Source organism: Thalassophryne amazonica, chromosome 4 (assembly GCF_902500255.1).
Source record: "Thalassophryne amazonica chromosome 4, fThaAma1.1, whole genome shotgun sequence".
NCBI classification, from domain to species: Eukaryota; Metazoa; Chordata; class Actinopteri; order Batrachoidiformes; family Batrachoididae; genus Thalassophryne; species Thalassophryne amazonica.
Window position 1 is genome coordinate 40,942,590 of NC_047106.1, and position 137,941 is coordinate 41,080,530.

Consider the following 137,941-nt stretch of genomic DNA (forward strand, 5'->3'; position numbering starts at 1 on the left):
TTGCATTCATCCGCAGTCTCCCATGGCTTTTGGTATTGATTCTATTTTACTGTGTGTTTAATTCACGCCTGTCACAGCCTCCACTTCCAGCACCGCCTTCACTGTGTATCGACCACATCACCGCTAACAGCCTGCATCTTCACTGTGGCTCTTTTACTGCAGAAATCATAATATATGATGGTTTGCACTTATTCATCCCTGCTGCAGTGAAAAAGTTCCTCATCTCCAAAGCGTAATGTCTGGTGTCACATGGCGAGCTGGATTTCCAGCATTCCTGTCAAATTCATGAGTTCATGTTAGATGGCTGCTCTGTATCGGCTGCTGAATTATTGCAAATAAAAACATTAATTACCTCCGCCAAGGAGGTTATGTTATCGGTCATGTCCGTTTGTTTGTTGGTTGGTTGGTTTGTTAGCCGGATTACTCAAAAAATCCACAACGGATTTCAATGAAATTTATTCCAGGGGTGTATCTTGGCCTAACGTAGAAGTTATTAAATTTTGGTAATGATCCGGAACACGATCTGGATCCAGTAATTTTTTTAAGGATTCTTTATCCCCATACTCCCCACCTTTTTAAGCATTTTTCTTTTTGCTTTTCTGCTGACCCCCCAATTACAGCCCTCTTAACCCCGTGCCACTTTAAGCATTTTTTTAATGTAGATGTAAATTAATATTCAAAGTTTTCAGCCAGTTGACAGTCGGGCTGTACAATATGGGCAAATTATCATATCTCAATATTGTCATATAAATTGTGACAGCCACTTAGGTGGGTAAGGAGAGTTCCCATGGGATAAAGAAGCTTTTCTACCCACCATCCCTGGTTCTCAAGACCAGACACCTAAGTGGCTCTACTCTGTTTTTTTTTCCTTTAAAGATATTTAGGTGTACCTCAGTAAACACTAGTCGAGTTCCCCCTTAGATTTGGAATGTATAATAGAAGATATACCTTACTGAATTTTCATATCAATATGATATACAATATAACTATGATTTGACACAAAATGCAGCAACAGTGAAAATTAAACATTCTTAAACAAAAGTACTGGAACACTTGGAATTTCACACTAAAAATAAGAATAAAAATTTCTAAAATTATCTTCCTCAAACTCAAACTGAAAACAAATCTCTAAAATGTGATAAGTCAGGGGATGGAAACATGAACATTTCCAAGTCACTGAATATGTCTTGGACTTTATTTACATCAATTATGAAGAAATACAAAAGTTTCACCAAAACATCAAATCTAGACATTCATCTCAAATGTACTTTCTGTCAAATTGTAGTTGAACTTTCAGGTCTTCTTTTTAAGAATCCTCCTCTACACCACTCATCAGGAAGCTGGATTTTATATTTTAATTCATTTATATCAAGTTGTAGAGATTTGTTTTCAGTTTGAGTTAAGGAAGATCATTTTAGGAAAAAAAAATTATTTGAAATGGAATAAACAAATTAAAATGTGTGAAATACTAAGTGTTCCAATACTTTTGAGGGCAACTGAGAAACACTGAGGAGCAGCATCTTACATCTCATATATAGTGCAGCAGATAAGAGAATATTTAGAGTGGAATCCTGCAAATGGTGATACAAGCATCAGATTTGACTCAAATAAATAATATTAATTATTATTAAATAATAATAATTTAAAGTTTCCAATCCACTAACCTGCGCGTCCTTGGATGTGGGAGGAAGCTGGAGCACCCGGAGGGAACCCACACAAACACAGGGAGAACACACAAACTCCACACAGAAAGGCCACAGGTGGGACTCAATCCCATGACCTTCTTGCAGTGAGGCACCAGTGCAAACCACTAATCCACCGTGCTGCCCAATAGAAATACCTGCTCAAGCAAAATTTGCCTTGATTTTTCTTCTAAAAGTAAGCCCTTTCGGCTGCTCCCTTGTTTTCACTCAGGGTCACCAGCAGAACCAAGGTGAACTGGCAGACGGATGCACTTCCTGACACAATTCCACATTACACAGAGAAATATGGCAGGGGTGGGGTTAGAACTGGGAACCTTTCACACTGAAACCAAGTGCACTAACCACTTGGCCATGTGCGCTGATATTGCTGCCTACATCCATGCAAACCACCTAAACAGTCTCATGCAGACCTTTTGCAGGGAAATGACATTACTGTAGTGGGAATGACCGTGACACTGTGTAACAAAAATATTTTGTGTTAAAAATAATATTGAACATCCTCTCACATTAAATATTAAAATGTTTTGATTGTTTAAATATTGCTTGAGTTACTTTAAAAGTTTTCAGTTAAATGATATTTTGAAACTGTATTTTCATTGATAAAGTTTAGAAATCAGCTGGGGGAAAAAAACTTTCTGGGCACCTTTGATTAGGCCTTGCACCAGTTGTTGCAGTGTGCGGTTTGTAGCCTGCTCTTCTTCATATCCTGACTGGGGTGAAATGAATTCATTTATTTATTCAAAATATTTGCTGCGTGTTTTTTGGACACTGTGTTTCATGTCTTGCTCTACTGTTTCTGTCATAAAGGCCATTGCCTTTAGGTGATGCTTCGTACATTCGCGGTCTGTCAAAATTTAATTAGCATATGAATGTTATGAACATAGCAAGTTTCAAGAGGAACAAACCTGTACGATTTTAAGGTTTACAATTTTTTTCTTTTTTTTTTCTTTTTTTTACTTTAAACAGTATTGAAAAATGTTAAGTGACTTAAAGTCACAGGAACTAAATTATTGGAAGCTAACTGGTCCTCTAAAGTTCTAATGTTAGCTGAAAGCTGTTAGCTGTTGTTAGTTGTCTAATGTTAGCTGTTAGCTGGTTAGTTGTTCTGTACCCTGCTGACACAAAATCCAATCAAATTCATCCATTACTGCAAAGTATTCAGTGTGCTTTGTACTACACACATCACAGGTTTCAAGCTTCGCACCACCAGCAAAGGAAACTCCCTCCATTGTGTCCTAGATTTTTTACCTGCATTCTTATTCTTTCCAGAAAAGGCTAATTTTTAGCATACTGGCAGTGTAAGAATTTGTCTTCTTTATTTGAATACTATGGAACAAATTAATAGTTGTGGCAAAGAAATAAACACCCTTGTGACTTAAATTGTTAAAAAAAAAACTACAAGATTAATAAGTAACCTCTTGCTCATTGGCAATAACATTCTTCTACAATTTCTGCACTCCTTTGAGAAATGCAGCATAGCGTAAATTTGACCAGAAGACCCACAATTTAGCATCTCTCTCAATCAGCTATTTGTCTACAGCCACACAGCTAATCCTAAACAGATGCCACCATTAATCATAACCACAAACTAATAGGATGCAGACATCCTTTAAAAGGTTCAGTGTCTCACTCACCTCTTGCTGGTTTTTCAGGTCTCTGCCTGACACTCCTTCTGCTGCACCACGCCACCAGTTTGTCCCTGTCTGATGCAGAGATGGGTTCCACCCCCGCCTCCTCCATCGGCAGGATTCTAGATTTCACCTTGGCTTATCCCACTGCTGCTAAGGAGACTGAGGCCAAATTTACAGCTCTGTATTGACTTCTGTAATAAATTATTTTCTTTAACCCAATGAGTCTTTTGGTAGAAATAGTGCTTTACGTCTGCCGCGTAAAACTGTGGGCTTTATTATCTACTTTTTTTTCATATAGGATAGACAGGTATACCCAAAGTGAGATTTGCAAGGAAGGACTGAAGTGTGTCTCCTAAACATTTAAAGAACTGGAATGGCTATTATCATGGCTTCCACTTGGATAATTCCAGGGTATTTCAGTCATTTAGGAACTTTCCTAAGCAAAATAAATAACAAAAAAATAACGAATGAAAAGAGGATAATTCACCCTAAACCACGTGCACATGCTTATTTCCACCTTATGATTAAAAAGTCTTGTGATTTACAGTTCACTGTTACGTCTTTCTCTGTCTCTCGCCTTTTTTTATTTTGCTCCGAGGGAAGGAAACTACAATGTTGAGGCATGTAAGAGAAACAACATTATTTCTCTCAGCAGCTTGTTGCCTTAAGATCAGCAGAGAGTTAGAGATAAATTCTTGTGATTGTGTGTGTGCCAAGAACGGCTCCACTTTAAGCTTCTGATTCTGACATTACTATTGCTCCCCATCATTGTTTACTCATGCAAATTCCCAGGCTTTCATGAAAACGTAGGAATGTACCCTGAAAAATGCAGTGTTCCATCAAGCTGTAACACAGAAACAGTAATTGTTGCCATTTTGCAAGTTTCCAAGTTAAAGGGGCATGTAATCAGGAGACACTGATTAAAATTGTTAATGGTGAATTATGAAATTAAGAGAAAAATGTTTGTTTATTTAATATATCATATACATCAGCCCTGCGATAGACTGGCAACCAGTCTAGCGTGTCCCTGCCTCTTACACATTGACCACATGGATAGGCTCCAGCATCCTGTAACCCTTAACAGGACTAATGTGGGCCCATAAAATGAATTAATGAATGAATATACAATTTACTTACCTGCCACCTGGACATCTCTATGCTTCTTGCAAGGAATAATTTCATCATCCCATGTATAATGGAAATTAAGAGCAGACGTGATTGAAGTTACTTGAGGTTGAAAATATAATTGTTTGTTAGTTTCTTTCATTACCAAAGCCGGGGTCTGGTGGCCACCAAGGCCATTGATGGTTATTGGTCCGTTATTGTTTAAAAAAGTAGATCCATTTATGGCAATTTAGAAAGTGGTAATCCTTTGTGCACAGTTTAACATTTTAAGCAGCATCCAACAAAGCATCTGAAAAACAATGATGCAGGGTTATTTTTCTCCTTCTGTGAGATTAAAAACACCATGATGTTTAAAGAAAGCACAAAATATTATTTTGGAAGGAGGTTAATCATGAAAAAGGCGTACCAGCTTGCTGTTTTTGAGTAAATATCAAGAGCAACTCAAAGCGTGCCATATGCCCTCAATCATATGTTAAGTTGGTATATGGTTTTACTTGAGTTGATAGTGAAGTCTGGCAATTATTCCGTAGAGCGAGTGATGTGTTCAGGGCCCCTTCACACATAACATGAATGAAGCTGACTGACACACATGAAAAACCAGAGTACAGCAGTGCCTCTAGTGCAGCGGATAACTGAAAAAAATGGTGGTGCAAATTACTGGTTGAGCTAATAGGATTAATAAATGGAATAGTTTTGGTTGCAAAGTAAAGGTTAAACAATATCACCATCCATTGGATTCACATGTGACATATGCTACCCTGTAACATGATAAACTAAGCATGATACATGTGCAAACTATTCCTTTTTAAAACCGTATTCACCCAACTAATAATTTGCATCACTTTTTACTAAAATTGGAGCAACTTTAACTTTTGACCCCTGTACAAATTGAAATTGACCCTTTGTACTGTTCTTGCTGTTTTTACCCCATAACTCCGGAACATTCATTCACAGATAGTCCAAACTATACCTTTTTGGAATCTTTACGATCAGACAAATAATATGGAATACCATTCAATATGATTGGAGCATTTTTAAATTTTGACCCCTGTGTAATACTTCAATTGACCCTTTCTTGGCCGCCTATTGAAAGTTCAGCGTGGGTACCCGGCATTTTTAAAAGAGTAATGTCTAAGGAGTATGTGTGCCAAATTTGGTGCTTGCATCACCATTTGAAGGATCCCTCAGTAAATATTCACTTATCTGCTGCACTACTCATTACAGCAGTCACCACAACCATTTGCTGTAACACATTCTAACGGCAGGCAAGATGAGGTCACATTGTCAACTGATCATGTTTGCAGCAATTGCATGTCGTATCGTGCCGCGGCATGATATGCTGCACGAAATCATCACCCATGTTGCACTGTGGCCAAATGATGTGATCGAGGGGGCTTTCACACCAGCAGCCGAAAGACAGCGAGTGCCCTGCAAGTCGGCCGGAGTCCAGGTGCCGCACACAAACATCCAACACCACTCGCGGGGCACTTAGAAAAGGCGGGGCCATTTGAACTGCCAGCACGAGAGTAGAGAGCAGCTGACCACTTTCGACCTGGCTGTGCGAATGGCAGCTCATTCTCTAAGTGTCCCACGAGTGTGCTGTTACCAAGCAACCAACATGTCCATGCAAGGCCCCCAACAACACATGTGGCGTGTGTGTGTGACGCACACCCCCTGGCAAAAGAGATGTCGTGAGAAGTGTGTCATCCCCCCGCACACGGCATGATCGAACATTGTCTGGAGCGGCTGAGGTGGATGCGGCAATGCACAGGTGTGGGCGGACTGTCATGCTCTCGTCAGTTCCAGCACAGTGCACGACATGTTAAATTAAAAACACAGAGAACAGAACAATTAAATAAATACACACAACAATAACTATATACATAATTACATAACAAATACATTGTTGAGAAAGTGAGGGAGTGGAGACGCCAGCTCCTCCAGACTTCCATAAACCCAGCAACAAGCTGTAAGTATACACAGTCACAACTGCAAAGAGACTTCAGTAACAATGAATGTGCGTACGGCACAAAGAGGCTGAGTTGGTTTACCTGTTGGGTAAGCTGATAGCTCGGCAGAGTTATGGTGTCAATCTCAGGCTTTTATTGGAGTAAAGATGATGATGTGATGACAAACAGCTGATGACAGCCCTCAGTGTGCCCTCTACAGGGCAAAAAGGTGCCAGCATGGCAGGGCGCCATCTGGTGGTGGGCCAGCAGTACCTCCTCTTCAGCAGCCCACACAACACATACCATAAACAATCACATAACAAAGGAACAGAGAGTGACACTTTGTCTTTGAGCTGTGTTTGTTTAGTAAGGTGGGCGTGTCCATCCCAGCTGCTGCTGTTGGGATCTGTGGACCCGCAGCTCACAGCTGGAGAACACGTAGCGTGTTATCAAAGACATCACCTTACAACACTTCACTGTGAGATGCGTGCATGGGCATGCTGTCCTCACATGGAAATACATAAAAACATATTGCCTTTGCAAAGGGCTGGAGCAACCACGCAGCGTCACATCGGCAGACTGTACCATGTGAAATGGACCATCTGATCATGCGTACACTCAGCTGGTGACCTGAATGTCACGGCACCCACGTCAGCTATGGTCCACATGACGTAGTGTCCTTCACTGAGCCGCTCTCTGGACACACGGGGCTGACTGGACACACGGGCCCACCAGCTGGACACGCGGTGCCAGCAGATGTGGACATGATAAGAGCGCATTGCTTCATTCATGTCATTTCATGACTTTACGTCTATGACCATGGGTCATGTGCAGAGTAACAGAAGGATCATACTTTTATTGTCTGCTCAATGAGGGGATTAAATATTAGAAATTGCTGGGGGGGGTTTTTGTGTGTGTGTGTGTGTGTGTGTTTTCCCCACAGCAGCAGTGCTATGTGGTGCCACACGTTCCAGGTGCTTGCACTGTGTTCGTGCTTGAAGTGTTGGTGTTTGGTGCCCTGTTTTGAATCACTGTTGTTCATCTGCTGTGGGTTTCTCTTCTTGTCTTTGTCTCCTGCTGGTGTAAAGGTGTGGTTTGAGAGCACTGCATACCTGCTTTCACCTCCAATAAGCCTGTGTCTACTTGCTGCAATTGGGTTTAGTTCCTGACCCTACCTTGTCTTGGACAATACATTCTGTCGTGGTATGGGGCTGTCAGTCTCACAGCCAGTGGTTTTGTACTTTCTGTCATTCTCTTAGTGAAAGCAATGGATCATCCTGTTTACCATCTGCCCCATACTGCTGACATTTGACTATATCAGAATTACTTTTGGATAGTCTGTCTTGTATTTGTAGAGAAAATAACTACTTGAATCGGCAAACCATTCTCCAAGCTGCAACAATGATGTTGTGGAAAGCAGAAATGGAAAATGGGATACCACAACTGGGACTCACGCACCCCCTGTCTGAAACTTTTTCTTTTTCTTGGCATGAGGCAACATGACCTCTTCAAATATTTTGACATATCCAAACTGATCCATGATACCTGATATGCGATATATAGGCCCAACACCATAGTAGGAGAAACATGCCCATATCATGATGCTTGCACCACCATGCTTCACTGTCTTCACTGTGAACTGTGGCTTGAATTCAGAGTTTGGGGGTCGTCTCACAAACTGTCTGTGGCCCTTGGACCCAAAAAGAACGATTTTACTTTCATCAGTCCACAAAATATTCCTCCATTTCTCTTTAGGCCAGTTGATGTGTTCTTTGGCAAATTGTAACCTCTTCTGCACGTCTTTTATTTAACAGAGGGACTTTGCGGAGGATTCTTGCAAATAAATTAGCTTCATACTTCTTCTAACTGTCACAGCACTTATAGGTAACTCCAGACTGTCTTTGATCATCCTGGAGCTGATCAATGGGTGAGCCTTTACCATTCTGGTTATTCTTCTATCCATTTTGATGGTTGTTTTCCATTTTCTTCCACGCGTCTCTGTTTTTTTTTTTTTTTTTTGTCCATTTTAAAGCATTGGAGATCATTGTAGATGAACAGCCTACAATTTTTTGCACCTGCGTATAAGTTTTCCCCTCTCCAATCAACTTTTTAATCAAACTACGCCGTTCTTCTGAACAATGTCTTGAACATCCCATTTTCCTCAGGCTTTCAAAGAAAAAAGCATGTTCAACAGGTGCTGGCTTCATCCTTACATAGGGGACACCTGATTCACACCTGTTTGTTCCACAAAACTGATGAACTCACTGACTGAATGCCACACTACTATTATTGTGAACACCCCCTTTTCTACTTTTTTTTTACTAATAGCCCAATTTCATAGCCTTAAGAGTGTGCATATCATGAATGCTTGATCTTGTTGGATTTGTGAGAATCTACTGCATCTACTGGTACCTTGTTTCCCATGTAACAATAAGAAATATACTCAAAACCTGGATTAATCTTTTTAGTCACATAGCACTATTATTCTGAACACTACTGTATGTGTTGGACTGCTAATATTAAGACCTGGGTTCCATTCCCTTCCAAGCTGCCTGTGTTTCTTAGGAAAGCCATTTCATCTGTATCGTCCAAGTTTACCCAGGCTGGCTTTGCATTAGGAAGTAATCTGAGATCCACTGGTTGTGCTGTCCAGGGATAAGCATAGTCTCTTAAATGCGTCACGCTACAGCATCAGGGGATAAGCACTGGAATCAATGGGCCTCAAGGCCTGCAGAGAACTTACTTCTTTGTCACTGGCATAGGAATTGGACTACCATTATGCAACGCGTGAAGCCTCCGCTCCTCTTTCCATGACAAAAACTCCTGTAACAGTGGAATGTGCCGTTCATTTCCAAACTGGACTGGATTTATCTGGGACATCATCTGCCTAGCACAGGAATTGTGAAAAGACATGGACATCAGCACTTTTTCGGCACATTGAGACAGACGTGCAGAGGAATTCTGCACGTCGCGGCGGTGCCGCATGGCGCAAAGCAACGCCGTGATGAAGCCTCAGGGGACATGTTCTGGCATGTCCAGGCACATCCACATTTTCTCGGATAATAACTCGATGGAAAAACCACCGACAGCTGTCTGAACGCCATCTCAAAGCCGTCCTGTGAGACCAAAACGGGGTGGTTTTGTCTCGCTCCAGTAGCAAATCCATCGTGACGCGCGAAGCCTCCGCTCGGCTTTCCATGACAAAATCTCTTGTTAAAAGTGAAATCTGCCGGAAAATGGTTGATGTCCAGCTCTTGTGATAACCAGAGAAATGGCACACGATGGTCACAGATCCAGACAGCCATCCGTTTAGAAATGAAATGGTCGTTCAGCCTGTCGATGGCGGCGCGCCCCACAGCCACTGGGGGCCGTCCTTAAAGCGACAGTAACACTCCTTATTCTCTACCAAGCCCGTAACATTTTCACCGAAAGCCAGATACATTTTTCTAATGGTTTCCAGCTGCCAGTCTCTAACAGTTTCTGAAAAAATTCTGATGGGAAAAAAAGCCCAAATCATTCCGCCATTTTCTGACAATGAAAATCTGCCGAGGGGGTGGACCACTCCTCACCTAAAGCCTGCTCACAGGCGAATGACACAACTGACAGGCGTGGAAAAACTCACGCATGCGCACAAGGGTTCAAGCATGTCTGACGCAATCACACGTGATTCAAATCCATACGGTTTTTGAAAAAAATAATAAGGTCGGATACTTTTCTAATAGACCTCGTACTTATTACAAAATTTGGACATTCTGCTGTAATGTTGCATTAAACGCTACTCTACTTCAAAATACAAATGAGTGATGAAAGTCAGGTGGTAATACTGAAGAGAATCACTTGCACAATAAAATCCAATTTAATTACATGTATATAACCTACTAAACATTATTGAAGCTGGCAGCGGTAAATAAAGCTAAATGACAATCCACACTCAAGAGTGTGCCAGAAAACTGACAACTTTAATCTAAAAAGAAACCATACCTGTGAAAGTAATTCAGACATTCAGAGAATCAGGTGAAAAAGAAACGTACTTCTGAATGAATCAATACACTGAAATTGCTGTGAGAGGAAAAGATGACAAAAAGGCAGAAAAATTTAAGTAATTGTCACTTGAAGACAGAATATGCATTTGTTGGATTTGTAAATACAGATACTGCACAGTGATGAGCTGCAAACATTCATTAAATGCATCTCCATGGTTACTGAGAGTGAGAGAGAGAGAGTCCATGCTTGAGTCAACCAGAGGGTGACCTTGGCTTTGACACAAACAGCTGCATGATTGATTTTTTTCTTTTGTCTCCTTCTCCGTCTTCACCCACACCATCTGACCTGAAAGAGTTAACATTTTTTCCAAACAGCAAAAATAGTTCTCTCTCCATCTCGCTGACGGACACACTTAATGAGTATACAAAAGGACATCAGATCCGACAAGCTGGCATTAGGATCTGAAACAGGATGAGCATCTCCCGCCCCTATCCTGCTCTAATTGGGGGGTGATGGTGTCGGCGACGTCTGATTGGAGCATGTCGCTCTCGTTAGCAATGATGTGTTTCACCAAACAGTTAGCTGCCTCATCGATGTTGATGTTTTCCTGGAAAGAGAAGGAAAAGGTGGGAGTGAGAGAGTGAGAGGAGGAAGGAAAGGAAGAGGGTGATAAATCAACTAATGCAAACATTTTTCTAATGTACTGAAGAAAAAGCTCCAAAATTAATGAAGCAGGAAACTTGTAAAATAAAGGGATGCTTACTTAGTTGACGAGAAAGATGAAAACCTGTCTGGAGTTTGGATGAATGTAAATAAGCAGAATGTAACAGGGTTTGAAGCAGATTCTGGTGTTTGCCACACTGGAAGCAGTAAAGCTTTGTGATTTCATAGGTGCAACTAGGAGGTGGATTTGGATTAAAAGTGTTCCATATAGTGGTGTAATGCCATATTGGCATTTGGTTAAGAACACAAATTCCTGCTTTCACATGTTCACTGTTACTGCATGCTTAGATGATCAAAAGGTGGCCAATGCAACATGAACTACAGATCTGTGGTCAAGCTCATTAAATGATAACCCCACTGCCAACCTCACTCTGTCTTTCATATATTACACTATATAGATAGTAAATTTTCTGAGCAAACGAATGAATTAATAAAGTGGTCAACCACTGCAAATGTAACTGACAAGTTGTTTTATTTAAGTCCAATTAGTTCTCCTTGAAGACATGAGACCGGAATTATTTTCCTTCATGCACATCTTCATATGATGTGCTATTATTGTGTGAAGTTTCATTAAAGTCCACCAAATAGTTTAGGAGTTGTGCTTACAAGATGCATGGATAGATGGAGGGTGGATATTGTTTACCGATGACCCAATAAACAGAAGGTTTAATTCATTGTTGTATTTCTTTTAAAGCTTTACAACTGTAGCAGATATAAGTTAAAACAATATTTAATTAAATATGAAATTTTATTAAATACCTTAAAAGGGGCACCTGGATATACAGGAACGTGATCATGTTATGACTGATATTAATCAGTCTTTGGTCTGAAAGTCATACGTTCTGGATACGATTGAGTAAACATCTGTCTTCAACTGGACACAAGACAAACTAGGGCACAGTGCCTGTAGAGCACAAACCTCCACCAAGTATCCAATTCCACAAATTTTTACCTTGGAAAATATTTTCAAGGTCCAGTTAGAAGTGGCTTTTCATAAGCTAAAATATCATACAAAAATAGATCAAAAGGGCTTTTCAATGTTAAAATCATCCATCCATCCATCCATTTTCATCCGAGGTCGGGTCGCGGGGGCAGCAGCTGAAGCAAAGCCGCCCAGACCTCCCCATCCACACACACCTCCCCCAGCTCCTCCAGGGGAACCCCAAGGCATTCCCAAGCCAGCTGCGAGACGTAGTCCCTCCAGCGTGTCCTGGGTCTTCCCCGAGGCCTCCTCCCGATGGGATGTGCCCGGAACACCTCTCCAGCGAGGCGTCCAGGGGACATTTGAAAAAGATGCCCGAGCCACCTCAGCTGGCTCCTTTCGACGTGGAAGAGCAGCGGCTCGACTCCAAGGTCCTCCCGAGTGACCGAGCTCCTCACCCTATCTCTAAGGGAGTGCCCAGCCACCCTGCAGAGGAAACTCATCTCGGTCACTTGTGCTTGCGATCTTGTTCTTTCAGTCATGAGCCAAATCCCATGACCATAGGTGAGGGTCGGATCGTAGATCAATCCGTAAATCGAGAGTTTTGTTCCCCTGCTCAGCTCTCTCTTCACCACGATGGTCCGATACAGCAACCGCATCACTGCAAATGCTGCACCGATCCATCTGTCGATCTCACGCGCCATCCGTCCCTCTCTCATGAACAAGACCCCCAGATACTTAAACTCCTCCACTTGAGGCAAGGACACTCCACCAACCTGAGGAGGGCAAAGCACCTTTTTCCGGTCAAGAACCATGGCCTCGGATTTGGAGGTGCTGATTTTCATCCCGGACACTTCGCACTCGCTGCAAACCGCTCCAGTGCATGCTGAAGGTCCTGATTTGACGAAGCCAACAGAACCACATCGTCCGCAAACAGCAGAGACAAGATTCTGTGGTTCCCAAACCGGACCCCCCTACACCGACTATGCCTAGAAATTCTGTCCATAAAGGTAATGAACAGAACCGATGACAAAGGGCACCCTGGCAGAGGCCGACGTGCACTGGAAACAGGCTTGACTTACTACCGGCAATGTGAACCAAGCTCCTACTGCGGTCGTACAGGGACTGGATAGCCCTTAACAAAGGACCCCGGGACCCTGTACCCTGGAGCACCCCCCACAGGGCGCCTTTAGAGACACGGTGGAACGCCTTCTCCAGATCCACAAAACACATGTGGACTGGTTGAGCAAACTCCCATGAACCCTCGAGCACCCAATGGAGAGTGTAGAGCTGGTCCAGTGTGCCGCGACCAGGATGAAAACCACACTGCTCCTCCTGAATCCGAGGTTCGACTATCAGTTGAATTCTCCTCTCCAGTACTCTGAAATAGGCCTTACCAGGGAGGCTGAGGAGTGTGATCCCCCTGTAGTTGGAATACACCCTCTGGTCCCCCTTCTTAAACAGAGGGACCACCACCCCGGTCTGCACTTGTGGAACTCCATAATTAACTTTAGTCTGTGAAGAAGATTCCCCATTTACATGAACAAACTGTAATCTATTAGACAAATATGATTCAAACCACCGCAGCGCAGTGCCTTTAATACCTATGACATGCTCTAATCTCTGTAATAAAATGTTCTTGAATGAATTCAAGACTGTACTATCAATGTAGTAATTGAAATATTAGTTGTAGCTGGTCCCTCTGTTTAAGAAGGAGGGTGTGTTACAACTACAGGGGGATCACACTCCTCAGCCTCCCCAGTAAGGTCTATTCCAGAATACTGGAGAGGAGAATTCGACCGATAGTCAAACCTCGGATTCAGGAGGAACAGTGTGGTTTTCATCCTGGTTGCAGCACACTGTACCAGTTCTACACACTCATCGGTGTGCTTGAGGGTTCATGGAAGTTCGCCCAACCAGTCCACATGTGTTATGTGGATCTGGAGGAGAAGGCATTCGACCGTTGCCCCTCGGGGCACCCTGTAGCGGGTGCTCTGGGAGTACGGGGTCTGGGGTCCTTTGCTAAGGGCTATCCGGTCCCTGTACGACCGCAGCAGGAGCTTGGTTTGCATTGCTGGTAGTAAGTCAAACCTGTTTCCAGTGCACGTTGGCCTCGGCCAGGGCTGCTCTTTGTCACCCTTTCTGTTCATTATCTTTATGGACATAATTTCTAGGTGCAGCCAGGGTGTAGAGGGGGTCTGGTTTGGGAACCACAGAATCTCATCTCTGCTGTTTTTGGACGATGTGGTTCTGTTGGCTTCATCAAATCAGGACCTTCAGCATGCACTGGGGCGGTTTGCAGCCAAGTGTGAAGCGTCCGTGATGAAAATCAGCACCTCTGAGGCCATGGTTCTCGACCGGAAAAAGGTGCCTTGCCTCTTCAGGTTGGTGGAGTGTCCTTGCTTCAAGTGGAGGAGTTTAAGTATCTTGGGGTCTTGTTCAGAGAGGGGACGGATGGAGTGTGAGATCGACGGACGGATCGGTGCAGCATCTGCAGTGATGCGGTTGTGCTGTATCGAACCATCGTGGTGAAGAGAGAGCTGAGTAGGGGGGCAAAGCTCTCGATTTACCGATCGATCTACATTCTGACCCTCACCTATGGTCATGAGATTTGGCTCATGACCGAAAGAACAAGATCATGAGTACAAGGGGCCGAGATGAGTTTCCTCCGCAGGGTGGCTGGGTGCTCCCTTAGAGATAGGGTGAGGAGCTCGGTCACTCGGGAGGAGCTCGGAGTCGAGCCACTGCTCCTCCACGTCGAAAGGAGCCGGCTGAGGTGGCTCGGGCATCTTTTCGGATGCAGGCAGTCCTACATATTTGTTTAATATGCGCTTTGAATGACATATCCTGATCAAAAATGACTCCAAGATTTCTCACAGTATTACTAGAGATCAGGGAAATGCCATCCAGAGTAACGATCTGGTTAGACACGATGTGTGGGGCCAAGTACAATAACTTCAGTTTTATCTGAGTTTAAAAGCAGGAAATTAGAGGTCATCCATGTTTATGTCTGTAAGACAATCCTGCAGTTTAACTAATTGGTGTGTATCCTCTGGCTTCATGGATAGATAAAGCTGGCTATCATCTGCGTAACAATGAAAATTTAAGCAATACCGTCTAATAATACTGCCTAAGGGAAGCATGTATAAAGTGAATAAAATTGGTCCTAGCACAGAGCCTTGTGGAACTCCATAATTAACTTTAGTCTGTGAAGAAGATTCCCCATTTACATGAACAAACTGTAATCTATTAGACAAATATGATTCAAACCACGCAGCGCTGTACCTATGACATGCTCTAATCTCTGTAATAAAATTTTATGGTCAACAGTATCAAAAGCAGCACTGAGGTCCAACAAAACAAGCACAGAGATAAGTCCACTGTCCGAAGCCATAAGAAGATCATTTGTAACCTTCACTAATGCTGTTTCTGTACTATGATGAATTCTAAAACCTGACTGAAACTCTTCAAATAGACCATTCCTCTGCAGGTGATCAGTTAGCTGTTTTACAACTACCCTCTCAAGAATCTTTGAGAGAAAAGGAAGGTTGGAGATTGGCCTATAATTAGCTAAGATAGCTGGGTCAAGTGATGGCTTTTTAAGTAATGGTTTAATTACTGCCACCTTAAAGGCCTGTGGTACATAACCAACTAACAAAGATAGATTGATCATATTTAAGATTGAAGCATTGAATAATGGTAGGACTTCCTTGAGCAGCCTGGCAGGAATGGGGTAATAAACATGTTGATGGTTTGGATGAAATAACTAATGAAAATATCTCAGACAGAACAATCGGAGAGAAAGAGTCTAACCAAATACCGGCATCACTGAAAGCAGCCAAAGATAACGATACGTCTTTGGGATGGTTATGAGTAATTTTTCTCTAATAGTCAAAATTTTGTTAGCAAAGAAAGTCATGAAGTCATTACTAGTTAAAGTTAATGGAATACTCAGCTCAATAGAGCTCTGACTCTTTGTCAGCCTGGCTACAGTGCTGAAAAGAAACCTGGGGTTGTTCTTATTTTCTTCAATTAGTGATGAGTAGAAAGATGTCCTAGCTTTACGGAGGGCTTTTTTATAGAGCAACAAACTCTTTTTCCAGGCTAAGTGAAGATCTTCTAAATTAGTGAGACGCCATTTCCTCTCCAACTTACGGGTTATCTGCTTTAAGATACGAGTTTGTGAGTTATACCACGGAGTCAGACACTTCTGATTTAAAGCTCTTTTTCAGAGGAGCTACAGCATCCAAGGTTGTCTTCAATGAGGATGTAAAACTATTGACGAGATACTCTAACTCCCTTACAGAGTTTAGGTAGCTACTCTGCTCTGTGTTGGTATATGACATTAGAGAACATAAAGAAGGAATCATATCCTTAAACCTAGTTACAGTGCTTTCTGAAAGACTTCTAGTGTAATGAAACTTATTCCCCACTGCAGGGTAGTCCATCAGGGTAAATGTAAATGTTATTAAAAAATGATCAGACAGAAGGGAGTTTTCAGGGAATACTGTTAAGTCTTCTATTTCCATACCATAAGTCAGAACAAGATCTAAGATATGATTAAAGTGGTGGGTGGACTCATTTACTTTTTGAGCAAAGCCAATAGAGTCTAATAATAGATTAAATGCAGTGTTGAGGCTGTCATTCTCAGCATCTGTGGATGTTAAAATCGCCCACTATAATTATCTTATCTGAGCTAAGCACTAAGTCAGACAAAAGGTCTGAAAATTCACAGAGAAACTCACAGTAACGACCAGGTGGACGATAGATAATAACAAATAAAACTGGTTTTTGAGACTTCCAATTTGGATGGACAAGACTAAGAGACAAGCTTTCAAATGAATTAAAGCTCTGTCTAGGTTTTTGATTAATTAATAAGCTGGAATGGAAGATTGCTGCTAATCCTCCGCCCCGGCCCGTGCTACGAGCATTCTGACAGTTAGTGTGACTTGGGGGTGTTGACTCATTTAAACTAACATATTCATCCTGCTGTAACCAGGTTTCTGTTAGGCAGAATAAATCAATACGTTGATCAATTATTATATCATTTACCAACAGGGACTTAGAAGAGAGAGACCTAATGTTTAATAGACCACATTTAACTGTTTTAGTCTGTGGTGCAATTGAAGGTGCTATATTATTTTTCTTTTTGAATTTTTATGCTTAAATAGATTTTTGCTGATTATTGGTGGCCTGGGAGCAGGCACCGTCTCCACGGGGACGGGGCAACGAGGGGACGGCAGGGGGAGAGAAGCTGCAGAGAGGTGTATAAGACCACAGCTCTGCCTCCTGGTCCCAATGCTGGACAGTCACAGTTTGGAGGATCCAAGAAAATTGGCCAGATTTCTAGAAATGAGAGCTGCTCCATCCAAAGTGGGATGGATGCCGTCTCTCCTAACAAGACCAGGTTTTCCCCAGAAGCTTTGCCAATTATCAATGAAGCCCACCTCATTTTTTGGACACCACTCAGACAGCCAGCAATTCAAGGAGAACATGCGGCTAAACATGTCACTCCCGGTCTGATTGGGGAGGGGCCCAGAGAAAACAACAGAGTCCAACATTGTTTTTGCAAAGTTACACACCGATTTAATGTTAATTTTAGTGACCTCCGATTGGCGTAACCGAGTGTCATTACTGCCGACGTGAATTACAATCTTACCAAATTTACGCTTAGCGTTAGCCAGCAATTTCAAATGTCCTTCGATGTCGCCTGCTCTGGCCCCCGGAAGACAATTGACAATGGTTGCTGGTGTCGCTAACTTCACATTTCTCAAAACAGAGTCGCCAATAACCAGAGTTTGATCCTCGGCGAGTGTATCGTCGAGTGGGGAAAAACGGTTAGAGATGTGAACGGGTTGACGGTGTACACGGGGCTTCTGTTTAGGGCTACGCTTCCTCCTCACAGTCACCCAGTCAGCCTGCTTTCCCAACTGCCCGGGATCTGCCAGGGGGGAACTAACGGCGGCTAAGCTACCTTGGTCCGCACCGACTACAGGGGCCTGGCTAGCTGTAGAATTTTCCACGGTGCGGAGCCGAGTCTCCAATTCGCCCAGCCTGGCCTCCAAAGCTACGAATAAGCTGCACTTATTACAAGTACCGTTATTGCTAAAGGAGGCCGAGGAATAACTAAACATTTCACACCCAGAGCAGAAAAGTGCGGGAAAGACAGGAGAAGCCGCCATGCTAAATCGGCTAAGAGCTAGTAGCTACGCAACCTAGCGGATTCCTAAAAACACACAAAGTGAATAATGTGTAAATAATTTAGAGGTGATTCAGCAGAAGGAGTGCCCCAATCAAGGCACCAAACAGTCCATGAAGCAGCACAGGTAACGCACAACAACAGCGAACGCACAACAACGGTGCTAAAATAAAATAAAAATCGACTAAACACGCTGTGGAGCAGCACAGATAACGCACGACAACAGTGCTAAAAATAAATAAATAAATAAAATAAAAAATAAAAACGAAAGCGTTAGCAAGCTAGTTAGCTTGCCAACGCTGATGAAAGTTAGCTGATAAAAGTGCTCCGTCGCGATGTTTCGACCGTTAGAGGTCTTCCTTAGGCGTTGGAGCACAGTAAAAAAGTAAAAAAAGTAAAAGGTAAAAAAAGTCTTGAAAAAGACTGTTAGTTCAAGTCCAAAGCAGCAGGTAGCAGTCTCTGTGTAAACAGTCCAACAGAGAGCCAAAATTCTCTCTGTTGGGATTCTCTCGTGACATCCATGATCCGTGCTCTGGCCACAGTTAAATAATAACACCATATGCATACTGTGGTCCAATTGAACTGAGTCCACATCTGCAAGTCAGCTTCTTGCGGTACGGAGCACTCACACAAATCAATGACCTGGGCTTTAGAGGTCAAAGGTGCTTGGGCATGGCATGGATTGCTGAATGTGAGTATCCCCTAGTCATATATCTGCTGTGTCCTCAAGAACAATAGGTTACACAGAGCAAATATGGACACAAATATGCACACCTCCATCAAACTATAAATACCATCCGTTCTACCTATGCCAACCAACAGAGGGCAGTATCTTTGCTTTGTGATGACATAAGGCACAATGTTAAAGGAAACAGAAAAAAAGCGGGCAAACAAAAGATTAAATGAAAAAGTCTGAAGCAGAGTCGGCTCACCCAAAAATTCCAAATTTACTCAGCTCTGACATGAGTAGCACCTCTAAATGTAATTTCAACTAAAACCCACTCACCACATCTCCCTCTCTTTTTCCTCTTCTGTCAGTTTGGCGGAGGTAATTAAGTATAGAAAGTATGTAACCTATGACCAAGTCAGCAGATATGTGACAGTGCTGCCTGTCTTTGGAAACTGATTAAAATCAGCTCCAAAACTTATTGCATGTGCTGCCTGGTGGTATTGCTAATAGCACTGAAACTCCAGGGTGTACGGGATTTCAGGAAAGAACCTCAGGCGCACGAAGCTAAGCAGGCTGTGCTGTAAAGCAGTGAATATCGTGTAAGTACTGCTCTATGTAAAGTACCTCAACGGGGGGAGTCAGGGGAGGCACACGTCCCTGCACAGGGATGTTCCACCCATGAGTCCGTACGGCTCATTATAGCAAAACTCCAAACGCACAATTAAATCCACACGATGTCTACCCAACTCTAATTTATTACCTCCATCTGTATTAAGGGGTCTGCTGGTATGTCGTGGAGAGACGTCAACAAGAGGCAGTAGGAGGAACAAAGAAAAATGCAGGGAAATAGGGCACGGTGTAGACAGGCAGGGATGAAATTAATGGAAGCAAGAGAGAGAGAGAGAGGTGGAAAGATAAGAAGGGCAAGAAACGAGTAGGCGGGTGCGCTGGCACAAAGAAAAGAGAAAATGAAAGAGAATAAAAGAAGGTTGAGAGAGTGAGAAGGCAAATGATGGATAGAGTGCAAAAGATGGCATGAAAAAAGAAAAGAAAGAGAAAAGACACAGACCTGGAGAAGTCTACAAGATTCTGGGACAGCCAAGATGTTGTGGTACAGGAAGAAATCCTCTGTTGCTATGACAACTGCCTCCTTGTGAGCAAGTGCTTAGTTCCATGCTAACTCACACACACACACACACACACACACACACACACACACACACACACACACACACACACACACACACACACACACACACACACACACACACACACACAAAACGCTCAAAGACACAGCTTTTGAAAAACCCCTCAAATTCCAGTGCATCCAGGCAGCCTCCCTCATTCACCCACAGCCAGCCGTGATTTTTTCTTTTTGAATTGGTTCAATGTATTATTTGTTTTTGTCCTTGTTTTCTTTTACTTTTTTGGCTCCTGGTCACCACAGTACATCCTGCAGTGGGATTTTTCCCAAGTTTTACATAGGATGCTCTTCCGAACGGAACTCCAGTCCACAAGGAGAAATGCACTCAGCCAGTCTTCCAGCCGAGTACTAACCAGGGTCGACTGTTTCTCCTTCTTCCCAGATTGACAGGCTCCTGTGTGCTCAGAGTGACATGACTGCGGTGCGTTACTCGACAAAGAATGTGAAACATAATATTCTCTTTTGCAATGCTGACAAGAAGGAAAATGTCAAAAGTTCAACACTTTGACCATGCACAGATACGTTTTGATGGCCGAGTACAGGAACTCATAGAAATCCTGAAACTTGAGCCAGGCTCCTATTGCAGATTTTTGATGCCTGATTGTGTCTTTTTTTTTTTTTTTTTCATAAAAAACAACTGATACCCAACTGCGGCATGAAATGTGTAAAAGTACAACCCATCAGCTTCTGTTTTCACTCAGGATTGCCACAGCAGATCCAAAGTAGATCTGTATGTTGATTTTGGCACAAGTTTTACCCCTCCCTTACCCTCTCCACATTCCATAGAGAATGTGCAAAGTTTGAACCGGGAACCTTTCGCAATAGAAACAAGTGCACTAATCACTTGTCCTACAACCCTGGCACTGAGACAAAAAATGTGTAATCTTTGTTAATAGTAGTATTGAAGAATGTTGTGACATTCTGGAAAATTTTTGACATCTGGACACATTGTGATCCAGATACATGAAGGATGGATGTAATTTGTCCAGCTGGATACACATCTTTTTACTTTAATTTTACAGATGGCTCTGGTTTTTATTTTATTCATGCATCTTGAAATAAATTATTGCTGCCTGAATATGGATTTGGTTGCTTAGTTTTTTGATGTGAGGTTACAATAAAAGCCTAAAATTAAAGCTACCGGGCCTTTCAAATTTCACAAAACTGAGACAATGTAATTTCTACCAAAATCCAAGCATTATAATGTAGGTTTATTATTGTAACATATTGCAAAGTTACAGCTCATTTTAATGAACAGTACATATTTATTTGAGGGGAAATTCCATAGTGAATATTGTGTTTTCATGCATCGCTGTCATGCAGGCTAACTACAGGAGGACACGTGTGTGCACATATGTGATGTTTTGAGATTACTTTTGACCCATTTACATTAATATCTATAAGAGTTCTTGTACATCATATCCAAATCTATCAAATGTTGGTCATAGCATCTAATCCCTTGAATTTCTTCCCCTCAGGGGTTGACATTCTAAATTTCTTCCAGACAGCATGAATTTTGATCAAATGGCAATATCATATTATGAATACCTTATCTAAATGCTAACGGATATAATTATAGTGGTGCCAAAGAAAATTCTATGTATGACTTAAATCTTTAAAAAAACAGTGGCACAATGCCTTCAAAATACAGTGCATATTGTTTTCTGTTTAGGAGCCAGAGCAATTTAATTGCCCGGGTGGGGCGTGATCTTCTATAATGGTGCGCTGAGGCCCATAGGGCCTGTGCCGAGGCGCACATCTTTGTTCATTGCTCTTGCAAAAAGCACCATGGAGGTTACTTGTCTAGGCCATGGGTGGACAACGAGGGCGAGACACTGCAGGTTTTCCTTGCAACCAATCGCCTCAGCAGGTGAGTTGCCTGATGAGGTTCTCCCTTGAATATAAACACCTGATCGTCAATGAAATCACCTGCTGAGGCGATTGGTAGCAAGGAAAACCTGCAGTGTCTCGGCCCTTCATGGCACATGATTGCCCACCTCTGGTATAGGCTGTATAGGAATATTTGCTTTAAAGAAAGTCTTGTGACAACCACAGGCATTAGACACAGACTGTACACAGTATCATTGTGACAATGAACAGAAGCTGCCGTGTCATGGGGGTTGCATTCGATATCTCTTGTAGTCGGCACTAACCTGGTGTATAATACTATGTCGTGCAACTATAGACTAACATAACGATGATGCAGGCCCAACTTCCTTATTTTTGGAATCGTTAAGGAAATGAGTTCCACAAATCAGCAATGGGAAACTGGCTTTAGACAAGCCATGCACTGCAACTCCTCTGGATAATATTCAGAGTCCACTCAGATATGAAACACCTCCTCTGAACATTAGCAACTGTAGTACAATCCCAAGCAGCTTTTAAGGTCTGATTGTGGAACAACTCCCACATTCCATTCCGGTCACCATGTGTGTCCATGTCTGCAAAATCTCCTGTCAGACTGCACACAGATTCCTGAGGAAAACAGGCTGATGCTGAAGTCTGGCCAGATTGGGCACTGAGCAGATGGTCGTCCACAAAACTTCAACTGGATCCTCAAAGAAGCCACTGTGGTCTTAATTCACTAACTGGTCACTTTCATGCAGTACACTGATATTTAACAGTGTGTAAAAAATGCACACATGGACATACAATACACACAGGAACCCAATAGAAATGAGTGTGTTTTTAATAACTGCACAAGCTAATGGGCAATAATACTGACATAAACATTGTAAGCACATGCTGATGTGTAGCTACACATTGTTTGGTATGTAAGGAAGGTACTACTAGTGGAACGGATTGGTGTCACCTGTGGCTGCAACACACCTGCTTCAATTAGCAGCGTCCTATTGAAGCCTGAACTGGAGGATGCTGCCAGATCTTTCTGTCCATGGAAGTGGTAACCTGGCCTCTTAATAGCGTTACAGTCTCCTGCTCATTTTTTCCTAGTGTTCCTCTGATGTTTTTCCCCGTGCACTCGTCACCGTGTTTTTTCTCTCTTGCAGTCCGCAGCCGCCACCCACTCCGCTGGCCCACCTGGTAACCTGCACCTGTTACCTGTCCTCCAGTGATTCCACCTCCCGGTCTCCACCTTATAAATTATTACCTCTGATTTTTAACACCAAAACTGCCTCATTGCATTCAGGTCTGTCTCCAGTTCCCAGTCTGCCGCAACAGATGAAGTTGTTGTCAAGAGAAGGAACCATCAAGAGCTGACACAAATTATACTGACATTTCCAACCTCCTTTAGCTGGATTTGTGTGATAATGTCACACTGCGCATAAGTAGTAAGAGGCGTGATCAAAATCCTGTTTTCAGTCTATTATCAGTGGAGTACATCACACAGTGAACACCTAGGACCTGGTCACCATCATTAACCAACTCCTCCTTAGTGATCATGATTACCTACAATTGGTAGTTTCTCTTTGCCAGCATAAAAATGATCTGTTTGGCAGCAATCATTAGACTAATCAATACTCAGAACAATCAGTGCAAGGAACTCAGTGAAGATGTAAGAAGGGGAATTGTAGATTTACACAAGCTGGGAAGGTCTCTTAGACCTTTCTAAACAAGTGCAGATTCTAAGAACATCAGCAAGTGCTTTTATTTTTACACACCAACAAACAGAGATAAATGGAATGCATTTATACTGCGGTTTTCCATCTGCATCAGATGCTCAACGCGCTTTACAAATAATGCCTCACATTCACCCTGATATGAGGGTGCTGCCATACAAGGCACTCACTACACACCAGGATCAATAGGGGCCCTTGCCCAAGGGCCTTTGGTGATTTTCCAGTCAGGCTGGGATTTGAACTGAGGATCTTCTGGTCTAAAACCCAGTGCCTTAACCCACTAGACCATCACCTCCATCACAGAGATGATGGCAGAAAGATGTCAAACGCACTACAGTTTTCACTCCTGGTGATGGCAATATGACACTTAACTCTGTCATGGTAACGTTGACATGACACTTAACTAAACTGACTAAACCAATTGATCTACAAAACACAATAATTCAATAACACTAACAACACTGTTAAACTGACAATAACAATAACATTTAAAACCCCAAAACCCTGAACTCCCATGGTGCATTGCAGCACAATGTTGATTGTTCCACAGATTTACTAGATTGGGTCAACCTGTACAAAAAGCCTGCCCCAAGCGGATCGCAGCCCCGCCATCTTGGAAGGTTGAAGTGCTGCAACTGTCAGTGGAAAATGCATGCTCTGCGCTTGTAATCACTGATGATTCCCTGGCTGACCTCTCTACTGTTTTTTACATTTAAGACGTGAAAACTTGTGCTTAGGTCAATTCAGATACATACGAGGTCTGTCCATAAAGTATAGGTCCTTTTTATTTTTTTCAAAAACTATATGGATTTCATTCATATGTTTGTACGTCAGACATGCTTGAACCCTCGTGCGCATGCGTGAGTTTTTCCACCCCTGTCGGTGACGTCATTCGCCTGTGAGTACGAAAAACAGGAAAAACACCTCTGTGTTGATAACCATTTGTAAAATCCAGGCGGCTTTTGATGGCTTTCAGTGGAGCAAGTATCTGAGAAATTGTTTAACAGTTGGGCATGTTCCAACTTGTCTTTAAGGCTTCCAACGGAGGTGTTTTTCCTGTTGTGCTGCGCTGCGCTGGCTGCAAGCCGACGTGCGAATCCGCCCGCACGTCTTTCATTAAAAAAACTCCTTTAACAGTGGAATATCCGGATAAAATGCTGAAACGGAATTCTTCTGAAACTTCTCTGTTCTCTCACGACGCCCGGGTCAACAGAGGCTTAAATGTGGAGGTTTTCAGCTTGAAACAGGCTGACGACAGCGCCTGGGAGCGCTGCGCGACGTCCCGCTCCGTGGGAAGTCCTTAAAGCGACAGAATCACTTCAAAATCTCTCATCAGCCGTTAAAATTTTCACCGAAAACCACCTGAATTTTTTGAACCGTGTCCACTTTGATGTGCCTCACAGGTTTTGAAAAAATTTTGATCAAACAAAGCACCAGTCTCTCAACAACTTCTCAGACAAAGGAATTCCGACGAGGGGGCGGGAAACACACATCCCACAAGGCGTGCTCACAGGCGAATGACGTCACCGACAGGCGTGGAAAAACTCACACATGCGCACGAGGGTTCAAGCATGTCTGACGTACAAACATATGAATGAAATCCATATAGTTTTTGAAAAAAATAAAAAGGACCTATACTTTATGGACAGACCTCGTAGATTAGATTTCTGAAGTCAGATTTATCATAACTGTTGATCCTTTCTCTCTATAAGGCTGTGAATGGAGCATAAAGTAGGGCTCTTATCAATAGAAAACTCATGTCATCAGTCAGCTCTGGCTGATTCCTTTTTTTTTTTTTTTTTTTTTGGTGGAATTGGTGGTTACAAAGAAAACCTGCAACCTCTTCTGGAATCAGTTTGACACCTATGATGTTTGCTGTACAAGTATTCCACCCTAGCAAAAGAACAGTTCCAAGTCATCATTAAAAGCCCAAAATTACCATGACATTCACACCCATGATGAGTACATGTAAATTTCCAACTACAACTGTAAGTCCTAAGTCAACTCAGAGGCCCATTAGTGCCTGTGATTATCCATGGATTTCATAGCGTGAAGAGAATGAGAATTCCTCCCAGACAAGATTCCAGTCCATCACAGCTTACTTACACAGCCAATGATCTGGTGCCCATTTACTGGTGGGTGGACTGAGATAATTCAGATACAGGCAGCATGACTGGGAGTCGACCCTCAGTCTACATGTTGGTAATCCTATACCCTATTCCACTAACCTATTTGCTCATTCCTCTGTACATGTTGCTGTTGTCTATTCGGCTGCTCCTGTTTTGTTCGGGGTCATCACAGCAGATACAGCCAGATCCACAGTGGTATTTGGCACAGGTTTTATGCCAGATGCCCTTCCTGACACAACCCCAGTGTGACCTGGAGAAACACCCACAGCCACTGGTGTTCCATCTTCCAAAGAGGTCTTGTGTTTTCCGCTCAACTGTGTGTGTGTGTGTGTGTGTGTGTGTGTGTGTGTGTGTGTGTGTGTGTGTGTGTGTGTGTGTGTGTGTGTGTGTGTGTGTGTGTGTGTGTGTGTGTGTGTGTGTGTGTGTGTATAGCGATGGCTGGATGTGAATGGTGAGTCACTTAAAGTGTTCCTTTGATATTCCACATAGCACTCCATTTGAGTCTCACTGGGACTTCTGCTGCCGCTGTGTAACTTTACGCACACACACACACACACACACACACACACACACACACACACACACACACACACACACACACACACACACACACACACACACACACAACACACACACACACACACACACACACTCTCTCTGTCTCTCTCTCGCCCATCAATCAATGTTGCATGTGGAGCCTCTATTTGCATTCATCCGCAGTCTCCCATGGCTTTTGGTATTGATTCTATTTTACTGTGTGTTTAATTCACGCCTGTCACAGCCTCCACTTCCAGCACCGCCTTCACTGTGTATCGACCACATCACCGCTAACAGCCTGCATCTTCACTGTGGCTCTTTTACTGCAGAAATCATAATATATGATGGTTTGCACTTATTCATCCCTGCTGCAGTGAAAAAGTTCCTCATCTCCAAAGCGTAATGTCTGGTGTCACATGGCGAGCTGGATTTCCAGCATTCCTGTCAAATTCATGAGTTCATGTTAGATGGCTGCTCTGTATCGGCTGCTGAATTATTGCAAATAAAAACATTAATTACCTCCGCCAAGGAGGTTATGTTATCGGTCATGTCCGTTTGTTTGTTGGTTGGTTGGTTTGTTAGCCGGATTACTCAAAAAATCCACAACGGATTTCAATGAAATTTATTCCAGGGTGTATCTTGGCCTAACGTAGAAGTTATTAAATTTTGGTAATGATCCGGAACACGATCTGGATCCAGTAATTTTTTTAAGGATTCTTTATCCCCATACTCCCCACCTTTTTAAGCATTTTTCTTTTTGCTTTTCTGCTGACCCCCCAATTACAGCCCTCTTAACCCCGTGCCACTTTAAGCATTTTTTTAATGTAGATGTAAATTAATATTCAAAGTTTTCAGCCAGTTGACAGTCGGGCTGTACAATATGGGCAAATTATCATATCTCAATATTGTCATATAAATTGTGACAGCCACTTAGGTGGGTAAGGAGAGTTCCCATGGGATAAAGAAGCTTTTCTACCCACCATCCCTGGTTCTCAAGACCAGACACCTAAGTGGCTCTACTCTGTTTTTTTTTTTCCTTTAAAGATATTTAGGTGTACCTCAGTAAACACTAGTCGAGTTCCCCCTTAGATTTGGAATGTATAATAGAAGATATACCTTACTGAATTTTCATATCAATATGATATACAATATAACTATGATTTGACACAAAATGCAGCAACAGTGAAAATTAAACATTCTTAAACAAAAGTACTGGAACACTTGGAATTTCACACTAAAAATAAAGAATAAAAATTTCTAAAATTATCTTCCTCAAACTCAAACTGAAAACAAATCTCTAAAATGTGATAAGTCAGGGGATGGAAACATGAACATTTCCAAGTCACTGAATATGTCTTGGACTTTATTTACATCAATTATGAAGAAATACAAAAGTTTCACCAAAACATCAAATCTAGACATTCATCTCAAATGTACTTTCTGTCAAATTGTAGTTGAACTTTCAGGTCTTCTTTTTAAGAAATCCTCCTCTACACCACTTCATCAGGAAGCTGGATTTTATATTTTAATTCATTTATATCAAGTTGTAGAGATTTGCTTTCAGTTTGAGTTAAGGAAGATCATTTTAGGAAAAAAAAATTATTTGAAATGGAATAAACAAATTAAAATGTGTGAAATACTAAGTGTTCCAATACTTTTGAGGGCAACTGAGAAACACTGAGGAGCAGCATCTTACATCTCATATATAGTGCAGCAGATAAGAGAATATTTAGAGTGGAATCCTGCAAATGGTGATACAAGCATCAGATTTGACTCAAATAAATAATATTAATTATTATTAAATAATAATAATTTAAAGTTTCCAATCCACCTAACCTGCGCGTCCTTGGATGTGGGAGGAAGCTGGAGCACCCGGAGGGAACCCACACAAACACAGGGAGAACACACAAACTCCACACAGAAAGGCCACAGGTGGGACTCAATCCCATGACCTTCTTGCAGTGAGGCAACAGTGCAAACCACTAATCCACCGTGCTGCCCCAATAGAAATACCTGCTCAAGCAAAATTTGCCTTGATTTTTCTTCTAAAAGTAAGCCCTTTCGGCTGCTCCCTTGTTTTCACTCAGGGTCACCAGCAGAACCAAGGTGAACTGGCAGACGGATGCACTTCCTGACACAATTCCACATTACACAGAGAAATATGGCAGGGGTGGGGTTAGAACTGGGAACCTTTCACACTGAAACCAAGTGCACTAACCACTTGGCCATGTGCGCTGATATTGCTGCCTACATCCATGCAAACCACCTAAACAGTCTCATGCAGACCTTTTGCAGGGAAATGACATTACTGTAGTGGGAATGACCGTGACACTGTGTAACAAAAATATTTTGTGTTAAAAATAATATTGAACATCCTCTCACATTAAATATTAAAATGTTTTTGATTGTTTAAATATTGCTTGAGTTACTTTAAAAGTTTTCAGTTAAATGATATTTTGAAACTGTATTTTCATTGATAAAGTTTAGAAATCAGCTGGGGGAAAAAACTTTCTGGGCACCTTTGATTAGGCCTTGCACCAGTTGTTGCAGTGTGCGGTTTGTAGCCTGCTCTTCTTCATATCCTGACTGGGGTGAAATGAATTCATTTATTTATTCAAAATATTTGCTGCGTGTTTTTTGGACACTGTGTTTCATGTCTTGCTCTACTGTTTCTGTCATAAAGGCCATTGCCTTTAGGTGATGCTTCGTACATTCGCGGTCTGTCAAAATTTAATTAGCATATGAATGTTATGAACATAGCAAGTTTCAAGAGGAACAAACCTGTACGATTTTAAGGTTTACAATTTTTTTCTTTTTTTTTTTCTTTTTTTTTACTTTAAACAGTATTGAAAAATGTTAAGTGACTTAAAGTCACAGGAACTAAATTTATTGGAAGCTAACTGGTCCTCTAAAGTTCTAATGTTAGCTGAAAGCTGTTAGCTGTTGTTAGTTGTCTAATGTTAGCTGTTAGCTGGTTAGTTGTTCTGTACCCTGCTGACACAAAATCCAATCAAATTCATCCATTACTGCAAAGTATTCAGTGTGCTTTGTACTACACACATTACAGGTTTCAAGCTTCGCACCACCAGCAAAGGAAACTCCCTCCATTGTGTCCTAGATTTTTTACCTGCATTCTTAATTCTTTCCAGAAAAGGCTAATTTTTAGCATACTGGCAGTGTAAGAATTTGTCTTCTTTATTTGAATACTATGGAACAAATTAATAGTTGTGGCAAAGAAATAAACACCCTTGTGACTTAAATTGTTAAAAAAAAAACTACAAGATTAATAAGTAACCTCTTGCTCATTGGCAATAACATTCTTCTACAATTTCTGCACTCCTTTGAGAAATGCAGCATAGCGTAAATTTGACCAGAAGACCCACAATTTAGCATCTCTCTCAATCAGCTATTTGTCTACAGCCACACAGCTAATCCTAAACAGATGCCACCATTAATCATAACCACAAACTAATAGGATGCAGACATCCTTTAAAAGGTTCAGTGTCTCACTCACCTCTTGCTGGTTTTTCAGGTCTCTGCCTGACACTCCTTCTGCTGCACCACCGCCACCAGTTTGTCCCTGTCTGATGCAGAGGATGGGTTCCACCCCCGCCTCCTCCATCGGCAGGATTCTAGATTTCACCTTGGCTTATCCCACTGCTGCTAAGGAGACTGAGGCCAAATTTACAGCTCTGTATTGACTTCTGTAATAAATTATTTTCTTTAACCCAATGAGTCTTTTGGTAGAAATAGTGCTTTACGTCTGCCGCGTAAAACTGTGGGCTTTATTATCTACTTTTTTTTCATATAGGATAGACAGGTATACCCAAAGTGAGATTTGCAAGGAAGGACTGAAGTGTGTCTCCTAAACATTTAAAGAACTGGAATGGCTATTATCATGGCTTCCACTTGGATAATTCCAGGGTATTTCAGTCATTTAGGAACTTTCCTAAGCAAAAATAAATAACAAAAAAATAACGAATGAAAAGAGGATAATTCACCCTAAACCACGTGCACATGCTTATTTCCACCTTATGATTAAAAAGTCTTGTGATTTACAGTTCACTGTTACGTCTTTCTCTGTCTCTCGCCTTTTTTTTATTTTGCTCCGAGGGAAGGAAACTACAATGTTGAGGCATGTAAGAGAAACAACATTATTTCTCTCAGCAGCTTGTTGCCTTAAGATCAGCAGAGAGTTAGAGATAAATTCTTGTGATTGTGTGTGTGCCAAGAACGGCTCCACTTTAAGCTTCTGATTCTGACATTACTATTGCTCCCCATCATTGTTTACTCATGCAAATTCCCAGGCTTTCATGAAAACGTAGGAATGTACCCTGAAAAATGCAGTGTTCCATCAAGCTGTAACACAGAAACAGTAATTGTTGCCATTTTGCAAGTTTCCAAGTTAAAGGGGCATGTAATCAGGAGACACTGATTAAAATTGTTAATGGTGAATTATGAAATTAAGAGAAAAATGTTTGTTTATTTAATATATCATATACATCAGCCCTGCGATAGACTGGCAACCAGTCTAGCGTGTCCCTGCCTCTTACACATTGACCACATGGATAGGCTCCAGCATCCTGTAACCCTTAACAGGACTAAGTGGGCCCATAAAATGAATTAATGAATGAATATACAATTTACTTACCTGCCACCTGGACATCTCTATGCTTCTTGCAAGGAATAATTTCATCATCCCATGTATAATGGAAATTAAGAGCAGACGTGATTGAAGTTACTTGAGGTTGAAAATATAATTGTTTGTTAGTTTCTTTCATTACCAAAGCCGGGGTCTGGTGGCCACCAAGGCCATTGATGGTTATTGGTCCGTTATTGTTTAAAAAAGTAGATCCATTTATGGCAATTTAGAAAGTGGTAATCCTTTGTGCACAGTTTAACATTTTAAGCAGCATCCAACAAAGCATCTGAAAAACAATGATGCAGGGTTATTTTTCTCCTTCTGTGAGATTAAAAACACCATGATGTTTAAAGAAAGCACAAAATATTATTTTTGGAAGGAGGTTAATCATGAAAAAGGCGTACCAAGCTTGCTGTTTTTGAGTAAATATCAAGAGCAACTCAAAGCGTGCCATATGCCCTCAATCATATGTTAAGTTGGTATATGGTTTTACTTGAGTTGATAGTGAAGTCTGGCAATTATTTCCGTAGAGCGAGTGATGTGTTCAGGGCCCCTTCACACATAACATGAATGAAGCTGACTGACACACATGAAAAACCAGAGTACAGCAGTGCCTCTAGTGCAGCGGATAACTGAAAAAAATGGTGGTGCAAATTACTGGTTGAGCTAATAGGATTAATAAATGGAATAGTTTTGGTTGCAAAGTAAAGGTTAAACAATATCACCATCCATTGGATTCACATGTGACATATGCTACCCTGTAACATGATAACTAAGCATGATACATGATGCAAACTATTCCTTTTTAAAACCGTATTCACCCAACTAATAATTTGCATCACTTTTTACTAAAATTGGAGCAACTTTAACTTTTGACCCCTGTACAAATTGAAATTGACCTTTGTACTGTTCTTGCTGTTTTTACCCCATAACTCCGGAACATTCATTCACAGATAGTCCAAACTATACCTTTTTGGAATCTTTACGATCAGACAAATAATATGGAATACCATTCAATATGATTGGAGCATTTTTAAATTTTGACCCCTGTGTAATACTTCAATTGACCCTTTCTTGGCCGCCTATTGAAAGTTCACGTGGGTACCCGGCATTTTTAAAAGAGTAATGTCTAAGGAGTATGTGTGCCAAATTTGGTGCTTGCATCACCATTTGAAGGATCCCTCAGTAAATATTCACTTATCTGCTGCACTACTCATACAGCAGTCACCACAACCATTTGCCTGTAACACATTCTAACGGCAGGCAAGATGAGGTCACATTGTCAACTGATCATGTTTGCAGCAATTGCATGTCGTATCGTGCCGCGGCATGATATGCTGCACGAAATCATCACCCATGTTGCACTGTGGCCAAATGATGTGATCGAGGGGGCTTTCACACCAGCAGCCGAAAGACAGCGAGTGCCCTGCAAGTCGGCCGGAGTCCAGGTGCCGCACACAAACATCCAACACCACTCGCGGGGCACTTAGAAAAGGCGGGGCCATTTGAACTGCCAGCACGAGAGTAGAGAGCAGCTGACCACTTTCGACCTGGCTGTGCGAATGGCAGCTCATTCTCTAAGTGTCCCACGAGTGTGCTGTTACCAAGCAACACACATGTCATGCAAGGCCCCCAACAACACATGTGGCGTGTGTGTGTGACGCACACCCCCCTGGCAAAAGAGATGTCGTGAGAAGTGTGTCATCCCCCCGCACACGGCATGATCGAACATTGTCTGGAGCGGCTGAGGTGGATGCGGCAATGCACAGGTGTGGGCGGACTGTCATGCTCTCGTCAGTTCCAGCACAGTGCACGACATGTTAAATTAAAAACACAGAGAACAGAACAATTAAATAAATACACACAACAATAACTATATACATAATTACATAACAAATACATTGTTGAGAAAGTGAGGGAGTGGAGACGCCAGCTCCTCCAGACTTCCATAAACCCAGCAACAAGCTGTAAGTATACACAGTCACAACTGCAAAGAGACTTCAGTAACAATGAATGTGCGTACGGCACAAAGAGGCTGAGTTGGTTTACCTGTTGGGTAAGCTGATAGCTCGGCAGAGTTATGGTGTCAATCTCAGGCTTTTATTGGAGTAAAGATGATGATGTGATGACAAACAGCTGATGACAGCCCTCAGTGTGCCCTCTACAGGGCAAAAAGGTGCCAGCATGGCAGGGCGCCATCTGGTGGTGGGCCAGCAGTACCTCCTCTTCAGCAGCCCACACAACATACATACCATAAACAATCACATAACAAAGGAACAGAGAGTGACACTTTGTCTTTGAGCTGTGTTTGTTTAGTAAGGTGGGCGTGTCCATCCCAGCTGCTGCTGTTGGGATCTGTGGACCCGCAGCTCACAGCTGGAGAACACGTAGCGTGTTATCAAAGACATCACCTTACAACACTTCACTGTGAGATGCGTGCATGGGCATGCTGTCCTCACATGGAAATACATAAAAACATATTGCCTTTGCAAAGGGCTGGAGCAACCACGCAGCGTCACATCGGCAGACTGTACCATGTGAAATGGACCATCTGATCATGCGTACACTCAGCTGGTGACCTGAATGTCACGGCACCCACGTCAGCTATGGTCCACATGACGTAGTGTCCTTCACTGAGCCGCTCTCTGGACACACGGGGCTGACTGGACACACGGGCCCACCAGCTGGACACGCGGTGCCAGCAGATGTGGACATGATAAGAGCGCATTGCTTCATTCATGTCATTTCATGACTTTACGTCTATGACCATGGGTCATGTGCAGAGTAACAGAAGGATCATACTTTTATTGTCTGCTCAATGAGGGGATTAAATATTAGAAATTGCTGGGGGGGGTTTATGGTGTGTGTGTGTGTGTGTGTGTGTTTTCCCCACAGCAGCAGTGCTATGTGGTGCCACACGTTCCAGGTGCTTGCACTGTGTTCGTGCTTGAAGTGTTGGTGTTTGGTGCCCTGTTTTGAATCACTGTTGTTCATCTGCTGTGGGTTTCTCTTCTTGTCTTTGTCTCCTGCTGGTGTAAAGGTGTGGTTTGAGAGCACTGCATACCTGCTTTCACCTCCAATAAGCCTGTGTCTACTTGCTGCAATTGGGTTTAGTTCCTGACCCTACCTTGTCTTGGACAATACATTCTGTCGTGGTATGGGGCTGTCAGTCTCACAGCCAGTGGTTTTGTACTTTCTGTCATTCTCTTAGTGAAAGCAATGGATCATCCTGTTTACCATCTGCCCCATACTGCTGACATTTGACTATATCAGAATTACTTTTGGATAGTCTGTCTTGTATTTGTAGAGAAAATAACTACTTGAATCGGCAAACCATTCTCCAAGCTGCAACAATGATGTTGTGGAAAGCAGAAATGGAAAATGGGATACCACAACTGGGACTCACGCACCCCCTGTCTGAAACTTTTTCTTTTTCTTGGCATGAGGCAACATGACCTCTTCAAATATTTTGACATATCCAAACTGATCCATGATACCTGATATGCGATATATAGGCCCAACACCATAGTAGGAGAAACATGCCCATATCATGATGCTTGCACCACCATGCTTCACTGTCTTCACTGTGAACTGTGGCTTGAATTCAGAGTTTGGGGGTCGTCTCACAAACTGTCTGTGGCCCTTGGACCCAAAAAGAACGATTTTACTTTCATCAGTCCACAAAATATTCCTCCATTTCTCTTTAGGCCAGTTGATGTGTTCTTTGGCAAATTGTAACCTCTTCTGCACGTCTTTTATTTAACAGAGGGACTTTGCGGAGGATTCTTGCAAATAAATTAGCTTCATACTTCTTCTAACTGTCACAGCACTTATAGGTAACTCCAGACTGTCTTTGATCATCCTGGAGCTGATCAATGGGTGAGCCTTTACCATTCTGGTTATTCTTCTATCCATTTTGATGGTTGTTTTCCATTTTCTTCCACGCGTCTCTGTTTTTTTTTTTTTTTTTTTTGTCCATTTTAAAGCATTGGAGATCATTGTAGATGAACAGCCTACAATTTTTTGCACCTGCGTATAAGTTTTCCCCTCTCCAATCAACTTTTTAATCAAACTACGCCGTTCTTCTGAACAATGTCTTGAACATCCCATTTTCCTCAGGCTTTCAAAGAAAAAAGCATGTTCAACAGGTGCTGGCTTCATCCTTACATAGGGGACACCTGATTCACACCTGTTTGTTCCACAAAACTGATGAACTCACTGACTGAATGCCACACTACTATTATTGTGAACACCCCCTTTTCTACTTTTTTTTTACTAATAGCCCAATTTCATAGCCTTAAGAGTGTGCATATCATGAATGCTTGATCTTGTTGGATTTGTGAGAATCTACTGCATCTACTGGTACCTTGTTTCCCATGTAACAATAAGAAATATACTCAAAACCTGGATTAATCTTTTTAGTCACATAGCACTATTATTCTGAACACTACTGTATGTGTTGGACTGCTAATATTAAGACCTGGGTTCCATTCCCTTCCAAGCTGCCTGTGTTTCTTAGGAAAGCCATTTCATCTGTATCGTCCAAGTTTACCCAGGCTGGCTTTGCATTAGGAAGTAATCTGAGATCCACTGGTTGTGCTGTCCAGGGATAAGCATAGTCTCTTAAATGCGTCACGCTACAGCATCAGGGGATAAGCACTGGAATCAATGGGCCTCAAGGCCTGCAGAGAACTTACTTCTTTGTCACTGGCATAGGAATTGGACTACCATTATGCAACGCGTGAAGCCTCCGCTCCTCTTTCCATGACAAAAACTCCTGTAACAGTGGAATGTGCCGTTCATTTCCAAACTGGACTGGATTTATCTGGGACATCATCTGCCTAGCACAGGAATTGTGAAAAGACATGGACATCAGCACTTTTTCGGCACATTGAGACAGACGTGCAGAGGAATTCTGCACGTCGCGGCGGTGCCGCATGGCGCAAAGCAACGCCGTGATGAAGCCTCACGGGACATGTTCTGGCATGTCCAGGCACATCCACAATTTCTCGGATAATAACTCGATGGAAAAACCACCGACAGCTGTCTGAACGCCATCTCAAAGCCGTCCTGTGAGACCAAAACGGGGGTGGTTTTGTCTCGCTCCAGTAGCAAATCCATCGTGACGCGCGAAGCCTCCGCTCGGCTTTCCATGACAAAATCTCTTGTTAAAAGTGAAATCTGCCGGAAAATGGTTGATGTCCAGCTCTTGTGATAACCAGAGAAATGGCACACGATGGTCACAGATCCAGACAGCCATCCGTTTAGAAATGAAATGGTCGTTCAGCCTGTCGATGGCGGCGCGCCCCACAGCCACTGGGGGCCGTCCTTAAAGCGACAGTAACACTCCTTATTCTCTACCAAGCCCGTAACATTTTCACCGAAAGCCAGATACATTTTTCTAATGGTTTCCAGCTGCCAGTCTCTAACAGTTTCTGAAAAAATTCTGATGGGAAAAAAAGCCCAAATCATTCCGCCATTTTCTGACAATGAAAATCTGCCGAGGGGGTGGACCACTCCTCACCTAAAGCCTGCTCACAGGCGAATGACACAACTGACAGGCGTGGAAAAACTCACGCATGCGCACAAGGGTTCAAGCATGTCTGACGCAATCACACGTGATTCAAATCCATACGGTTTTTGAAAAAAATAATAAGGTCGGATACTTTTCTAATAGACCTCGTACTTATTACAAAATTTGGACATTCTGCTGTAATGTTGCATTAAACGCTACTCTACTTCAAAATACAAATGAGTGATGAAAGTCAGGTGGTAATACTGAAGAGAATCACTTGCACAATAAAATCCAATTTAATTACATGTATATAACCTACTAAACATTATTGAAGCTGGCAGCGGTAAATAAAGCTAAATGACAATCCACACTCAAGAGTGTGCCAGAAAACTGACAACTTTAATCTAAAAAGAAACCATACCTGTGAAAGTAATTCAGACATTCAGAGAATCAGGTGAAAAAGAAACGTACTTCTGAATGAATCAATACACTGAAATTGCTGTGAGAGGAAAAGATGACAAAAAGGCAGAAAAATTTAAGTAATTGTCACTTGAAGACAGAATATGCATTTGTTGGATTTGTAAATACAGATACTGCACAGTGATGAGCTGCAAACATTCATTAAATGCATCTCCATGGTTACTGAGAGTGAGAGAGAGAGAGTCGATGCTTGAGTCAACCAGAGGGTGACCTTGGCTTTGACACAAACAGCTGCATGATTGATTTTTTTCTTTTGTCTCCTTCTCCGTCTTCACCCACACCATCTGACCTGAAAGAGTTAACATTTTTTCCAAACAGCAAAAATAGTTCTCTCTCCATCTCGCTGACGGACACACTTAATGAGTATACAAAAGGACATCAGATCCGACAAGCTGGCATTAGGATCTGAAACAGGATGAGCATCTCCCGCCCCTATCCTGCTCTAATTGGGGGGTGATGGTGTCGGCGACGTCTGATTGGAGCATGTCGCTCTCGTTAGCAATGATGTGTTTCACCAAACAGTTAGCTGCCTCATCGATGTTGATGTTTTCCTGGAAAGAGAAGGAAAAGGTGGGAGTGAGAGAGTGAGAGGAGGAGACGAGGAAAGGAAGAGGGTGATAAATCAACTAATGCAAACATTTTTCTAATGTACTGAAGAAAAAGCTCCAAAATTAATGAAGCAGGAAAACTTGTAAAATAAAGGGATGCTTACTTAGTTGACGAGAAAGATGAAAACCTGTCTGGAGTTTGGATGAATGTAAATAAGCAGAATGTAACAGGGTTTGAAGCAGATTCTGGTGTTTGCCACACTGGAAGCAGTAAAGCTTTGTGATTTCATAGGTGCAACTAGGAGGTGGATTTTGGATTAAAAGTGTTCCATATAGTGGTGTAATGCCATATTGGCATTTGGTTAAGAACACAAATTCCTGCTTTCACATGTTCACTGTTACTGCATGCTTAGATGATCAAAAGGTGGCCAATGCAACATGAACTACAGATCTGTGGTCAAGCTCATTAAATGATAACCCCACTGCCAACCTCACTCTGTCTTTCATATATTACACTATATATGATAGTAAATATTTTCTGAGCAAACGAATGAATTAATAAAGTGGTCAACCACTGCAAATGTAACTGACAAGTTGTTTTATTTAAGTCCAATTAGTTCTCCTTGAAGACATGAGACCGGAATTATTTTCCTTCATGCACATCTTCATATGATGTGCTATTATTGTGTGAAGTTTCATTAAAGTCCACCAAATAGTTTAGGAGTTGTGCTTACAAGATGCATGGATAGATGGAGGGTGGATATTTGTTTACCGATGACCCAATAAACAGAAGGTTTAATTCATTGTTGTATTTCTTTTAAAGCTTTACAACTGTAGCAGATATAAGTTAAAACAATATTTAATTAAATATGAAATTTTATTAAATACCTTAAAAGGGGCACCTGGATACTACAGGAACGTGATCATGTTATGACTGATATTAATCAGTCTTTGGTCTGAAAGTCATACGTTCTGGATACGATTGAGTAAACATCTGTCTTCAACTGGACACAAGACAAACTAGGGCACAGTGCCTGTAGAGCACAAACCTCCACCAAGTATCCAATTCCACAAATTTTTACCTTGGAAAATATTTTTCAAGGTCCAGTTAGAAGTGGCTTTTCATAAGCTAAAATATCATACAAAATATAGATCAAAAGGGCTTTTCAATGTTAAAATCATCCATCCATCCATCCATTTTCATCCGAGGTCGGGTCGCGGGGGCAGCAGCTGAAGCAAAGCCGCCCAGACCTCCCCATCCACACACACCTCCCCCAGCTCCTCCAGGGGAACCCCAAGGCATTCCCAAGCCAGCTGCGAGACGTAGTCCCTCCAGCGTGTCCTGGGTCTTCCCCGAGGCCTCCTCCCGATGGGATGTGCCCGGAACACCTCTCCAGCGAGGCGTCCAGGGGACATCTGAAAAAGATGCCCGAGCCACCTCAGCTGGCTCCTTTCGACGTGGAAGAGCAGCGGCTCGACTCCAAGGTCCTCCCGAGTGACCGAGCTCCTCACCCTATCTCTAAGGGAGTGCCCAGCCACCCTGCAGAGGAAACTCATCTCGGTCACTTGTGCTTGCGATCTTGTTCTTTCAGTCATGAGCCAAATCCCATGACCATAGGTGAGGGTCGGATCGTAGTTCAATCCGTAAATCGAGAGTTTTGTTCCCCTGCTCAGCTCTCTCTTCACCACGATGGTCCGATACAGCAACCGCATCACTGCAAATGCTGCACCGATCCATCTGTCGATCTCACGCGCCATCCGTCCCTCTCTCATGAACAAGACCCCCAGATACTTAAACTCCTCCACTTGAGGCAAGGACACTCCACCAACCTGAGGAGGGCAAAGCACCTTTTTCCGGTCAAGAACCATGGCCTCGGATTTGGAGGTGCTGATTTTCATCCCGGACACTTCGCACTCGGCTGCAAACCGCTCCAGTGCATGCTGAAGGTCCTGATTTGACGAAGCCAACAGAACCACATCGTCCGCAAACAGCAGAGACAAGATTCTGTGGTTCCCAAACCGGACCCCCTCTACACCGACTATGCCTAGAAATTCTGTCCATAAAGGTAATGAACAGAACCGATGACAAAGGGCACCCTGGCAGAGGCCGACGTGCACTGGAAACAGGCTTGACTTACTACCGGCAATGTGAACCAAGCTCCTACTGCGGTCGTACAGGGACTGGATAGCCCTTAACAAAGGACCCCGGGACCCTGTACTCCTGGAGCACCCCCCACAGGGCGCCTTTAGAGACACGGTGGAACGCCTTCTCCAGATCCACAAAACACATGTGGACTGGTTGAGCAAACTCCCATGAACCCTCGAGCACCCAATGGAGAGTGTAGAGCTGGTCCAGTGTGCCGCGACCAGGATGAAAACCACACTGCTCCTCCTGAATCCGAGGTTCGACTATCAGTTGAATTCTCCTCTCCAGTACTCTGAAATAGGCCTTACCAGGGAGGCTGAGGAGTGTGATCCCCCTGTAGTTGGAATACACCCTCTGGTCCCCCTTCTTAAACAGAGGGACCACCACCCCGGTCTGCCAATCCAGAGGCACTGTCCCTGACCGCCACGCGATGTTGCAGAGACGTGTCAACCAAGACAGTCCCAAAACATCCAGAGACTTAAGGTACTCTGGACGGATTTCATCCACCTCAGGAGCCTTGCCACCAAGGAGCTTTCTGACCACCTCAGTGACTTCGGCCTGGGTGATGGATGAGTCCGCCTTTGAGTCCCCAGTCTCTGCTTCCTCTTCGGAAGACGTGACAATGGGATTGAGGAGATCCTTGAAGTATTCCTTCCACCGCCCGACAACATCCCCAGTCAGGGTCAACAGCTCCCCATCTGCACTGTAGACAGTGTTGGTGGAGAGCTGCTTCCGCCTCATGAGGCATCGGACGGTTTGCCAGAATTTCTTCAAGGCCAACTGATAGTCCTCCTCCATGGCTTCCCTGAACTCCTCCCAGACCCAAGTTTTTGCCTCTGCGACCACACATGCTGCAGCACGCTTGGCCTGCCGGTACCTGTCAGCTGCCTCCGGAGTCCCACCTGCCAACAAAGACAAGTAGGACTCCTTCCTCAGCTCGACGGCATCCGTTACGTCCGGCGTCCACCGCCGGGTTCGGGGATTGCTGCTGCGACAGGCACCTGAGACCCTGCAACCACAGCTGTGAGCGGCCGCATCGACAAAGGAGGTGGAGAACATGGTCCACTCGGACTCCATGTCTCCAACCTACCCCAGGATCTAGGAGAAGCTCTCCTGGAGGTGGGAGTTTAAGACCTTGCTGACAGAGGGTTCCGTCAGTCGTTCCCGGCAGACCCTCATGATATGTTTGGGCCTGCCAGGTCTGACCGGCTTCCTCCCCTCCCAGCGGATCCAACTCACCACCAGGTAGCGATTGGTTGACAGCTCAGCCCCTCTCTTCACCTGAGTGTCCGAGACACATGGCCGAAGGTCAGATGATACTACTACAAAGTCGATCATCGACCTCCGGCTCAGGGTGTCCTGGTGCCACGTGCACTTATGGACACCCTTGTACTCGAACATGGTGTTTGTGATGGACAAAATGTGGCTAGCACAGAAGTCCAACAACTGAACACCACTCTGGTTCAGATCGGGGAGGCCATGCTTCTCGATCATCCCCCTCCAGGTCTCACTGTTGCCGCCCACGTGGGCGTTGAATTACCCCAGGAGAAAAATTGAGTCCCCAGTCGGAGCACTATCTAGTACCCCTTCCAGGGACTCCAAGAAGGTCGGGCACTCTGCACTGCCGCTCGGCCTGTAGGCCGAGACAACAGTGAGAGACCTGTCTCCAACCCAAAGGTGTAGGGACGCGACCCTCTCATTCACCAAGGGTGAACTCCAATACATGGCGACTGAGCTGGGGAGCAATGAGCAATGCTACCCCCGCCCGCTGCCTCTCCCTGTGGGCAACACCAGAAAAGTGGAGCACCCAGCCGCTCTCCAGGAGTTGGGTACCAGAACCAAAGCTGTGCGTGGAGGTGAGCCCGACTATCTCTATTCAGTACTTCTCAACCTCCCACTCACAAGCTCAGGCTCCTTCCCCCCAGCGAGGTGATATTCCACATCCTGACAGCCAGAGACTGCGAGTGCGGACCGGGCCGCCGGGCCACCCGCCCTCGACCGCCACCCAGTCCTCTCTGCACCCGACCCCCATGGCCCCCTCTGCAGGTGGTGAACCCAGGTTCCAGGGTGGGGCCCCAGCTCTGCCGTACCGGGCAATGTCTCGGTCCTTGATATTTACTGGTCATGGGAGCTTCTGAAATCAAATATCTGCTAAATCCACAATACTGATCAGATGTGGATCAAACTTAGTCTATCTATTGAGAGTGCCAGTTCACACCTCATTGTCACAAATGAGAGTGACTGAGGCATCTTTGATTGTATATTTGTATATTGAAGGGTCTGTGTCCTTCCTCAAGGTGGCGATGTGGTTCCAACCCAATGTTGGTCATTTTTATGACCGGTGATCTTTTGCCATCTGGCTGGTTGGGATTCAAGATTTATTGAGCTGTTATCTGTAGGAGTGTCCTGTTGGTGTCTGCATGTTTATTTATTTATTATTATTATTTAAACTTTATTTAACCAGGTTAGTCCCATTGAGACATAGATCTCTTATAAAGTTTCCAATTCACCTATTATAAAGTTTCCAGTTCACCTAAAGTGCATGTCTTTTATATGTGGGAGGAAGCCGGAGCATCCTGAGGGAACCCATGCAAACATGGAGAGAACAGGCAAACTCCACACAGAAAGGGAAAAGGTGGGAATTGATCCCATTACCTTCTTGCTGTGAGGCAGCAGTGCTAACCACTAAGCTACTCACATTCTCTGACTTGGACAAGTTTCATCAAACTGTGAAATACTGGCGTGCCCAGTCGATCGAGGACTGAGTTCCAGTTGATCGCACAAAAAAAAAAAATCTGTCACTAGACTTGAGAGGATTTAGTGGTGCTATAACAGATTGATGCAGAAGGTGGCAGCAATGCACCAATAAGGATGTTGTCATTGGTGCATTGTGTTTACTGTTGTATTTGCCATATGAGAAGAAGAAGAAGAAGAAGAAGAAGAGCTCTTCTTCTTCTTCTTTTCTGCTTCTTCTATGGTGGAGGTGGGAAAAAAAGAAAAATTATAATTTTCATTCTTTGTGGGAGGAGGATTATTTTTTAATTGATTCAAATGGCAAACCTATCAGTCTTATCTGCAATGTAAATGTGGCTTTACTGAAGAAAGGGAATTTGGAGCAGCATTTCAAGATGATTTACAAGAGCTATGATGCTAACTTCCCAGCTAAATGCTTTCTACACACCCGAAAAGTCCAGGAATTGAAAAGTCAGCTACCAGTACAATGGTCCATAAAAATGGAAGCGTGATGAATGTGGCTAACAAGATTGCGTGTTTTGTTCAGGCCATGAGTCTGAGGGTGCATTTATTCTGTGCGCAGCTGAGGAGACGTGCAAAACACACAGACGATAGGTGGGTCACTCAGCAGAGGTAAATTTCTGGAATGGTTTTCTGAATTGTTGCCAGAAATGCAATAATTTCTGAAATGTTCAAACTATGCGGAATATGCACAGCTTCTGGTTTTGAAAGCATTTTTAAAAGCAAGTTACACCTGTCAAGCAGGTTGCAACAGTATGACCTGTGAAACTTTCCACATATGGACACAGAACTTAAGCACTAGGACAAAGACTGGGTGGAGTTTGACAGTGTACATTCTGATAATCAAGTGCAGAACATCTTGTCAGTATTTGACAGGTGCTTCACTGACTTTACATCCATTGAGCCTGTTGTCAGTTTTCTGTTTTCCATTTTAGGGAAAACATAGACATGGACTGTATATCATCCAAAGTGGCATCACTCTTCAACCTGGATAGCTGTGCTTTTGAGAATGAGATCCTCAGACTGAAAAATGACATTGAGCTCAAATCCAGAGGTTCAGCACCCCTGTTCTAATAAATTCAGGTTGAACTGAGGTCGCCTGGAACCATTTCAACAAGTGTCTTTGATCCATAGGGACTGTTCACTGAAGCTTTCCAGAGTCATAAATTCAACCAGGAAATGTTTGGAAAACTGGTCACTTTCCAAGAAGGGAAGGATTTTGGTGCAGGGTGATATCATTGAGTCAGTCCAGTGTCACACATTCCAACCTTAATATTGTCTGGAGAGTTTGTTCTTTGTTAAAAGTGAAAAATTAAGGCAAGTTTTGCTTCTGTAAAGATATCTCTGCAGCCATATTCACTGCTAACAGTGGCCATCAGTTAAATTCAAATACATTTACACATGTAAGGATGAGTATGAAATTGGGGTGGGGGGGTTGGTTTGTTCTATCTGTACCCATTCTTCTCCTTCTGTAATAGTGCAGTGGGACCCAGAGTAATACCATCTCAGTTTGCCCACAAACCTCAGCAGCCCTGCACCACCCTGATGTGTAAGAAGAGTGCAGGCACGCAGGACATCCCCACTAAGTTGACAAAGAACATAGCTACTGGCAAACAAACCTAGGTAAGCTAGAGAGATATATCACCCCAGTCATGACCAAATTCATCATTGGCCTGTTGGTCTTTTGTGTCCCTGAAAGCATGCCGGCTTGCAGTCTTTCCCGGCTGTCAGCACTATATGAAGGTCTTTTCTAAGACTCATTGACGTCAGTAACTGTCTCAAAAAAGCATTAACTGTTATCACTGAAGAGTTAAAAACAATGTATTTTCCATTCGACTCATCAGTTGTTGCTGTGTGTGATAAATTTGATTCCAGTGTTTTAATTATCCATTTTCAATGGCTCACTAAAGCTCTTGCACTTCAGAGGAGTAATGAGGCTTCAATCGGGGAGCACAACGACCCCACAGAGTGACGACCACATGCCATAAATCTCAGTATACGTGGTGCCACTCCTCTGACTGATGTGCAGTTCTGACTATTTTTTGGTGGGTGTACATTAAATCCACTTTTTTTTTCTTTTTTTTTTATTGAGGATTTATTTCATTCATTTAAAAGAAAAAACAGAAAAGCAAAAGCAAAATTAACAAAACATTACAAACCATTGAATGAAAAGGAGCAGTTTGGAAGAACAAGTCATATATTCTGCCCCTTTTTTACAATACAATCTTGCAAAGCATCATCAATCGACATCATTGCATTTCTATGACTTTGTCACATGCCACCGACTTCTTTCCTAATTTTAACCATTATTTAAAAGACTACATCCCTAATAGATTACATTTTAAACTTCAAACATTCTAAACATTATTAACAGATTACATTTTTGGCTTTGTCACAGCCCACTGACTTATTTCATAGTTTCATACTTACGAAATACATCAAGTTTAATACGTTTTTAAAATAATTTAAGTGACCTTGATTCTTTGTTGAGGTTGTTCCATAATTTTACACCATTCACTGCAATACTCCGTTCCTTTATCTTGGTTCTGAATCTTGGTTTTTTAAAGACTTCTATGCCCTTCAAATTATAACTACTTACTCTTTTTTCAAACATATTTTGAATGTTTATTGGTAAGGTATTGTTATTCGCTTGGTACATTATTTGTAGTAATTTCAAATCAACTAAATCATTAAATTTAAGTACCCTATACTTAATAAACAATGGATTAGATGGATCTCTAAATCGACTGTTGCCAATCACTTTTAAAGCCCTTTTCTGCAAAATAAATAAAGGTTGTGTATAAGTTGTACATGTTGATCCCCAGATTTCTACACAATAAGTCAAATATGGAACAATCCATGAATTGTACAATGTTAATAATCCATAACTATTTAATGAATATTTAACTTTACGCAAAACAGCAATGGCTTTCGCTATCTTTCCTTTTATGTAATTTATGTGTGACTTCCATGTAAAATCTTCATCAATCACAACTCCTAAAAATTTTGTTTCTTTTACCCTTTGAATATCCATTCCATCTATTTTTAATGACACATCATTTTTTTTAACTCTGTCATTAAACAATATGAAATTTGCTTTATTAAGATTAAGTGACAATCTGTTTATATCAAACCAATATTTCACTTTTTCCAACTCTGTATTTATCACTTGTGCTACTTCCTGTATATCTGATCCAGAGTAAAATAATGTGTCGTCAGCAAATAAAATGCTACCAAGTACATTAGATATATTCACAAAATCATTGATATACAAAATAAACAGTTTGGGTCCAAGTACCGACCCACATAATATTACACAATTCTGATTTAGTATTATTTATCTGAACAAACTGTTTTCTATTTTCTAAGTAGCTTTTTACCCACTGATGTGCAATCCCTCTTATTCCATATTGTTGTAACTTGTGAAGCAATCTTGAATGATCGATAACATCAAAAGCTTTTTTCAAGTCAATAAAAACACTTACCATATAATCCGTATTATCTATTGCTATTGATATTTTCTCTGTTAATTCCATAATTGCCATAGCTGTCGAATGTTTTGTTCTGAATCCATACTGAGCATTATTTAAAGTATGATGTTTCTCAATGAATTTATCCAACCTTGTCACAAAAACCTTTTCCATAATTTTAGAAAACTGTGGAAGCAATGACACTGGCCTGTAATTTGAAACGTTACGTTTGTCTCCATTTTTATATAACGGGACTACCTTGGCAATTTTAATTTCATCTGGAAAAATTCCTGTTGACAGAGACAAATTACAAATGTAAGTGAATGGTTCAATAACAATTTCTATTATACTTTTTACAATCATCATGTCTAAATATTCATAGTCAGTTGATCTTTTGCTAACACAGTTTTTTACAATATTCCTTATTTCATCTTTTTCCACATTGTCAAGGAAAATACTATTGACCGTATTTACAATTGTATTGAATTTATCTTCTACTATTGGTTTATTTCCCACCAGATTTGATCCCACCTTTGAGAAATAATCATTAAACTCATTTACAACTTTTTATATCATTTATCTCTTTATTTTCCTTGACAAGGTAATTCGGAAAAGTTGATTTCACTCCGTCACTTTCCATCACACTTTTTATAATTCCCCATGTTGCCCTCATATTGTCTTTACTCTTATTCAATTGTTCACTATAATAATCTTTTTTTTTGTTTCCTAATTATTGTCAATAGTTTATTTTTATATTTTTTGTATCTGTGTTCTGTTTCCTTTGTTTGCATTTTTAAAAAGCACTTATATAAATAGTTTTTCTTTACACAAGCATTTTTATTCCCTTGGTCAGCCATGGTTTATTTACTCTTTTCTTACTAGTTTTATTAATTTACAATTTTTATTATATGATTTCATCAGTATTTTCATGAATGAACTATATGCTACATTAACAGTAGTAAAAATAAACTACCAAATATAATAATACGATTTATAAGCAGAAAATACAAAAATGAATTATTAAGACAGGCAAAGAATCTGAAAGGAACAAATGTATATATAAATGAGCATCTAACGAAAAAAAATGCAGATATTGCCAGGGAAGCAAGACTATTAAAAAAACAAACATATTGTTGCTACATTTTTATTATATGATTTCATCAGTATTTTCATGAATGAACTATATGCTACATTAACGTCACCGACATAAACCTCTTCCCAATTTTGATTTTTAAGATCATAATTTAATGCCTCTAAGGCTTTTAATGACTTATCTCTTTTAAAGTTTATAACAGGTTTTTTTTTGTACCTATTTTTATATTTAAATATTGAAAAAACTGGTAAATGATCACTGAGATCTGTCATCAATATCCCATTCTTAATAATTTCATCTGTTCTATTTGTGAATATATTGTCAATTGCAGTTGCACTTTGCGATGTAATTCTGGTTGGTTTTGTTATCAAGGGGAATAAACCCAAGCTATTCATTGAATTCACAAAATCACTTACTCTTTGGCAACTGGAGCTTTCCACATTAACATTAAAGTCTCCACACATAAAGAGCGTTTTGTTTTTGATTTGATGGAATAATTCTGTTATTTTATCAGTAAATTTCACAACACAAGAGTCTGGTGCTCTGTATACACAACTGATTAGAATATTTTTAGATGTTTCATGTACAATTTCCACTGTCACAATTTCTATGACATCATCTATAATTGTCATTTCTTCTACAATTTTACATGTCAGATCTGTTTTTATGTACAAAGCAATACCTCCACCTTTTTTTTCTCTTCTATTTATAAAATATAACTCATATCCCTCCATTTGAACATCAACTATGAGGTCATTTCTAAGCCAAGATTCTGTGATTGCAACAATGATGAATCTATTTTTAAACTGGTTTAAATAATCTTTTATTTTTGACATTTTATAGTACAAGCTTCGAATGTTTATATGTATGAGTGACAGGGTATCTTCAGTAATTTTTCACTATTTAACTGTTTTTCCGTATAATACTTACAACCAGTTGTAGTCAAGTCAAATATACTTTCATCAATATTGGTGTCTATGTCATATATTTTATCATCTGTTTCCATGTTTAATCTGATTTTTTGTTGGTCATACTACCAACTGACGTCATATTCATTTGTCTATTCAGGTCTGTACTTTGTAAGGTCCTCCATGTCTCTGATTTGTATACCCTTTGTCCCTTCTCTCACTCTGATCCAAACCCTACAGTTCCAGACCCATGTAGCAACAATATGTTTGTTTTTTTAATAGTCTTGCTTCCCTGGCAATATCTGCATTTTTTTTCGTTAGATGCTCATTTATATATACATTTGTTCCTTTCAGATTCTTTGCCTGTCTTAATAATTCATTTTTGTATTTTCTGCTTATAAATCGTATTATTATATTTGGTAGTTTATTTTTACTGTCTTTGGATGGAATTGTGTGACAGTCTGAAATAGTGTCTTGATGTATGAAAACACCTTTTTGATTTAAAAATTTGTAACTTTCTGTTCTAATGTTTGTAATTCTTCAGGTGGTGCATCCTCCCCACTGGCTCCACCAGAATCCACCACCCTTGCGTACGACCGACGTATTGTTTCCAAACCAGTTATTATAACATCATCTTTTCTAGTATATTGTTCAAGTTCATCCACCCGTTGCTCAAGTTTCATAATAATCTTGTCCTTTTCTTTAACAAGATTTTGGAGCTCCTTAATCTCCTTCATCAACTTGTCTAAATTGGACATGTCATTTGAAATACAATTCAATGAGGTCTTTATCTCCTCCAAGTCTTCCTCCATTTTCTCTGTCTTCCTGGTTGGTGCCATGTTAACTCCTGTAGCTCAGTACAGGCCACTGTAAAGCAATTCCCACTCGTGGTCTCCACCACCTCCACCACCACCACCACAAATACGCCACTGGCCTAGATGGTTCGCCTTCTCCACCGATGCCGCTGGCCTGGATGGGTCGCCTCCTGCGCCAACACCGTGGGCCTGGATGGTTCCCTCCGCCGACGCCACGGACCTGAAGGTTCCCTCTGCTAACGCTGCGGCCTGGATGGTACGTCTCCGCCAACACCGCGGTCTGGATGGTTCCCTCCGCCGATTTCGCAGGCCTGGATGGTTCGCTCACACCGACGCCGTGGACATGGGTGGTTCCCTCCGCTGACGCTGCGAGCCTGGATGGTTCCCCTCTGCTAACGCCGCGGCCTAGATGGTACGTCTCCGCCAACGCCACAGCCTGGATGGTACGCCGCTGGCCTGGGTAGGTCGCCGTTAGCTTCGCAGCCAATCCGATCTTTACTTTACTTACTTTCTTTCTTTCTTTCTTACTGATTTCTTACTTACTGTTACTGTTTTAATCAGAAAACTCAGCGAAATTCTGTGACACACTGAAATGTTCGATGCGCAGTGTAGCCATCTACCACCATACCGCCATCTTGATCATGCCCTTGCATGCACGCTGGTATATGGCAACCTCACCTTTAAGAGGTGAGGTTGCCATATACCAGAGTGTTATCTCCACCACCCACAGTGTTCCATTGACTGTGAAGGCAGAAAGCTATTCAATACTATGCACAAAGCAAATTACTTAAAAACATTCACTATTTTTACATGCTCAGTACACCAAAATCAATCAATTACTTGAGAAAAGTATTCTGTTTTAAAACCCTCAAACAAACCTACAGTAAATAAACCAATTACTTCAGAAATTGAGTCTGCTTTTAAAAGGTTTGGGGCAAGGGGAACCCTAAATGAACCATTTGCTTCTTAAAATGATTCACTGTGTCAATACACTACATGAAACAATTGTGTGTACATCTGCCAAGGATGTAATAAAGTAACTGGAGTTTATTTATTTGTTTGTCTGTTAGCATGACTACTTAAAAACTACTGCACAGATTTTGACAAAATGTTCACCACCGATAGACATTAAGCCATGGAAGACTCCATTAAATTTTGGAGATGATCTGGGTCCGGATCCTGATTCTGGATCAAGATTTCACTTTATATAGGCTTTGAAGGATTACGTCAAAATGACTTCAGGGATTGTCACCAAATTTGCACCACAGACAGATATTAGGACATGAAAGACTCCAGTGAATTTTGGAGGTGATCTAGATCCAAATTGGCAAACATCAGAAATTTCTGATTGCTCTTGTTTGAAAATGGTTTGCTGTTTTGAAACAGTGAAAGCGTGACATGGAGTTATTGCTTCAGACCATGGTTGACTGTTTAGAAATGCTAAAAACCAGACTATCTACAACACACACACACACACATGGTATTCATAAATATGACTGAACTTGGCTGACTACTTCATATTGCAAAGCATGAATTATTTATGGGGAAGTTTAACAAGATAAATAAACAGAAACAAATAACACAAACATTTCTTTGCAGATGTAATTCTGTCACAGAGAGCAAAATTATAATTGCTTGTCATCATTTTTACTCAGAAAATTGCTAAATATCAATCAACAATCTGCACTTGACATGATTTAAAATCATTATTTGGTTCAGAAAATGATTTACTACTCACTATTTCCAAACACAAAAACCTCAATATGAAGCAGTTGCTTTAGAAAATTATTCAGTACTTTGAAATTCTCAAAACACTAAATTATTCCTTCAGAATAGGATTTGCTGGTTGGAAATGTTTAAAACATAGAGTGACATAGAGTGAACAGGGAATTAATTGGCTCAGAAACTGAATCACTGTTTCAAAATGCTTAAAACACTAAATGAAAGAACTGCTTTAGAAAATGAACTGTTTTGAAACACTGGAAGATCAAAATGAAGCAACGTTAGCTTGTTTTTGAAAATTCTTTAAAAAAAATCAAATTGAAGCAACTGTTCACGCCAAAAAAAAGTTCACTGTGTCAAAGTACTCAAAACGCTACAATGGAGCAATCCAGTGCACAGCATGGATTCCTTGGTTCAGAAATTGAGTCACCGTTTTCAGATGCTGAATAGTTATTTCAAACAATTGCTTCAGAAAACAATTCCAAAATAGTCAAAACACTAAAATAGTATCATCAAGCACACAGTGGAGAGTCTGTGTTGGATAATCTGATCTGGATTGTGAATTTTGTGTTGGTTTCATGAAAATGATTCATTGTTTCAAAACCATCAAAACACAAAATGAAGCAGTTGCTTTAATTTCAATTTCAATTTATTTCCTTTATCAAATCAAATCAAATCAATTTTATTTATATAGCGCCAAATCACAACAAACAGTTGCCCCAAGGCGCTTTATATTGTAAGGCAAAGCCATACAATAATTACGGAAAAACCCCAACGGTCAAAACGACCCCCTGTGAGCAAGCACTTGGCGACAGTGGGAAGGAAAAACTCCCTTTTAACAGGAAGAAACCTCCAGCAGAACCAGGCTCAGGGAGGGGCAGTCTTCTGCTCGGACTGGTTAGGGCTGAGGGGAGAGAATCAGGAAAAAGACATGCTGTGGAAGAGAGCAGAGATCAATCACTAATGATTAAATGCAGAGTGGTGCATACAGAGCAAAAAGAGAAAGAAACACTCAGTGCATCATGGGAACCCCCCAGCAGTCTAAGTCTATAGCAGCATAACTAAGGGATGGTTCAGGGTCACCTGATCCAGCCCTAACTATAAGCTTTAGCAAAAAGGAAAGTTTTAAGCCTAATCTTAAGAGTAGAGAGGGTGTCTGTCTCCCTGATCTGAATTGGGAGCTGGTTCCACAGGAGAGGAGCCTGAAAGCTGAAGGCTCTGCCTCCCATTCTACTCTTACAAACCCTAGGAACTACAAGTAAGCCTGCAGTCTGAGAGCGAAGCGCTCTATTGGGGTGATATGGTACTATGAGGTCCCTAAGATAAGATGGGACCTGATTATTCAAAACCTTATAAGTAAGAAGAAGAATTTTAAATTCTATTCTAGAATTAACAGGAAGCCAATGAAGAGAGGCCAATATGGGTGAAATATGTTCTCTCCTTCTAGTCCCTGTCAGTACTCTAGCTGCAGCATTTTGAATTAACTGAAGGCTTTTCAGGGAACTTTTAGGACAACCTGATAATAATGAATTACAATAGTCCAGCCTAGAGGAAATAAATGCATGAATTAGTTTTTCAGCATCACTCTGAGACAAGACCTTTCTAATTTTAGAGATATTGCGCAAATGCAAAAAAGCAGTCCTACATAATTGTTTAATATGCGCATTGAATGACATATCCTGATCAAAAATGACTCCAAGATTTCTCACAGTATTACTAGAGGTCAGGGTAATGCCATCCAGAGTAAGGATCTGGTTAGACACCATGTTTATAAGATTTTTGGGGCCAAGTACAATAACTTCAGTTTTATCTGAGTTTAAAAGCAGGAAATTAGAGGTCATCCATGTCTTTATGTCTGTAAGACAATCCTGCAGTTTAGCTAATTGGTGTGTGTCCTCTGACTTCATGGATAGATAAAGCTGGGTATCATCTGCATAACAATGAAAATGTAAGCAATGCTGTCTAATAATACTGCCTAAGGGAAGCATGTATAAAGTGAATAAAATTGGTCCTAGCACAGAACCTTGTGGAACTCCATAATTAACCTTAGTCTGTGAAGAAGATTCCCCATTTACATGAACAAATTGTAATCTATTAGATAAATATGATTCAAACCACCGCAGTGCAGTGCCTTTAATACCTATGGTATGCTCTAATCTCTGTAATAAAATTTTATGGTCAACAGTATCAAAAGCAGCACTGAGGTCTAACAGAACAAGCACAGAGATGAGTCCACTGTCTGAGGCCATAAGAGGATCATTTGTAACCTTCACTAATGCTGTTTCTGCACTATGATGAATTCTAAACCCTTTTGAAACTCTTCAAATAGTCCATTCCTCTGCAGATGATCAGTTAGCTGTTTTACAACTACCCTTTCAAGAATTTCTGAGAGAAAAGGAAGGTTCGAGATTGGGCTATAATTAGCTAAGATATCTGGGTCAAGTGATGGTTTTTAAGTAATGGTTTAATTACTGCCACCTTAAAAGCCTGTGGTACATAGCCAACTAATAAAGACAGATTGATCATATTTAAGATCAAAGCATTAATTAATGGTAGGGCTTCCTTGAGCAGCCTGGTAGGAATGGGGTCTAATAGACATGTTGATGGTTTGGAGGAAGTAACTAATGAAAATAACTCAGACAGAACAATCGGAGATAAAGAGTCTAACCAAATACCGGCATCGCTGAAAGCAGCCAAAGAGACCGATATGTCTTTGGGATGGTTATGAGTAATTTTTTCTCTAATAGTTAAAATTTTATTAGCAAAGAAAGTCATGAAGTCATTACTAGTTAAAGTTAAAGGAATACTCAGCTCAATAGAGCTCTGACTCTTTGTCAGCCTGGCTACAGTGCTGAAAAGAAACCTGGGGTTGTTCTTATTTTCTTCAATTAGTGATGAGTAGTAAGATGTCCTAGCTTTATGGAGGGCTTTTTTATAGAGCAACAGACTCTTTTTCCAGGCTAAGTGAAGATCTAAATTAGTGAGACGCCATTTCCTCTCCAACTTACGGGTTATCTGCTTTAAGCTGTGAGTTTGTGAGTTATACCATGGAGTCAGGCACTTCTGATTTAAGGCTCTCTTTTTCAGAGGAGCTACAGCATCCAAAGTTGTCTTCAATGAGGATGTAAAACTATTGACGAGATACTCTATCTCACAGAGTTTAGGTAGCTACTCTGCACTGTGTTGGTATATGGCATTAGAGAACATAAAGAAGGAATCATATCCTTAAACCTAGTTACAGCGCTTTCTGAAAGACTTCTAGTGTAATGAAATTTATTCCCCACTGCTGGGTAGTCCATCAGAGTAAATGTAAATGTTATTAACAAATGATCAGACAGAAGGGGGTTTTCAGGGAATACTGTTAAGTCTTCAATTTCCATACCATAAGTCAGAACAAGATCTAAGGTATGATTAAAGTGGTGGGTGGACTCATTTACATTTTGAGCAAAGCCAATCGAGTCTAACAATAGATTAAATGCAGTGTTAAGGCTGTCATTCTCAGCATCTGTGTGGATGTTAAAATCGCCCACTATAATTATCTTATCTGAGCTAAGCACTAAATCAGACAAAAGGTCTGAAAATTCACAGAGAAACTCACAGTAACGACCAGGTGGACGATAGATAACAACAAATAAAACTGTTTTTTGGGACTTCCAATTTGGATGGACAAGACTAAGAGACAAGCTTTCAAATGAATTAAAGCTCTGTCTGGGTTTTTGATTAATTAATAAGCTGGAGTGGAAGATTCCTGCTAATCCTCCGCCTCGGCCCGTGCTACGAGCGTTCTGGCAGTTAGTGTGACTCGGAGGTGTTGACTCATTTAAACTAACATATTCATCCTGCTGTAACCAGGTTTCTGTAAGGCAGAATAAATCAATATGTTGATCAATTATTATATCATTTACTAACAGGGACTTCGAAGAGAGAGATCTAATGTTTAATAGACCACATTTAACTGTTTTAGTCTGTGGTGCAGTTGAAGGTGCTATATTATTTTTTCTTTTTGAATTTTATGCTTAAATAGATTTTTGCTGGTTATTGGTGGTCTGGGAGCAGGCACCGTCTCTACGGGGATGGGGTAATGAGGGGATGGCAGGGGGAGAGAAGCTGCAGAGAGGTGTGTAAGACTACAACTCTGCTTCCTGGTCCCAACCCTGGATAGTCACGGTTTGGAGGATTTAAGAAAATTAGCCAGATTTCTAGAAATGAGAGCTGCTCCATCCAAAGTGGGATGGATGCCGTCTCTCCTAACAAGACCAGGTTTTCCCCAGAAGCTTTGCCAATTATCTATGAAGCCCACCTCATTTTTTATATATATATATATATATATAGCACCAAATCACAACAGAGTTGCCTCAAGTTGTTTTAGAAAGTGATTCATTGTTTTGAAATCCTCAAAACACAAAAACAATTTTTTTCTTTGGGGGAAAAAAAAAATATATATATATATATATAGAGAGAAAGAGAGAGAGAGAGAGAGAGAGAGAGAGAGAGAGAGAGAGAGAGAGAGAGAGAGAGAGAGAGAGAGAAATGGTGTTGGGTCATTTTAAAGGAAGAGTATGTTAAAAGTGTGTTGGAGGTTAAGCGAGTGTCTGACAGGGTGATGAGTGTGAAGTTGGAAATTGAAGGGGTGATGATGAATATCATCAGTGCATATGCCCCACAGGTTGGTTGTGAGATGAAGGAGAAAGAAGATTTCTGGAGTGTGTTAGATGAGGTGGTGGAGAGTGTGCCCAAGCATAAAAGAGTGGTGATAGGAGCAGACTTCAATGGGCATGTTGGTGAAGGGAACAGAGGTGATGAGGAAGTAATGGGTAGATATGGTATGAAGGATAGGAATGGGGAAGGACAGATGGTAGTTGATTTTGCAAAAAGGATGGAAATGGTTGTGGTGAATACCTACTTTAAGAAAAGGGAGGAGCACAGGGTAACATATAAGAGTGGAGGAAGGTGCACACAGGTGGACTACATTCTTTATAGGAGATGCAAGCTAAAAGAAATCACAGACTGTAAGGTGGTAGCAAGAGAGAGTGTCACTAGACAGCACAGGATGGTTGTTTGTAGGATGACTTTAGAGGTAAAGAAGAAGAAGAGAGTGAGAGCTCAACAAAGGATCAAATGGTGGAAGCTGAAGGAGGAAGACTGTTGTGTGAAATTAGCGAGCAGGTGAGAGAAGCACTGGTTGGAGGGGAAGCAATTTTGGACAACTGGAAAAGTACTGCAGATGTGGTGAGGGAGACAGCTAGGACAGTACTGGGTATGACATCTGGACAGTGGAAGGAAGACAAGGAGACTTGGTGGTGGAATGAAGAGGTCCAGGAAAGCATAAGGAGAAAGAGGTTGGCGAAAAAGTTTTAGGATAGTCGGAGAGATGAAGAAAGTAGACAGGAGTGCAAGGAGATGTGGCGTAAGGCAAAAAGAGAAGTGGCAAAAGCAAAGGAAAAGGCATATTGCGAGCTGTACAAGAAGTTGAATAGTAAGGAAGGACAAAAGGACTTGTACCGATTGGCCAGACAAAGGGACAGAGCTGGAAAGGATGTGCAGCAGGTTAGGGTGGTAAAAGATGCACATGGTAATGTGATGACAAGTGAGGAGTGTGTGCTGAGAAGGTGGACGGAATATTTTGAAGAGTTGATGAATAAAGAAAATGAGCGAGAGAAAAGGCTGGATGATGTGGTGAGAGTAAATCAGGAAGTACAAGAGATTAGCAAGGAAGAAGTGAGGGCTGCTATGAAGAGGATGAAGAGTGGAAAGGCAGTCGGTCCAGATGACATTCCAGTGGAGGCATGGAAATGTCTAGGAGAGATGGCAGTAGAGTTTCTAACCAGATTGTTTAATAAAATCTTGGAAAGTGAGAGCATGCCTGAGGAGTGGAGATGAAGTGTGCTGGTTCCTATTTTTCAAGAACAAGGGTGATGTGCAGAGCTGCAGTAACTACAGAGGCATAAAGCTGATCAGCCACAGCATGAAGTTATGGGAAAGAGTAGTAGAAGCTAGGCTTAGAAAACAGGTGAAGATCTGTGAGCAGCAATATGGTTTCATGCCGAGAAAGAGCATTACAGATGCAATGTTTGCTCTGAGAATACTGTTGGAAAAGTACAGAGAAGGACAGAAAGAGTTACATTGTGTGTTTGTGGACTTAGAAAAAGCTTATGATAGGGTGCCAAGAGAAGAGTTGTGGTATTGTATGAGGAAGTCTGGAGTGGCAGAGAAGTATGTTAGGGTAGTGCAGGACATGTACAAGAATAGTGTGACAGCGGTGAGATGCGCAGTCGGAATGACAGACTCATTCAAGGTGGAGGTGGGAGTACACCAAGGATCAGCTCTGAGTCCTTTCTTGTTTGCAGTGGTGATGGACAGGTTGACGGATGAGATCAGACAGGAGTCCCCATGGACTATGATGTTTGCAGATGACATTGTGATCTGTAGTGAGAGTAGAGAGCAAGTTGAGTCTAGTCTGGAGAAGTGGAGATATGCTTTGGAGAGAAGGGGAATGAAAGTCAGTAGAAGCAAGACTGAGTACATGTGTGTGAATGAGAGGGAGCCCAGTGGAATAGTGCAGTTACAAGGAGAAGAAGTGGTGAAAGTAGATGAGTTTAAATATTTGGGGTCAACTGTTCAAAGTAATGGAGAGTGTGGTAGAGAGGTGAAGAAGAGAGTGCAGGCAGGGTGGAGTGGGTGGAGAAAGGTGGCAGGAGTGATTTGTGACTGAAGAATATCAGCAAGGGTGAAGGGGAAAGTTTAAAAGTTTAAAACAGTAGTGAGACCAGCTATGTTGTATGGTTTAGAGACAGTGGCACTAACAAAAAGACAGGAGGCAGAGCTGGAGGTGGCAGAGCTGAAGATGTTGAGATTCTCTTTGGGAGTGACAAGAATGGACAAGATTAGGAATGAACATATCAGAGGGACAGCTCAGGTGGGACGGTTTGGAGACAACGTCAGAGAGGTGAGATTGAGATGGTTTGGACATGTGCAGAGGAGGGACCCAGGGTATATAGGCCGAAGGATGCTGAGGATGGAGCCACCAGGCAGGAGGAGAAGAGGGAGGCCAAAGAGGAGGTTCATGGATGTGCTGAGAGAGGACATGTAGGTGGTTGGTGATAGGACAGGGTGAGATGGAAACGATCTGCTGTGGCGATATATATATATATATATATATATATATATATATATAATATATTATATATATATATATATATATATATATTGCCCAGTTCCGGATCACCTTTTTTAAAGTCCTGCTATATGGAGCCATAATGCAACTGAACGTCCTTTATTGCATATCGTTGTATTGGGTATTTGGATGTTATCTAGCTCAAGAAGTCTGGATGGTGTAGCCCTTCTACTTAAAGTGTGAAGCCACATTATGTGTGGTGCAAATATTTGCTGGAAATGGATCACTTTGCCCGGTTCTGGATCACGACACTCTGTGTCACTTTGGGGTCATTCCTGGCATCTGGCTGGAGCCCTTCTAATGCAGAATGATACACAAAATGATATAAATTATACTTATTAAATGAGATTTCTCCCGAATCAAAAAAGTAAAAGCCCCCACATTCATGCCCATTCGTGATGTTGAGATGACCCTCAAAGTACACATGGCTCACAAATACTGACACGAGGCTACTGCTTCAATGATCCACAACCGGCAAATTTTCGCGTCGGAGATAAATGAGTGCAGCAATTACATAGCAAGACATAACACGCTGACATTTTCTACCCAAGTAAGTAAGTATTTTCCCACTCTAGAACCAAAAACACCGAATGGCTAACTCACCTTTGCTACGTCTTAGAGATTGTTACTTTCAAACTAGCAGGAATGAGTGAGTCAGAAAACATGCGCACACCACAGACACCAAATGTTTTGATTCCTCTGCTGATCACAAGGATAGCTGGATCCCGTTGAGCTTGTGGTCGTTTGTAGACACAACATCAACATCAGTCTTTCCATTGGTACCAAGTATTAGCTTATTCGCGCTGATTACGAGAAACTGCGGCGCAAATACTACAGCAGTGATCCGGGAGAAGAAGAAACAAATGCATGAATCAGGGTGTGTATATTCCTTAGGTTCAGTTCTTAGCATTCTTCACAGACCAGCGCTCACTGTGTGACCAAGTGACAGATCCAAAACATCACATGACTGGCGCCATGAAGGAAATCCTCTCAGTTCATTCTCTGGTTTACTACGTTCTTTTGAAAACATTTTCCCCTCAAGTCAAGATAAAGAAACTTTAAGAGAAAAATAGCTTAAGTTCTTATTTTTCTTTATCCGTATTTATCATTCTTTCCCTGTGATTACTGTTCTCAATTATTTCCAGTTAATGCTGTCGGAGAATTGACATTTTAGTTTTTTCAGTACTGTATAGTACTGTTCTCTGTTTGTTATTTTGAAAAGGGATTTAGAAGAACAACTCAAGAGATTTCCCATCTGATTTCCTGCACAGATAGTTGCTGCAGGCAAAGGAAAATGTGTAAATTGTATTTTGAATAGAGGTACATTTTACAGGATTATTACTCATCTCGGAGTAATTCTATTGAAGCTCCTGAGATTTCTAATCATTGTGCAGAATCGTGCACATGACACAGTGCTTGCAATTACATTTCCCAAAATGGGGGCAAAGGACCAAAATTGAACAAGAACATACAGGATTTTAATGCATTTGCAATATCAGCCATGCGCACAGCCAATGCTGTGCAAAGGTTTGCGTATTGTACAGTTGTGCTCAAATGTTTACATACCCTGGTAGAAGCTTTGATTTTTTTTTTTTTTTTTTTTTTTTTTTTTTTACCATTTTTCAGAGAATACAAATGATAACAAAAACTTTTTCTTCACTCATGGTTAGTGGCTGTGTGAAGCCATTTCTTGTCAAACAACTGTGTTTATTGTTTTTAAATCATAATGACAACAAAAACTAACAACAGAAATGGTTATAAAAGGTAACCATCCTCAACTGTGTAATAATGTGTGTGTGTGTCTATAAAAGGTCTATAAAAGGTTTCAGTTTCTGAGCTGCTGACAGACCCTTGCGTCTTTCATCCAGTGCTGCGCTGGCATTTCTGGTTTCTGAGTCACAGGGAAAGCAAAAGAATTGTCAAAGAAAAGGTAATTGAACTGTATAAAACAGGTAAGGGATATAAAAATATATCCTGAGAATGCCAATCAGCAGTGTTCAAACTCAAATTAAAACAACACAAAGAACAAAAACAATCTCAAAAATGAAGTTGCACAACTCTCCACATATATTTGCAAATAATTTTGTTGCAGTAATAGTCACATATTCACCAATGCACCCGTTTGTTTGACAGTTGTATTTGGTATAAAAAAAATGTACTTGTGATGAGATCAAAATTTATTAATTTATTTTCATTGTACTTCCATAAATCTATATGTTCAGTGAAAATAGGGATTTTTTTCCATCTTACTATTGAGGTCCATTTTTCATGCTATTGCAGTTAATTCTGTTTTTATGTGTTTTGTTTCATTTTCAATGCAGAGATTTGATAATGAAAGCATGAATTGGCAAGTGAAAGATGCTTAGATATACGAGGTCTGTTAGAAAAGTATCCGACCTTATTATTTTTTTTCAAAAACCATATGGGTTTTACATCAGACATGCTTGAACCCTCATGGGCATGCCAGAGTTTTTTCACGCCTGTCGGTTACGTCATTCGCCTGTGGGCAGTCTTTGAGTGAGGAGTCGCCCACCCCCTCGTCGATTTTTTCATTGTTTAGGAATGGCTCAGAGACTGCTGCTTTGTTTAATCAAAATTTTGATTGAAATTGACTGAACCCAGCGCTAAATAACCAGAAAGCGGTTCCAAAAACAAAACAATTTTATTTTCCCCTCTTGTGCAATACTTAGTGTACAACATAAAATAGGGTTTGTCTGGTGGAGTGAAGGACAGCGCGCTCTCCAGCGCCCAAAGGGATCGAAGTCCGGCGCTTCTGGACTCACATTCACCGCCCAAACACCCCCCAGGTGGACACGACAAACTGACTCTCTGTGAAGGATAGAAGAGGTAAGGTAAGTCAACAGCTACAACTAATATCCTTCAAAGGCACACACTATCAGCAACACATTCAGGTCTGAATTTAAGCTTTATGTAAATGAGCAGCTTCTCACAACAGGTGGAGGATCATCAGTCCGTACGCCACGGCAGTGAGAAGCGAGCTGCACAATTCTCATCAATGTTCAAATATACTGCGTAACAAAATACCAAATTACTATTAACACTTATTCAGACAATCAATCACCTCTGATGTGTGCTGACAGCATGTGTCCCTCACCTGTCCTCCTTCACAGGCACGATGTGTCAAACCCAGGCGCGGTCCTCAGCGTCTCACAAATGAACGTCACAAGGTCGAGTTCCTGGCAATTCTGCTTGAATCACTCATGGCTTAAATGCAGAACGCCATCTCATTATCTGCTTCAGCTGAAAGTCTTTAAGTCTGCACGTGAGCATCATCCACAGGTGCTGCAAATCGTGCTGATGAGGGTGAAGGACTCTTCTGCCAGCACCTTCTCCACAGACAAAAACCAGTTTGCATACCACCTGGAGAGCAAAGAAAAGAAAACAACACAAAAACATCCAGCCAAACCCCCCAACACACAACAACAGCGACAGAAACACCCCATAATCTCTCATCAGCCGTTAAACTTTTCACCGAAAACCAGCTAAATTTCTTGAATAGTGTCCAATCGGATATTCGTCACAGGTCCATAAAAAATTTTGATAAAGCAACGCGCGCCGTCTCGAGCAGCATGTGAAACAAAGGAATTCAGCCGAGAGGGCTGAACCACATCTCACTCAAGGCCTGCCCACAGGGAAATGACGTCACCGACACGCGTGAAAAAACTCACGCATGCGCACGAGGGTTCAAGCATGATTGGTGTAATCGCACGTCATTCAAATCCATATAGTTAAAAAAAAAAATAAAAGTGTCAGTTTCTTATCTAATAGACCTCGTACATATAGACATTTACTACAAATTTTACCAATACTGCCGAAGTCTTGTGTATCACTTAAATTCTATAAATTTAAATAGAATCATAAGTTAAAAGAGATCATATTTGATACACATTAATATATAACATTTTTCAGAATTGAATGAATAATTAAGGCAGTTTAATTTCAGCAACTTTTTCATTCAAGGACGCTGTACAGGAAGACGTTAATGCACTGCATGAGGTATGGACTACGTCGTCAGGATTGTTTTTGAAATATCTGACTGTTTTTGCAAGTTGACAGAGAACAATTTTGGAATGGATTGGACTGCTATTTAAAGTCTGTGCTGGACTGTCTGGAACATGTTAACGTCAAAGGACCAGTCATTTTTCTCTTGTTTATAAATTAATAAAATGACAAGGATCTATTTTAGACGCCATATAAAACAAATAATGAATGTTTTTTCATTTGTGCAGTGGAAAGAATATTTCACTCTGTGAAACATGAAATGTTCCATCTTTCATCTCATGAAATATTCTCACCATTGCACTCACAAACATTCATTGCTTGTGTACTATCACAGCTATATCTCATCTCATTTTGTAAAATTCAGTCCTTACAAAACAGCTTGGATAGACATATGAGATACTCATGGTTGTTTTTTGAAGAATGCTGTTGTTCCCCTTCAGGTAAGAAGATCACAATTTTCTAATTTGGTTGTGACTGTAGATTTTGAAGAGGTAACCGATTCACTCAATAGTCCTCGATGTTCTCGATAAATTACACCAAACCTGATGAAAGTAGCTTTCTGGAGCATATTCTGTGTGATCTGGCTTTGAAAATGCACTCTTGTGCTCAATTACGGAGTTCTTATTCACATGGAAATTGTGGTTAGGGAGATAAACATGGAGCATTAAAAGACCAGAAAAGCCTGGGGCCTCATGTACAAAGGCTGCATACGCACAAAAACGTGGTGTACATCCGTCTCCCCCTGAATGTTCAGATGTATCAAAAGAGAAATGACCATGGAAATGTGCAGTGCACTACACCAAGTTCATGGCTGGCATACGCATGTTTCTACAGCTATTGGTTCACTGGTTTCATGTAGAGGTGATGCTGGGAAACTGTTAATAGTGTGAAAACAAGAAGTCATCAGAGTGATGTGCACATCAAAGACACACTTATGTATAATTAACACACCCACATGTTTGCAACTATATGGGTGGATATAAAAGCATATACAAAGTGATGTGTAAAACAGCTTTAACAATGGCTGCATTAGCATTGCTAGAGCACCTTGCAAATGGTGCAATCTGACATAAGTGTGTATTCAGTGAACATGAGGATTTACTTGCAAATGACGATAATCGGCTCATAAGCCGATTTCGATTACCAAGGCCAGTGTTACTGGAGTTGTGCACAGAAGTGCGGCCGGCCCTAGAGCGCAATAGCCAGTGTAGACCGAGGAGCCAGGGATTGTCTGTGCCCACACAGGTGCTGACCACACTGGGCTTCCTGGCAACAGGGGTATTTCAGCGGGAGCTGGCTGATCGCAATCATCTGAATGTCATCCACGTACATCACATTCCAACATTAAAGAGCAATTTGCAGTGAGTGCTGGTTTTCCTAATGCAATCGGAGCTATTGACTACAAACAAATTACTATAAAGGTGCAATCACATGATGAATTTGCTTTTGTTAATAAGAAACATTTTCATTCCATCAATGTTCAAATCATATGTGATACGCAAATGCAGTGGGTTGGGTTGAGAACAGGCTCAAGGCTGGCACGGTGTGTGATGGGTGGCTGCTAATAGTTTATTTGTGTAATTGTTCTGAACGAAACCAGCGCAGGCACATTTGGGCATGTACGCGTTCAAATGTATTTTGTTATTTATTTGTTTGTTTCTTGATGGTGTAACTAGAGCTGCAGCACTTTTTAGCAGGACCCCAGTTGTGTCCATGTGTTCATTTTTTAATCAATAAACGCATGTGTAAAGTTGTGCATGTCACACACTGTCCGCTGCGGCGCACCTCTTTTTTTTTTTACTTCAGTGTATGTGCACTGCTTTGAGCCCACAGTGTTTATGGCCTCACACACACACAGTCCCACTAACTTTTTTTCCTTTTCATGTTTATTCTGTTTGACTGGGTACCAAATAAACTATCGCTGCATGTCGCCACTTTATTTCCATCATCTGTAGCTCACACTCGGTTTAATTTCTTTTCTGTGTTCATGTTGACTGATCTGACGGAGTGGGGAATCCCAGGTCCCAGGGCCTATTTACAAGAATTTGCATATTTATATAGGGGCGTGGAAAGGGAGGAGTTTGGTATATCTGCATGTGCGCTCAATTCCACATTGATTGGGATGTACGAACGGAACATGCTTGGATCCATGCGTACGCACACTTTGATACAGCTGGATATTTTTGTGCATATGACAGTTTCTGGGTTTTAGCATACACCATGTTTCAGTAGGAAATCCACGCAAGTCTTTGTACATGAGGCCCCTGGTGCCTATATTATGTTGCATATGCACGTGTGTGTGTGTGTGTGTGTGTGTGTGTGTGTGTGTGTGTGTGTGTGTGTGTGTGTGTGTGTGTGTGTGTGTGTGTGTGTGTGTGTGTGTGTGTGTGTGTGTGTGTGTGTATCCCATGGACTTACTTTAGCTGATGTCTCGTACCATCCCACAAAGCCGTGCTCTTGGCAGAACTGATCCATCTTTATTCCGTTATTGGTAAGAAAATCCCGACCCTGGTCGCATTTATTAGCCAAAAGTACAGTCGCAAGCTTCACTTTGGAATCCAAGTCCTCTTTCCATTTGGTGACAGCATCAAAGGAGGCGGGCCTTGTGACATCAAACACAATGAAGGCGCCCATCGCTTCACGGTAGTACACGCGGGTCATGTTTCCAAACCTTTCCTGACCTGGAAGGCAGTCACACACACATACACACACACATACACACATATAAGCAAAGACACAGAAAACAAATTTATTGAAGAAGAAAATTCATGTTTGCTTTCCATTGCAGGAAGATCAGCTACACAGGCTGTAAAAACTGGACATTACTGATCTCACTGTGATCACTGAACAAAAAATCAGAATTTGCAATGTAAGCTATTTAATATTCTTTGTACTGACAAGTTGTATTGAGATTTAAGAAACTTAAGAAATCTTTAAGAAACACTATAGGAAATCAAGAAAAAAACTGTGGCAGTCAGTAATGGTTACTTTTTTAGACCAAGCAGAGGGAAAAAAATATGGACTCACTCAATTCTGAGGAAAAAATTATGGAATCACCCTGTAAATTTTCATCCCCAAAACTAACACCTGCATCAAATCAGATCTGCTTGTTAGTCTGCATCTAAAAAGGAGTGATCACACCTTGGAGAGCTGTTGCACCAAGTGGACTGACATGAATCATGGCTCCAACATGAGAGATGTCAATTGAAACAAAGGAGAGGATTATCAAACTCTTAAAAGAGGGTAAATCATCACGCAATGTTGCAAAAGATGTTGGTTGTTCACAGTCAGCTGTGTCTAAACTCTGGACCAAATACAAACAACATGGGAAGGTTGTTAAAGGCAAACATACTGGTAGACCAAGGAAGACATCAAAGCATCAAGACAGAAAACTTAAAGCAATATGTCTCAAAAATCGAAAATGCACAACAAAACAAATGAGGAATGAATGGGAGGAAACTGGAGTCAACGTCTGTGACCGAACTGTAAGAAACCACCTAAAGGAAATGGGATTTACATACAGAAAAGCTAAACGAAAGCCATCATTAACACCTAAACAGAAAAAACAAGCTTACAGTGGGCTAAGGAAAAGCAATTGTGGACTGTGGATGACTGGATGAAAGTCATATTCAGTGATGAATCTTGAATCTGCATTGGGCAAGGTGATGATGCTGGAACATTGTTTTGTTTGGTGCCGTTCCAATGAGATTTATAAAGATGACTGCCTGAAGAGAACATGTAAATTTCCACAGTCATTGATGATATCAATCAATCAATCAATTTTTTTATATAGCGCCAAATCACAACAAACAGTTGCCCCAAGGCGCTTTATACTGTAAGGCAAGGCCATACAATAATTATGTAAAACCCCAACGGTCAAAACGACCCCCTGTGAGCAAGCACTTGGCTACAGTGGGAAGGAAAAACTCCCTTTTAACAGGGGCAGTCTTCTACTGGGACTGGTTGGGGCTGAGGGAGAGAACCAGGAAAAAGACATGCTGTGGAGGAGAGCAGAGATCGATCACTAATGATTAAATGCAGAGTGGTGCATACAGAGCAAAAAGAGAAAGAAACAGTGCATCATGGGAACCCCCCAGCAGTCTACGTCTATAGCAGCATAACTAAGGGATGGTTCAGGGTCACCTGATCCAGCCCTAACTATAAGCTTTAGCAAAAAGGAAAGTTTTAAGCCTAATCTTAAAAGTAGAGAGGGTGTCTGTCTCCCTGATCTGAATTGGGAGCTGGTTCCACAGGAGAGGAGCCTGAAAGCTGAAGGCTCTGCCTCCCATTCTACTCTTACAAACCCTAGGAACTACAAGTAAGCCTGCAGTCTGAGAGTGACGCGCTCTATTGGGGTGATATGGTACTACGAGGTCCCTAAGGTAAGATGGGACCTGATTATTCAGAACCTTATAAGTAAGAAGAAGAATTTTAAATTCTATTCTAGAATTAACAGGAAGCCAATGAAGAGAGGCCAATATGGGTGAGATATGCTCTCTCCTTCTAGTCCCCGTCAGTACTCTAGCTGCAGCATTTTGAATTAACTGAAGGCTTTTTAGGGAACTTTTAGGACAACCTGATAATAATGAATTACAATAGTCCAGCCTAGAGGAAATAAATGCATGAATTAGTTTTTCAGCATTACTCTGAGACAAGACCTTTCTGATTTTAGAGATATTGCGTAAATGCAAAAAAGCAGTCCTACATATTTGTTTAATATGCGCTTTGAATGACATATCCTGATCAAAAATGACTCCAAGATTTCTCACAGTATTACTAGAGGTCAGGGTAATGCCATCCAGAGTAAGGATCTGGTTAGACACCATGTTTCTAAGATTTGTGGGGCCAAGTACAATAACTTCAGTTTTATCTGAGTTTAAAAGCAGGAAATTAGAGGTCATCCATGTCTTTATGTCTGTAAGACAATCCTGCAGTTTAGCTAATTGGTGTGTGTCCTCTGGCTTCATGGATAGATAAAGCTGGGTATCATCTGCGTAACAATAAAAATTTAAGCAATACCATCTAATAATACTGCCTAAGGGAAGCATGTATAAAGTGAATAAAATTGGTCCTAGCACAGAACCTTGTGGAACTCCATAATTAACTTTAGTCTGTGAAGAAGATTCCCCATTTACATGAACAAATTGTAATCTATTAGACAAATATGATTCAAACCACCGCAGCGCAGTGCCTTTAATACCTATGGCATGCTCTAATCTCTGTAATAAAATTTCATGGTCAACAGTATCAAAAGCAGCACTGAGGTCTAACAGAACAAGCACAGAGATGAGTCCACTGTCCGAGGCCATAAGAAGATCATTTGTAACCTTCACTAATGCTGTTTCTGTACTATGATGAATTCTAAAACCTGACTGAAACTCTTCAAATAGACCATTCCTCTGCAGATGATCAGTTAGCTGTTTTACAACTACCCTTTCAAGAATTTGTGAGAGAAAAGGAAGGTTGGAGATTGGCCTATAATTAGCTAGGATAGCTGGGTCAAGTGATGGCTTGGATGATATGGGGCTGCATGTCAGGTAAAGGCACTGGGGAGATGGCTGTCATTACATCATCAATAAATGCACAAGTTTACGTTGATATTTTGGACACTTTTCTTATCCCATCAATTGAAAGGATGTTTGGGGATGATGAAATCATTTTTCAAGATGATAATGCATCTTGCCATAGAGCAAAAACTGTGAAAACATTCCTTGCAAAAAGACACATAGGGTCAATGTCATGGCCTGCAAATAGTCCGGATCTTAATCCAATTGAAAATCTTTGGTGGAAGTTGAAGAAAATGGTCCATGACAAGGCTCCAACCTGCAAAGCTGATCTGGCAACAGCAATCAGAGAAAGTTGTAGCCAGATTGATGAAGAATACTGTTTGTCACTCATTAAGTTCATGCCTCAGAGACTGCAAGCTGTTATAAAAGCCAGAGGTGGTGCAACAAAATACTAGTGATGTGTTGGAGCGTTCTTTTGTTTTTCATGATTACATAATTTTTTCCTCAGAATTGAGTGATTCCATATTTTTTCCCTCTGCTTGGTCTAAAAAAGTAACCGTTACTGACTGCCACGATTATTTTTCCTGATTTCTTATAGTGTTTCTTAAAGCCAGAAAGTTGCCATTTGAAATTACTTTGGTTTTGTGTCATGTCTGTGATCTGATTTTTTTCTACAAAATTAAACAACTGAATGAACATCCTCCGAGGCCGGTGATTCCATAATTTTTACCAGGGGTTGTAATACAAGAGCAATCAGAGATTTCTGACGTCCGCCAATCAGGATCTGGCTCACCTCCAAAATTCAGTGGAGCCTTCCATGTCCTAATATCTATCTGTGGTGCAAATTTAGTGAAAATCTCTGAAGTAGTTTTGACGTAATCCTTCAAAGCCTATATAAAGTGAAATCTTGATCCAGAATCTGGATCCAGATCACCTCCAAAATTAAGTGGATTCTTTCATGCCCTAATATCTATCTGTGGTGCACATTTGGTTAGAATATGTGAAGTAGTTTTGACGTAATCCTTCAAAGCCTATATAAAGTGAAATTTTGATCCAGAATCTGGCTCCAGATCCAGATCATCTCCAAAATTAAGTCTTCCATGGCCTAATATCTATCTGTGGTGAAAACTTTGCAGTAGAATCCCTGCAGTAGTTTTGACAAAATCCTGCTAACAGACAGACAAATAAATAAACGCTGATGATTTTATTTCATTCTTGACGAATGTACAGTATTACTGTAAGAATTTGGTTGTTAACTGGGTTTAAGGTTATTGGTTGTGTGAAAACCAGACGAGGTTATTGGAGGTGGACCAGACCAGGGGTGGGATGAAGTCACCATCAAGTCTTTCTCAAGTCATCAATCTGCAAGTCACAAGTCAAGTCTCAAGTCATAATGACCACCAATTGTTTGCAAGCTGACTTGAGACTTGACTTAGAACTTGCAGATTGATGACTTGAGAATGACTTGACAGTGACTTTGTCCCACCTCTGGGCCAGACACTTCCAATAACCTGCCTGACTCACGTCTCACGGGCCTCTGTGAATGACCCCGGCACCCTTTGATTCCAGGCCAGAGAAAATATGGCCGACAAAAATAGAAAGGCTGAAGTAGCTGTCTGTGTTGGGAGTTGCACAAAAACAGAAGGTGATTTATTACAGCTGCAGCACATTTAGGCCCATCATCAAATCCCCAACCAGCTCCAGTGTATGAACTCAGCAAAGTCAAAATGAATGTTACACCATGTTATTATTACAGTATGGAGGATGAAAAATGAGATAAGTATAAATAAAGCAATCAGTGAGGTTGGATAAATATAGAAATAACCAAAATACATCCATTTTACTCATGAAAAGGGGCATATTAAAAAAATTTTGTCTGGAGTGTATTTGCACATTTCCACATATGAATGATTATTTAAGCTATTTCAGTTTTTCTACATTTATTTATTTATTTGTACAATTATTTATGTATTTCTACATTTATATCTTACTACATTCATTTTTTTTTTTCTGTATTTCTAAACATATTCAGTTAGATACTTGGGTATTTCAACATTTATTTATTGATGTATTTATACATTTATTTCTGTATTTCTGCCTTTGTGTTGTGACATTTATATTATTTATATCTACATTTACATATGCATTTCAAAATTCATTCATTCATTTATTTAGGTGTTTCAGCATTTATGTATCAATGTATTTATACATTTATTTATTTCTATATTTCTACATTAATTTGTGCATTTCTGTATTTAGGTATTTCATCATTTATTTATTTATTTATTTACTGATGTTTTTTTATATTTATTTATTTTGTCAATCAATTATTTATGCCTACATTTATTTATGCATTTCTACATTTTTATATTAATGTGCTGCTATATTTATTTATTTGTTTATACATTTATTTTTGTAGCTCTACATTTATATGTTGCTACATTCATTCATTCATTTCTAATTTTTATGTCAGTGTCTTGCTGCAGTTATTTATTTATGTATTTATATATTTTATATATTTTTATAGTTATTCATTTATATATTTAAGTATTGTTACATTAATTTATGACTGTATTTCTGAGTCTGTGTGCTAGTTGAATGGGTCATCCTAACCTCATTCTGCTGGCAGACCTGCTGAGAAATGCAGGTGACCAGTGTGAAAATAGTTTATTACATGTGTCAGGTTGATCAATTAAACACTGCAACCAAGAAATTAAAAAAAAAAGAATCTAAATGAATAACTGGTACTGTATTCACATACACTGAGTTAGTCAACAGTGTGTTGTGCAACCCAGTGTTTTGTGCAGTATCAGGCTGGGGTTGTGTCAGGAAGGGCGTAAAAGCTGTGCCAAAGCAACGTGACTGATTTGACAATCAAAAATACTGCTGGTTTAACAAATGTCAGGTTCGAGCATAATCATTTTAAAAGGCTTTATAAATCACAGCTGAACATCCTAATACAAAATTCTTGACGCTATAATAAACAAAACACACCCTTACGTGTAAATATTCAAGGTTTTTCCTTGCATAATGTTAGGTACAGTTAAAGACACGTACAGTTCACTCTGCAGATCACAATCAAACCTTTCTGTAAATAAGAGTCTGGGCCTCAAATCTCATTCACGAGTTTGAAACACATGATCGCCGGAGAGGCCGCACAGAAGGAGAGCAAGCAGCAGGTCAGAAGATTCTTCTGAACCTCAGCCGACACTCATGTGAGATGCCGTTAGCCTACAGCTTTCTCATCTTTGCCTTCAAGATGACATTTAAAGGACTTCATTGTGTGTGTGTGTGTGTGTGTGTGTGTGTGTGTGTGTGTGTGTGTGTGTGTGTGTGTGTGTGTGTGTGTGTGTGTGTGTGTGTGTGTGTGTGTGTGTGTGTGTGTGTGTGTGTGTGTGTGTGTGTGTGTGTGTGTGCGCTCTGTTTTTACTGAAAGACATCACACCATTTACTGCCCTTAAAATGTGAAAATTCTCCTGCTGACAGCGAAGACAAACGGGCCATTCTTGCCTCATATCTGAGCTAGTGAAGGACATGAAATGCAGAATAGACTCAAAAAACAAAAGACAAAAGTAGGACAGATCAGTGAAAACTTGAAACTGTCCAGCAGTAAAAAGGAGAATGAGTCTGCCTTATATCATGAAAGAGGGAAAGTCCTTCTAATGGCCAACAGGGGCAGGTTTGCTGACGATGGATGGATGGATGGATGGATGGATGGATGGATGGATGGATGGATGGATGGATGGATGGATGGATGGATGGATGGATGGATGGATGGATGGATGGATGGATGGATGGATGGATGGATGGATGGATGGATGGATGGATGGATGGATGGATGGATAATTCAGCCAACTGCATATTGGAAAAATCGTTCCAGAACACATTGTGTTGTCAACATCTGGGGGGGTTGCTGTCAAAAGCACTTCCGGTGTCGCAGACTGAACAGTCCCCCTGACAAATCAGTCCCCTGCCTTCACTGCGCACGCATCATTTCGAGTGACAGCAGCGATTCACAGATTATTGCCTCATTTCTGCTTAAAACTGACTTTAGAATGATTTAAGAGGTTTTATTTTGTCATCTGATGATTAATAATTACATTATTCCCTTTGATCGGTTTGGGTGAAGAGTGCCAGATTCAGAGTCAGACTCAGACGTGCTGGTGTTGCGCTCTGATCGGTCCCCCATCTTATGCACACTCTTAAGGCTATGAAATTGGGCTATTAGTAAAAAAAAAAAAAAAAAGTAGAAAAGGGGGTGTTCACAATAACAGTAGTGTGGCATTCAGTCAGTGAGTTCGTCAATTTTGTGGAACAAACAGGTGTGAATCAGGTGTCCCCTATTTAAGGATGAAGCCAGCACCTGTTGAACATGCTTTTCTCTTTGAAAGACTGAGGAAAATGGGACATTCAAGACATTGTTAAGAAGAACAGCGTAGTTTGATTAAAAAGTTGATTGGAGAGGGGAAAACTTATACGCAGGTGCAAAAAATTATAGGCTGTTCATCTACAATGATCTCCAATGCTGTAAAGTGGACAAAAAAAAAAAACAGACGCGTGGAAAAAAACGGAAAACAACCATCAAAATGGATATAAGAATAACCAGAATGGCAAAGGCTCACCCATTGATCAGCTCCAGGATGATCAAAGACAGTCTGGAGTTACCTGTAATTACTGTGACAGTTAGAAGACGCCTGTGTGAAGCTAATTTATTTGCAAGAATCCCCCACAAAGTCCCTCTGTCAAATAAAAGACATGTGCAGAAGAGGTTACAATTTGCCAAAGAACACATCAACTGGCCTAAAGAGAAATGGAGGAATATTTTGTGGACTGATGAGAGTAAAATTGTTCTTTTTGGGCCCAAGGGCCGCAGACAGTTTGTGAGACGACCCCCAAACTCTGAATTCAAGCCACAGTTCACAGTGAAGACAGTGAAGCATGGTGGTGCAAGCATCATGATATGGGCATGTTTCTCCTACTATGGTGTTGGGCCTATATATCGCATACTAGGTATCATGGATCAGTTTGGATATGTCAAAATACTTGAAGTCATGTTGCCTTATGCTGAAGAGGACATGCCCTTGAAATGGGTGTTTCAACAAGACAATGACCCCAAGCACACTAGTAAACCAGCAAAATCTTGGTTCCAAACCAACAAAATTAATGCCTCACAGATGTGAAGAAATCATGAAAAACTGTGGTTATACAACTAAATACTAGTTTAATGATTCACAGGATTGCTAAAAAAGCAGTTTGAACATAATAGTTTTGAGTTTGTAGCGTCAACAGCAGATGCTACTATTATTGTGAACACCCCCTTTTTTTACTTTTTTTTTTTACTAATAGCCCAATTTCATAGCCTTAAGAGTGTGCATATCATGAATGCTTGGTCTTGTTGGATTTGTGAAAATCTACTGAATCTACTGGTACCTTGTTTCCCATGTGACAGTAAGAAATATACTCAAAACCTGGATTCATCTTTTTATTCACATAGCACTACTATTATTCTGAACACTACTGTATATGGAAATGATTGTTGTACAAAAGCTTCAGATATCTGTCGATGAGACAGATGATAACTGGAGTGAAGTTTAAACCAGAAACGAGTCGATAATCGGTGAATTGCTTCGGAATGACCCATGCGCAGTATGCAAAAGCGGACTGATTTTTAGGGGGACAATCAGACCACAACACTGTAATCACCAGCATGGCATTGACATTCCATATATACATACAGTCTATGCGACATTCACTTGGCAGCATGTGGCTAATGTGCTTTAGTGTTGCATTATCACAAACATCAAGTGAGGCCATCTGCGTCATCCGCAATTGAGGACCCCTAGAACCATGGGCGCCGCCATTTTGAATGGCCATGCCATCCGTTTCATATCCCCCATGAGGACCCGTTTGCAACAACATCACTTCCAGTTTGCTTCTGTGTCAGATCAGTGTCTGCGTAATCCACTTTATGGACCCCTAGAACCAAAGGTCACATGATGTGATCTAAAATAATGTTGGGGAACAATTGATTCGGTTGCAGCAAAAAAAAATAAATAAAAAAATTCAGTCGAAGAGCGTCACTTCCAGTTTGCTTCTGCGTCATTTCAGTCGCCAGCGTTGCTAAGCACGTTGCTAAAACCTCACAGACGCAGTGCCCGGATGTGTGACTGAGTCATGGAGAAACCGGCATGGGTGTACCGGGAGCCTTCCACACTGAAACAAAGGGCACTAACCACTTGTCCACCACTCCTACTGTGAGGCAAGGCTAATTATAATGTTTTTAAAATGTATAATCACTTAAAAATGAGTTTTTGTGAGATAAACATTTTATTGAGCCGCTTGGGTGGGTAGGGAGAGTTCCCATGGGATAAAAAAGCTTTTGAACCTACATCCCTGGTTCTCAAGACCAGGCACCTAAGTGGCTCTACTCTACTCTGTTCTACTCTGCTATTCTACTCTTCTTCTTTTTTATTTTTTTAGATATTTAGATATACCTTAGTATACACTAGTAGAGTTCGACCTTAGAATTGGAATGTATTATAGAAGATGCACCTTACTGAATTTTCATGCACACATTTAGCATCTTCTTCGAGATTTTTGTGTGTTCAGTGGTGATAAGAAGCAGTTTACTCTTTTTGTGTCTCATATAAATAACATTTAGAGCACGTAGCTGTGAAACATGGAGCTCGCCTGCCAGTATGTAGACCTGGGTTTGAATCCTGCTCTTGCTACCTGTCTACACCCTAGAAAAAGACAGTGAATCTACATTGTCTCAGTCCACCCAGCTGTAAATAGGTACTGGCCTTGGCTGGGGAAGTAACCTGTGTCAGACTGGCATCCCATCCAGGGGGAGTCGTAGACTCTCATTTGCTTAATGCTACAGAATCCAGAGATACACATCGGCACCAATAAGTCTCTCTTACTTATAATAACATTAATTAGCCCGTTAACTTGTGCTCACTAATGCAATGTTTGTGTTATAAATAAATAATGTGCTGATTAGTTTTGCTTCTTGCAACATGAAGCATTAGCACCGTGTTTCAAAAATAAATGTGACTTATAGACTGGCGTGACTTACAAATGTTTTTTGCCCTCTTCATTTCGTCTTCCTAAATAGATATTGGCCCCAGCTCTGGAAATAACCTGCTTTGGCCTACCTTCCCATGGAGGAATCATAGACTCTCATCTGCTAGGGGTTGGTAAGGTTAGACCTTACTTGTGTGAAGCGCCTTGAGGCACCTTTGTTGTGATTTGGTGCTGTATGAATGAAAATAAATTGAAATTGAAAAATTGACGTGGAGAATCCAGAGATAAGCACTGACACCAAGTGGCCCCAGGGACTATATGGGACTTACTACTTTCTCCTCATAATGTGTTTTTTGGACAGATGCAACTGATACTCCATTGTGACATATAGTACACAAAGCATGGCATTTTTAAGTAGAAAAACACAACATTCATAGAAAGGTGACAGCAGATTTGGCACTTCTGATGGGGATGGGACAAGAGCGTGTTTGGGCTTAATGTCCTTTTAATGGACACTTTGCCACACAGGGATTTATCCACATCCCAGTTTTAGAACAACATGCTGTAATATCTGCATATTTGTCCCAGAGGAATGTTCTTTCTGTACATAGTAACTGTGTTCACATAAATGCAGTGTTTAAACCACCTGAGTCTGCTTCAATAAACTAAGGGAGGAAATAATAATAATAATAATAATAATAATAATAATAATAATAATAATAATAATAATAATAATAATAATGATAATAATGATAATAATGATAATAATAATAATAGTAATAATAATAATAATAATAGTAATTTCATCTTATGAATGTGAAGAGTCAGCCTTTGTCCCAAATTTTGACCGTAAGGGAAACAAAATAGTTGAAATATGTTTAGTTACAGCATCATCAGAGCTTGTGGCTCAGCTGACAAACCAGCAGATCAGTGCATGAATACCTGACTGCTTCTTTGTGTCTTAGTACAACACATAGAGACCATTTATAAATGGCTTTGTGCTCATTTAACATGATCTAACACAAAATGATTGTTTATTTTAAGCAAATACATATTTGACTTCATGAATAAAATTATTACTGCTAATTAAATATTCTTAAGTGATTACAACAAACATACTGAGCAGCACTGTGTCATCCAGAGAAGCCTCAGGGCCCTATCTTCACAGCAGAGGGTGTTACCTGTTGCGTCACAGGTTTATGGAATAGGGAAAAGGGTTTTCATGTATGAAAAGCAAATTTAATCTAGGCTCAATTCTCCCATGTGCCTTGCAGCAAAGCATAGATCAAGTTTCATTTTTTGTGTCTGTGCCCCCAAGAAAAATCCTTTCCTGCACCTCTCCGCCATGAAGCTGTATGGTGCAACAGACAAAAGTAACAATGGACAGTCTCTAATGTCACAGCCACAGAAACCTGGAAGTCCTACAGAGGTGTCATGGGTGGCTTCCCTCACTGACCCTTATTCTTACACGGACACTCAATTTTGTGAGAATTGCTGACTCCAGACATATTTACAATGTGCAAATGAAGCCCAAGATTATTTAGTGACTTGAAAATGTTCATGCATCCATTTCCTGACTTGTCTAAAGAAAACTGGCTAAAAAAAAGTTATTTGTATTAAAAATGATCCTGATATTGAGTTTGTACAGTTTCTCCAGGGCTCTGAAAACAGAGGGACTGTGCATAAAAATTACTAATTTCTTAATAGTTAATGCACAAATACACTCAACAAAAATATAAACGCAACACTTTTGGTTTTGCTCCCATTTTGTATGAGATGAACTCAAAGATCTAAAACTTTTTCCACATACACAATATCACCATTTCCCTCAAATATTGTTCACAAACCAGTCTAAATCTGTGATAGTGAGCACTTCTCCTTTGCTGAGATAATCCATCCCACCTCACAGGTGAGCCATATCAAGATGCTGATTAGACACCATGATTAGTGCACAGGTGTGCCTTAGACTGCCCACAATAAAAGGCCACTCTGAAAGGTGGAGTTTTATGAAAGGTGCAGTTTTATCACACAGCACAATGCCACAGATGTTGCAAGATTTGAGGGAGCGTGCAATTGGCATGCTGACAGCAGGAATGTCAACCAGAGCTGTTTCTCGTGTATTGAATGTTCATTTCTCTACCATAAACCGTCTCCAAAGGCGTTTCAGAGAATTTTGCAGTACATCCAACCAGCCTCACAACCGCAGACCACGTGTAACCACACCAGCCCAGGACCTCCACATCCAGCATGTTCACCTCCAAGATCGCCTGAGACCAGCCACTCGGACAGCTGCTGAAACAATCGGTTTGCATAACCAAAGAATTTCTGCACAAACTATCAGAAACCGTCTCAGGGAAGCTCATCTGCATGCACGTCATCCTCATCGGGGTCTCGACCTGACTCCAGTTCGTCGTCGTAACCGACTTGAGTGGGCAAATGCTCACATTCGCTGGCATTTGGCACGTTGGAGAGGTGTTCTCTTCACGGATGAATCCCGGTTCACACTGTTCAGGGCAGATGGCAGACAGCGTGTGTGGCGTCATGTGTTGAGCGGTTTTCTGATGTCAATGTTGTGGATCGAGTGGCCCATGGTGGCGGTGGGGTTATGGTATGGGCAGGCATCTGTTATGGATAAAGAACACAGGTGCATTTTATTGATGGCATTTTGAATGCACAGAGATACCGTGACGAGATCCTGAGGCCCATTGTTGTGCCATACATCCAAGAACATCACCTCATGTTGCAGCAGGATAATGCACGGCCCCATGTTGCAAGGATCTGTACACAATTCTTGGAAGCTGAAAATGTCCCAGTTCTTGCATGGCCAGCATACTCACCGGACATGTCACCCATTGAGCATGTTTGGGATGCTCTGGACCGGCGTATACGACAGCGTGTACCAGTTCCTGCCAATATCCAGCAACTTCGCACAGCCATTGAAGAGGAGTGGACCAACATTCCACAGGCCACAAATGACAGCCTGATCAACTCTATGCGAAGGAGATGTGTTGCACTGCATGAGGCAAATGGTGGTCACACCAGATACTGACTGGTATCAATAAAATAAAACAAACCTGCACCTTTCAGAGTGGCCTTTTATTGTGGACAGTCTAAGGCACACCTGTGCACTAATCATGGTGTCTAATCAGCATCTTGATATGGCACACCTGTGAGGTGGGATGGATTATCTCAGCAAAGGAGAAGTGCTCACTATCACAGATTTAGACTGGTTTGTGAACAATATTTGAGGGAAATGGTGATATTGTGTATGTGGAAAAAGTTTTAGATCTTTGAGTTCATCTCATACAAAATGGGAGCAAAACCAAAAGTGTTGCATTTATATTTTTGTTGAGTGTATTTATATATCTGACTGCATCTGAACAAAATGTAAATGCAATCAGGAAGATTATATCAGTGATTTTAAGTGAATGTTGTCATGAGGTTTTATACTAATGCAAAGCATTAATCCTTAATGATATCAGACTTATGGGGGGAAATTTACAAATTTTCTAAACACTTTAGGACATTTTTAAAAGAAGCATTGTGTCTTTTTACTTATTCACTGTAAACCCAAATGTTCAAATGAATTAAAAAGATTACGTAGTGTAAACTCAAAGTTCTACTTACTTAAATATTTCAAGTTTGTGTAACATGGGCTTGCTTTTGAGTAAATGAAACTCAGAATTTTTGATTGACTTCAACGAATTGTATGTTAAGTAAGCAAAACTTCAGAGCATAACTTAAAATTAAAGTTAATAACTTTAACTTAACCACAACTTAAACTTAAAATTACTTAAATCTTTTAAGTAATTTTAAGTAGTGCAGACGGTTCCTGGTTCAAGCCACAGTCCTCCATGTAATGTTGCATCAGGAAGGGTATCTGATGTAAAATGTGTGCAGATTCACCTGTAATCTGCTGTGGGGACCTAAGTGAAAAAAAGGGAGCAGCTGAAGGGACTTACGTTTATCACTTTAATTTAACTGTAATAATGAGGTACAAGTAGCATATAGTTAAAACTTTTAAGTTCTGGGAACAATTGACTTTTAAGTTTATGAACACAAACATTTTGTGGCAGTTGATTGCCTCAGTGTTTTTGAGTTCTGCTAACTTGTTTGGATTAACAGTGTACATCACATACAACAAAGATAGTTGTGTGATTTAACCCTTTTGGCAATCAAACCACTAGGAACAGTTAGAAGCTACAGTTCAGCACAGGGAGGTCAACGCCTGGTCTACAGACCCTGCCTTGCTCAGTGGCAGCTGGAAAAATGAGTTATCTAAATATTGTTCTTACTGATTTTAATAACACTTCATGTGTGTTTGTGAAGAAGACATGTAATGTTTAAATAAAGAGAAATCAAGGTTAAGTTCATGTGGTTTCCTTGGAAAAAAGTGAAACTTGGACCAACTTTGTAAAAAAAATTAGGGTAAATTGTTATACCTAAATGTTTTGCTTTCTCTCAAAAGTAGATTTAGAATTTAAAGTTTCAACATATAAATGTGCTTTGAGGAAAACATACGTACATTCAGGTGGGATAAATTACAGTAATTTTTTAAAAGCTGATCAAAGTTTTACTTTTTCAGGTCTGAGTGTGGAAATCCCACTGAAATATATTTTCACTCAGTCCTACAGGTGTTTATGCAGAACATTTAAATGCGAAGCTTTCAGCACTTTGCCACTAACGTGCATTTACTTAATTTCGTTTTTTATCCATTTATCAAACTTTGTTTCCTACTTCAAGCTCCTAAACACTTTTACACTTTACTTCAGCCACGTCTACATCTGCCTTTCATTTTGGTGAAATGCTTTATCACAGTTTGCGCTCCTCTCGTGCGTCATGCGTAAAAGCGCGTTCGTACCTGCGATGTCCCACAGCTGCAGCCGCACGGTCTCCTGGCCATAGTGCAGCACTTTGAGGGCGAAGTCCACCCCGATGGTGGCCCGGTAGTTGTGGCTGAAGTTGTGATGAACGTATCGTTTGATGATGCTGGTCTTTCCGACCCCGAGGTCCCCGATGACCAGGATCTTATAGAGGCGCTCCTTACGGTGGTTGTTCTCCATGGCGACCGAGGAGGGCGCGGGCCGAGCATGAATCCACCGTGCTGGGAAGGTTCGGGGACGAAAGTAAAGGATTGAAAAATGAAGTGAGCAGGGAGTCAAAGGAGGAGGGGAGGTGAGGAGGGGCGCGGACCAGTCCGGACCTTGTGACGCGTCCTGGGAATGCTGCTGGCATTTGAGCCCTCAGGCTGAAACAAAACTGAATCAAATTTAAAGATGGAATACAGCTGCGAGTTTACACACACAATGGGCCTGCAAATTCTCTACTTATTCATTTGGTTTTTTACGACTATATTTTAACATATTTGGAACTGTTCTCAGCAGGGCGGGTCCATAATCAGTTTTTTTGGGGGGGTGGAGCTCAGCCCCCAACAAGGAGGCCACACGCATGCAAAACTCCCCTCTGCCCGAATCACTCATTCCACTGGAGAACACTGAATACAGTAATGTTTTATACATATTTTACAAAAAGCACAAATTTAAAAAATTCCAATGAACTTCTCAAAGGATTTTAAAGCAACACTCCAGTGAGAGTGAAACAGCAAGTATTAGAGCCATGACATCCTTTTTATTTGAAAGGATAATGCTTTATTTGATGGAAACAGGATAATGTCCGCTCCTAGAAAAAAAGGCAGCAGTTAAGAATTATACTAATTCCCCCAAATTGGCAGGTACCTCAGTGAGAGAAGAGATATATTCTTAACATTATGGTTTGATTCCCAGGCTTTCTTCAAAAGTTAACTGGGCAGTGACCATCTGGCTCAAGATGTTTGTCAGTGGACAAGACACTGCCACATTGTTGCAGTCCACCCAGCTGTAAATGGGTACTGACTTGTAGTGGACTGGTATCCTTTCCAGGGGTAGAGTTACAGACTCTGAAAACACTTTACACTATGGTATACAAAGATATCCACCAGTCCAGTGGGCCTGACTTCTTGTTGCTCCTATAATTTGCAATGTTAAGTTTCCAGGGATAAGTAGTGGTGTGACGGAGGGCAGCAGGAGTTGCTGTGCAACAGTAGTCCATAAACATCACTCCTCACAGCTAAAAAGGGAATTTCTGGCCACAAGGCCAAGAGTCCTGAATTTCAGCCTTCTGGTCAGCGAGTCCGCCTCCCATGCCTGCAATCATGAATTTGCATCCTGAGGGGAGTGAGTGGAAAAAGACAAAAACACAATGCAGAAGAAGCTGCTACACTGGCAGTAATGGGCCTCTGGACTTCGTTGGTCTTTTTATCCACTAAAATGGGGTTTTAACTGACACGATGGGTGTCAAACTGTAAGACTTGTTGAATCTAACCAACTTCAGGCATAATGCTGTTGTTTGAGCAGCAAAAATAGAATAATTTTGATTAGATTTCATACTATATGTGCATCTGTTGTTGAAATAAATTTGCATAGGGCAACAGGAGCTACATACTGTATTGCCAAATAGCCAATCTGAGTGTTTTGAAGAACATATATCTCTTACGTTTTCCCCTCAGTCATGTAACAATTAGTACCCAATTTACTAAGATCCCAAATAATGAGCGCTAAATGGCGTGGGCAAAGGTTTTGCACTTTGTGCTGGCGTTTAGAGGGTGATTTAAAGAGTAAATGCACAATTGATCACAGGTGGCAATATGACACAGACAGCAGTATGTAAATGAGGATTTTGGATGCATTAATGGCCGTATTTGCAAAGTGAAATTAAATCAGCCACTTTAGTTAATGTGCAAGGCACCTCTTAATTCAGATCTACGGTGGCTTGCAAAAGCATTCAACACCTTGGCATTTCACACATTTTAATTTAATCATGGCATTTCAAATACAAAAAGTACATCAGGATTCTTAATATAAAATTTTTTTTAAATGACTTTCCTTAAATTCAAAACGAAAGCAGCTACAACTTAATATAAATTAATTTAAATCAAAAAAGACAAGATGATGGGCTGCATAAGTAATGGCCCCTTTAGAGCCCCATGTATCCATCCCCTACATGGACATTGGACTTTGTTACACATGCACTCTATCACAACTGTGTTAACACACTGGCAATAAAAATAGAATAAAAAAAATCTATTTCAGACATTTATATTCTTGTTTTATGCATGTTGTTTTGGCAAACTTGAATAATAATCACAGTTGTGATGTTCCAAACCGACATGTGTCGGTTTTTGGTCTAGAGGAGACATTTATTGCAAAAGAAACAAGCACAAAATTAAGTTAAATATGCCAGACATTTACAAAGAATGTCTTAATTCTGTGCCGCTTCTGTAACACCATGGTTACAAACTTACAAAATTCATTCTCAACACTTTCTAAATTTTCTTTCAACCTACAACCCCTGGCAAAAATTATGGAATCACCGGCCTCAGAGGATGTTCATTCAGTTGTTTAATTTTGTAGGAAAAAAAAGCAGATCACAGACATGACACAAAACTAAAGTCATTTCAAATGGCAACTTTCTGGCTTTAAGAAACACTATAAGAAATCAAGAAAAAAAAGATTGTGGCAGTCAGTAACGGTTACTTTTTTAGACCAAGCAGAGGAAAAAAATATGGAATCACTCAATTCTGAGGAAAAAATTATGGAATCACCCTGTAAATTTTCATTCCCCAAATTAACACCTGCATCAAATCAGATCTGCTCATTGACATTGACCCTATGTGTCTTTTTGCAAGGAATGTTTTTGCAGTTTTTGCTCTATGGCAAGATGCATTATCATCTTGAAAAATGATTTCATCATCCCCAAACATCCTTTGAATTGTCCAAAATATCAACATAAACTTGTGCATTTATTGATGATGTAATGACAGCCATCTCCCCAGTGCCTTTACCTGACATGCAGCCCCATATCATCAATGACTGTGGAAATTTACATGTTCTCTTCAGGCAGTCATCTTTATAAATCTCATTGGAAAGGCACCAAACAAAAGTTCCAACATCATCACCTTGCCCAATGCAGATTCGAGATTCATCACTGAATATGACTTTCATCCAGTCATCCACAGTCCACAATTGCTTTTCCTTAACCCATTGTAACCTTGTTTTTTTCCTGTTTAGGTGTTAATGCCTTTCGTTTAGCTTTTCTGTATGTAAATCCCATTTCCTTTAGGCGGTTTCTTACAGTTTGGTCACCTACGTTGACTCGTTTCCTCCCATTCGTTCATTTGTTTTGTTGTGCATTTTCGATTTTTGAGACATATTGCTTTAAGTTTTCTGTCTTGACGCTTTGATGTCTTCCTTGGTCTACCAGTATGTTTGCCTTTAACAACCTTCCCATGTTTGTATTTGGTCCAGAGTTTAGACACAGCTGACTGTGAACAACCAACATCTTTTGCAACATTGCGTGATGATTTACCCTCTTTTAAGAGTTTGATAATCCTCTCCTTTGTTTCAATTGACATCTCTCGTGTTGGAGCCATGATTCATGTCAGTCCACTTGGTGCAACAGCTCTCAAATGTGTGATCACTCCTTTTTAGATGCAGACTAACAAGCAGATCTGATTTGATGCAGGTGTTAGTTTTGGGGATGAAAATTTACAGGGTGATTCCATATTTTTTTCCTCAGAATTGAGTGATTCCATATTTTTTTCCTCTGCTTGGTCTAAAAAAGTAACCGTTACTGACTGCCACAATTTTTTTTCTTGATTTCTTATAGTGTTTCTTAAAGCCAGAAAGTTGCCATTTGAAATGACTTTAGTTTTGTGTCATGTCTGTGATCTGCTTTTTTTCTACAAAATTAAACAACTGAATGAACATCCTCCAAGGCCGGTGATTCCATAATTTTTGCCAGGGGTTGTACATAAAAAAAAAAAAGTTGCACATGCAAGCATCAGTCATTTGCATGTTTCCTCCCACAATTTTGTGCACTTAGATGGACAAACCCTAAATTGCATAATTGGCAATATGCACTATTCTGCATATTAAGAGATGCAATCCTCATTGTGCACGATTAGTAACTTAGAATGCGGGTGTGTTTGTGAGTGCAGTAGTGTTTGCGCACATTTTTACACATGCAAACTTAGCAAATCAGGCCCTAAATGTGGCATCATCAATTCCATTCAGATTGGAACTGTTCACCACAAACAGACACATCCAGAAACATAGTGACTTACAGTAGGACTAGAACAGCTGGTCTTTTACTTCTGTGACATATGTCATAGTGGGTGTGGCAAACATCACCCTTTTTTTTTTTTTTTTTTGGCAACAGGCTTTCATTAGGCTTTACTTAAAATATGTTTCAGTATGCTTCACTTCAGGGTCTGTGGGATATTTCTTCAGTTGTCCAAATACTTGGATGTCCTCAAGTAAAAAAAATTCCTTGCTGACATGGTCTATAACATGACTGTTTTAAAGAAGGTCCCATCAAATGAAATCAAAGCAGCACCATTTTATCTTTTCTTTCGCATGAATCCAGAATCAAAAGTTTTTATTCTCTTAAAACTGCAGCAATCACATAACAGGAATACTGCCAACACAGTAACAAGTCTGCATATAGGAGCGTTTCAGGCACGCAGGCAAATTACTTTTATTATTTCCCCGAAAGTAAATTACAAGAGGCATAAAAACAATGTTTGAGGCAGTGCATGTAAATGGACATTAAATCTGGCTTACACCTTTCAGACGTGTGAACACTGAACCCTTTTAGGATCACATTTGTTTCATATCAAAAGAAAGTTTCTTGGCTTTCACATCAAAGATCGGGAGATAAACACTGATACTCTGTTGCTTGTATGAAGGCAGTCACTAAAAACTGGTGTTAAAATGGTCCTTTTCCTGAATTTAAACTATGAAAAACTCCTATAAAAGTCATATTTCTCCTAAGCATGAAAGTTAAGTCATATGTGTTTGTAATCTCTGAATATGCAGTACATAAATGTGTCATCTCTTTGTTCATTTTTCCTTTTTATTAAATGAAAGACATAAAAAAATGTGTCTAAAAGGCACAGTTAAATCCCTTATGATTACAAAATCCCTTTAAAATGCTCTGCAGGATATCACAGAAAAATATGGCAGTCAGGCCTTAAATTTGATGTGAGGAGAAAAACAACAAAAAAAAAGTAGAATTTCCTGTCATCTTTCCCTGAGAAAAAAAATCAAAGTACACCACAAGACACGCAAACAAAACACTAATTCCTCCTTTACAAATTTCCTTTAAAATGTTAACGTGAGAATTTACTTATCCCTTGACATTTGTCACAGTAAACACAAATCAACTTTGATTTCAACAATGCATTGGAAAGAGCAGATTGGTTCGAGCCAACTTATCTTTGTTGAAATCTGTAAACGATAAATTGTTAAAATACACAGATGTGATCAATTTGGAATTCCACAAACTTCTACAACACAAACCCCTTCATCTAAAGTGCGTAACACTGATTAAAGTCCAATATAAATATCTTTTAGGACTTGTAAACCAAACAGTATTTGGAAATACATTTGGAACTGGCAGTTTTGCATCTGATTATTCTGACTTTTAAATAAAGTGGTATCATTTTTGCCTTTTATGCTAATCATTACGACAGTATAAGGACTGTTTCCACTGACAGAACTTGACCTACGTTCCAGATGCTGCAGGATTGACTCATAATTGGCCTTCTTAGCTACTATGTCTCCATTGCGGTCAAGACCCACCAGGCTCATGCTGCAACACTTTTTTGCAGCAAAGTAGAGTCATTTGTCCTCAAGGACACAAAATCTCACTGGACTTTGTAAGTTAAAAAGAAAACCAACAATGCCTGTATGTCCCTGTCAGTCCATCTGTTGCCTCCTCTATCCATATTCTGTTGGCTTGGCGCTTCTGGGTGTCTTCTTCATCAGCGTACATTAAAGACCAATCAGAATCTAGCTCCACCCATCAGTTTTTCAGGGCCGCTCATAAATAGCAACGCAGAGCAGGGAATTATCTCACCACTGAAGAATGCCCCCAAAAATCACCTTTCAGGGTGATCTCTGTGGTGGAGACATGTAAATGTGTTGGACCCTGTAAAATGGCCTGCAAGCTCCTGCGATGGAAACAAACGTTGTTACTCGAGGTACCATCCTCCTAACCTTAGGGTGGGGCAACAGTAACATGTGACAACAGGCAAATCTCCTGCAAAGGTGAGCACAAAGATTCACACGTAGCTTAACACCTTGAGTGAACAAAAAGAGAAGACCAATCCTAGAGGTAGGATAATCAACTACATGCCACAAAATCTGCCGTCTACATAAAAACTGGATATCTTCGCTGCATGTCTGAACTTTCTCTCTCACTCGGTTCATCCATCAGTTACACTGTGCAGTCCAATAACAGTGAAAAGGAGCTAAATCTACATTAGAAAGAGTGGAAAAGTGCTCATCAGCAGGAGCTTCTGCAGCAACAGGCATCAGTGTCTAAGACAGAGGTGAGCGGATGAAAGAGGAGACTCATGCTAAAGAGGAGTGAGTGCTCCTGCTGAAGTCTCACAGTTCAGAGCCCCATCAAGAGATCTGACTTACAAAGAAATCAGTAGAGACGCGTAGCTCCTCGCTAAAGAAGGGGTGAGACGGGCATGTAACTGAAGAAGACAACCTTTTTAATTCACCTGCAGCAAGAAATTGCAGTGTGACAGCGAGATGAGATGCCTGGATCTCAAAGAACAAATAACACCGCAGAGATTCCTGAGCTTCGACCTCCTGATCAACTTCCTGCTAAAAAAAAAATCTTACACTCTTAAAGGGATGTCCCTACATTTTTCCTGCCACAATTAAGCACATTATGTGAGTAATTAGTCATCACGTGGAAAACAGCCCCATCCATCAGTGGTAAAGAAGAATAAAACAAACTGTGCAATCCAAGTACATATACCTTATTAAAAAATTTTTTTTTTTAATTAAGGCACATCTCCAGGATAGAGTCTATACCTGTCCCTTTGATCTAGAATCTCTGATGCAGCAGACTAAATGAAAGGTTGGGGGCAATGAATATTTATACTCCCACTCAAATAAAAAGTGAAAAGGACAGAATTTTAGCTGATTATGCACACAGTGCTTGATTCAGTATATGTAAAACAATCAAAAATGTTGACATTTCACATCTTTCAATCAAACGTCTTAATTATTTTTTGGTGTTGAGTCTAAATTTCAGTTGTGTTACTGTGATGTATCACATCTGAAGTTTACAGACTACAGTTTTGGAATGGGGTTGGCTGCGACTGCAATGCTCTCAATGCTACACTCATCACTTCCCCTGCGAATTCTGAAGTATCCTTCCTCACCCCAATGAGTGCCCCAACTGTTCTTCACAATCCAGTATTTCTGGCCAGTCTTTGCGCATCGGCCATATCCCACCAGAAGCACAGCATGGTTAGTTAGCTCAAAGGGGTTGAGGGAGTCCGTGAGCCCTGTGTGGTGGTAGATGCCCCCGTGATATGCCATGAAGTCTTGATACACCTGTCAAAAAAATAACTCAAGAGTCTCAGCCAACAACTACAGCAATAGTCATTCAAATGCATCGATCATTTGTGGGTATTATACCTCAAAGGCTACTGCCATGGGGCCATTCTTTAACAGCTCCAACATCATGGCCGCCTCACTACAGCCACCATAAAATCCACCAACGTAACTGTATTCTGCTGTGTAAAAACGCCCGCAATTCTGAGGAACATCACATGGAGAATCTTTTGCCACATATGGAAAGCACGACTCTTCAACGATGCCAAAATCCTGGGCGTATTTCCCGATCAGGTACGGGAACCCGCCATCACAACCTTAAAGAAGAAAGAGGTTAAATAATAAATGTGGTTCAAGTTATAGGTGTAAAATTTAAAGCAAGTGTAAGTCTTGGCTTTCTTAAAGAGTGATATGTAGCTCCTAGTTGCTATGAATTTAAATCACCCTGGCTTAAAAAAAAAAATACTAGTTACATAAATGTAAATATCTATTCTGTTACCAAAAATTGAGTTCTTTTGAATGAAATGCCAGATTTTCATAGCAAAACTCAAAACTTATTTCATTTGATTACTCAGGATGCAGCCAACAGATTTCTACACACTGTTGTTATTCCACATTTCACAGCATTTTGTGTTTGTTGTCTCATAATACAGCACAAGGACTGACTTCTGCCCTTTTGTTATCTTTACGAGTCACTTTTTATACAATGATCAATGTTCTTCAGCAGCAAGACATTTCAGACATATTTCATGATCTCTGTAGATTGCTTTTTTTAAAGCTCAAATTTGTCACCTTGAGAATATTGAGAACAGGACACCACTTGCTGGGGGCTGAGGATGGGTGTCTCACTGTTGTTGGTGAGGATTCTAATGCGGGCCTCCAGCATTCCCATTGTGGCAAAGGAGTAGCAGCTACCACAGGCAGCTGAAATTCAACAGAGATGAACACCAGAGTTAAAAAAAAAAAAAAAGGTCACTGTACATGTTTTGTTGACACTGTGTACCCACTTTGCATCAGAAACTAATGAGCGGTCTCATCACAAATTGTTTAATCCATGAAACACTGGAAACCAAAATCCAGTAACATAAACAGGGAGACTGCAAAGCTAAGAAGCTAAATCCAGGTAAGGTTTTGTGTCGTAGACGTCAGTCTGATATAGAGGTCGAGACCCATTGGTGCTTATCTCTCAACTCCGTAGCATGAAGTGGTTGAAAGTCTATAGTTTTCTCTGGATGAATGCCAGTCAGAAGCAGGTTACCTCCCCAGACAAGGCAGTACCCATTTACAGCTGGGTAGACTGAGACCATGCCGATGAAGTGTCTTGTCCAAAGACACAGACCAGTAGTGAAAGTGGGCTCCAATCCAGGTCTACAAATAAGGGCCTGGCAGGCCAGCTACTGATCCACAGAGTTACCTGCTCTACGGGTTTTAGTGTTGCATTAAGGTGCATTTATACATAACCAAGACGCGTTATGAATGTCATTTTTCTGTCATTCGTGACACATTCCTGACATTCTTAATGTGACTTAACACATCTGAATAGGTTTCTTAATAGTGCGTGTTGGTGCGTGATATTCTTGATATTCATGGAGCATGTTTTTGCCTGTCAAAAAAAATCTTCAACGAATGTCACACACCACCCTCATTTCTTCTCACGTCGTGGAGGTCGCAACTGAGCGTGTTGATCCGTCTTGAGTATTGATCCTTAATAGAACGTGACAACGTTCGTAGTGGTTCCTGTGATGGTTCTTGGAGCCCAAACTGTCGCACGTTATTACGAAGTGACACGGAAACTGTCAAGTTTTGACACGACTTGTAACCCGGCGTCACAGTTCACTGCGCGCCACGACAAATCTGTTTTCTGTCACATGCGCACAATTAAACTCGGCTCCAAATGTCGTTCCACAGTTCCTGCTGAAGCTACTCAGGACGCTCCTGCAGGTGTTCCACCTGCTGTTGTAACCGATGAGCAGGAACGAGCAACCAGCAACCAGAGGAGCGAGAGGAGACTCACGTGCAGCCAGACATCTCTGCACCTCCTCCAGTCTGGCGGAGGAAGAAGCGCGTGCACAATTAAACCCTGCTGCACCGCATTCAGTTTGATTGCTGACACCAAGTCGGCTAAAAGTCTAATGTCAGTGTTCTTCAGCACGCTCCTGCAGCTGTTCCACCTGCTGCATGTGCCTAATGTTTGGGAAAATGCGCGAGACGAGACCCGCATGAAGCCACTCCTCCTCCTCCTCCGTGCCACTCCATGGCACAGAGCCCAACTATGCATGCAGTCACAAAGTTCTGAAAAAGTGGAGCGATCTGAATTCGGTTGGATGAATATGGGTGTGTGTGTGGAGACAATTCACCTTGTTCACAATGTGAGAGAACTTAACGATACGCTGTTACGTGCAATAGAGCGCAACAACATGGAACACTATTCTTGACCGTGCGTAATGGTTCCTGATAATTCTCCAGCAACACGTTCCATTAATCGTAACGTGTGGTAACAGGTTGCAGCAGTTCCCGAGGACACTTGACACCTCTGCCCCGAATAATCACATTCATGATCAGCGGCCAAGAATGTGTACTTTGTGGCATTCGTGACTTGTCGTCGTTATGTGTAAACGCAGCATTAGCATAAAATAACAATGACAGACTGGTAGGTCGGGACAGGCAAGACAAGAAGACCATAAGACCAGAGCAAGGAGTCCCAAGGATAGCAAGGACAAAGAGCCTGCAGAGGGATGGTGGGAGAACACAAGCAAAATTGTACTGAGAGTCGGCAAGAAGCGTTGGGTAGAACACAGGATCCACTGATGGTGGATGACCTAGCAACTGGCAAACAGCAGCTCACAAGCTCACAAAAATCCAACCCAAGGTCCGAAGACAACAGATAGATCAATGTTTATAATTTATGAAACGTTAAGAAGAGGACAATAAAAACTTACTGATTAAATTAGTCTAATTGTTTAAAAAGCCCCTAAAACCCTATTGGAACAACAAAGACAAAAATAGAACAGAGTAAAACAAACGCTGACATGTGCTTGTGGCCATCTTGGATATATAAAGATACAAACTGGGACAGAGTACACTGAGAGGCAGAACCAAGTGTTGGGAATTGTGTACAGGAACATCTGTGCCGCATACAGATTAGAAGTCCCTAAGTCTGGATGGGAGACCCTCACCAAAGGTGGTTGAGAACGACAAGGCTAAGGTCCTGTGGGACTTCAACTTCCAGACAGACAAGTAGCTTCTGGCCAACCAACCAGACATTAGTGGTGGTTGACAAGGGAAAGAAAACTGCAGTTGTGATCGATGTAGCAACAGAAACATTAGAAAGAAGGAGCATGAGAAAATGAGAAGTACCAATGAGCAGATGTGAAATATAAAATCCAAAGTGGTCCCAGTGGTAATAAGAGCATTCGGAGCTATAACCCCCCAAACTGGCAGACTGGCTCCAGCAGATTCCAGGCACCACATCAGAGATCTCTGTTCAAAGAGCGCATTCTAGGAACAGCTAAGATACTGCGCCAAACCCTCAAACTCCCAGGCCTCTGGTAGAACATACATACCCTCCCCAGGGGGAAGTGAGAGGGAGGTTTTTTTTAAATGATGCATTTTTTTAAATTACATATATAAATGGTAAATGGACTGCATTTATATTGCGCTTTTCCATCTGCATCAGACGCTCAAAGCGCTTTACAATAATGCCTCACATTCACCCTGATGTGAGGGTGCTGCCATACAAGGCACTCACCACACACCTGGAGCAATAGGGGATTAAAGACCTTGCCCAAGGGCCCTTAGTGATTTTCCAGTCCGAGGATCTTCTGGTCTCAAACCCAACGCCTTAACCACTAGACCAGCCCCTCCCACACACACAAACACACTTTTCAATTTATTTATTAATTTATATAGCGCCAACTCACGACAAAGTCGCCCCAAGGCGCTTCACACAATTCACAACACAAATTAATCTAAAATCAAAATTAAAAGCAAGAAAAGCACAATAAAAAGATAAAACACAGTAGAATAAAAAGAAATTACAAAGCAAACACAAACACAAATTAATGATAAGACAGTCTAAAAAAGTGGGTCTTCAGTCTTGATTTAAAAGTCTCCACCGTGTCAGACTGCCGAATAACAGCAGGCAGATCGTTCCAAAGAGTCAGACCACGGTAGGAGAAGGCTCTATACCCCACAGACTTCTTGTTCATCCTCGGAACACACAGAAGCCCTGCGCCCTGCAAACGCAAGGGCCTCGCAGGTACGTAGGGCTTAACCAAGTCCGCCAGGAAGGAAGGTGCCAGTCCATGAACAATTTTATTAACCAACAATAAAACTTTAAAATCCGATCTGGCAGAAACCGGTAGCCAATGAAGGGATGCCAGAATGGGAGTAATGTGGTCAAACCTTCTACTTTGTGTCAAAAGTCTGGCAGCAGCATTCTGTACCAACTGAAGTCCTCAAATGCTAGACTGCGGCAGGCCAGAAAATAAAGCATTACAATAATCCAGTCTGGAAGAAATAAACGCATGTATCAAAGTCTCAGCATCAGCCATAGATAAGATGGGATGAATCCTCGCCACATTTCACAGATGAAAGAAGGCAGTCCTCGTAATGTCTCTAATGTGGGGGCCAAAAGACAATGTAGGATCGAAGAGTACACCAAGATTCCTCACTTTGTTCGTATGATGCACAACACACAAACCCAAATTAAGCGCCAACTGGTCAAAATGATGCCGATGTCTGGCTGGACCAAGAACCATCATTTCAGTCTTATCAGAATTCAAGAGTCGGAAATTACTAGACAACCAACTTCTCACAGATATAAGGCAATCTTCCAAGGTTTTATATGAGCAAGATTACCAGCAGTTACCGGCATGTACAATTGAGTAACATCAGCATAACAATGAAATGCAATCCCGTAATGCCACAGAATATGCTCAAGGGGCGCTATATAAAGTGAGAAAAGCAAGGGGCCTAACACAGACCCCTGTGGAACCCCAAATTTCATTTTACCAAGGCCAGAAGTAGTGTTATTATACACAATAAGAACGACTGGACAAGTATGACGTTAGCCAAGCAAGAACACTTCCAGTAATCCCAAAGCAATTTTCCAGCCTATCAAGTAAAACAAGATGATCCACAGTATCAAACGCAGCACTAAGATCCAAGAGCACTAAAACCATTGTGGTTTTAGTGCTCTTGGTGTATTCAATTGAATATAGGTTGAAGAGGATTTGCAAATCATTGTATTCTGTTTTTACTTACATTTCACACAACGTCTCAACTTCATTGGCGTTGGGGTTGTAAATGTGTGTATGTCTGTCAGTCTGTGCATATGCTAGCCAGCTCTTCTTACCTAAGGCTTTTGTGCTAAAACACTATGTAGGCTTTAACAATGGTTAAACAAACACAGCCAATGGGGGGGAAGAGAGAGAGAGAGAGACTGATAGTTGCCCTCATGTAATGTCTTATTTTCTGGTTTGTCCCAAAGACAACAAGGCCTATTCAGATGATCCAGAATACGACTGCTGGTGTTTAACACATCGTCCCATCTTGGCCTCTGTTCATTGAGTCCTGTGAAGGCGAGAGTCAAATTTTATGTTTTGTTGCAGACCTATAAAATTTTTAACAGTTGACCTTCATATCTAATAGATATTATGAGGTCATATGCGGCAAGCGCCCCTTTGCAATCCCAGGATGCAGGCTTATTTTGTATTCCAAAGGTTAAAAAGGAAGTCAGCAGGCAATATGTGTTTACTTATCAGGCTCCTAACGTTATGGATCAGCCTGCAGATGCTCGGGGGTTTGCTTCAGTACAATCACTTAAAGTCCATCTTAAAACCAATCACTATTCTACTGTTTAGAATAGAGAATGCTCTTAATTTACTTTAAAATCATTTGTTATTCTTCTGTATGACGTGAATAGCGTATACGCTGTAGTTTTATTTCATTGTTTACCTTTTTGCTGTGTTTAAACTGTACAACAATTTGTAATTTTTGTCTTTGAGGTGCTTAATGCGCTTGCATTAAAAACAGAAGCATCTTGGTTCAAGACCACCCATGCCCATTCTCCATGTCATATGCAACTGCGTCAGGAAGAGCCTCCGGCATAAAACTTGTGCCAAACCAACATGTAGATCCACATCAGATTTGCTGTGTTAACCCGTTGTTGTCCATTCAGCTGTTCCTACATTATTCGGAGTCGCCACAGCGGATACAGCCAGATCTGCATTGGTATGTGGCACAGGTTTTTTATGCCAGATGCCCTTCCTGATGCAACTGCAGTGTAACCTGAGGAAACCTGTGGCAAAAAAAAAAAAACCTCAAGAGGGGGGTGGAAGAGAGAGAGAAGTTACTATAAGCATGTGGAGGACTGGGCTATGTGGATAAACCCAGAGACATCAGTGTCACAATAGGTGGGAAAGATGAACAAGGAAAAACAAAATAAATTTTTATAAATAGTCCATGGGCCAAGCAGGTTTTCGGTACCACTTAAGAGGACGAAACAACACTTAGAATCCCGCCTCAGTGTACCATGGCCTACACAAAATAATAGCCATCCTAGGGTAGTAGTTATAGCCAGGTAGGGGTCAATGAAGAATTAAACAGAGGTCAAATTTAAAAATGCTCCAATCATACCGAGAAATACAGTGTATTATTTGTCTGATCATATCGATTCCAAAAAGGTATAGTTTGGACTATCTATGACTGAATTCTATGGAGTTATGGGGTAAAAACGGCAAAAATGGTGACAAAGGTCAGTTTCAGTTTGTACAGGGGTCAAAAGTTAGTTGCTCAAATTTTTGTAAAAAGTGATGCAAATTATTGTGTGGGTTAATGGGGTTTTAAAAAGGAATAGTTTGCACCATCTGTCACGCTTAGTTATCATGTTACAGGGTAACATATGTCATAGAATTCAATGAATGTCAACCTTATTTGACCTTTAGAGACCAAACATTGAACACAGTCAAAACTATTCCATTTATTAATCCTTTTACTTCAATCAATAATTTGCATCTTTTTTTTTTTTTTACTATCTTTGTCAAGCTCAGCATGTTCAGTTTATGACTCTGTTAAGAGGATGTGATTAAATTTGTAATCTCTTTTGAAGGATGTTGTTCACAGTGATGTTTGATTGCATTATGCTGACAAGTGTCATTAATATTCTCATCTCATAAACTGAGGGGGGGCATTAGAAACAACACAATTATGCAACACCACAAATTACAGGCTGAAAAATAACAGTTTGATCCTCTGACATTTTGGGCACACGCTGAACATCAGTTTCCAGAGACGCATTCACTGCAGATCATAGTGTTTCTAGAGTATTCCCACACACCACTGTGGTCCTATGTTTATACATAACAGTGTAATGACAAACAGAGTAATCTAGAGGATAAATATGGTAACTGGCTACAATGCACTTTGTACTTCTTAAAAACATTCTCTGGTCAGGTGCCCAAGGCTACAAGGCTGCACGGGCAGGATTAATTGCAGCAATTATTCAAACCTGTCTGACAGTAAGAGGAGGTTTTATTTAATAAAGAGTAAACCTTTATTTATTTATTTTAATAAATAGCTTAATGTAGCCCACCCATTGCATTAAATTACAAGATTATTTCTACAGTTAGACCTAAATCACATGTAACGTGAACGTTTGTACTGTAATACCAAATAAAGTAAGTCTCTTTGGCTGCTGCCTTGTTTTCACTCAGGGTTGCCACAGCAAATCCAAGGTGGATCTGCATGCTGAATTGGCACAAGTTTTACACTGGATGCCCTTCTTGATGAAACTCCACATTACATGGCAAAAAGGTCACAGGGGTGGGGTTTGAACAGGGAACCTTCTGCACTGAATTCAACTGCACTAACCACTTGGCCACCACCCCTGCCACTGTAATACCATATGATTAATTCAATTTCGGAGACGGTTTTCAAAACAATGGACTTACGCGTTGTATTGGTGGCATTATGATACTTTTTCACTGGACACCAAAGATAAATTTCCTGGCCTGGCTGGATAATAAAGTTGGGGGTTTTCTATTTGTGCGTGTGTTTCAAGGTTCAAGGTTTCTTTATTGTCCCCATGGGGCAATTTGTTTGCAGCAGTAATTACAAACTCAAACAAACACAACAACAGTACAACTAAAACATTTACAAATGTGCAATGAGACAGGGAATAGCATTTGGAATCAGGGACTTTTTAAACCTGTTAGTTCTACACCGAGGGACAACATAACAGCGGCCAGATGGGAGCAGTGAAAACTCATGCCAAAGAGGAGGGTCAGCTATAATAGCCTCAGCTTTTTAAGACATCTGACCTTAAAAATTTCATTAAGATCATTAAGTGAGCCTCTGGTGATTTTACAGCACACCTTCACAATGTCCATAAGACGATTTTGCTGCTTGATGGATAAACAATAAAACCAACAAATGTAAGAAAAGGTTAAAACAGATTTGATAAAACATGAATAAAATATTTTCATAAAGGAAGTGTCCAGATGAAAGTTCCGAAGCTTCCGTAAAAAATACATGTGCTGGTTGGCTTTTTTACAAACTGCATCCACTTGGGGCTCAAAGCACAGTTTATCATCAATGATGGTCCCCAAGTATTTGTACTCTTGGACCCGCTCTACACACTGGTCATTTATGACAGCTGGAGGGAGAACAGAAAGTGACCTGCCAAAATTAATAACCATTTCTCTGGTTTTGATCACACTGATATCTAAAAAGGATGTGTTGCACCAGTCAATAAAATCTGATAAAACAGGACCATGCTCGAGGTCTTCCTGATTTAAAAGTGACACGACAGAGTCGTCAGCAAGTTTAACAATGTGACAATTGATGTATTTACTCTGACAGTCATTGGTGTATAAAACAAATAAAAGAGGAGACAGAACACATCCCTGTGGTGCTCCGGTGGAGGAGAAAAGAACATCTGACAGCTGCCCATTCACCCTAACGCGCTGGGATCGCCCAGTTAAAAAGTCCAGAAGCCAGCTAACAGTGCTCGGTTCAAAGTCAAAAAGGTTCATTAGTTTATCTGCCAACACATGAGGCTCAATGCAGTTAAATGCAGAGGAAAAATCTACAAAAAGTAAATGAACCAAAGATTCTGCTCCCTCCAAGTGCTTGAAAACCAAATGTAAAAGTACCCCAGTGGCATCATCAACACCTCCACCCGGTCTATAAGCAAACTGTAGAGGGTCGAGTTTGTCTTGTACCAAATCCATTAGTGATGTCTTGACCAATTTCTCAAAGGTTTTCATCACTAATGAGGTAAGTGTCACAGGTCGGAAATCATTCAATTCCTTTGGGGATTTATTTTTTGGAATGGGAATGATAATTGATTCCTTCCACAGATGAGGTACACAATATAACTGTAGAGACAACTGGAAGATATAAGTGAAAATCTCTGCCAACTGCTCAGCACAGTTTTTTAAAAGCCTACCTCCAATGCCATCTGAGCCAGGACTTTTCCGCTCATTAATTGAACAGAAGGCTTTCCTCACAGCCTCTGTATCAATTATTACAGTAGGAGGACCGAGAGTAACATCTTTAAAAACAGAAACCTCCTTACTAAAATTATGAACATCAATCTGTTGTAAAACACATTAAGGTAATTGGAGAGGTCCAAATCAGTTTTCTCATTAAGTGAGACAGTGTCCTTTATTGATGACATTCCCATCATATTTTTCACTCCTTCCCATGCAGGTCTGGCATTTCCAGCACTCAGTAATTTTTCAACCTTATTTTTATAAGAGAACCTTGCAAGTTTAAGCTCTTTTTTAACTTGCTTCCTTAACTCATTGTACTGCTGAGCGTCTCCTTGGTTATAAGCAATGTTTAATAGAGGCCTTGACAGATTTAGAAACCCATGGTTTATTATTAGCAAACACAGATGGATTTCTTAGGTATAAGCATGTCTTGACAAAACGAAATGTAACTTGATACTATTTCAGTTAATTCGTTTAAATCCGTGCAAGTAATTATAAACACATCCCAGTCAGTGCATGCGAAGCATTCCTGCAGCGCCAGCATCGAGTCTTCCGACCAGGCCGGAACCAATCTTTGCTCCGGCTTGTTCCCCCTCAGGACAGTTTTGTACGTCGGAACAAGGTAAACAGTGTTGTGATCAGACGAACCGATGGGAGCCCTCAAAAGCAATTTATACGCTCCTTTCACGGTTACAAAGCAAAGATCAATACATTTGGAATGTCGAGTCGGGCAAGTGACATATTGAAAAAAGTGTCCAAGTGCTTTCCCCGGTTTACAATGGTTAAAATCCCCCATTAAAAGAATAGGAGCATCTGGTGCAAGCCCCTGGGTTCACCGCACAGACTTTGTTAGCATCTGTGTGGCTATATCTGCATTCGCTTTGGGGTGTATATAAACCACAGATACAAAAATCTGAGGGAATTCCCTTGGCAGATAAAAGGGACGTAATGATACGGTTAGCAGTTCTATGTCTGATGTGCATAAGGACTCTTGAATGATTGCGGTTTTGCACCAGCGCTTATTAATGTACAAACATAGCCCCCCACCAAGTGACTTGCCGGTCACAGTGGGGTCTCTGCCAAGACATAAAGGTGTTCCAAAGCACTCAATGTCCAAGTCTGCCTGGGAGTCATGCTTTTTGAGCCACGTCTCTGTGAAAGCAAGGATGCAAGCGGGCGGAGGATCTCCTGGGGGAAAGACGCGTCTGGATCCACAGAACCAAGTTTGGTATTACTGTGGAGAAGAAGGAATTGCCTCGAGTACTGCAGTGGCTCCCCCTTCACCGAGAGACGGGTCAACAGGTGACAGAGCAGTGTACATAAGAGGAAAAGGCCCACTACTCGGTAAACCATTGTCCAGGTAAGATTAGACAGATTCAGATTTTGGTTTTGATCATGGAGAAACCGCTGAGCTCTGACATTTGCCATTTGGTATGCTTATGTATTTTGGGTCAAGGATGAACACTGTGAAAACAGAAAGCTGATTGGAGAAATTAGCAATTTTAGCTAACCTGTAAACATTGGACGCTGTGTTGCAATGCACCATGGGAGTTTGGGGTTTTAAATGTTATCGTGGTTCATGTTAGTTTAACAGTGTTGTTAGTGTTACTGATTTGTTGTGTTTTTGTAGTTCAATTGGTTTAGTCAGTTTAGTTAATTGTCATGTTGCAGTTACCATGAGTGAGTTAAGTATCATGTTGCCGGTACCTGTTTGTGCAAGTCTAAAAATAGAAGCACCTGTATGTGGAAAAGACAAAAAGCTATCTGTGTGTGTGTATAAGTTTGATCACTGACAAACTGGGGAGAGCAGACATTTTCCGTTTGGCATACTTGTGTATTCTGGGTCAAGGATGAACGCTTCGAAAACGTAATGTTGATCGGACTAATATTTCTGGAGAAATTACAGACATTAGCTAACACTGCTAATTACATTCTGAACCAACACACCATTCCAGCAGGAGGCGGTAAATCATCTTTATATTAAAAGCGTGAGTGCATGTGATTTTCTTTCGCAAGTTCAATGTAAGTACATAATATTGTAAATACGTTAAAAATACAAGGATAGCACACGAAAGTGAAAACACTTATTTCCACTGTGGTCCATTTAAAAATGAAATGACAAAACAGAAGTAAAAATAAAAATAATAGCGTGTCTATGATAACAAGAGCCTAAACAATTTATAAATGTATTAAGACAGTAAATTAACATAAAAAAAAATATGTAATTAACAGGAAACAAAAGGGTTGAGTTCTTCTAAAAACTGTCCAGGTCTAAGGTTCTAAAAACATTCTGGACTCGCACACCATTCCAAGTCATTATACAAGCTTTGCACAATTTATTACCACCCTTGAAAAATGTCAGCTACCTATTTTATAAACACTGCCCAATCTAGAGCCCGTGGATCCCCATGGGCAACATGCTAGTGACTGTTTAATAACTGAAATAAATTTTTTAACATCAACATTATAACTAGGGCTGTAATAAATACATTTTTTACAATATTTCATAGAGCAAGCAACTAATAATTATTTGCATTATCAAGTAATCTGTTTATTATTTTCTGGATTAATTTATTAGTTGTTTATTCACAAAATGTCAGAAAATTGTAAAAAAAAAAAAAAAAAAATAGTAATAATAATCAGTGTTGCTGAAGCCCAAGATGACTTCCTTGAATGTCTCATTTTGTCTATAGCCCAAAGGTTTTTTTTTTTTGGTTTTTTTTTTACTGTCAAGGAGGAGTAAACAAACCAGAAACCAAAATGTTCACATTTCAATTTATTTTCATTTATATAGCACCAAATCACAACAGAGTTGCCTCAAGGTGCATCACACAAGTATGTTCTAACCTCCACAGCAGCAGTGGTAAGGAAAAACTCCCTCTGACAAAGGAGCATTTAAGAAGCTGACATCAATGAATCCGGGCATTTTTTAAAAAGAGGACTCAAAACGATTACTAAAACAGCTGGTGATAAATTACAAATTATTCGATTAATTGTTCACCTGTAGCTAAAACGCATATGTCTGATATTTCATTGATTGATCAGAAAGTCAACATGTACTTAAATGCAAAATCTAAAAACACTATAAATTTGACAGTCCATGCAAAATCCAGAGGATAACACAAAATGTCCAAACTTACTTACGTTGTGCTCCTCATTAACTGGATTAGCCCCCCCCCCAATAAAACCACCAGTGTATCAGTACAGTATAAAATTACATACATCATTTTCACTACACCTCCCATTTCTATCAAGAAACACTCCAAGTTATCCGAAAATAAACTCCATCTTTTTGATTAGTGAAATGCAATGTACAAAAGAGTCCACCTGCTTCTGGAGTGGGAGCATGAGGACACTGTAGTGGGTATTGTGAAACATTTTTAGCTCTCTGCAGATGCACACAGCCAGCCACGCAGAGAGGCTTTCAGACACTCCAGTTACTCGGCCCACACAATCTATCCATTCACAGAAGAGGCTGCACAGACACTGGACGGGTGCACAAAATGGACTGCCATTTGCCAAAAGAGAAGCTAAGTAACTGCATGGTGAGCTGCTATTGAGCAGCCTGCCTAGCCTGACAGCTGCTGAAGTGCACAGGTAGTACTTTGTGCTCCTAGGAACACTTTTAGAGTGTCTGCGTTTCAACAGTTTCATTATCGTGGTTGTATAAATCAAGCAATATATCAAACAGCCAAGTTTTAAGAAGATGACTAATATTAAGTACTGAAAATCTAGATATTTTTTCAAATTTCATGCTTTGATTTCACATATATACAGTGTTTAATTTGTAAAGTGGGAGGTCCCGGAGCGCAGAGGATGGGTGGCTCCGGTGCAGAAAAACAAGAAGGGTGGGGGGGCTTGCGAACAATGCTATGCGCCACACTTAAAATAAAAAGCACACCCACACAAACACGCACCTTCACAAATGACACTAACACCCTGCCTTTTCCTCAAAAATGACTACATTTATGTTTGCTGTCTGTCTCTGTACTTTGCTGTCACTTTTGCGCTCTTTTTCATACTTTTCCCTTGTTTCAAAAGTCACCGAACGCACTTTACCGTAATATATGCAACATATAGCATACTGTTGGAAAGCACGGGTTCTTGGCTTGCTGTCAGTGTTGAAATTTTTCAGAGTGAGGGCTTACATGAGAACTTACGGTAATGAGAATCAGCAGCGCACTAGTGTGAAACTTCTGTGTTTTTCCTCTGCGTTATGACATCACAGGCTTACGTTTATCGTAATACACCATATATCATTGGAAAGCCCTTGGTGTTAGCTTAACAATGCACTTTGATACATATGGAAAATATGGTGTGGGCGCCATTGCCGTAGATAAAGGGATAAATAGCTGGCGGAGCCAACATCAGAGGTTCCGGAGCGCGCTCCAGCTTGCTCCCCCTCAAATTAAGCACTGCATATATAGTACAATTAGAACAGGCTAAAGTTATGCTTGCATGTGAAAATATATGGTTTTTCTGAAGATAAACATCCAACCTTGAATACTAAAGAAGAAAACAATCAAGTGTTTTCACTTGTTACTTTGTCTTAATCTAGAGATTAAGTTGAGACAACAAGCTGCGAGATCTACTGTGTTTTCCTACGAAGTCACATCTGTTAAAAAAAAAAAAAAAAAAAAAAAGCCTCTTTAAGTCGCAAACAACTTTTGTATTATCAGCACTTCAATTTGGAATTTTTGTGCATTGTTCCAGAGCACTTTTTATTGTTGGAATTTATTTTTTATTATTAGAGTTGATTTTAGTGCTTTTATTCCTTGAAAGGTCCCTTATAAATGGTAATTCCAATTTTCATCATTAATAACAAATGTGTGATTTTTCAGTATACAAGTCTCATCGGAGTACAAGTCACAGGACCTCCCAAACTAGTTTATATATACATACATACACATACATATACATACATATATATACACATACATATACATACATATATATACACATATATACATACATATATATACACATATATACATATATACATACACACACACACACATACACACACACACACTCAACAAAAATATAAACGCAAGACTTTTGGTTTTGCTCCCATTTTGTATGAGATGAACTCAAAGATCTAAAACTTTTTCCACATACACAATATCACCATTTCCCTCAAATATTGTTCACAAACCAGTCTAAACCTGTGATAGTGAGCATTTCTCCTTTGCTGAAATAATCCATCCCACCTCACAGGTGTGCCATACCAAGATGCTGATTAGACACCATGATTAGTGCACAGGTGTGCCTTAGACTGCCCACAATAAAAGGCCACTCTGAAAGGTGCAGTTTTATCACACAGCACAATGCCACAGATGTCGCAAGATTTGAGGGAGCGTGCAATTGGCATGCTGACAGCAGGAATGTCAACCAGAGCTGTTGCTCATGTATTGAATGTTCATTTCTCTACCATAAACCCTTTCCAAAGGCGTTTCAGAGAATTTGGCAGTACATCCAACCAGCCTCACAACCGCAGACCACGTGTAACCACACCAGCCCAGGACCTCCACATCCAGCATGTTCACCTCCAAGATCACCTGAGACCAGCCACTCAGACAGCTGCTGAAACAATTGGTTTGCATAACCAAAGAATTTCTGCACAAACTGTCAGAAACCATCTCAGAGAAGCTCATCTGCATGCTCGTCGTCCTCATCGGGGTCTCGACCTGACTCAAGTTCGTCGTCGTAACCGACTTGAGTGGGCAAATGCTCACATTCGCTGGCGTTTGGCACGTTGGAGAGGTGTTCTCTTCACGGATGAATCCCGGTTCACACTGTTCAGGGCAGATGGCAGACAGCGTGTGTGGCATCGTGTGGGTGAGCAGTTTTCTGATGTCAATGTTGTGGATCGAGTGGCCCATGGTGGCGGTGGGGTTATGGTATGGGCAGGCGTCTGTTATGGACGAAGAACACAGGTGCATTTTATTGATGGCATTTTGAATGCACAGAGATACCGTGATGAGATCCCGAGGCCCATTGTTGTGCCATACATCCAAGAACATCACTTCATGTTGCAACAGGATAATGCACGGCCCCATGTTGCAAGGATCTGTACACAATTCTTGGAAGCTGAAAATGTCCCAGTTCTTGCATGGCCGGCATACTCACCGGACATGTCACCCATTGAGCATGTTTGGGAAGCTCTAGACCGGCGTATACGACAGCGTGTACCAGTTCCTGCCAATATCAAGCAACTTCGCACAGCCACTGAAGAAGAGTGGACCAACATTCCACAGGCCACAATTGACAACCTGATCAACTCTATGCGAAGGAGATGTGTTGCACTGCATGAGGCAAATGGTGGTCACACCAGATACTGACTGGTATCCCCCCAATAAAACAAAACTGCACCTTTCAGAGTGGCCTTTTATTGTGGGCAGTCTAAGGCACACCTGTGCACTAATCATGGTGTCTAATCAGCATCTTGATATGGCTCACCTGTGAGGTGGGATGGATTATTTCAGCAAAGGAGAAATGCTCACTATCACAGATTTAGACTGGTTTGTGAACAATATTTGAGGGAAATGGTGATATTGTGTATGTGGAAAAAGTTTTAGATCTTTGAGTTCATCTCATACAAAATGGGAGCAAAACCAAAAGTGTTGCGTTTATATTATATTATATATATATATATATATATATATATATATATATATATATATATATATATATATATATATATATATATATATATATATATATATATATATATATACATACATATATATATACACACACACATCCATTTTCTTCCACTTTATCCGGAGTCGGGTCGCGGGGGCAGCAGCTCAAGCAAAGCTGCCCAGACCTCCCGATCCACACACACCTCCCCCAGCGGAACCCCAAGGCGTTCCCAAGCCAGCTGAGAGATGTAGTCCCTCCAGCATGTCCTGGGTCTTCCCCGGGGCCTCCTCCCAATGGGATGTGCCCAGAACACCTCTCCAGTGATGCGTCCAGGGGGCATTCGGAAAAGATGCCCGAGCCACCTCGACTGACTCCTTTCGACGTGGAGGAGCAGCGGCTCAACTCCGAGCTCCTCACCCTATCTCTAAGGGAGCGCCCAGCCACCCTGCGGAGGAAACTCATCTCGGCCGCTTGTACTCGCAATCTCGTTCTTTTGGTCATGAGCCAAATCTCATGACCATAGGTGAGGATCGGAACGTAGATCGATTGGTAAATCGAGAGCTTTGCCCCCTACTCAGCTCTCTCTTCACCACGACGGTCCGATACAGCGACCGCATCACTGCAGATGCATTATAGATATATATATATATATCTATATAGATATATATAGATGGATAGATAGATACACACACACATACACACACTCTGCAAAATACAGTATCTGTATGTGATCAGCCTTCTAAGTTTTTCAAAGATTTTCTTCAAGCCACAACCTCTCATGATGAAAAATAAAGCAAATGCCAAAGTGTGAAACACTGCAGTTCCTCAAAGGGCCCCTTCCTCCCCATAACTGATCAGTTTCAGACATTCTTTAGGCAATAAAGTTATGAATAATTACGGGCATGGTTGCACTGACCGACAGCTGTGCAGCAGTAAGTCGAATTCATAATCTCCATTACAGGACAGTGAGACAGACGGGAAACAGGGGGAATCAAATATGTGGACATACATGCAGCAACCGTCACCAAGGCTGGGATTCAAACCTGGCGGCATGCACCCTAACCACTCACCCACAAGCACCTGGCCTTTTCAGCACTAATTAGCAGGCATCAATAACCTGGTAACATTAAGTCCACTGATGGTACAGGTGTTACCGGGACAATATGCTGGTCATACCTTCTTTCTTTCTTACTTCCTATGCCACGCCGGTGTTTTCCACACTCCACCACTTTAGCCATTTATTTATTCGCCGGGAATTACATGCAGTCTGGCACTGTCAATATGGGGACATTTGGAGCTGAAGCTATTAGAGCTTCTAACCAGCTCTGCGGAAAACCTACGGGTGATGTCACATAGGGCTTGTCCAGTATATATACACACACAGTCTGTAGTACATGAGGTCAGTGTTTCCTGAAGACTGCACATTTTGCTGACACAGCATCGACATACTCAAAGAAAGTGTTTCATGGTTCCAGCAATACTGATAAGCTGCTACCTTGATTTCGGACAGGACTGACGTAGTTTACACCTCCGACATCTCTCCAATCCCACTGCTCGGGTAGAGCAGTCATCTGCATACCTACTTCAGCTTTCATATGTGCAGGACGAACACGCCTGGAGGAACAGTAAAGTATCACTTATCTCATTACCACTGTCAGGACAGTGTTCTGTCACAAGCCACACACAATGGGAGACTGGGCACAGAAAAAACATTTTGGAAACAAATTTGATAGAAAAACTGCTATTATACACAAAATGTTTTAACTTGTATGAAAGTCTGAGCAAACATTGTGCAATAAATGTGTCTGAATGTTTGCCATTCTAATTTTTTGCGTGTATGTGTTGAAAATCTGCAGTTTTATCAATGATTTGCTACAATGAGCAACAACGGCCTTCATGGTCACCAGAACCCTGCAATTACAAACAAGGCTTCACAAGCAACATACTTAATATGCCTGTTTTGTATTTTAGGTAATGATCATTATGCATGTTAAAAGATGTGAATGTAGCCCAAAATATGAGGTTCACTGGTCCTCACATGTATGTACAAAACCCCCCAAATTCAGAGTTTATAGAATGTGCTCCCTTTTCTGTCAGTATCCTATCACTCCCCATTGCAGAGTATTCCCCAGCACATCTACTTCATAAATAATGGTACAGTCCAAAATATATTTGGTGCCGTTTACTCATCAGCAATTAGAGATACAGACCATCATTATATTATTTTACTGCGTCATCTGTAGAGGTTTCATTGTTGTTCTGGAGTCAATCTGTCAAAGCAGTTTCACATACGTCCTGTCTTAATACATGTCAATATCACTCACATGGGGACGCGAGAGGCGGGGCCACCAGCTCGGTACTGCAGCTCTTTAAGAGTGTACTGCTCATGTTGTGGGTAAGGAGCGGCTTTCCATGAGCTTTGGACCCTGTTGATGGAATCTATGAAGTCCATGTTGTGCTTGTACGGCCACTGGAGGAGCCTGTGAAGGAGGAGGAGATACCACATCTAATGTGCCATCATTTTACAAGAAAGAATGACAAAGAAACCACAAGGAAACAATGCTAACCTGGAAGCACACAGGTAGATCAGGTCTACACCACAGTTTAGAAAATGGTAAATTTCTCTCTAGCACTTTTCCATCTGATGCAGATGCTCAAAGAGCTTTACAATGATAGTTTATGATATGAAAGCTGGTAAAGACACTAAGGGAGTCTAACTCGGAGGGTTAAAAAAAAATACATAAACAACAAAGTGCAGACATGTAAAACCCAGAATGACAACAGTGAGCAACAACACTCTCTCTAAAGAGATTATACAAACAGATAGCCTCCTGTCATAGTTCACTACCTGTTCTGCACATTTGTGGTTGTTGGTTTTTCATTATTTTGCACTTTTATCATAATTCAGCATCATGACTCAAACCTTTATTTAACCAGGAAAAGCTCATTGAGATTGAAAATCTCTTTTCCAAGAGAGTCCTGGCCAAGACAGGCAGCAAAAGAGACAAAGTTAAAACAAACAAAATAGACAAATGGGACAAAACAAACATTGATACTCATGAAACATGTTGTTAAAAATAAGCATCATGTGATCATCTGTCCAAGCATCTACAGACTGATGTTTCAGCCTCCGAGTCTTGTAGCAGTGCTTTAAAAGTATTTAGAGACCAGCTGCTGAAGTTTCAGGTCATTTTGTAAGTTGTTCCAGGTGAAGGGCGCGTCGAATTTAAAAGCCTTCTTTCCCCGTTCTGTTCTGACCCTAGGAACAGACAGCAACAGCAGATCCTGGGAGCGCAGACTATAACTACCTGCGGCTTTTGTGCTGATAAAAACCCTAAAAGACAAGTTCCCTTTCTGTGTGTGTGTCAGATCATTCCACTTAAAATAATCTACACAAACACTGTAAAGATTCATTCACTCATGACTGGCAGCGTGATTTTATCCATGTAGACTAGCAGAACGGGAAGAACTAGATGTAAAGCTTGACGACACATGCTCATGCTGTGATGCTCATTATAACCAAATGCCTAATTTCACAGCAACTGATTTAGTACAGACAACGCCTTGAAGACATCTAATACTGGCTGATAAACACGTTTTCATAACAACCATCAAGCGTTACTTATTTTTGTGCAAATTAGGGGTGCCAGAAAAAAAAAAAAAAAAATCTATTCACATCCGAATCGCGATTCTTATTTATTACAATTCTGAATCGATCCAAAATGTCCAAGAATCAATTTTTAAAAAGCATTTTTTCAAGTTTTCAATCAATCAAGTTTTATTTCTATAGCACTTTACAACAGTTTTCACTGAACCAAAGTGATTTCCAATAGAACCAACTAACAGTACAAAAAACACACATAAAAGCATAATAAGAGCATCCAAACAGAATAAAAATAGACAAAAAAAAAATGTCAAAACAATTATGTGCAAAAAGCTGCCCTGAACAAGTACATTTTTAACTTAGCTTAAAACAGAGGCAAACTATTAATGGACCTCAGTTCAGGAGGTAATGCATTCCACAACTTAGGACCTGCTACTGCAAAAGAACGGTCACCCCATTGTTTGAACCTGGACCTGGGAAGCTTTTTAAACATTTTCTCGCGGCGTGTACTGTTTGTCAGGCAACGGCTTCCGTACTATAGCATCCCGCGAGGGGAGGGTCCAGCGTGCTTCAAACATTTGTGAGCTGCAGCTTAGCATGGCGAGCAAAGTGCTAATTCAGCCAGCACCATCTTTGCTGAAGGCAAATGTTTGGGCGCATTTTGCATTTTATTATTTGCTGCGTAAGAAGGAGCTTGACATGACTTATCCAGTGTGCAAAATCTGCAAAATGAAAGTCAAGTACTTCGGAAACACTTCAAATCCGCAAGCCCACATGCTACGCCATGACCTGGAGCTAAAAGAGGGGAACAGCCGTCTCTGCCGACTACTGACCAGCGCATCAATAAACTGCCAGCCAACTCTGAACGAGCAAAGCAGATAAGTAAATTTACATCTAGAATCACTTGATTAACCTTGTAAAGCGGTCGCAATATTTCTGTGTAGGCTCTCAGTTGTCCAGGTGGTTTCCATAGTAGAGAAGCTTGAATCTTCTACTGGACTGGGTTGCTTGACATGAGGACGTTTCGCTTCAAATCACAGAAGCTTCCTCAGCTAAAATTCTTGCTCTGGTAGTCTGACTTCTGTCTTTTTAGCTGAGGAAGCTTCTGTGATTTGAAGCGAAACGTCCTCACGTCAAGCAACCCAGTCCAGTAGAAGATTCAAGCTTCTCTACCTTGTAAAGCGGCATTTTCTTGAACATAAACATTTTTAAGTAATATAACCATTTCTCAGAGCTCTTTGAATCGAAAATCGATTCTGAATCGAATCGTCACCCCAAGAATCGGAATCGAATTGATTCGTGAGTTGTTGTACGATTCACATCCCTAGTGCAAATATTTGCTCATTTTGAAATGGATGCCTGCAACACATTTCAAAAAAGCTGGGACAGTGGTATGTTTACCACTGTGTTACATCACCTTTCCTTCTAGCAACACTCAGTAAGTGTTTGGGAACTGAGGACATTAATTGTTGAAGCTTTGTAGGTGGAATTCTTTCCCATTCTTGCTTGATGTACGACTTCAGTTGTTCAACAGTCCGGGGTCTCTGTTGTCGTATTTTGTGCTTCATAATGGGCCACACATTCTCAATGAGCGACAGTTCTGGACTGCAGGCAGGCCAGTCTAGTACCCGCACTCTTTTACTATGAAGCCACACTGTAGTAACATGTGCAGAATGTGGCTTGGCATTGTCTTGCTGAAATAAGCAGGGACGTCCCTGAAAAAGACGTTGCTTGGATGGCAGCAACTGTTGCTCCAAAACCTGGATGTACCTTTCAGCATTGACGGTGCCATCACAGATGTGCAAGTTGCCCATGTCTTGGGCACTAACACACCCCCATACCATCACAGATGCTGGCTTTTGAACTTTGCGCTGTTAACAATATGGGTGGTCTTTTTCCTCTTTTGTCCAGAGGACATGATGTCCATGATTTCCAAAAACAATCTGAAATGTGGACTCATCAGACCACAGCACACTTTTCCACTTTGCGTCTGTCCATTTAAAATGAGCTCGGGCCCAGAGAAGGCGACGGCGTTTCTGGATGTTGTTGATGAATGGCTTTCGCTTTGCATGGTAGAGTTTTAACTTGCATTTTTATATGTACTTGTCCCCCTCTAGCTGCCACCTTATCGTGGTGGGGGAGTTCGCGTACCCGGATGATCCTAGGAGCTATGTTGTCGGGGGCTTTGTGCTCCCTGTAGGGTCTCCCAAGGCAAACAGGTCCTAGGTGACGGGTCAGACTAATGGCAGTTCAGAACCTCCATGACCAGTAAAAAAAAAAAAAAAAAATCAAGGACCGAGATGTCGCCCGGTATGGCAGAGCCGAGGTCCCACCTTGGAGCCAGGCCTGGGATTGGGGCCCGCGCGCGAGCGCCTGGTGGTCGGGGTTTAGCCCATGGGGCCTGGCCGGGCTCAGCCCGAAAGAGCGACGTGGGCCCGCCCTCCTGTGGATTCACCACCTGCAGAGGGGGCCATGGGGGTCGGGTGCAGAGAGGATTGGGTGGCGGTCGAGGGCGTGTGGCCCGGCCCATGCTCACAGCCCCGGCTGTTGGGACGTGGAATGTCACCTCGCTAGGGGGTAAGGAGCCTGAGCTTGTGCGGGAGGTTGAGAGATACCGACTAGAGATAGTCTGGCTCACCTCCACGCACAGCTTGGGCTCCGGTACCCAACTCCTGGAGAGGGGCTGGACGCTTCATTTTTCTGGCGTTGCCCACGGGGAGAGGCGGAGAGCAGAGGCCGCTTTGTTTATTGCTCCCCAGCTCAGTCGCCATGTGTTGGAGTTCACTCCGGTGAACGAGAGAGTCGCGTCCCTACGCCTTTGGGTCGGGGACAGGTCTCTCACCGTTGTCTCGGCCTACGGGCCGAGTGGCAGTGCAGAGTACCCGACCTTCCTGGAGTCCCTCAGAGGGGTACTAGATAGCGCTCCAACTGGGGACTCCATTGTTCTCCTGGGTGATTTCAACGCCCACGTGGGCGGCGACAGTGAGACCTGGAGGGGGGTGATCGGGAAGCACGGCCTCCCCGATCTAAACCCGAGTGGTGTTCACTTGTTGGACTTCTGTGCTAGTCACAGTTTGTCCATCAGGAACACCATGTTTGAGCACAAGGGTGTCCATAAGTGCATGTGGCACCAGGACACCCTGAGCCGGAGGTCGATGATCGACTTTGTAGTCGTATCATCTGAACTTCGGCCATGTGTCTCGGACACTCGAGTGAAGAGAGGGGCAGAGCTGTCGACCGATCACCACCTGGTGGTGAGCTGGATCCGCTGGGAGGGGAGGAAGCTGGTCAGACCTGGCAGGCACAAACGTATCGTGAGGGTCTGCTGGGAGCGACTGGCGGAACCCTCTGTCAGCGAGGTCTTCAACTCCCACCTCCAGGAGAGCTTCTCCCAGATCCTAGGGGAGGTTGGAGACATGGAGTCTGAGTGAACCATGTTCTCCACCTCCATTGTTGACGCGGCCGCTCGTAGCTGTGGTCGCAAGGTCTCTGGTGCCTGTTGAGGCGGCAATCCCTGAACCCAGTGGTGGTGAAGTAAGGGATGCCGTCAAGCTGAAGAAGGAGTCCGACTTATCTTTGTTGGTAGGTGGGACCCCATAGGCAGCTGACAGGTACAGGCAGGCCAAGCGTGCCGCAGCCTGTGCGGTCGCAGAGGCAAAAACTCGGGTCTGGGAGGAGTTCGGGGAGGCCATGGAGGAGGACTATTAGTCAGCCTCGAAGAGATTCTGGCAAACCGTCCGACGCCTCAGGAGGTGGAAGCAGCTCTCCACCAGCACCGTTTATGGTGCGGGTGGGGAGCTGTTGACCCTGAGTGGGGAAGTTGTCGGGCGGTGGAAGGAGTACTTCGAGGACCTCCTCAATCCCATTGTCACGTCTTCCGAAGAGGAAGCAGAAGCGGACTCATCCATTACCCAGGCCGAAGTCACCGAGGTGGTTAGAAAGCTCCTCGGTGGCAAGGCTCCTGGGATGGATGAAATCTGCCCTGAGTACCTTAAGTCTCTGGATGTTGTGGGACTGTCTTCGCTGACACGCCTCTGCAACATCATGTGGTGATCGGGGACAGTGCCTCTGGATTGGCAGACTGGGGTGGTGGTCTTGTTCACGAGTGAGGGACGGATGGAGCGTGAGATTGATAGACGGATCGGTGCAGCATCTGCAGTGATGCGGTCGCTGTATCGGACCGTCGTGGTGAAGAGAGATTTGAGTAGGGGGGGCAAAGCTCTCGATTTACCGATCTACATTCCGATCCTCACCTATGGTCATGAGATTTGGCTCATGACCGAAAGAACGAGATCGCGAGTACAAGCGGCCGAGATGAGTTTCCTCCGCAGGGTGGCTGGGCGCTCCCTTAGAGATAGGGTGAGGAGCTCGGTCACTCGGGAGAAGCTCGGAGTCGAGCCGCTGCTCCTCCACGTCGAAAGGAGTCAGTTGAGGTGGCTCGGGCATCTTGCCCCCTAAACGCCTCGCTGGAGAGGCGTTCCGGGCACGTCCCATTGGGAGGAGGCCCCGGGGAAGACCCAGCACACGCTGGAGGGACTACATCGCTCGGCTGGTTTGGGAATGCTTTGGGGTTCCCCCGGAGGAGGTGTGTGTGGATAGGGAGGTCTGGGCGACTTTGCTTGAGCTGCTGCCCCCGCGACCCGACTCCGGATAAAGCGGAAGAAAATGGATGAATGGATGGTTTTCTGAAGTGTACCTGAGCCCACGCAGTAAGATCCTTTACACCATAGGTGTCAAACTGATTCCAGAAAGGGCCAAGAGGGTGCAGGTTTTCTTTGTAACCACGAACTCCACCAGGTGATTTCACGGATAAACATCACTTTGAGCAGATGGGAAGAGTTCATCCGTGAAGAAAACCTGCACCCTCTTGGCCCTTTCTGGAATCAGTTTGACACCTATGCTTTACACAATGATGTCGGTGCCACCTGAGGGATCGAAGACCACGGGCATTCAATGTTGGTTTTTGGCCTTTACACAGTTGTTCACAAAATGGTGATCCTCGCCATCGTTGCTTGTGAACAACAGCCTTTTGGGGATGCTCCTTTTATACCCAATCATGACACTCACCTGTTTCCAATTAACCTGTCCACCTGTGGAATGTTCCAAACAGGTGTTCTTTGAGCATTCATCAACTTTCCCAGTCTTTTGTTGCCACTGTCCCAGCTTTTTTGAAATGTGTTGCAGGCATCCATTTCAAAATGAGCAAATATTTGCACAAAAACAAAAAAGTCTAACAGTTTGAACATTAAATATCTTGTCTTTGTGGTGTATTCAATTGAATATAGGTTGAAGAGGATTTGCAAATCATTCTGTTTTATTCTGTTTTTATTTACATTTCATACAACATCCCAACTTCATTGGAATTGGAGCTGTATTTACAGCACCTAGAACACAATTTCTCAATTTTTAAATTGAGATTAATCACTTTGACACCACAGCCTTGATCAGTAAATAAAAGTGTTTTTCAGAGCAGTAACTGGTTTGGATGTCTGTGCATTTGGACACTTTAACAGCACCAGACATGCCACCTTTTTGTATTTATAGCACCAAGAAAACGTAACGCTATCAGCACATCTCTGATGTAAGGAATAAAAGTTGCTGAGCGACAGGTGAAATATCTGTCAAATACTTTTCATACCAAGGTAACTTGTTTTATTAACTGTACTGGCTATATCTCAGATTTGGGGTTTTGTGAGTGAATGACAATCATTAATTAAAACCCACACGGCGCTGTTACAGGTTTCAAACAGTTTAAAAATGCTTGATTTGTTATGTTTTTCATCCAGATTTCAACAATGAAACCAAACAAGATAACCTAACAGGCTAACCTTGGTTTGAGAGTTAAATTATATTTTGGGGGAAAGGGCAGTGGTTCTCATAACGTGTGGCTCTGGTGTGGGCATTAAAAATTATGACATTCTTATTTCCTAAATCGTGGATAAACTGGAATCAATCAATCAATCTACTGATAGCTGCTAAAAGTGCTAATGCCATTAGCAAACAAAATTAAAGCGGAGGAAAAATTACATTGATTGGAAATACTGGAGCACAGATGTCTAACACGATCTGTTAGGACAATTAACTGCACAACAAGCCATTTTATTACAGGTTGTTGTAATGACATGCTAAAGAACAGGCACAGTCCTTCGAAACGGCTAGCAGCCCACGCTAACGGCCTCTCTGCTACCGGATGTGTGAGTGCTGCTCAGTAGCACAGACTAGCTGTCAAAGTGGCTACACCTGTAACTATGCACAAATGTATCGCTTAAAACATCTTAAAAGAAATCACACACACACACTTTTCATGAAGGGTTAAACTAGCTGTACAGACCAAAAGAGTTTTTTTTTTTTGGGGGGGGGGGGGGGGGGGTTTGCACCATCTTGTAAACATATTTATTTCTGTACTACAATTGGATATTTTAACATAGGCTTCTATGGAAACCTGCTCCTTTCTGGAATCAGCCTCAAGCATCCAGTTAAAGAACTGCAACTTGATGTTCTTCCTATTACACCTCAATTTGGACCATTGAAGCTTACCACTTACTGAAAATGATTAACTCATTGCCAAAATAGTAGCCAACTTCTGACAGTGCATCACTTTGTAGAGCAGGTAGCTCAGTGCATAAGACGTTAGCCTGCCAATATGTAGACCTGTGTGAGAATCCCACTTGTTTCCTGCCTATGTCCTTGGACAAGATGCTTTTGTTTTCTCAGTCCAATCGGTTGTAAAAATCAGGGCTGTGAAATGAAAATTGTGAAATCCGAGGAAATATGCAGGGGGCTGGGGTCTAGGGCCCTGTGGGAACCCAGAATTAAATTTTTATCTAATGATACTTTTTCAGCATCTCCTGGAAGAACAAATCTCAAAATTGGTGGATATTTAAATGATCCTATATTCAACCTTTTATTTGACTTGTCAATGATGATGTTGAAATAACAGAATATAACATGGAAGTAGGACCTGGAATGATTTCCCTTTTAATTGTAAACCAAAGTATGCATTAACTCAGAACAATTAAACTACATGAAATTTGTGAAGACTGAAAAGACTGTTACAGCATTTCAAAAACCACAGCTAAAGCTTGGAGAATATTTGGAAAATCATGGTAAAATATCAATAACATACCTTATAGTAAAAAGTCACATATTCTTGTGTAAATTCATGCAGCCTAAATCCATTCAAAGCCACAGTCTTTTTTACAATGAAAGAAAGTCTAGATTAGTGAAAAAAGTCACATAATCTTGTCTAAAATCCTGTTTGAACAGCACAATATTTATTTTCCAGAGAGAAAAATTCTTACCGTGTTTTCCTGATAGGGCACAGTTCACTTTTCCCATTTCTTTTATCTTTCAGGTGTGTTGATGAAGCCAGCGACGGATTCTTGTCCTTATAAGACTTTTTCAAATAGTCTTTCTCACCATCTTCTCTCTGTGTGACGTCGGTCCGTGACACAAACATGCTGCACAAATCGTCTTTTAAAAACTTGAAAGCTCTAAACATTTGGGATGTCCACATGCTAAGTTTAGCTTAAGTGTTGCACAGGAGCCACACAGCGTCGCCGCAGCAACCAGCCAGTCCTGCTTTACGACAACTGTCATAACAGCTACGCTTTGAGTGGCATTTTTCCTCCGCAAAACTCCGCGGATCCGAGGAAACTGATTTGTATCTGTAACACACAGATCAGTGTCTGCAGACTTATAAAACTTACACGATGTCATAAAAAAAGAGAACGCTTTGCGATAAGCATTTTAAAAACTCAGTGATGATCACGATTAAAGAGTACAACACTAACACCCCCCCCCCCCCCCCCCCCCCCATGATGAAATCCGCAGAATCCCGCGGAGTTTTCAGAGCCCTGAAAAATGGGTACTGGCCTTAGCTGGCAAAGTAAATGTGAGGCATCACTTTAAAGGGCCTTTACCATCTGCGAGATGGAAAATGCAGTCCTTCTAACTTAATAATCAACTAATTATTACAGTTCTTGTTAACGTTACCTGTCATCAATGAAGGGTTTGAACTCAGTTTGGCCTGGTACTGGTTTCACTCGTTTCCCCACAAAGCAGGCCCAATTGTTTCCCAGAACATCGTGGACCCACCCTGGCAGGGTCTGGTCACAATAGCTGGTCACCTTCTGGCCCTCCTTGGAATACTGTTGGTGTAAAATTTAAGCAGTTGGTCAAAACACGCAACAGTCATTTCATAATATGAAACACAGTGCAGCAGTGTAAACTAAATCACAGAGCTTAAGACCATGAGGAAGCTGAGGTGGACGTGTATAATTAGACCACAGACTTATAAGTTTCACAGGCTGTGATACTTCCTTCTATGAAGCATCATGTGAGTGACACATGACTTTTTTCCCGTCTATAAAAGGTGAGTCAGCTTCTGAACAGGAAACAAATTTCAGCCTCGTCTTTCGACGCAAAGTCTCCAAATATCTTCAATCTGAGTGGAAATTTACCTGACTGATTAAGAACTAGACTTTTTACTTGATGACACTGAACACGGGTTTTCTTTAGACCTGTGACCCACTTTGAGAGCACATGCAGCACATCTTATCTCATAAATCAACTTAAACACTTTCTCATTGCTAAAGAGGAGATAAAACGAGATTACATAAAAACTAGCTATGGTCAAGCAGGGTTAATTAGAGGAAGATTAAAACACACACACCAAATCACCCTGCTCAGAACGTTTTCATTTCAGTTTTTAAATCCAGCCTGCAGGTCACATTTTCAGTAAATGCAAACCTGACCCATCTGGTATGACAGTATTTTTAAAGGAAGTGAAATTTTGCAGCAACATGTTCAAGAAAAGTCACTCATATTGCACAGCTTGACATCTGAGGGTTATTTACCTTGAAGAATGCAAACCATTTGTACCCATTGAGGACCACTTCAAAGCCCTGGTTGTAGATAAGAGTGAAGAAGCCGGTGTTCCCGAGCTCGTCTGTGGCTACAGAAAGCTTTTCCAGGGTCACAGTCACCACGCTCTCACCTGTGGCTAAAAAGACAAACAACACATCAGGTAGTTTTTAATAAACTGTTTACAATTATTAACCTGCATAAAGTTTTCAAATTAATTTGAAAAACTGTGGCATTAATTCCCCAATTACACATGTGCAACATGAACCGCTGCTCCTCAACTAATGAGATTATCATCGTTGGGAAATGAGCTGTGAAGGGCACAAATTTTACAGGTTGTAATTCAAATCCAGAGGGAATAAATCATCATGAGACCAACAATCCACAAAATTTGGTGGTGATCATACAAATACAAATAAAGGAGGAAGAAAAGAAGCATATATAGTGCATGAGGCACCACTATATGAAATCAGCCCAGTGTGGACTTGTCCCCGAGTGACACACTGAACCCCAAACCTCCTCAATCTTGGGGCATTTGCTCAGAGATGAACTCTAGATAAAGAAAGAAGCCAATATATCGGTTTGGATAAAACCACCCAAAAAATGCATACAATTATGTTAGCGTAGGGATCGGCGAAGTGACCTACAATTAACGCAGTATTTTTCTCTTTGTGGACAGTGAGAGTATTATATCCCTATTGCTAGTTTTGCACTATACGGTCACTTTAATAATTAGCTTCTTTGAGCAAATGTCAAACCTGTACTGTTTTCATTTACAAATCTGCTCCTTCAAAGTTAAAATCTGGGTTAAAAACAATGAATCATAGATTTATTTTTTGAAAGAGTTTTATATGTTTAAAAACTGTGACTGCTTTAACATTAAGATTTAAACAAGTTAGGAGCACAAAAAGTCTGAGTTCAGTTTAACCATTTCCACGAATACCATGTGTTATTGTGAAAATTACTTGATAATGAGTTATATCGGCATCCACATAACTAGTGTGCAGGTGCGCGTGCATTCTAAACATAAATCCTGTGCAGCAGAAAGGATGGTGGGAAGCTCTTCTCAAGAAGAAAGCAATGACAGTAGCTTGTAGGAAAAGCAATTTCTTCTGCATTTTTTGTTGTACAGCATTTATTTTTAACACACCAGTTATGCGCACGCATGTAAGAAAAGTATTTTTTAACTCACTTCCACTTGAATTGGGCGGACAATGAATGGCAACACAGACCACCTCCATCTGTGACTCTAATCACAGCCCCAGCAATGCTGCAGTATATCCAAATGTTTACTGACCTCAAAATTAAGACATCTGGTATTATTTCAATTGTGTTTGTTTTCCTTGGTGCATTAAAGAAATGGCCCAACAAGTGTTCTGTATTATCATGGGGTTGATGTGATTGCACAATATATCCAGGTCTATCATTATATTCATGTCTGTCACTCCAGCACCCATCCACTAAGAGCTACAGTTGGTCCATAAGTAGATTTTAATTTTTTTCCAATTTATTTTCATTTATATAGCACCAAATCACAACAGAGTTGCCTCAAGGCGCTTCACACAAGTAAGGTCTAAATAAGTAGTCAGACAGCAACACAATTTTTGGAATTTTGGATAATCATACACAGTGGAGAAGAAATTAACAAACAAGATGCATTCGTATCACATTAACCATTTAGTATTTACAGCCATTTTATACACAATCACTGCATTTTCAGTGATACATCTTTTTAAGAAAATCTATTTACTATGTAGTGTTCCATAGTCACAGCCACTGAAGCCTATAATGCCTTCAGATTTATCATGGGTGTCTTGTTAGCGTCCCTCACTCATCAGCTAACATCTTGCACAGTAATTTGATTTTTGAGAGCTGCCTACTTCTGACAGACTTACAATATGCCATACTGTTTGTATTTCTTCAGAACTAATGAAAATGAAGTCCAGGCCTGCACTACATGCTGACTGCTTCATTTTAACACCACTGGTGTACATTTAAGTAAAACTGCAAAAAAAATTATGTTACTATCCAAATACTTATGGGTCTGACTTGAATAAACCAATCTCAGAAAAAAAATATGGCCATTGGGTATTGTAAAGACTTTAGTCCAGCCAGAGGATTCTCCTCTGATATCCCCAGGTACAGAGCCCGCCTAGGGACATGGTGGTTAATTTTGGCTCAGATTATTGCATTCCCTTGCAATATTATTTTGCGTTCCCTCGCAATAACCTAATATCACATTAAACCTCATGCCTATCAGCGCACACAGTGAGTGAAATCAGTTGGGGGGGAGACTGAACGCATATGGGCGCACACACACACAATATGATATTAGGTTTTGCGAAGGAACGCAAAAACTATTGCAAGGGAACGTAAGTATTGCGAGGGAATGTAATAATCTGGGCCAAAAAATTAACCACCATGTCGCTAGGCGGGCTCCGTACCGAGGATAAACATTAAAAATAGAGAACAAAAAGTAAGGGTGGAAGGCCCTAAATATGCTAATTTATGTTAATTAGGCATACACATCAAAGGAACCAGTCAAACAACTGGATACTTAGTTATCTTAATTATTATTACACAATTAGCTAATTATCCAAAAGGGCACACAATTTCACTTTCTAGTATTTCTAACACTACAGGTAAATTTGGATAGCATTTCAATCCTTTTTAAGATATTTCCAGTTGTTTGACTGGTTCCTTTGACGTTCACACCAAATTAACATAAATTAGCATATTTGGGGCCCTTCCACCCCTTATATTGTTCTGTAATTTTAATATCCTGATATATCAGAGAAGAATCCCACATGATTTTTTTTCTGCAGTTAGTGGTGGGTTGGAGCTTTAAATTGAATAACTTTACTGGACTACTTTGCATCCATCCGTCCGTCTGTACTCAGCATAACTCAAGTTTTATTTCTAAAGCGCTTTACAACAACCAAAGTTGATCAAAGTGCTGCACACAGTTAAAAATAACCATAAGATAAAACATGTACATCTAAAATATATTACAGCTGTCGATTTCCAGGGAGTCACAGCTCTATGTGTCAAAGGCCAATCGAAACAAATAGGTTTTCAGCCTGGCTTTGAACAGGGGCAGGGATGAGATGGAGCGTAACTCCAGAGGAAGAGAGTTCCAGAGTCTAGGACCTGCCACAGCAAAGGCACGCTCACCCCACTGTCTATACCTCGACCTTGGAACCACCAGCAGGTGTTGATCTGAAGCGTGCAAGGCTCTGCCAGGCTGGTGAGGGGTCAAAATGTCACTGAGGTAAGTCGGTGCGAGGCCATGGATTGAACTAAAGATGAACAACAAGAGTTTAAATTGTATTTGAAACTGAACCGGGAGCCAATGGAGGGAGTAAAGAACTGGTGTGATATGGTCTTATTTGTGAGTGCTGGTGAGGAGGCAAGCAGCCAGGGCTTAATTTGAGGGGGAGCAAGCCGCAGCGCGCTCCGGAACCTCTGACGTTGGCTCCACCAGCTATTTATACTGGATCCGTGATCTGCCACCTCTCTTGACTAACAAAATATATTAAAAAAAAAAAAAAAAAATCACCGCGATTGCTCTCACTGCCAATCACACCGCCGCCCTCCTGTCTGCTGTGCGGAAGTGCTCCAAATCTGGCAACAGGTCCAGAGGCTACGCTCGCTGTTTTGATCCGGATGTTGACCATAGCCGCAGAGCTCCGTGACCACCAAGAGAGGACTTGGATTCTTTGCAGGTCCCGCATCCGTACCCCCGGAGGCAGTGAGTGAAGGGAGAGCCGCGCATTGTGTTCTGCGTGTCTGTTTATAATTTTCTCGCACAGAAGAAAAAAAGTGTTTACACAAGAAAGTGAGAAAATGTTAATGCCTGTTTGAGAAAAGTGTGTAGTGAGGGGTTTTACAGCCTTAAAACATCTATAATAAGTGTAAAAAATAGCGCTACTTTGTGGATTTCGTTTATTATGACGCTACAAATTCGCGGGGATCGCGTGGCGATGGACGCGCCGGAGCGAGTTGTTGTGAAAAGCTCCCAATACAGAGAGTATCATTATTTGCTGCAGGAGCTGCGTCTGGATGACGGCCGCTTTCAGCGGTCCTTCCGCCTCTGCGGGACCCAGTTTAAGGGTTTGTTCGCAAGCCCCCCCCACCTTCTTTTTTTTGTGCACCGGAGCCACCCATCCTCTGGCTCCGGGACCTCCCACTTTACAAATTAAGCACTGCGAGCAGCCGCATTCTGCACCAGTTGCAGACGGTAAAGAGAGGGTTGACTAAGTCCAGTGTATAGAGCATTACAATAGTCCAGATGTGAACTGACAAAAGCATGGACGGTGTTCTCAAAATGTCTGCGGTTTAGTAAAGGTTTGACCTTAGCTAACTGTCTGAGTTGGAAAAAGCTTGCTCTAACCACGGAGTCAATTTGTTTATTAAATTTTAAATCTGAGTCAAAAATCACACCCAGATTCCTGACAGTGTGGTTGGGCTGAGAGCCAAAATAAGTGATGTTTTTAACTGAATTTACATGGCTGGAAGATCCAAAGAGGATGAATTCAGTTTTTGACTCGTTCAGACAGAGAAAGTTTGGAGATAGCCAGCACTTTATGTCAAGTGAGGCAGGAATTAATGGACTGTGTGTGTCTGAAAAATAAGTCACAGGCAGATATATTTGTAACTCCACTCCTATTACTGCCAGGGTCTTCAAATTCACCGGGAGCATGACTGGGACACAGATTTTGGACAAGTTGAAAGATGGGCAATGTTGACTGGGTCAAAAGGTCACATTCTTTCTACACACTTTCATTGATTACAGGCTCATAAGACCGAGGATATTTTAGCATTGCGTTACATTTATTATTATTATTAAAGTCGCTTACTGCTGAAAAATAACTCCGATTCAATTTTTTTAAATTCAGATTTGGATCAGCTGAAGTCACGCGACAGGGCAGCGCGTGGGGCTCACCTTCAGAGGAGCAGTTGACCGTCTTGTCGTGGCCTCCTTTGGACACCTGGAACACCCACGTCCCGAGCAGCTCCTCATAGGTACAGTTTGCCGGTGTGTCCGCCGCGGTCTTTTCCACGTACAAGAGGAGCACACAAACCAACACACAGCTCAGCTTCATTGCCAACCACGCAGCTCCGAACAGGTCTGACTGCCGCGCTGATAAACTTCCTCAGCCTGTTCGCTCTCACAAACTTTATTTTAACCAGGATGCTCAAGATTAATCACTTCTCACGCTCGTGGCCCGACTGCGCATGCGTAGAGTGTACAACGTTTTCGAGAGTTGACGCCAGATAAAGTGGAAAAACAGACGCGAGTATAAACGTTTATCACCGTACACAAACACAGGACGGTCTAACACTTATTCTTCGAAACTCTCAGCGTGCTGTTAGTTAGTGTTACTTCCTTTAGCTCGTTCAACCGCATCTACACCAACCAGGAAACAGGTTGGTGTGAAGTATCTTGCTGTTTTTTATTGTACGTAGTTACGTTTTCTTTGTCATGTGATGGAGATGATGCACAATGTGATGATGACAGGAAAGAACCTTGAAGTCAAACGAAACAGGCAGAAGTTTGTGACAGAAAAATTACTGTTTTTTATTGTTTTACAGCAGCAGACAAAGCTAGTAAAGCGAACTGAATAAGCTTTCAAAGTGTGTCAACAAAATGTGTATTAGTCCACAAGCCAGTCACTGAAAGTGACAAAATGACACTTAGAATCCAGCTTCAGTGTACCATGGCCTACCCAAAAAATGTAGTGCAGTCATCCCAGAGTCAATGAGGAATTACACAGAGATCAAAATTTTAAAATGCTCCAATCATGTTGAAAACTATACCACATTATTTGTCCGATCATAATGATTCCAAAAAGGTATAGTTTGGACTATCTATGATTGAATATTGTGGAGTTATGGGGTAAAAACATGCAGGATCATGCATATTTTTTATCACAAGAGAAAGCAAAGTATCATGAATCCCTGTTGGCAAAGAAACAACAACATGAATGAAAACAATATTGTGACAGGAGATTGAATAATGCAATATGCAAACTACCCATCAGATGCAGAGGTGTCAAGTAACGAAGTACAAATACTTCGTTACTGTACTTAAGTACACTTTTTAGGTATCTATACTTTACGCCATTACTTATTTTTCTGCCTACTTCTGACTTCTACTTATTACATTTTCACACAAGTATCTGTACTTTCTATTCCTTACATTTTTAAAACAAACAGCCTCGTTACTCTTGGCTTCAGCGCCGGTGGATGTGCGCTGACGCCTCAGCGTACATCCACCGGAAGCTCGAGGTGCCAGCGCACATCCACCGGCGCGGCTTTACCGAGGTGCCAGCGCGGATTTATCTGACCATGGGTCCGAAGAAGGCACTGACGGCGGAGGAGGGAGATGATATCAAGAAGTCCCTGGACTTTTTGTCTGAGGAAATCTCTGTTGTTAAAATGCAGCAGAAATCCATTATGGAGCTGGTGGAAGAAGTGAAGGCTCTCCGGATCCAGAATGCCGAGAAAGACCGGCGTCTGGTGCACCTGGAGAACCGTGTTGCAGAGTTGGAACAGTACACAAGGATGAACGACGTTATTATTACAGGAATTCATATTAAACCTCGATCCTACGCACGGGCGGTGTCAGAAGACAGCGGAGGGGAGGCCAGCTCAGTGGAACAACAGGTGGCTGACTTCCTGCAATCTAAAGGTATTCAAATGGACTGTAATAACATTGAAGCGTGCCACCCCCTGCCCAGGAGAGAGGATGAAGACAAGTGAGCAGTTATAATGAGGTTTGTCAACAGAAAACATAAAATGGCATTGTTAAAACAGGGACGGAAACTCAAAGGAACAAACGTATTCATCAATGAACATCTGACCAAAAGAAACGCAGACATCACCAGGAAAGCTCGTCTCTTAAAAAAGCAGGGAAAAATTCAACAGACATGGACATCCAACTGCAAAACATTCATCAAACTGAACGGAACACCAGAACAAGCGAAGGTTATGGTAATCAGGAACATCAAGGAACTGGACAAATACGACCAATAAGGTATGAGGACACAAACACATCACAACACCATGACACAGACCAGAGGAACCTATTCATCTACTACATCATCTACATCTGGAGACAAGAAGGATATAACTCACAGGATTGCTGATCATGGAAAAGTAGAACTGAGAACATTTAAATACACAGACCACAATGTACTGGACTTGGAGCACGATATAGACCCGGACAATAATTTCTTCTCAAATATTAATGACAGTTGTTGCTATTATACAGATGAACAGTTTAATCGGATCATTAAAATGGATAACAAATTATCAATAATCCATTTCAACAGCAGAAGTCTGTATGCAAACTTTAACAACATTAAACAATATTTAAGTCAATTTAAAAAAAAAATTAACATAATTGCTATATCAGAAACATGGATCAATGAAGATAAAGGAATGGATTTTGAACCAGTCGAAGCAGTGGTTTGCAGATTGAAGCAATGCTTCAACCTATTGTTTCGTTTATTCTTTCTTTCTTTCGCTTAATTTTCCCCCGCTAAAACCCTAAAGAGCATACTTCTGTGAGTATTATTTACCTTTTCTATGTTAAACCGACCTGTTATGGTCTTCTGAAACAGTTGATAGATGTATTTTATAACTTAAAAATGGGAGCGACGCTAACACGTTAGCATGTCTATGGCATTTTCAATGTTAAAAGTTAGCATGAAGCAGTTCCAGCTGTCTTCACGTTCGGGTGCATTTGTTTTCAAATTGTAATATTTCTTAAATTTATTTTTGTTTATATATTAATAATCTAATGATAATTATTATATACAATTTCAGAGAAAGAGACAAAAAGAACCTGAATAGAAACACAACAGAAAATAAAATATAAAAGCAACTAACAATGAACATACATACATACATACAGAAATAAATGTTTCCTGTGAACACCTAGTGACTCTCACACCTCCATTTCATCCCTGTTTTATTTAAGTTTAATGACAGTTTGTTTCGGTCAAACCATATTGTCAATGTGTTAATTTCTTCAGTGATTTCCTCCAGAACTATCTGCCAAACTAGAAAACTGCTGCATCCTAGTAAGAGCAGAATACTACTGGAATGAATCTGAATAAGGAAAGTTTTTTTTTCTCACTAAATGGATGCTGCACTCACTGCAGTTTATTGTCTGGAATAGTCCCAGATTGCATTTCAGAGCTTCTAGAATTGAAACATTTTCATGCAGGTGGTGTTGGGGGGTAATTTTGGGTTTTGGGTCTTGGGCCACATGTAGAATGAATCAGTTTTTAAATTAAGCTTTCAATTCATATAGTGGCATCTACCTTTTTTTTTTTTTTTTTTTTTTTTAAGGTTACTTTATACTTTTATACTTTAAGTAGGTTTTGGAGCACATACTTTTTCACTTTTACTTGAGTAAAGAGGTCAAGTTGATACTTCAACTTTTACCAGAGTGTTTTTAAACTGCAGTATCTATACTTCTACTTAAGTAACAAATGTGTGTACGTTTGACACCACTGATCAGATGACACTAAATCCGACATACTACAGCTTTAAAGTGTAGGTGACACGATATGTAATATTTTTTTGGAGTATTTAAGACTAAAATTAAACAACAGTTTGAAATTTATCCTTTCCTGGTGCACAGGTACTGAAGAGATAAATATTTGGATTTTGAACTGCGCGCCACTAAAAACCAGGAACTTCTGGTTGAGTCCCAACATCGGATAAGAAGGAGGAAGTGACATCAGCACGAGAACCATTATCTTGACACTAATAGGCCGAGAGAGCAGACTTTAGTCTGAAGTGAAAATCCCCCCAAAGTTTAGCATATGACCAACCTCCTCCCTTTGTTATATAAATTAGCTGAGTCCCTGTGTGCTTTGTATAGCCTGCATATGTAATAACATATGGAGGCTGACACAGGTTTCAGCAGAGAAAAGCAGTCTATTGTTTCTTTGGAATGTGCCAATTAACACTTGAAGGCAGTTTCACTTCTGCACCAACCTCCTCCCTTTCTTATATGTTACCAGGTGAATTATAAAGATCCTGCATTTGCTGGGAAATGGCTGCAGATCTGTATCTGGCCAGTAGATGGCAGTGTGGTCACACTTGTTAATACAGTGGTTTCTTGATGTCGCACGTTTGATGTCATCGCTGCGCGACAGCCAAATGCCTCGGCGGGAGACTGACAAAGAAGAGGTGCGTATCTGTGAGAATCTGACACTTAAATGATTGACAAACATGGAAACATTCTTTGATATTAATACAATAACATGCTTTTGGAGGGCGGTATGCATTTTCAGAGGCCCGATGTTCACGCCCAGTCGCCCACGAGGGCGAATATCTGTCATTTTGGGCGACTGGGCGCGAACGTCCGGCCTCTGAAAATGCATACCGCACGACAACAGCATGTTATTTGCATTATTATCACTTTTTACTGAGACACACAACACGTAACGCGTACATAAAAAGTTGGCTCACTTTAACTTTTGTCATGTCGGCTGGCACGCGCGCTGCTCTCCAAATTCAGCAGGGTGTCCTCATCAAGCTGGCTGCTTTAGCTGCTGTTCATTGTCATACTATCCATGAGAAAATCATCCGGAATATCCATATTGGGACCAAAACACACTTCTCGCCCTTTCATCTTTTCCTCTGCGGGCAGTTTTTTTTCCCCCCTCTGCGGATAGTTCTTGGCTGCACACAGCGGGCGGGTATAGCCAGGTAGCGTCGACGTAAATCTACGATACCGGCCTAGCAACGCCCCGTTAAAGTGATAATAAATGTACAATAACACTTAATTAAATGTCATATCTTAAGATGTTTTGTTGTATGAATCTGTAGAGTTGACGGTTGATGTACACTGACTCACTTCCTGAAAAGTGTGATTCAGCCGAGTTGTCCACAGAGGGGAATGTTATTCTCCATGAAGGAGTGTGTTTAATACAGTTTGAATGTAATGTAACTAATTGTTTTAAGACTGTATTTGTGTGTCTGAGAACAGTTTTATATGTTCTGTTAATTCAGAGGTGAGATAGCACCGTCCAGGTCCTTCAGAGTGCTGGGTTGGCCTTGACGGGTTGTCAACCATTTTGTAAGTGGGTTCAAGTTGACCATTGCACAATGTGAATGAGTATTGTAATTTTGTTTTGTAAAAATGCCAATTGACACTGGTACTAAGTGGTGTCTGTCCTTCGTTTTGTTTTAGGATAAGGCCACTGCTGTTGTCTTTAGTTGTTTATTATTTTCATTTTGCAAGAAAAAAGAAGCCAAATCAAACCAAAATTAATGCTGTTCTCCTGTGGGGAAACAGTCGGGAAATAAAGAGCCACATTTTTTCTTTGGGAGCTGCCCGTGTCTGGTCCATTATTATACACCTGGTCACACACGGCACACCCCCAGCTCTTTTTGGTACCAGAAGTGGGGTTTCCAGGAGATTTGGCACTTTTTGAGTTCATTAATATTTTTTTTAAGACAACAGTAGCGGTGAAGAGGCGTCCCACCCAGGTGAAGATACGGCAGCTGTGTGAGAATCTGCTGCAACAGCTTTGAGGGCTCAAGGACGAAGTGTGACTGCAACTTGAGAGATATTTCAAGATGTCGGATGCTGAGGACGGACCAGACGTTTCTGCGCATGGACCGAGCAATGCTGGAGTCGTGTCGGCAGGAGGGGATTCAGCTGCACCTCTGTCAGGGAGTGGTAACCAAATATTAGAGTTACAAGCACAGCTTAATGAACTGAGTCAAAAACATGAGCTGTAATGTCAAGTATTGCTTCTTTGGGTGATGTGCAACCAAGGTCTATTGTGTATGTACCAAGAGAGAAGCAGATTGTACCTTTTAATGGTGACCCTGGTAAAGATGCTCACTCGGTAGACAAGTTCATTGATGAGGTTGAGCGGGCTATGAGTCTTAGGGGTCTGAGGGAAAGAGACCAAGTAGACTTTATTCTGTCACACGTCAGAGGTTGTGCGTTAGATGAAATCAAGTTACGTACACATGGACAAACTGTTGGACCCAGGGATTTGTTTTCTTACTTACGTGAGGCATTTAGAGAGAAACAAACAACACCACAGTTGTTACATGCATTCTATGCACACAGACAGTCTGAGGGTGAGGACTTAAAAGATTACTTACATGCGCTCTCTCAGTTGTTAAACTCCGCTCTGTTAACTTCTCCTAATGTTGTCACTGACCCGCAACTTGCAATAAAAGACCAGTTCATTGAAGGGGTGTGCGATTTTGCCCTCCGCCGCGAGCTCCGCAGGCTTATCCGAGAAAAACCACAGTCGAGCTTGTTTGAGGTTCGGGAAGAGGCCATTATGTGGAGCCTTGAGGATCGTAAGAGGACTTCAAATGTTGCAAGGAGCAGAAACCTGGTGGGGGAGAGTCTTGATGAATATTCTGTTAAATCCAACAGTAACGTGGAAAATGACTTGGCCTCCATACTCCAGGAAGTTGTGAAAATAATAGCCCAGCAAGGTAAGGCTATTGGAGAATTAACAAATGCATTAAGGAAACTTAAATGGAATGGTAAATGGACTGCATTTATATAGTGCTTTTCCATCTGCATCAGAAGCTCAAAGCGCTTAAATAATGCCTCACATTCACCCTGATGTGAGGGTGCTGCCATACAAGGCGGGAGCAATAGGGGATTAAAGACCTTGCCCAAGGACCTTTAGTGATTTTCCAGTCAGGCTGGGATTTGAACCAAGGATCTCCTGGTCTCAAGCCCAGTGCCTTAACCACTAGACCATTACCTCCCCTTAGCACCCAAAAAGAAAAGTCAAATGGACCAAACACAAACAACAAGCCACGAGTAACTCCCGGGTATACAAAAGATGGTCAACCTATCTGTGTGAGGTGTGAGGGGGTTGACACATGGCTATGCAATGTCCAGCAAGCAGAGCCCATACCCCAACAACCACAACTGCCCCAGCTGTGCAGGGAAACGAGGGCCCTCAGTTGCCATGAGCCAGACAATGCGAGGGAAGTCTGAAGGCTCACCCCAGACCTACACTAAAGAACATTTTTTGAGAAATGATGTTGCTAAATGCCCTGTTGTTGGCATTCAATTAAGTGATGTTCCCTTACAGTGCCTCATAGACTCAGAAAGCAATGTTAGCACTTTAACAGAGAACTTTTTCTGAAATCATCTCCATGGGGAAGATCAAGATATGCACTGTACACCCAAATGGTTAAAAAAAATCACTGCTGCTAACAAGCTACCACAACCTTACCTGGGCTATGTTGAGCTAGATATCCAAGTAATAGGAGTAACTCCTGAATGTGGGTTTTTGGTAATAAGAGATGACAATAAAGCAGACACAAAAGAGCTTGACCCATCCCCACCTGGAATAATTGGAATGAACATTGCAAAATGGTGCAGAGAGTTGATACTAAGAGTTTGATGCAGCACTTGGAGGATTCTGAGTGGAGAGAGAGAGTGCAAGAGGCGGAACTGGTGAAAAAAACAGCAATGGCTCGAGTATCACAGAAAAGCAAATGTCACTTACCTGCGCTATCAGTGTCCACAGTTTACGTACGAGGCCCAAAGAGAGACCTTAATGACACCTCCACTCTAGTATTAGAACCAGGTAGCACTCCACCGGGTGGTGCTATTGTTGTGCACACTGTTGTATCACCCAACTGCCACATGTTTCCAGTTCCAGTTATTAACTTTTCCCAAGATGACCTGTGGCTCCCAAGCAAAGCTAGATTAGGTCTTTTGACCCCATGTCAGTGTATTGAAAGTGACCCCTATGAAGTCAGATTTCAGCGTATCTCAGCCACACATGAGGAAGTCAGTGTCAGTCAGAAGGACAAAGGCAGCTCAGACAATGACATCCAGGCCCTGTTTAATAGACTGCACTTTGGTGGCACAAGTGAACAATAAGCAGGCATAAAAGCGCTGTTACTTAAGTATGCTGATGTTTTTGCTGTACAGAACAAAGACCTAGGTTACACTGACTGAGTCCAACATGAAATCCCACTAATGGATGAGACCCCCATTAGCCAGCCATACAGAAGGAGCCCACCAAATCAGTACAAAGAGGTGTGAGATCACATTTCAGAACTGTTGAGAAAAGGTGTGATCAAAGAAAGTTCAAGCTCATACACGTCACCTATAGTCTTAGTCTGCAAACCTGATGGTAGTCTAAGACTATGCATAGACTACAGAAACCAACCAAATTACCATTCATGAAGGATTTTCATCAGAAATACTTCTGCCCTTGTTAAAATGACAGGCAATTATTACAATAAGTGTTTTTATGACAAATAGAAAAGTAAGTAAGTAAGTAAATTTTATTTATATAGCACCTTTCACAGACAAGAGCCACAAGGTGCTTCACAACATAAAAGCAGAGTACACCACACAAAACATCAGACAATGGCCGAGACATAAAAACATAAAACATAACAGAGGATCACAGAGCAGCCTAAAAACTAAGCAAACGCTTGAGTAAAAAAGAAAGTCTTAAGTTGGCTTTTAAAAGTATCGACAGAGTCCAGTGAGTGCAGAGAGAGCGGGAGACCATTCCAAAGCCTGGGAGCAACAGCCTGGAAGGATCGCTCTCCTCTGGTTGCAAAACGAGTGCGAGGAACCATCAACAGATTTTGGTCCACAGACCTCAAAGCCCTGGCAGGGGCATAAGGCTGGATGAGGTCACAGATATAGGGAGGCGCCTGGCCATGTAGAGCTCTAAAAGTTAAAACCAAAATTTTAAAATTGATCCTGAAGGACACTGGCAGCCAATGAAGTTCCTTTAAAATTGGGGAAATATGAGTCCTTCTGTTAGCTTGTGTCAGAATTCTTGCTGCAGAGTTCTGTACCAACTGCAGTCGACGCAACTCCTTCTTGTTTAGACATGAAAACAAACTGTTACAATAGTCTAAACGTGTTGACACAAAAGCATGAATAATAATCAATCAATCAATTTTTTTTTTATATAACGCCAAATCACAACAAACAGTTGCCCCAAGGTGCCTTATATTGTAAGGCAAGGCCATACAATAATTATGTAAAACCCCAACGGTCAAAACGACCCCCTGTGAGCAAGCACTTGGCTACAGTGGGAAGGAAAAACTCCCTTTTAACAGGAAGAAACCTCCAGCAGAACCAGGCTCAGGGAGGGGCAGTCTTCTGCTGGGACTGGTTGGGGCTGAGGGAGAGAACCAGGAAAAAGACATGCTGTGGAGGGGAGCAGAGATCGATCACTAATGATTAAATGCAGAGTGGTGCATACAGAGCAAAAAGAGAAAGAAACAGTGCATCATGGGAACCCCCCAGCAGTCTACGTCTATAGCAGCATAACTAAGGGATGGTTCAGGGTCACCTGATCCAGCCCTAACTATAAGCTTTAGCAAAAAGGAAAGTTTTAAGCCTAATCTTAAAAGTAGAGAGGGTGTCTGTCTCCCTGATCTGAATTGGGAGCTGGTTCCACAGGAGAGGAGCCTGAAAGCTGAAGGCTCTGCCTCCCATTCTACTCTTACAAACCCTAGGAACTACAAGTAAGCCTGCAGTCTGAGAGCGAAGCACTCTATTGGGGTGATATGGTACTACGAGGTCCCTAAGATAAGATGGGACCTGATTATTCAAAACCTTATAAGTAAGAAGAAGAATTTTAAATTCTATTCTAGAATTAACAGGAAGCCAATGAAGAGAGGCCAATATGGGTGAGATATGCTCTCTCCTTCTAGTCCCCGTTAGTACTCTAGCTGCAGCATTTTGAATTAACTGAAGGCTTTTTAGGGAACTTTTAGGACAACCTGATAATAATGAATTACAATAGTCCAGCCTAGAGGAAATAAATACATGAATTAGTTTTTCAGCATCACTCTGAGACAAGACCTTTCTAATTTTAGAGATATTGCGTAAATGCAAAAAAGCAGTCCTACATATTTGTTTAATATGCGCTTTGAATGACATATCCTGATCAAAAATGACTCCAAGATTTCTCACAGTATTACTAGAGGTCAGGGTAATGCCATCCAGAGTAAGGATCTGGTTAGACACCATGTTTCTAAGATTTGATGGGGCCAAGTACAATAACTTCAGTTTTATCTGAGTTTAAAAGCAGGAAATTAGAGGTCATCCATGTCTTTATGTCTGTAAGACAATCCTGCAGTTTAGCTAATTGGTGTGTGTCCTCTGGCTTCATGGATAGATAAAGCTGGGTATCATCTGCGTAACAATGAAAATTTAAGCAATACCGTCTAATAATACTGCCTAAGGGAAGCATGTATAAAGTGAATAAAATTGGTCCTAGCACAGAACCTTGTGGAACTCCATAATTAACTTTAGTCTGTGAAGAAGATTCCCCATTTACATGAACAAATTGTAATCTATTAGATAAATATGATTCAAACCACTGCAGCGCAGTGCCTTTAATACCTACGGCATGCTCTAATCTCTGTAATAAAATTTTATGGTCAACAGTATCAAAAGCAGCACTGAGGTCTAACAGAACAAGCACAGAGATGAGTCCACTGTCCGAGGCCATAAGAAGATCATTTGTAACCTTCACTAATGCTGTTTCTGTACTATGATGAATTCTAAAACCTGACTGAAACTCTTCAAATAGACCATTCCTCTGCAGATGATCAGTTAGCTGTTTTACAACTACCCTTTCAAGAATTTTTGAGAGAAAAGGAAGGTTGGAGATTGGCCTATAATTAGCTAAGATAGCTGGGTCAACTGATGGCTTTTTAAGTAATGGTTTAATTACTGCCACCTTAAAAGCCTGTGGTACATAGCCAACTAACAAAGATAGATTGATCATATTTAAGATCGAAGCATTAAATAATGGTAGGGCTTCCTTGAGCAGCCTGGTAGGAATGGGGTCTAATAAACATGTTGATGGTTTGGATGAAGTAACTAATGAAAATAACTCAGACAGAACAATCGGAGAGAAAGAGTCTAACCAAATACCGGCATCACTGAAAGCAGCCAAAGATAACGATACGTCTTTGGGATGGTTATGAGTAATTTTTTCTCTAATAGTTAAAATTTTGTTAGCAAAGAAAGTCATGAAGTCATTACTAGTTAAAGTTAATGGAATACTCAGCTCAATAGAGCTCTGACTCTTTGTCAGCCTGGCTACAGTGCTGAAAAGAAACCTGGGGTTGTTCTTATTTTCTTCAATTAGTGATGAGTAGAAAGATGTCCTAGCTTTACGGAGGGCTTTTTTATAGAGCAACAGACTCTTTTTCCAGGCTAAGTAAAGATCTTCTAAATTAGTGAGATGCCATTTCCTCTCCAACTTACGGGTTATCTGCTTTAAGCTACGAGCTTGCGAGTTATGCCACGGAGTCAGGCACTTCTGATTTAAAGCTCTCTTTTTCAGGGAAGCTACAGCATCCAAAGTTGTCTTCAATGAGGATGTAAAACTATTGACGAGATACTCTATCTCACTTACAGAGTTTAGGTAGCTACTGTGCACTGTGTTGTTATATGGCATTAGAGAACATAAAGAAGGAATCATATCCTTAAACCTAGTTACAGCGCTTTCTGAAAGACTTCTAGTGTAATGAAACTTATTCCCCACTGCTGGGTAGTCCATCAGAGTAAATGTAAATGTTATTAAGAAATCATCAGACAGAAGGGAGTTTTCAGGGAATACTGTTAAGTCTTCTATTTCCATACCATAAGTCAGAACAAGATCTAAGATATGATTAAAGTGGTGGATGGACTCATTTACATTTTGAGCAAAGCCAATAGAGTCTAATAATAGATTAAATGCAGTGTTGAGGCTGTCATTCTCAGCATCTGTGTGGATGTTAAAATCGCCCACTATAATTATCTTATCTGAGCTAAGTCAGACAAAAGGTCTGAAAATTCACAGAGAAACTCACAGTAACGACCAGGTGGACGATAGATAATAACAAACAAAACTGGTTTTTGGGACTTCCAATTTGGATGGACAAGACCAAGAGTCAAGCCCTCAAATGAATTAAAGCTCTGTCTGGGTTTTTGACTAATTAATAAGCTGGAATGGAAGATCGCTGCCAATCCTCCGCCCCGGCCCGTGCTACGAGCATTCTGACAGTTAGTGTGACTCGGGGGTGTTGACTCATTTAAACTAACATATTCATCCTGCTGTAACCAGGTTTCTGTAAGGCAGAATAAATCAATATGTTGATCAATTATTATATCATTTACCAACAGGGACTTAGAAGAGAGAGACCTAATGTTTAATAGACCACATTTAACTGTTTTAGTCTGTGGTGCAGTTAAAGGTGCTATATTATTTTTTCTTTTTGAATTTTATGCTTAAATAGAGTTTTGCTGGTTATTGGTGGTCTGGGAGCAGGCACCGTCTCTACGGGGATGGGGTAATGAGGGGATGGCAGGGGGAGAGAAGCTGCAGAGAGGTGTGTAAGACTACAACTCTGCTTCCTGGTCCCAACCCTGGATAGTCACGGTTTGGAGGATTTAAGAAAATTGGCCAGATTTCTAGAAATGAGAGCTGCTCCATCCAAAGTGGGATGGATGCCGTCTCTCCTAACAAGACCAGGTTTTCCCCAGAAGCTTTGCCAATTATCTATGAAGCCCACCTCATTTTTTGGACACCACTCAGACAGCCAGCAATTCAAGGAGAACATGCGGCTAAACATGTCACTCCCGGTCCGATTGGGGAGGGGCCCAGAGAAAACTACAGAGTCCGACATTGTTTTTGCAAAGTTACACACCGATTTAATGTTAATTTTAGTGACCTCCGATTGGCGTAACCGGGTGTCATTACTGCCGACGTGAATTACAATCTTACCAAATTTACGCTTAGCCTTAGCCAGCAGTTTCAAATTTCCTTCAGTGTCGCCTGCTCTGGCCCCCGGAAGACAATTGACTATGGTTGCTGGTGTCGCTAACTTCACATTTCTCAAAACAGAGTCGCCAATAACCAGAGTTTGATCCTCGGCGGGTGTGTCGTCGAGTGGGGAAAAACGGTTAGAAATGTGAACGGGTTGGTGGTGTACACGGGGCTTCTGTTTAGAACTACGCTTCCTCCTCACAGTCACCCAGTCGCCCTGCTTTCCCGGCTGCTCGGGATCTGCCAGAGGGAAACTAACGGCGGCTAAGCTACCTTGGTGCGCACCGACTACAGGGGCCTGGCTAGCTGTAGAATTTTCCACGGTGCGGAGCCGAGTCTCCAATTCGCCCAGCCTAATAAGCCTAATAAGCTCTAAATCATTTCGAGACACCATTTTCCTGAGCTTAGAGATATTTCTTAATTGAAAGAAGCAATTCCTCGTCAGCTGTTTACAATGCTGTACCAACGACGTGTTTGTCAAAAATGACACCCAGGTTTCGAAGACATGATTTAGCAGACTGGCCCAGGTCTCCCAAGTACTGCTGAATACCTGGAATATGGGCATCAGGGGCAATAACCAATGTCTCTGTTTTGTCTGCGTTAAGCTGAAGAAAGTTATTCGTTAGCCATTGTTTAATTTCCGCCAAACAATGGAGGAGGGAATCAAGCCTCTTAATCTCAGATGGCTTAAAGGAGCAGTAAAGCCGGATGTCATCCGCAAATAACTGGTAAGAGACATCAGTAAATCTTTGAATGATCCTACCTAAAGGGATCAAGTACAATAAAAACAAAATGGGGCCCAATACAGAACCCTGAGGGACTCCACATAACAGGTCCGCAGACTCTGACCTTATCTGGTTAGCAAAAACGCTAAAGCTGCGCCCAGACAGATATGAAAAAAAAACACCGAAGAACTGACCCCGACAGTCCGACATGATTCCTCAGTCTATTCAGCAGGACCTGGTGGTCAACAGTATCAAAGGCAGAGGACAAATCCAAAAGAACCAACACGGTGGATTTCCCAGCATCAGCAGACATCATAATGTTGCTGGACACTTTCAAAAGAGCCGTTTCCGTAGAGTGTTGTCTACGAAAACCGGACTGAAACCTGTCATGAATGTTATTCTGATCCAGGAAGAGTGTCAGTTGGTCTGAAACCACCCTCTCGAGGATCTTAGACAGGAATGGGAGCTTAGAAATAGGTCTAAAACTACTTAGCTCCATTTGATTTAAACCTGTTTTTTTCAGTAGGGGCAACACTATGGCATGCTTAAAAGCACTGGGAAACACACCGGTGGACAAAGAAAGATTTACCATTCTAGTAATACACGGACCAATTACCTCAAATACTTTAATAAAGAGCCTGTAGGGAAGGATGTCCAATGAGCAAGAGGAAGGTTTCATCTTGCTCACCAATGCCGAAATATCAGCAAGTGTCACAGAAAAGTATCTTGGATCAAATGATAAAATGCAAAATTAATAATATTGCAGGAGCAGTGGTGGCAGACTCCAGCTGAAATAATGTGCCCAGACAAGTTCACTTGAGCTGCATGTTAATTCCTGTCCAAATGTTAGCATATGGACAGGAATTAACATGTTTTGCAAAGAGGAGAGGGCAGGCAGCAGAAACAAAAATCTCTGGGACTGCCAATGTTAATAGCCCCATTAACTTATGGATTAATTTATGGATTTTTAACAACATACTGACAGCCCCGTTTCCATTAAGTGGTTTGGGTCAGAGCTGCAAGGTGTTTTCGGTGTCAGAAGGGTTAATTCTCGCCTGCAGAATCTGTTTAATTGGCAGGTGGAACACTTATATTGACAAGCGTGCACGCATAGTGTCTGTGGCTTCTCCAGTTGACATGGAAGCAAAACTGAGTATTTTCACATTATTTTATTGTTTTGTGGATCATGGGATAATTTCATCGCGTGCAGATTGAGACGTTATGAGCAGATGAGGGACTGGGAGTCGTTCAACTTGCAACGCAAAGCGGCCCATGGTGGAACAAGAGGAGGCTCCGTTAACAGCAAAGACTCGATCCATCGGCCGCAATTAACCGATTACAGCCGGCACTGTAACTTGGCACCAAACTTGTGACAAATGACAAATTTTCTTCACCCAGGACATGAGGAATTAAATTATTTTCAGATGTCATTTTGTAAAGGTGGATAAGTTTTCATCAGACTGAAGATGATCTCACTGAAATGGACAGGTAAGACTATATTACAACCCCTGGCAAAAATTATGGAATCACCGGCCTCGGAGGATGTTCCTTCAGTTGTTTAATTTTGTAGAAAAAAAGCAGATCACAGACATGACACAAAACTAAAGTCATTTCAAATGGCAACTTTCTGGCTTTAAGAAACACTATAAGAAATCAGAAAAAAAAATTGTGGCAATCAGTAACGGTTACTTTTTTAGACCAAGCAGAGGGAACAAAAAATATGAAATCACTCAATTCTGAGGAAAAATTATGGAATCATGAAAAACAAAAGAACGCTCCAACACATCACTAGTATTTTGTTGCACCACCTCTGGCTTTTATAACAGCTTGCAGTCTCTGAGGCATGGACTTAATGAGTGACAAACAGTACTCTTCATCAATCTGGCTCCAACTTTCTCTGATTGCTGTTGCCAGATCAGCTTTGCAGGTTGAAGCCTTGTCATGGACCATTTTCTTCAACTTCCACCAAAGATTTTCAATTGGATTAAGATCCAGACTATTTGCAGGCCATGACATTGACCCTATGTGTCTTTTTGCAAGGAATGTTTTCACAGTTTTTGCTCTTTGGCAAGATGCATTATCATCTTGAAAAATGATTTCATCATCCCCAAACATCCTTTCAATTGATGGGATAAGAAAAGTGTCCAAAATATCAACGTAAACTTGTGCATTTATTGATGATGTAATGACAGCCATCTCCCCAGTGCCTTTACCTGACATGCAGCCCCATATCATCAATGACTGTGGTGAGTATGAAAAACAGAAAAAAGGGGAAATTTCACACTTTTATAGTTATTATTACATTTAAAGTGTGTTAAGAAATTTGTTCTAGTAGTCCATGATGACTTTTTCACCTTTTTTCTGCATCATTATATGCAAATATTGCCGTTTTGTGCTTGTCCCACACCCAGACTTTTGATCTTCAGTGATAAAAATGAATGGTAAAGAAACGTTTTTTCTAATGTTTTAAAATATCTCTGAATAAAATATCAGTAAAATAATCAAAACATAGTTGGGGTATTCAATGTCATACAACTGTTATGATTTTTTTTTTTTAAATGTAGTTGTCCCACACTATTGCCGTAATTTCCACCACAACACTGTAATGTCCCTAAACAGTTTGTATGAAAGATTGTTAGGGTAGTTTCTATGGAGATAAACAGTGACATCAGAGCACATGTATATAGCACCAAATCACAAGAAACAGTTGCCCCAAGGTGCTTTATATTGTAAGGCAATGGTGTGGTGGAAATTACATTTACAAGACCAATAGTGCCCGTAGTTAAAGAATCACCCGTAAATCCCATTTCCTTTAGGCGGTTTCTTACAGTTCGGTCACAGACATTGAATCCAGTGTCCTCCCATTCGTTCATTTGTTTTGTTGTGCATTTTCAATTTTTGAGACATATTGCTTTAAGTTTTCTGTCTTGACGCTTTGATGTCTTCCTTGGTCTACCAGTATGTTTGCCTTTAACAACCTTCCCATGTTGTTTGTATTTGGTCCAGAATTTAGACACAGCTGACTGTGAACAACCAACATCTTTTGCAACATTGCGTGATGATTTACCCTCTTTTAAGAGTTTGATAATCCTCTCCTTTGTTTCAATTGACATCTCTCGTGTTGGAGCCATGATTCATGTCAGTCCACTTGGTGCAACAGCTCTCCAAGGTGTGATCACTTTTTTAGATGCAGACTAACGAGCAGATCTGATTTGATGCAGGTGTTAGTTTTGGGGATAAAATTTACAGGGTGATTCCATAATTTATTCCTCAGAATTGGGTGAGTCCATATTTTTTTCCCTCTGCTTGGTCTAAAAAAGTAACCGTTACTGACTGCCACAATTTTTTTCTTGATTTCTTATAGTGTTTCTTAAAGCCAGAAAGTTGCCATTTGAAATGACTTTAGTTTTGTGTCATGTCTGTGATCTGCTTTTTTATACAAAATTAAATGACTGAATGAACATCCTCTGAGGCTGGTGATTCCATAATTTTTGCCAGGGGTTGTATTTACTCCTTGTGTGAATGGTTTTAATATTTAATAATAGCATGTTTATCAAACTACTAACGTACAGTACACTAACTGTATTTATCTTACAAATGCCTGATATTTTCAGTCCCTCGTGTCATTTTTCAGATTTGAAATGTATGTACCTGTTTCTAGAAAAAAAACATGTACCAGGTCTGTCCAAAAAGTGTCGGACCTTTTTATTTTTTGCAAAAACCATATGGATTTGAATCACGTGTGATTGCATCAGCCAAGCTTGAACCTTCGTGCGCATGCGTGAGTTTTTTCACGCCTGTCGGTTGCGTCATTCGCCTGTGAGCAGGCTTTGTGTGAGCAGTGGTCCACCCCTCTCGTTGGATTTTTATTGCGAATATATGTCTGAATGATTTGGAGCTTTGCTGCATCAATTTTTTTTCCAGAAACTGTGAGAGACCTCCAGGTGGACACCATTCGGAAAATTAATATGGCTTTCAGGGACGATTTTGTGGGGATTACACAGATGCCGCTTTAAGGACGGCCCACAACTGCTGAGAGCACGCCGTGCTCCCAGCGCCGATCGACAGGCTCACACCCCGCTGAAACAACCAGATCATTTCCAACGTGAAGGCTTTGTTGATCTGGCACGTCGTCTGACTTTCACAAAAAG

General features: G+C 41.3%; 2 protein-coding genes and 2 long non-coding RNA genes across 4 annotated transcripts; 2 read left to right on the forward strand and 2 right to left on the reverse strand.

The window, feature by feature from the left end:
* Positions 1 to 36,773: 36,773 nt before the first annotated feature.
* rab38a (RAB38a, member RAS oncogene family) lies at positions 36,774 to 79,338 on the reverse strand. The gene is made up of 3 exons (XM_034167746.1): positions 79,039 to 79,338; positions 64,063 to 64,325; positions 36,774 to 37,542 (listed from the first exon to the last, which is right to left on the reverse strand). The coding sequence occupies exons 1-3, from the start codon at positions 79,238 to 79,240 to the stop codon at positions 37,390 to 37,392; spliced, it is 618 nt and encodes a 205-aa protein (XP_034023637.1). The 5' UTR covers positions 79,241 to 79,338; the 3' UTR covers positions 36,774 to 37,389.
* A 4,290-nt stretch (positions 79,339 to 83,628) lies between these two features.
* ctsc (cathepsin C) lies at positions 83,629 to 120,422 on the reverse strand. Its single transcript, XM_034167748.1, has 8 exons — positions 120,192 to 120,422; positions 115,240 to 115,385; positions 114,377 to 114,531; positions 105,102 to 105,257; positions 104,273 to 104,391; positions 87,428 to 87,559; positions 86,720 to 86,952; positions 83,629 to 86,635 (listed from the first exon to the last, which is right to left on the reverse strand). Exons 1-8 carry the CDS (start codon positions 120,349 to 120,351, stop codon positions 86,369 to 86,371), a joined length of 1,368 nt encoding a protein of 455 aa, XP_034023639.1. The 5' UTR covers positions 120,352 to 120,422; the 3' UTR covers positions 83,629 to 86,368.
* LOC117508096 lies at positions 112,721 to 121,139 on the forward strand. Its single transcript, XR_004559982.1, has 2 exons — positions 112,721 to 112,750; positions 121,005 to 121,139. It is a non-coding gene; the product is annotated as an uncharacterized LOC117508096 (long non-coding RNA).
* A 3,161-nt stretch (positions 121,140 to 124,300) lies between these two features.
* LOC117509152 lies at positions 124,301 to 126,439 on the forward strand. The gene is made up of 3 exons (XR_004560273.1): positions 124,301 to 124,456; positions 125,282 to 125,348; positions 125,463 to 126,439. It is a non-coding gene; the product is annotated as an uncharacterized LOC117509152 (long non-coding RNA).
* The last annotated feature ends 11,502 nt before the right edge of the window (positions 126,440 to 137,941 follow it).

What these genes read in the sequence shown, in the direction of transcription:
- ctsc (XM_034167748.1), bottom strand. Translation starts at nt 120,351, where the DNA reads ATGAAGCTGAGCTGTGTGTTGGTTTGTGTGCTCCTCTTGTACGTGGAA. An exon ending in GGTCAACTGCTCCTCTGAAG is followed by an intron (nt 115,386 to 120,191) that starts GTGAGCCCCACG and finishes TTGTCTTTTTAG; the next exon opens with CCACAGGTGAGAGCGTGGTG. An exon ending in CAGTCCTGTCCGAAATCAAG is followed by an intron (nt 87,560 to 104,272) that starts GTAGCAGCTTAT and finishes GTTGAATTTCAG; the next exon opens with CTGCCTGTGGTAGCTGCTAC.
- rab38a (XM_034167746.1), bottom strand. Translation starts at nt 79,240, where the DNA reads ATGGAGAACAACCACCGTAAGGAGCGCCTCTATAAGATCCTGGTCATC. An exon ending in GCAGCTGTGGGACATCGCAG is followed by an intron (nt 64,326 to 79,038) that starts GTACGAACGCGC and finishes ACTGCCTTCCAG; the next exon opens with GTCAGGAAAGGTTTGGAAAC. An exon ending in GGTACGAGACATCAGCTAAA is followed by an intron (nt 37,543 to 64,062) that starts GTAAGTCCATGG and finishes TTCTCTTTCCAG; the next exon opens with GAAAACATCAACATCGATGA.